Here is a 142754-nt window from a genome sequence, read left to right as displayed (position 1 = left end):
TAATCCCAGAATTTTGGGAGGCCAAGGTAAGAGGATCGCTTGGGCTCAGGAATTCAAGACTAGCCTGAGCAACATAGCAAGGCCTCATCTCTACTGAAAAAAAAAAAAATTAAAAAATTGTGTGGGTTTTTTTGTTTGGTGTTTTGTTGTTGTTGTTGTTGTTTGTTTGTTTTTTTGTTTTTTTAGATGGAGTCTTGCTGCAATGCCCAGGCTGGAGTGCAATGGCACAATCTCGGCTCACCGCAACCTCCGCTTCCCGGGTTCAAGCGATTCTCCTGCCTAAGCCTCCCAAGTAGCTGGGACTACAGGTCCATGCCCAGCTATTTTTTTGTGTGTTTTTAGTCAACCATATTGACCAGGCTGGTCTCGAACTCCTGACCTCAGGTGGCCCACCTGCCTTGGCCTCCCAAAGTGCTGGGATTACAGGCATGAGCTGAGCCACTATGCCCAGCCAAAAAAAATTTTCTACTAATTAAAGAAAAATTAAAAATCCTACCCTGTACCGAGAAGGGGGAGTATTTGAAATATTTAGAGAACAGCACTAATGACTACTATAATTTGTCCATTTTTATCACTTGTCTTCCCCCTCTAAAAGGTAAACTCCACAAAAGCAAGTATCCCCAGCACCTAGAACAGTGCCTAGCACATAGGAGGTGCTCAGTAAATATTTTTTTTTAGTAAGTGGATGGATTACATTATTATATTCACATCTGGAACTGTAAGTTAAGAGCTAATGTAATTTTTTTTTTCTTTTTGAGGCAAGGTCTCGCTCTGTCACCCAGGTTGGAGTGTAGTGGTGTGATCATGGCTCACTGCACCCTCAGCCTCTTGGGCTCAACGGATCCTCCCACCTCAGCTTCCTAAGTAGCTGGGACTACAGGCACCCACCACCACACCTGGCTAATTTTGGATGGGGGCGCGGGGCAGGGGTTGTTGTTAGAGACAGGGCCTTGCTATGTTGCCCAGGCTGATCTCAAACTGCTGGGTTCAAGCGATCCTCCTGCTTCAGCTTCCCAAAGTGCTGGGATTACAGGCGTGAGCCACTGCCTCCGGCCAAAACCCAATTAAACATATACACTGCAAACATGAAGGACAGATGTTCTTAATCTATTCCTGTGGTGTTCTTGAAGCCCATGAAATTGATTTCAAAAAAGTTTTTAAGAAGGGGTCTTGTAACTTTCACCAGACTCTCAAAGACACCTCTAAAACAGATCAGAAACAAGTGATCCACTTTGGGAGGCCAAGATGAGCGGATCACTTGAGGCCAGGAGTTCAAGACCAGCCTGGCCAACATGGTGAAACCTTGTCTCTACTAAAAATACAAAAATTAGCTGGGTGTGGTGGCTCATGCCTGTAATCTCAGCACTTTGGGGGGCTGTGGTGGGAGGCTCACTTGAGGCCAGGAGCTCAAGACCAGCCTGGCCAACATGGTGAAACCCCATCTCTATTAAAAATACAAAAATTAGCTGGGGTTGGTGGTGCACGCCTGTGATCCCAGCTACTTGGGAGACTGAGGCACCAGAATCGTTTGAACCAGGAGGCAGAGGCTGCAGCGAGCCGAGATCGTGCCCCTGCACTCCAGCAACAGAGAGAGATCCTGTCTGGAAAAAAAAAAAGTGTTTAATTAGTTGGGTATGATGATGCACACCTATGATCCCACCTACTCGAGAGGCCGAGGTGGGAGGATTGCTTGAGCCCAGGAGGATGAGGCCGTAGTGAACTGTGACTGGGCTACAGTACCCTAGCCTGGGAAACAGGGTGAGACTCTGTCTCATCTCAAAAAAAAAAAAAAAAAAAGATAACAGTTGAGTCATTTCACCTGTTCGTGCCTCAGTCTCCTCGTCTATGCAGCAGACCTGGGGCGGGGATCAGCTAACAGGTGCTGTCTATACCGGCAGGTGATTCCTAAAAGCTGGGCCCACTTAGGTAAGGCGCGACGCGCTTACCTGTGCAGCCAGCGCGCCATCTAGTGGACGCAGCGGGCAGTCAGCGCAGCTCCCCACACACCTGCCCCTCCTGGGTCCCAGGCTACCGCTAAGGCTCAGGAAGGTTTGACGGACTCCAATTCTATGAAACTGTAGCGCAAGGCAGGCCCCTTAGCCTTCCCTGCAGGGGAGGGTGGAACTTCAGGGCTGCTGCCTGTCAGGATCCTCTCCTTTCGTCCATCCACAACTTTGATATACCACACTCAGGAAGAATAAGACTGGACAGGTGTGGAGAGGGAGAAATTGACTTAGCACACTATTTATTTATTTATTTTGAGACAGTGTGGTTCTGTCACCCAAGCACTCGGGCTGAGGTGCAGTGGCGTGATCTCGGCTCACAGCAACCTCCGCCTCCCGGGTTCAAGCAATTCTCCTACCTTAGCCTCCCGAGCAGCTGGGATTAGAGGCGCCTGTCACTGTGCCCAGCTAATTTTTGTATTTTAGTAGAGACAGGGTTTCACCATGTTGGCCAGGCTGGTCTCAAACTCCTGACCTCAAGTGATCCACCTGTCTTGGCCTCCCAAAGTACTGGGATTACAGGTGTGAGCCATTGTGCCCAGCCCTCAGCACACAATTTAAAGGAACGCCAAACCACTCAGTAATCAAGAGATCTTGGCTGGGTGCAGTGGCTCACACCTGTAATCTCAGCACTTTGGGAGGCCGAGGCAGGCGGATCCCTTGAGTCCAGGAGTTCGAGACCAGCCTGGCTAACATGGTGCAACCCCGTCTCTACTAAAAATATAAAAATTAGCTGGGCGTGGTGGCACATGCTTTTAATCCCAGCTACTCAGGAGACTGAGGCAGGAGAATTGCTTGAACCCAGGAGGTGGAGGTTGCAGTGAGCCGAGATTGCACCACTACACTCCAAATTAGGTGACAGAGCAAGACTCCATCTAAAAAAAAAAAGAGAGAGAGAAAGAGAACTTAATGCAGCTTTTTGTTTTCATTAGAGATGAGGTCAGGCTCTGTCACCCAGGCTAGACAGAGTGCAGTGGCATGATCATAGCTCACTACAGCCTCCACCTCCTAGGCTCAAGCAATCCTCCCACCTTAGCCTCCCAAGTACTTGGGACCACAGTCACAGGCCAGAAGCCTAGCTAATTTTTTACATTTTTTTTGTAGAGTGGGGTCTCATGTTGCCCAGGCTGGTCTCAAACTCCTGGGCTCAAGCGATCCTCCTGTCTTGGCCTTTCAAAGCACTGAGGTTATAGGCATGAGCTACCACACCTGGCCCTTAATGCAATATTTTTAAAAATCAAAATTAATGCAAACGCCAGTGGTGGCTCAGGCCTGTAACCTCAGCACTTTGGGAGGCAGAGGTGGGAGGATCACTTGAAGCCCGGAGTTCGAGACCAGCCTGGGCAACATAGTGAGACCCCCACCTCTTTAAAAAAAATAGCTGGGTGTGATGATGTGCGCCTGTAGTCCCAGCTACTCAGGAAGCTGCGGCCAGAGGATCGCTTGAGCCCAGGAGTTTGAGGCTGCAGTGAGCTATGATCACACCACTGCACTTCAGCCTGGGCAACATCATGAGGCCCCATCTCAAAAAACATTAATGCAAAAAAATCCATGATAAAATATCATTTTTTTGAGATAGAGTTTCACTCTTGTTGCCCAGGCTGGAGTGCAATGGTGTGATATCTGCTCACTGCAACTCCACCTCCTGGGTTCAAGCGATTCTCCTGCCTCAGCCTCCCGAGCAGCTGAGATTACAGGCATGCGCCACCACGCCCAGCTAATTTTGCATTTTTAGTAGAGATGGGGTTTCTCCCTGTTGGTCAGGCTGGTCTCCAACTCCCGACCTCAGGTGATCCACCAGCTTCAGCCTCCCAAAGTGCTGGGATTACAGGCAACAGCCACCGCGCTGGGACAAAATATCAAATTTTTGGGCATCAACAGTCCCTACCTCCCGGACGTGGGAGTGCCTCCAGCCCTACTCCATGCCAGCAAGGCAACAGCAGCGACCTTGGGACAGACCGCTGGGTGGTTCCTGGGCTCAGACCACAGGCTGCCGGCACCTGAGTGGTTCTGTCGCTGCCCTCTGCAGGCCAGTGCTAGGCCTGCGCCCACACAGCCACCCAGGACAGCCCATGTGTCTAAGGCTCCCGACCTCAGACTCAGTCACTGCATACAGTGGATGAGGTCCTACCATGCTGCCCTCCAGAAAGGGAGAAAGGAACCATTGCTGGGACTATGTAGCCCTGCCTTGTTTTTCGTTTTTTGTTTTTGTTTTTGTTTTGTTTGAAATTGAGCTGAAATTCACATAACATAAAATCAAACCATTTTAAAATGTACAATTCAGCTCAGCACAGTGGCTCACTTCTGTCCTCCCAGCACTTTGGGAGGCCGAGGCAGGAGGATCACTTGAACCCAGAAGTTCGAGACCACCTGGGCAACATGGTGAAACCCCATCTCTACTGAAAATTAAAAAATAAAAAAAAATTTAGCCAGGAGTGGTGACACATGCCTGTAATCCCAGCTACTCAGGAGGGTAAGGCACACGAATCATTTGAACCCAGGAGGCAGAGGCTGCAGTGAGCTGAGATTGTACCACTACACTCTAGTCTGGGTAAGAGAGCAAGACTCTGTCTCAAAAAAAAAATAAAAAAATAAAATATAGGCCAGGCACAGTAGCTCACGCCAGTAATCCCAGCACTTTGGGAGGCCAAGATGGGCGGATTACGAGGTTAGGAGTTTGAGACCAGCCCGGCCAGCATGGTGAGACCGCCCGTCTCTACTAAAAATACAAAAATTAGCCAGGCGTCATGGCGCACACCTATAATCCCAGCTACTCAGGAGACTGAGGCAGGAGAATCGCTTTAACCTGGGAGGCAGGGGTGTCAGTGAGCCAAGATCACACCATTGCATTCCAGCCTGGGTTACAGAGCAAGACTCCATCTCAATAAATAAATAAATGAATGAATGAATAAATAAATAAAATTTTATATATATAGAGAGAGAGAGAGAGAAAGAATAAAATGTACAATTCAGCCAGGCAAGGTGGCTCACGCCTGTAATCCCAGCACATTGGGAGGCCAAGGCAGGAGGATTGCTTGAGTCAAGGCATTTGAGACCAGCCTGGGCAACACAGTGAGACCTCATGTCTACAAAGAATCAAAAAATTAGCCAGGCACAGTGGTGTGCGCCTGTGGTCCTCAGTACTAGAGAGGCCGAGGTGAGAGGATCGCTTGAACCTAGGAGTTTAAGACCAGCCTGGGCAACATAGCAAGGCCTCATATCTGCAAAATATTTAAAAAATGAGCTGGGTGCAGTGGTGCACACTTGTGGTCCCAGCTACTCTGCAGGCTGAGGCAGGAGGATCACTTGAGCCCAGGAGGTCGAGGCTGCAGTGAGCTATGATCGCATCACTGCGCTCCAACCTGGGTGACAGAGTGAGACTCTGTCTCAAAAAATAAATAAATAGATAAGTAAATCAGTAAAATAAAATGTACAATTCAGGGAGATCCAGTACGTTCACAATGTTGTACAATCCTCACCTCTGACTAGTTCAAAACCTTTTCACCACCCTAGAAGGAAATCCCGTCACCTCTCTTGTTGTATAACCGAGAGTTACATGATCTGAAGAAGATGACAAAATCCAGGCCCGATAGGGACCCCGCGTTTACACGGGGGAGACTGGTTTCAGTTTGCTATGCAGCAAGGGAGGCAGGCACAGGGCTAGGGGTTGAATGAGCTCTCCTGGGCTAAACAGCTGCCCTACCTTCCCAGGGTAGCGCATTTTTTTTTTTTTTTTTTTTTTTTTTTGAGACGGAGTTTCACTCTTGTTGCCCAGGCTGGAGTACAGTGGCGTGATCTCGGCTCACTGCAACCCCTGCCTCCTGGGTTCAAGAGATTCTCCTGCCTCAGCCTCCTGAGTAGCCGGGATTACAGGCACGCGCCACCCACACCTGGCTAATTTTTATATTTTTAGTAGAGATGGAGTTTCACCATGTTGGCCAGGCTGGTTTCAAATGCCTGACCTCAAGTGATCCACTCGCCTCGGCCTCCCAGAGTGTTGGGATTACAGGTGTGAGCCACCACGCCTGGCCAGTAGGATATGTCTTTTAGCTGAGACATATAGTAATAGGAGGCAGAGTATTTATTAGGAGATCCTCAGGTTGGATTATAAAAGTTAGAGACATGGAGGAGATAAGAACACAACCTCAAAGTAAGGGCAACCTTTCCCTGCAGTAGCCAAGGACACACCTTCCTTGGCTGCAGAACAATCCCCAGTGATTTTCTCACCCTGAGATTCTCCGGTCCCTCCACAGACATGTCATCATATGAAGTTAGTACCTATGATCCTGGTGTCCTTCACCTTTTCCATAAAGCCCAGCCTGGGTGGTGGATTTTATCTCCAAGACAAACAGAGCTGCCCCTGTGTCTACGACTGCTTGTATTTGCTGATGACGTCACATCCGTCCTGGGCTGCCTGATCCAAGTGACTCAAGGGTGAGTCTCTGGTTATAGTGAGTCATGCCTCGACCCGCCCTGGCAGACAAGGACGTGGCTCCAGGGGAGACCCGGTCCTCAGAGAGCTAAGCTGGGGTGAAACCCTACAGAGGAGGTGTGGCTGCTGACATAAAGGCTGCTAATGAAGGGACATCTCAGATCCCCAGACCCACACTCAGTACCCTGCAGGCTCCGTCTATACCATGTGGGTAAATCTCACAGTGTCTCATTCCCATTTTGCCAATGAGCAGGGGGAAAGGCTCAATGTGGAGAAGCGTCTTACCAGGACACACAGCAAGAAAGTGGCAGCAGGGTTTGCTTACCGTCTGGTAGCAGAGGCAGCAAAATCAGTCCAACAGCAATAATTTCAAAAGATCAGTGGAGGAAGGGTGTTCCATGGGACAGGTGGGCAAAGCCAGCTTGTAAAGCATCGATCAGAACTCTGAGGTTTCAGAAGTGTGGGTCCAGATTCCAGCAGCCTGACCTGGGATTCCTCTGAAGCAACTATCTCCAAATGGTAGCCTGGGAGCATGGGTGGCCCCTGGGGTTTCTTCCAAGCTTCCCTGGCCACCTGGCCTATCTGTGGCTCAGGCATTTCTCTACCATTGTGAGGCAGAGAAATAAATGGGCCAGCAGAAATAAATCCAAGCCAGGGGTGGTGGCATGCACTTGTGGTTCCAGCTACTCGGGAGGATCACTTGAGGCCAGGAGTTCAAAGCTGCTGGGAGTTATGATGGTGCCGTTGTACTCCAGCCTGGGCAACAGAGTAAGACTGCATCTATCATAAAATAAAATAAAATAAAATAAAATAAAATAAAATAAAATAAAATAAAATAATTAAATAAATTAAATAGTAAGAAAATTCATTCAAGAAACTTCACTCTGTTGGCCGGACGAGGTGGCCCATGCCTATAATCCCAGCACTTTAGGAGGCCAAGGTGAGCGGATCACCTGGGGTCAAGAGTTCGAGACCAGCCTGGCCAACATGGTGAAACCCCGTCTCTACTAAAAATACAGAAAAATTAGCTGGGTGTGGAGGCAGGCACCTGTAATCCCAGCTACTTGGGAGGCTGAGGCAGGAGAATGGCTTGAACCTGGGAGGCGGAGGTTGCAGAGAGCCAAAATCATGCCACTGCATTCCAGCCTGTGTGACAGAGGGAGACTGTCTCAAAAATAAAAAAAAAAGAAAGAAAGTTCACTCTGTTTAAAAAAAAAAAAAAAAAAAGGTAGCTAAACTTGAAATGCATTTGCATGGTAGTTGCACAACCTTTGAGGGGGTGTGGAAATTACACGTGACTTGACCAACCAGACTGAACGTGGGGGGATGGAAGACCAGGCCAGAAAACTTCAGCATGAGCTGCAATTTCTGTTGACAGCAGAGATCAAAGGCAGCCCTGAAGGGGAAGGAGGGGACAGCCGATGCAGGCAGTGACTTTCCCTCGACCTCCACTCACGCAGCCCTGGCTGCTACCCCCGACTCACCTGAAGTCACACCTGGTAGGTGGCAGCCACATCTTTGGGGAAATGTCCCCAAGGAAAACTGTGGCCTCTCACCACTCCCACAAGGTCATCGGAAGCACTGCCCCCTCCAACTCCTATTGACCAGGACAGAGGGAGCCAGGGACATGACCGTGATATGACTTACTCCAAGTCACAGGGGATGTTATCACTGAGATAGGAAGTGAATTCCCCAGACCTACTGTTTTCCCACCAGGATGAGGACACTGTCTTTGCATTTCTGTCCCATTCCAAGGAGTCCTCAGGAACCGAGGCCACAGCCTCCAGCTGCTCAGAATTGGGAAGGCGGTTTCCTGTTGTAGCCAATGTCAGGCTTATCAGGGCCTGGAAATATCTCCAGGCAAAAATACCACCTCTTTGTCCCAGCTGCTGTGCCTACGAGGAGGAAGAATCCATTGATTCTAGACTCAGGAGTCTATTCAACAAGCAAACAGCAGTCAGAGTTGAGGGGAAAACGCACACGCCCACGTATTTTGCCCGTTAGTGTCAATATCCAAATGTTTCAAAATCTAATAAGATCTAAATGACTTTCTGGCCGGGCACGGTGGCTCACGCCTGTAATCCCAGCACTTTGGGAGGCCGAGGCGGGCGGATCATGAGGTCAGGAGATCGAGACCATCCTGGCTAACATGGTGAAACCCCATCTCTACTAAAAATACAAAAAAAAAAATTAGCCGAGTGTGGTGGCGGGCGCCTGTAGTCCCAGCTACTCCGGAGGCTGAGGCAGGAGAACAGTGTGAACCCGGGAGGCAGAGCTTGCAGTGAGCCGAGATCGCACCACTGCACTCCAGCCTGGGTGAAAGAGCGAGACTCCATCTCAAAAAAAAAAAAAAAAAAAAAAAAAAGATCTAAATGACTTTCTGTCATTTTGCCATGAATAAACAGCCAAAATCTCAGCCCCTTTTGTGTTCAGAAGAAAGCCGTTGCTAGAAGAAAAAGAATCTTGGCCAAGGACAGTGGCTTATGTCTGTATTCCCAGCACTATGGGAGGCCAAGGTGGGAGGATCACTTGGGGCCAGGAGTTCAAGACCAGCCTGGCCAATATAGTGAAACCCCATCTCTACTAAAAATACAAAAATTACCCAGGCATGGTGGCATGCGCCTGTAATCCCAGCTACTCGGGAGGCTGAGGCAAGAGAATTGCTTGAACACAGGAGGTAGAGATTGTGGTGAGCTAAGATCACGTTACTGCACTCCAGCCTAGGTGACAGAGTGAGACTGTGTCTCAAAAAAAAAAGAAAAAAAATATATACACACACACATATATATATGACCAACTCTTGATGTCAGAAAAATATATTATTATTATCATTACGCATTTATTTATTTTGAGACAAAGTCTTGCTCTGTTGCCCAGGCTGGAGTGCAGTGGCGGGATCCTGGCTTACTGCAGCCTCAACCTCCTGGGCTCAGTGAATCCTCCCACCTCAGCCTCCCGAGCAGCTGGGACTACAAGCATGTGCTACCCCGTCTAGCTAATTTTTGTAGAGACAGGGTTTCACTGTGTTGCCCAGGCTGGTCTTGAACTCCTAGGCTCAAGCAATCTACCCTCCTTGGCCTCCCAAAGTGCTGGGATTACAGGCATGAGCTACCACAACCGGCTAAGAATTTTTTGAAAAAGAGAAATGATCTAAGAATTATTCACGCCGTTGCAAGCCCAAAGATAATCATCATTTTAGCTGGTAATAATGCATGAATACTATTCAAGGACTTCTGAGGATATTGTCAATGTCGTTTTGTGGGAAGTCTTGCAGTAACAATGACTCAAAAGCAAAGTGATTTCTCTTGACAAAGTTCCTATTTTCCAACCTTGAAAAATGATTCTGAAATTTATTTCTTAGAAGAGTGGGTGTAAAATGATGTTCTTTGATTACGTTGAAACGAAAGTGCTTTTGGAAAGTGGCTTAAGGACATAAACTCACAGACAATAGGTTTTTCAGAGCGTCCCGATTTTAATAACATTTCCCTCCTTTGGTCTCCACAATCATACTGGAATTTGGCAGCCCGTGATCTTTCATTTTATCTGAAAATATGGTCATCCCCAAAATGAAAAATTTAAATGTATGAAAAGTCTCAGGAGAACCTTTCTCACCATTTGGATTTTTTTCACTTGAAGATTCGTTCTGTGTGTATATGTTGAATTCAACACAATGGCAAATTTTCCCAGGTTTTAAGAACCGTATAGGTCATTTGGGAATGTTTTAGATGAAAGGAACAGAAAACTCCATGCTCACAGATGCTGTGAGAGGCTCAGGATGTGTCTCTCCACTCGGCCAGTCTCAACTTGGTGATGCTTGGTCTTGTTTGTTGCTCAGAGCAGCTTACAAGATGTTGGTTACTTCTTACATGATATCATCATATCTGCTTACTTGCCCTCCTCTCTCTCTCCCCCTCCCTCTCCTTCATTCCTTCATTCCTTCCTCTCTTTTCTTTCTTTCTTTTCCATTTTTTTTTTTTTTTTCAAGACAGAGTCTCGCTCTGTTGCCAGGCTGGAGTGCAATGGCGCGATTTCAGCTCACTGCAACCTCTGCCTCCCAGGTTCAAACGATTCTCTTGCCTCAGCCTCCAGACTAGCTGGGATTACAGGCGCACACCACCACACCTAACTAATTTTTGCATTTGAGACGGGGTTGGTCAGGATGGTCTTGATCTCTTGACCTCGTGATCCGCCCACCTTGGCCTCCCAAAGTACTGAGATTACAGGCGTGAGCCACTATGCCCAGCCTTTCTTTCTTTTTCTTTCCTTTCATTCCCTCTCCTTCCTTCCTTCCTCCTTCCTTCCTTCCTTTTTTCTCTCACCCTTCCTCCCTTCCTTCCTTCCTTCATTCCTTCCTCGCTTCTTTCTTCCTTCCTTTCTTTTTCTCTCTCTTTCTTCCTTTTTCTTTCCTTCATTCCTTTCCTTTCCTTTCCTTTCCCTTCCCTTCCCTTCTCTTTCCTTCCTTCCTTCCTTCCTGTCTCTTTCTCTCGCTCTCTTTCTCTCTTTCTTTCTTTCTGACACAGTCTCGTTCTGTTGCCCAGGATGCGGTACAGCAGCACAGTCACAGCTCACTGAAGCCTCAAACTCCTGAACTCAAGCAAGCTTCCTGCCTCACCTTTCCAAGTAGCTGGGACTACAGGCGCTCGCCACCACACCTGGCTATTTTTCTTTCTTTGTAGAGATGGGGTCTTGCTATGTTGCCCAGGCTGGTCTCAGACTCCTGGGCTCAAGCAATCCTCCTGCCTCGGACTCCCAAAGCATTGGGATTGCAGGCGTGAGCCACCACACCCGACCCACATGTGCTTTCTAGGAAGTTATGAAGAGGGCAAAAAAAAAATAAAAATAAAAGACTTCCTAAAAAAAAGAAGGGAGAAAGAGAAGGAAGGAAGGAAGGAAGGAAGGAAGGAAGGAAGGAAGGAAAAGCCTTCTGGAACCTCCACTATTTCACTTTTCAGCCTTCTCAGTAGACCTTTGTCTCCTTGTCTCCTTCGTTTCCTTTGTCTCTGGCCAGAATGTGTCTATTTTGCTGCTCCTGACTGCAAGGAGACCAGAAAATTAGGGTTCTATCTCACCGCCCCCATTGTAGAAAAAAGGGGCTGAGGCTGGGCGTGGTGGCTCACGCCTGTAATCCCAGCACTTTGGGAGGCCGAGGCAGGTGGATCACCTGAGGTCAGGAGATCGAGACCAGCCTGGCCAACATGGTGAAACCCTGTCTCTACTAAAAATACAAAAATTAGCTGGGCATGGTGGCACCTGTAGTCCCAGCTACGTGGGAGGCTGAGGCAGGAGAATCACTTGAACCCAGGAGGCGGAGGTTGCAGTGAGCCAAGATCGCACCATTGCACTCCAGCCTGGCGACAGAGCAAGACTCCAACTCAAAAAAAAAAAAAAAAAAAGTAAAAAGTGTCTGCGCCTATCTGCCTGCATATTGCCTTACCAACACTAGAGCAACTATAGATTTTAAAATCTCTAAATACAATAACTAATGCATATAATGCATCCTTTTAGTTGGTGAGGGCGTCTTAGTGATGAGTATTAAAATAGAATAGCTCTTTCCACCATGAATTTGCGACTCCTTTTTCTGGGCCCACAGTACTTCCTGACATTATGGCCAAATTCATGCTAAAACTTTTATAGTAATCAGATACCGACGGGACGTCACAATGGGCTTAATTGGTGAAGCCTGCCTTTCATACTCAGCAAAGTTTCCATTGATTCTTAAGCATTCCTGCACTTCTTGGTCAATGTCAATATGTTGGGGACATAGTTACAGAAATGCGTAAATTACCACTCAAGGTTTTGCTTAATAATTTATCATTGTGTGCATTTGTCTAATGGAAATTTTTGTTTTATGCTGAATTCCAAGATCCACAAGGATAATACGTCCCCTTTTCATGAAACGGTTGCATTCTCTCCTTGTTCACGGTACTCATAGATTTGGGAAAATTCCAAGCCAGAGATGAGGCATAATGATGAATATAGTGAAAAGTGGCAGAAGTCCTGGGCTGTTGTGGAAATAAAGTTGCTATAAACGTCAATAAAAGGCCAGTGTGGTGAGGTGATACCTGGCCATCTGAACAGAGCCACAGGTGTGTAGTCAGGTGGGATACAGACAAAAAGGACCATCAGAGGCAACTCTGTGTCACCAAACTTTGCTCTCCCTGAAAGAGAAAGTGTTAAAAGACAAGTAGAGGCCGGTGCAGTGGCTCATGCCTGTAATCCCAGCACTTTGCGAGCCCAAGGCAGGTAGATCACCTGAGGTCAGGAGTTCAAGACCAGCCTGGCCAACATGGTGGTGAAACCCTGTGTCTTTATTAAAAATACAAAAAAAAAGGCTGGGCACCGTGGATCATGCCTGTAATTCCACCAATTTGGGAGGCCAAGGTGGGTGGATCAGGAGGTCAGGAAATTGAGATCATCCTGGCTAACACGGTGAAACCCCGTCTCTACTAAAAATCCAAAAACAAAATTAGCCGGGCATGGTGGCGGGCGCCTGCAGTCCCAGCTACTCAGGAGGCTGAGGCAGGAGAATGGCGTGAACCCAGGAGGGGGAGCTTGCAGTGAGCCGAGATCATGCCACCGCACTCCAGCCTGGGAGACAGAGTGAGACTCCATCTCAAAAAATAAAATAAAATAAAAAATTAGATGGGCATGGTGGCACATGCCTGTAGTCCCAGTTACTTGGGAAGCTGAGGCAGGAGAATTGCTTGAACTCAGGAGGTGGAGGTTGTAGTGAGCCAAGATTGTGCCACTGCACTCCAGCCTGGTTGACAGAACAAGACTCCGTCTCAAAAAAAAAAAAAAAAAAAAAAGACAAGTAGGCCTCATGGAAAAGAATATCCCATTATATTCCATCCCCTTGGCATCCCCTGCTGTCCCCTTTGGGGAACTGCTTAGCAGTCCAGGTGTTTTTCTTAGCTTTTCTTTTTTTTTTTTTTGAGACGGAGTCTTACTCCGTCACCCAGGCTGGAGTCAGTGGCATGATCTCAGCTCACTGCAACCTCCGCCTCCTGGGTTCAAGCAATTCTTCTGTCTCAGCCTCCCAAGTAGCTGGGACTACAGGCACCCGCCACCACGCCCGGCTAATTTTTGTATTTTTAGTAGAGATGGGGTTTCACCATATTGGTCAGGCTGGTCTTGAACTCCTGACCTCAGGTCATCCGCCCACCTCAGCCTCCCAAAGTGCTGGGATTACAGGCGTGGGCCACCGCGCCCGGCCCCCACAATTACTTTTGCACTAAACCTTTGGTTCCATAGATTTCTGTAACAGTACTTCCAAGTCTTGCCTCTCAGAAAAAGCCCCAAGTGAAGGGAAAATTGTTCCAGAACTGACTGCATTTGTTGATCAAGGAAAAATACTGGGCATGCCTGCAAGGATTTAAGTCTTACTAAGAGGACATTTGGAACAGTTGTCAATATTTGGAGTTTGGTCAATACATAAAACAAATTTGCTTAGGAAAGGAAAGTCTGGAACTTTTCTCTGCTAATGTTTTCCCATGGGGGAAAAAAAAGAAAGAAAAAATCAAGACAAGGAAAATGAAGATAAGCCAGGCAGATCAACTTCCACAAATCCGGTTGGGCCATCTCCCCAAGAAGCCGAATCGTCAAGGAGTTTTCAGGACAACAGATCAGCGTCTCTCCCTTTCCGCCCTTGGAAGAGTGAAGAATGTTCAGGTTATCTTGGCCTTAGGCAAATCAATAGCCTCTTCTCACAGAAGCCAACCTGCACCTAGAGAAAGAGATTTCAGAATCAAGGCTGTGGATAGAAGTTTAAAAAAGAATACAGAGAGGCTGGGCGCGGTGGTTCACACCTGTAATCCCAGCACTTTGGGAGGCCGAGGTGGGTGGATCACTTGAGGTCAGGAGTTCAAGACCAGGCTGGCCAACATGGTGAAACCCCGTCTGTATTAAAATCCAAAATATTAGCTGGGCGTGGTGGCAAGTGTCTGTAATCCCAGCTACTCCGGAGGCTGAGGCAGGAGAATCACTTGAACCAGGGAGGCAAAGGTTGCAGTGAGCCAAGATCATACCACTGGACTCCAGCCTGGGTGACAGAGCGAGACTCCATCTTAAAAAAAAAAAAAGAAAAGAAAATCCTTTTTGGAGCTGGGTGAAATGACTCATGCCTATAATCCCAGCACATGGGGAGGCTGAGGTAGGAGGGTTGCTTCAGCTCAGGAGTTTGAGACCAGCCTGGGTACCATAGAGAGACTCTGTCTCTACTAAACATCAAGAAAATTATGCAGGTGTGGTGGCATGCACCTGTAGACCCAGCTACCTGGGAGGCTAAAGTGGGAGGATCGCTTGAGCCTGGGAGATGAAGGCTGCAGTGAGCTATGATTCCACCACTGCACTCCAGCCAGGGCAATGAATTGAGACCCTGTCTCAAAAAATTTAAAAAAAGAAAATATTTATTGGCATTGGTGGAGGACAAGGGAGCTTGACTTAACTGGGTAGAAAAAAACAATATCTTAAGAGAAATTATCCCACCAAGCCTGTGACACAGAGCAGGTTCAGAAGCTGAATCTCGTGGTGAACTTCTTGGAGTGCATGGTAGAGACAAATGTAAAACTTTTCTGGAGGAATATTTTACAAATTGGGCCACAAGTGATTCTTATAGAAAAAATGGTTCTCGGCCGGGCACAGTGGCTCACGCCTGTAATCCCAGCACTTTGGGAGGCCGAGACAGGTGGATCACTTGAGGTCAGAAGTTGGAGACCAGCCTGGCCAACATGGTGAAACCCCGTTTCTACTAAAAATACAAAAATCAGCCGGGCATAGTGGCAGGCACCCGTAGTCCCAGCTACTCAGGAGGCTGAGGCAGGAGAATCACTTGAACCTGGGAGGCAGAGGTTGTAGTGAGCTGAGATTGTGCCACTGCACTCCAGCCTGGGAGACAGAATGAGACTTCCTCTCAAAAAAAAAAAAAAAGATTCTTCCCCCTGCCACCCCAAAGATGACCTCATAATAAAAAATTACCAAAACAAATAAGGAAAAAATCCACTGTGATAGGGAACCAGCAGACACAACAATGGCTGAGTGAGAATAAAAAACAAAACAAACCAAATAAAGCAAACAAAAGCACACAGAACTATCCTGGTAGAGACTATAAAATAATATTGTAAGTGATTAAAGAGATGCAGGAATAGAAGATATAAGGAAATAACATTCTGAAAAAGAAATTGAAAGATCTAATCCAAGTAAAAAGACTGCAATACGAATTTTTTTTTTTCTTTTTGAGACGGAGTCTCACGCTGTTGTCTGGGCTGGATTGCAGTGGCGCGATCTCAGCTCACTGCAACCTCCACCTGCCGGGTTCACGCAGTTCTCTTGCCTCAGCCTCCCGAGTAGATGGGACTACAGACACCCAACATCACACCCAGCTAATTTTTTGTATTTTTAGTAGAGATGGGGTTTTACTATGTTGGCCAGGCTGATCTCGAACTCCTGACCTCGTGATCTGCCCTCCTCAGCTTTCCAGAGTGTTGGGATTACAGGTTTGAGCCACTGCTCCCAGCTGCATTACTAATTTTTAAACAACCCAAAAGCAAGGCTCAGGTCCACGTGGTGTCACTGGTGAATTCCAACAAACATTTAAATAAATACGAATTCTTCATAAACTCTTCCAAGACATAGAAAATGAGAAAAAACAGTTTAGCAGTTCCTAAAAATGTTAAGTATAAAATGATCATGTGATCACTTGTGAACATGTAATCATGTTAAGTATAAAATGATCAGAGACTTTTTTTGCTATATAAGGTGAACTGTATTAGTCCATTTTCACACTGCTAATAAAGACATACCCCAGACTGGGCAATTTACAAAAGAAAGAGGTTTCTTGGACTTACAGTTCTACATGGCCGGGGAGGCCTCACAATCATGGTGGAAGGCAAAGAGGAGCAAATCATATCTTTTGTGGATGGCAGCAGGCAAAGAGAGAGCTTGTGCAGAAAAACTCCCATTTTTTATTTGTTTTTTGTTTTGTTTTGTTTTGTTTTGTTTTGAGACAGTCTTGCTCTGTTGCCCAGGCTACAGTGCAGTGGCACCATCTCCGCTCACTGCAACCTCCACCTCCCAGGTTCATGTGATTCTTCTGCCTCAGCCTTCCTAGTAGCTGGGACTACAGGTACGTGCCACCATATCCAGCTAATTTTTGTAATTTTTTTTTTTTTTTTGAGACGGAGTCTCGCTCTGTCACCCAGGCTGGAGTGCAGTGGTGCCATCTTGGCTCACTGCAAGCTCCGCCTCCCAGGTTGACGCCTTTCTCCTGGCTCAGCCTCCCGAGTAGCTGGGACTACAGGCGCCCGCCACCACGCTCGGCTAATTTTTTGTATTTTTAGTAGAGACGGGGTTTCACCGTGTTAGCCAGGATGGTCTTGATCTCCTGACCTCGTGATCTGCCCGCCTTAGCCTCCCAAAGTGCTGGGATTACAGGCGTGAGCCGCCGTGCCCGGCCTAATTTTTGTATTTTTAGTAGAGACGGGGTTTCACCATATTGGCCAGCCTGGTCTCGAACTCCTGACCTCGTGATCCGCCCACCTCGGCCTCCCAAAGTGCTGGGATTACAGGTGTGAGCCACCGCGCCCAGGCAAAACTCCCATTTTTAAAATTATCAGATCTTGTGAGACTCATTTACTATCATGAGAACAGCCCAGGAAAGACCCACCCTTATAATTCAATCACCTCTCACTGGGTTCTTCTCACGACACATGGGAACTGTGGGAATTACAATTCAAGGTGAGATTTGGATGGGGACACAGACAAACCATATCATGAACATTCACAGGCTCTGAGGATTCGGACTTGGGCATCTTTGGGGATCCCTTATTCAATGTGCCATAGCTAGCGCTAAGCACTATTAGAGTTAAAATAGAATGCTGCTGGTTGCGGTGGTTCATGCCTGTAATTCCAGCACTTTGGGAGGCCAAGGCAGGAGGATAGCTTGAGGCCAAGAGTTTGAGACCAGCCTGGACAACATAGCAAGATCCTATCTCTAAAACCATTTTTTTTAGTAGAGACAAGGTTTCGCTATGTGGCCCAGGCAGATCTTTAACTCCTGGGTTCAAGTGACCCTCCCACCTTGACCTCCTAAAGTGCTGAGATTACAGGTGTGAGCCACCACACACAGCCAAAATTTTTTAAAAAATTAGCCAGGCATGGTAGAGCATGCCTGTAGTCCCAGCTACTCAGGAGGCTGAGGTGAAAGGATCATATGAGCCCAGGAGTTCGAGGTTGCAGTGAGCTATGATTGCACCACTGCACTCCAGCCTGAGCAACAAAGCAAGATTCTGTCTCAAAAAATAATAATAATAATACATTAAAATAAAAGAAAGTAGAATGCTATGATAGAGAGGGCCTCAAATACGACTTCAGGTTGAGTGGTGAGGAAAGGCCTCTATGAGGCTGCGTCTAAACTGAAATCCAAATCACAGGAAAGACCTGGGTTGGGGTAGGGGGGCAGGGAGGAGAACATTCCAGGCAGAAGGAATAGCTAGTGAAAAACTCTAGGAGACTGGGCACGGTGGCTCACGCCTGTAATCCCAGCACTTTGGGAGGCTAAGACGGGCAGATCACGAGGTCAGGAGATCAAGACCATCCTGGCTAACACGGTGAAACCCCGTCTCTACTAAAAATACAAAAAAAATTAGCTGGGTGTGGTGGCAGGCGCCTGTAGTCCCAGCTACTGGGGAGGCTGAGGCAAGAGAATGGCGTGAGCCCAGGAGGCGGAGCTTGCAGTGAGCCGAGATCGTGCCACTGCACTCCAGCCTGGGCGACAGAGCAAGATTCTGTCTCAAAAAAAAAAAAAAAAAAAGAAAAACTCTAGGGCAGAAATGAGGCTGCCATGCAGGAGAACTCAATGCTGTTGGGATTAGAAGAAAAGTACAGAAAAGTTAATGAGTTTTAAATTCACATCTGCCTTTCAGAACAAGAAAACTTAAAGCTCTGGCCGGGTGCAGCGGCTCATGCCTGTAATCCCAGCACTTTGTGGGCCGAGGTGGGCAGATCACTTGAGGTCAGGAGCTCGAGACCAGCCTGGCCAACATGGTGAAACCCTGTCTCTACTAATAATTCAAAAATCAGCCGGGCATGGTGGCACATGCCTTAATTCCAGCTACTCTGAAGGCTGCAGCAGGAGAATGACTTGAACCCGGGAGGCGAAGGTTGCAGTGAGCCGGGATCGGGCCACTGCACTTCCAGCCTGGGTGACAGAGTGATGCCATGTCTCAAAGAAAAAAAAAAAAAAAAAAAAAAGCTGGGTGTGGTGGCTGTAATCCCAGCACTTTGGGGGCCGAGATGGGCAGATCATTTGAGGTCAGGAATTTAAGACCAGCCTGACAACATGGTGAAACCTCATCTCTACTAATAACACACAAATTAGCCAGGCGTGGTGGCACATGCCTGTAATTCCAGCTACCCTGGAGGCCGAGGCACGAGAACCCAGGAGGCAGAGGTTGCAGTGAGCCAAGATCAGGCCACTGCACTCCAGCCTGGGCAACAGAGTGAGACTCTGTCTCAAAATAAAAAACCCAAACGGTCCAGGCCTGGTGGCTCACGCCTATAATCCCAGCACTTTGGGAGGCCGAGGCAGGTGGATCACGAGGTCAGGAGTTCAAGACCAGACTGGCCAACGTGGTGAAACCCCCGTCGCTATTAAAAGTACAAAAATTAGCCAGGTGTGGTGGCACGTGCCTATAATCCCAGCTACTCAGGGTGCTGAGACAGGAGAATCGATTGAACCCAGGAGGTGGAGGTTGCAGTGAGCTGAGATCGCGCCACTGCACTCCAGCCTGGGTGACAGAGTAAGACTCTGTTTCCGAAAACAAACAAAAACCAAAAACAAAACAAAGGTTAACGTTCCATCCTGCCTATTAGTATTTTTTACAGGAATGTGCCCCAAACTACTGTTATCAGCAGGGACCTCTTTTGTCACAAAATACAGTGAAATCTTCATGGGTTCCCCTTGCTCAAGCACCCACCAGGGCAAAGGAAGCCACTGGCACATCACATAGTAAGTTTGAAAGAAGAGAGAAACACCAAAAGAAGAGTTTGTTTTAACTGTGGACTTCAAAATCTTATTGACGGCCGGACGCGGTGGCTCATGCCTATAATCCGAGCACTTTGGGAGGCCGAGGCGGGCAGATCACTTGAGGTCAGCAGTTCAAGACCAGCCTACCCAACATGGCAAAACCCCGACTCTACTAAAAATTAAAAAAATTAGCCGGGCATGGTAGCGCATGCCTGTAGTCCCAGCTACTTGGGAGGCTGCAGCAGGAGAATCGCTTGAACCCAGGAGGCGGAGGTTGCAGTGAGCCAAGACCACACCACTGCACTCCAGCCTGGGTGACAGAGTGAGACTCTGTCTCAAAACAAAACAAAAAAAAACTTATTGACATTGTCACCTGCCACTGCATCTTTCAAACTTTGTTAACATAAACAGGATTTTTTACTCCAATGCCCTATAAATTACAATAGGGGTTACATCCCAATAAACCCATTGTAAGTTGAAAAGATCATTAAGTTGAAAAATGCATGTAATACACCTAACCTCCCAAACATCATACTTAGCCTGGCCTACCTTACACGTGCTCAGAACACCTACATTAGCCTACAGTCGGCAAAATCATCTGGTACCACAGTGCATGGCAGAGTATCGGCTGTTTACCCTCATGATGCCACAGCCGACCTGGGAGCTCACTCCACCTCCCTCCACATTGCTAGAAAGCATCCTAATGCCGGGCGCGGTGGCTCACACCTGTAATCCCAGCACTTTGGGAGGCCGAGGCAGGCGGATCCCGTCGTCAGAAGTTCAAGACCAGACTGGCTAATGTGGTGAAACCCCGTCTCTACTAAAAATACAAAAATTAGCCGGGCATGGTGGCATGGTCTCTACTAAAAATACAAAAATTACAGGGCATGGTGGCAACGCGCCTGTAATCCCAGCTACTCGGGAGGCAGAGACGAAGAATCGCTTGAACCTGGGAGGCAGAGGTTGCAGTGAGCCCAGAACACGCCACTGCACTCCAACTTGGGTGACAAAACGAGACTCTGTCACAAAAAAAGAAAGAAAGAAAGAAAGAAAGAAAGAAAGAAAGAAAGAAAGAAAGAAAAGCAAGCAAGCATCCTGCTGTATATTCCTAGCCCAGGGAAAGATCATAATTCAAAATTCAAAAAAGTACAATTGCCGCTGAACGCATATTACTTTTGCACCATCATAAAGTCAAAACCGTCAAAGGTGAACGATCGTAAATTGGAGATCGTCTCTATTTAAGCTGAAGTAGGAGCTGAAGGAGGAGATCTTGGTTGCCTGTCTCTGGGAAGGCATTGGACTGATTTACAGAGAGGCCAGACCAGCTCTTCCGCAGCTCTTCTATGCAGGAGGAAAGAGACTGCAGGGAGTTCTCGGCAAAACAATGGCTGCTACTCTCACCTTCTCCTGAGTCATCCCTTCCTATTGATTTGCCTTCTTTACCTCTGAGCATCATGAAGTCTCAGAATAACAAAGACTGTGGATTTTCAAGTTTAGATGAAACCAGCACATGTACTCAAAGAGTCTAAAACAAACGGCCTTTTGAGATCACATCCACCTTTCCACCTATGGCATGATTGGCTGTACCTGGATGGCTTTCACTGTAGTCCTCAAATTCTACCTTCTGCACAGGCATGGTTCAAGCCCAGTTCATTCCGCACACTGCAGTCCCTAGCAGGCTCCCTGGAGCAGAGCAGGTCATCAATACTCATTTGTATTTTGTTCAACCAAGACCTCCCAGGCATCTATGTGCCAAGCACTGAGCTGGGAACTGCACTACTCTTTTTTTGTTTGTTTGTTTGTTTGTTTGTTTGAGATGGAGTCTCGCTCTGTCGCTCGGGCTGTAGTGCAGTGGTGCGATCTCGGCTCACTGCAACCTCCGCCACCTGAGTTCAAGTAATTCTCCTGCCTCAGCTTCCCAAGTAGCTGGGACTACAGGCACACACTGCCACGCCCGGCTAATTTTTGTATTTTTAGTAGAGACGGGGGTTTCACCATGTTGACCAGGATGATCGCGATCTCCTGACCTCGTGATCTGCCCCCCTCGGCCTCCCAAAGTGCTGGGATTACAGGCGTGAGCCACCATGCCCGGCCAATTTTCAAGTTTCAATAAAAATCAACAGACATACTTGCAGAGCCGAATACATAATGGTAGGAATTATAAAGTCATGAATGCATCTCCCATATGGGAAGTGAAACCCAGTTGGCAAACCTCATGAACTAAATACTGTAAATCTGTTAAGGAAGGAGGCACCTGCTTCCATTGCCAGAAACTTGGGACCGATGCGTTATTTCCCCCTAACATCAGGAACACATAACCTTTTGGTTCTCAAGAATGATAAGTTTGTTTTGTTTGCTTGTTTGTTTTGAGACAGAGTCTCACTCTCTTGCCCAGGCTGGAGTGCAGTGGCATGAGATCTCGGCTCACTGTAATCTCCGCCTCCCGGGTTCAAGCACTTCTCCTGTCTCAGCCTCCCGAGTAGCTGGGACTACAGGTGCCTGCCACCATGCCCGGCTAATTTTTGTATTTTTAGTAGAGATGGGGTTTCACCATATTGGTGAGGCTGGTCTCTAACTCTTGACCCCAGGTGATCCACCCACCTTGGCCTCCCAAAATGCTGGGATTACAGGCATGAGCCGCCATGCCTGGCCGCATGATATGTTTTATAGCTTGCAAAACCCGATAAAACAGTCCCTAAGTCCAAGTCGTGGTTTCTGTCCTAAGTCCAGTGGTACTCATCCTCTTGGCGTTCCCATCTGTTTCCCCATCTGGGCCACACAGTGCCTTCATTGTGTACATTTCCTAGTGAACTTTATCACAAGATTAGTTTAGAAGTCTCACATCTTTCTTTTTTTCCTTTTTTTTTTTTTTTTTGAGACAAGTTTTCGCTCTTATTGCCCAGGCAGGAGTGCAATGGCGTGATCTCGGCTCACCACAACCTCAGCCTCCCAGGTTCAAGTGATTCTCCTGCCTCAGCAAGCTGAGTAGCTGGGATTATAGGCATGCACCATCAAACCCGGCCAATTTTGTATTTTTAGTATGGACGGGGTTTCTCTATGTTGGTCAGGCTGGTCTCAAACTCCTGACCTCAGGTGATCTGCCTGCCTCAGTCTCCCAAAGTGCTGGCATTACAGGCGTGAGCCGGCCAGAAGTCTCACATCTTAACAGCCCATAAAAGATGCAATTGTACTCACATAGACGTTTTGGCATTTTTGTTTCTTTTTTGAAAGAGTCTCACTCTGTGGCCCAGGCTGGAATGCGGTGTTACAGTCACAGCTCACTGCAACCTCTTGGGCTCAAGCCATCCTCCTACCTCAGCCTCCGGAATAGCTGGGACTACAGATGTGCATTACCACACTTAGCTAATGTTTTTTTTTTTTTTTGAGACAGACTCTCACTGTCTCCCAGGTTGGAGTGCAGTGGTGAGATCTTGGCTCACTGCAGGCTCCGCCCCCCGGGGTTCACGCCATTCTCCTGCCTCAGCCTCCTGAGTAGCTGGGACTACAGGCGCCCGCCTCCTCGCCCGGCTGATTTTTTGTATTTTTAGTAGAGATGGGGTTTCACCATGTTAGCCAGGATGGTCCCAATCTCCTGACCTCATGATCCGCCCGCCTCGGCCTCCCAAAGTGCTGGGATTACAGGCGTGAGCCACCGCATCCGGCCGGCTAATGTTTTTAATTATATTTTTTGTAGAGATGGGGGTGGGCTGCGTATATTGCCTAGACTGCTCTCGAACTCCTAGACTCAACCAGTCCTCCTGCCTTGGTCTCCCAAAGTGCTGGGATTATAGGCATGAGCCATCCTGCCTGGCCCTCAGATAGAAGCTTTTTGTTTGTTTGTTTCTGAGATAGAGTTTTGCTCTTGTCCCTCAGACTGGAGTGCAGTGGTGCTATCTCAGCTCACTGCACTCTCTGCCTCCCAGGTTTAAGCAATTCTCCTGCCTCAGCCTCCCGAGTAGCTGAGATTACAGGTGCACGCGCCACCATGCCTGGTTAATTTTTGTATTTTTAGTAGAGACGGGGGCGGGGGGGGGGAGGGGCGTTTCACCATACTGGCGAGGCTGGTCTCGAACTTCTGACCTCAAGTGATCCGCCTGCCTTGGCCTCCCAAAGTGCTAGGATTACAGGTGTGAGCCACCAAGCCCAGAGGTTTTAAAAAATCAGAATAAGACCTCCGCCCTTGTTGGGTGCGAGTCTCAGGAGCTAAATGCTAGATCTTACTGGGGAGAAGGCTGTCACCCAGCCCAAGGTACATACTCCTGGAAGAGAGGCCCAGAGAAGGCAGCTGCCTCACCCTTGGGCAGGGCTGAGGCTGGGGTGGAGACAAAATAGGGAGCCCAGGAGCCACACACCTCCACAGAGTCTGAGTGATGACAAGAAGATAGGCTTCCCTAACACCTCAGCTCAGGTGGTTTTCTAAACCCTACAACAATCTCGTGAGTAGCACGGTTACATTGCATTGAGTTAAAGGTCGTTGTTAATGTAAAGTTTAAAATGAACACTACCCGGCCGGGCGCGGTGGTTCACGCCTGTAATCCCAGCACTTTGGGAGGCTGAGGCGGGCGGATCACCTGAGGTTAGGAGTTCGGGACCAGCCTGGCCAACATGGTGAGACCCCGTCTCTACTAAAAATATAAAAAAATTAGCCTGGCGTGGTGGCGGACGCCTGTAATCCCAGCTACTCGTGAGGCTGAGGTAGGAGAATCGCTTGAACCCGGGAAGCGGGGGTTGCAGCGAGCTGAGATCGCACCACTGCACTCCAGCCTAGGCGACAGGGTGAGACTCCATCTCAAAAAAAAACAAAAAAGTACTAACATTTCGGTAACTAGATCCTGGCATTTATTAATTTTTTGATATATCAGGAGCTTTCAAAACTGCAAGTGGCAGCCCGCTTTCTCCACCTAGGAGGGCCCATGCCCCCCACGGATGCCTCTAACTTTTGGGGTCAGTGAGCGGCAGGGCAGGGAGAGATCAATCAGGGAAATCAATACAACTGGGGAATGTGGCCCCTTTTCCCTTGGTCCCCAAAACGCAGGGCTTGGAGGAAGCCCTCATGGAGGGCGTGGGCCTCGGGATCCCCGGGACCAGCACCACGCGAGGCAAACAAGGGCTCCAGGACCACAGTCTAAACACCCCTAGGCTGCCCTTGCCCTAGCAAAACAGCAAAGCGAGCAGCCCACTCCACATCGGTCCCCACTCCAGGGTCTCGGGCCCTACGTCGCCGGAGCTCTGGGAGAGCCGCGAGGGGGCGCACCGTGGCCTCGCTGCCCTGTCCGCCACAGGTGGGGTGACCCCGCCGACTTGGGCCCGCTTCCCCTCTGGCCACGCCCATTCCAGCTGCCAGGTCCCGCCTCCTCCCCGTCCACCCCGGCCCGGCCCCGCTCTCCAGGCCGCCTCAGGTGGGGCCGCCCCGCCCCTCCGGCCCCGCGGCCCCGCCCCCGTCCGCCCCGCCCGCCTCAGGTGGGGCCGCCCGGCCCGCCCCGCTTCCTCTGGCGGCGTTCGGCCGCTTCTCCTCTGCTCCTCGCAGAAGGCCAGGGCGGCGCCGCCGCAAGTTTTGACATTTTGGCAGCAGAGGCGCGCGCGGGCACTCTCGGGCCGACGGCTGCGGCGGCGGCCGACCTTCCAGAGCCCCTTAGTCGCGCCTCGGAGCTCCAGCTGCCCGGAGTCCGGCGGCCACGAGGCCCAGCCGCGTCCTCCCGCGCTTGCTCGCCCGGCGGCCGCAGCCATGTCCCGGGGGCCCGAGGAGGTGAACCGGCTCACGGAGAGCACCTACCGGGTAAGCCCAGGGCCCGGGGCTCAGGGAGGTCAGGGCTTTCCACCTCGGGGGTCAGAAGGGGACTTTACGCGGGAAGGTACTTTACCTCCCCCCCAGCTCCCCTTCCCCGTCCTTCCACTTCGCCCCGTCTCTCCCACTCCTCCCCTGGCCCTCCACAGCCCCTCTTCTTCCTCCCTTGGCCCTCTTCCCTCCTTCCAGTCCTCCCCATCCCCTCCCCCACACTTTTCCTCCTCCTTCCCTCCCCCTCCTCCCTGTGCTTCTTCCCTGTCTCTCGTTCTCTCCCCCTGTACGCTCCCCGTTCACTGTCCCTCCTCCCCTGCCCCTCGTCCCTGTCCCTCCCCTCCTCCTGGTTCCTCTTTCTCCCCCGTGTGTCTCCCCCTCCTCCCCGTCTCTTCTTCTCTCCTTTCTCTCCTCTTCCTCCCCAGTCCATCCCCCTCCTCCCTCTCCCGCCTCCTCCTCCTCTTGGTTCCTCCTCCTTCCCCGTGTCTCCCCCTCTCCTCTCCTGGTCCTTCTTCGCCTCTCCTGGCCCTTCCCCTCCCCGTCCCTTACCCTCTTCCCTGACCCTCAGAGCTCTGGAGACCGCCCCGCATCCCCTAACCAGCTACACATTTTACAACTAGTGCACTAAGGTTGGGGAGGGGTCTGTTGTGCGTCGGTGGGGCCCACGTCCTCCTCCCAATTTCTTGGAATCAGTGACCCGCGCTGGCCTGGCTGCCGGGCTTAAGCCCTCCGGGACCAAAGACACAAGCTCGAGTTTCCTCTAAGAAAAAGAAAGCGCCCAAGAATGTGGGGGTGAAACTCCCCTTAATTAGGATCGCCAGGTGAGCCGAGCTCTGGGCATTCTCCAGGGAAACGCCCTCCCCCTTAGACCCTTCCTCTCCCAGCTTTCAGTTGAACTTGGCTTTTATATATGGGTTATTTGGTGAGGTTCTTGAAGTCAAAGAACAACCGAGGCTTTAATGAAATTGACCTAACCTTAAGGAATGCGTTGATAGCCAGTCTCTTAACTTGCATGTATTAGGAGAGAATTTTTCCAGAGACAGACAGAGACTTAGGATTAGTGGCCAGTTTAGTTTACGTAGTTATAAATGAATTCCAGGTGAAATAAGATATCTGTTAATCATCTGCTATTAATAGAACACAAAACAACTTTTGTTTTAATTCAGCCTAGGCGCTTCGAACCCTTGAAACTTTAACGTTCTCTAAGTTCATGTATAGGCATGTTTAAGGTTATAAATAAATGGTCGGTCGGTTGGTTGGTTGGTGTGTTTTATCTTTTTTCTGTCCCTGGTGCTTGAATCAGGAAGTTTGGTCATTTTGATAGACTTTTTTTAACCCTAAAATTTTAGTTTCTGGGTTTTCAAGGTCTGAATTCCTAAAATCAGAGGAGTCTATTAACTTTTGTTGAATGAAAGTAAGAGAAGAACATGAACATTTTTGTTATGTACTGAAATCCAAGAGATCCGTTCCGTTTATCTTAACACACAAAGTGTATACTGTCACATATAAATTATGCCTTACAGGTAGGGAGAGTAGACACAGTTGACACAGCGTTTTTGATGCTCAGTCACTGTGACCAAAAACTCTTCCTATTCGTGTGTTGCCTTCATAGAGGGCGATCTTTAGAAATTTGGGAAATTTGAATGTTGAAGTCCTACGTTTGTACTGAGATTGCTACTATTTAAATGACCCGGAAGACGTTGCTGCAGGAGGTGTGGGGTGCTGACCAAGTGTGTAAATAAAACGTTCTTTCTGCCAGACTCAGACCTGGAAAGTAAGTAGTAGCTGCCCTGTTGACTGTCAGTGAAGGAAAAACTGTGTAATTGAGGAATGCAGGCCATTGCAAATTTGAGGCAGAGTCTGATATCCACTGGGGTACAAAAATACAGAACACCACTGCCTTCCGCCCTCCCTCCAAGAACAGAGCCCTGTGTATCTTCCCAGTCTGAGCTGCAATTGCAACTTGAGACCAGCAGTCAGGTGTTCTGAGTTAAACGCTGCTTTTTTTTTCTCCCGCGTCTTCCTGACGTAGACTCTTAGTAATAACTCCTTAGCGGGGACCGTACCAAGGCGAATTGCAGCGTCACAAATGCCAACCACTTGGGCATGTCTTATTACCCAAAGAACAGAAACAGCAGGGAAAAAGTGAGGATTTCATCATTTTGGTTATACGTATTTGTAGACGTAAAGCAATGTAAATGGAGATCAAAGACAAGTACCTGATAGTTTTCCATTGCCAGGTGTCTGAAAGCAAACTGGAAAGCTCACTAAATGTTTGTTGATTTTAATTACTATTTCCTTGTTAGTGTTATGAGACTTTTTTTTTAATGTCCAGGTGGTAGGATATTTACAGCATCAGACTACAAGTTTATGTAATCTATGAAATAGTGAAGGCTGCTAGCCCATGCTTTGGCCGTGAAGGCAATGCGAAGTGAAATTTTACATTCGGGAATCTGAAAAACCTTTTTCCCGCCTCTGTATTGGGTTCTTCCCCCTATCCCGCCCTGCCCCGTGATGTTCAAGCTGAAGACAATTTAAGCTTAATATGGCAAAGATCTGGCAGTGTTGATGATTCTAGTGCTTTTAAGAAGAGATGTCCTCTATGTTACCTAACCATCTACCATATTTTACTAATAGAAATGCAACCCAACCAGGTGTGTTTACAAAAGCCACCTGCAAATGATTTTTTAATGACTTGCTAGTATGGGTTTTAGTTGTTTTTTTTTTTTAAAAAAATACTCAGGTTTCTCCAGTTTTGAAATAAAGGAATAAATTCTTTAGAGAAAAGGAGGAAATATAAAGTAGCGTCATCCTCTGTAGCCAGTATCAAATATCCTTAAATATATGCTGTGTACACATTTGCTGAAATGTCTAAAATGTATACGTAGGCAAATGATTACTGGAGATCCATGCTAACTCTCAGGAGGATGTGTGTATTTTACTACTTCATAAACAAACGATGTTATAAGCCCCAAAATGTCAAGTAATGTTGCTGTTACTAATTAGAATTCGGCCAAAAATCCCTCCCCCCTCCACACTTCATAGCATGCCCATAATTTGCCCTCAAAAGCTTGCTGTGATTTTGCATGGTTTTCTGATGAGTATGTGCTCTCATGGTAGAGGAAGAAGTTCAAAAAAACCCTTAATTAAGAGTAGCCACAGCCTTCCTAGAAGAACTGTTAAAGACTTAGGAAGTAGGGCCTGGTGCACTGGCTCAACGCCTGTAATCTCAGCACTTTGGGAGGCCGAGGTGGGCAGGCAGATCATGAGGTCAGGAGATCGAGACCCTCCTGGCCAACATGGTGAAACCCTGTCTCTACTGAAAATACAAAAATTAGCTGGGCGTGGTGGCGCATGCCTGTAATCCCAGCTACTCGGGAGGCTGAGGCAGGACAATCGCTTGAACCAGGGAGTCGGAGGTTGCAGTGAGCCAAGATCACGCCACTGCGCTCCAGCCTGGGCGACAGAGCGAGACTCCATCTCAAAGAAAAAAAAAAGGCTTAAGAAGTGGAGGAAGAATGGGCGTGGCAGCATCCAGGGATGTCCTACCTACAGGAATCTTGCCAACAGAGAGTCAAAGGGGAGATGTCACAGAAGCCTTTCAATGTCACCTCAAGGAAGCATGCTCAAACTCTCTTTCAGATTGTAGACGCCTCCATCCATCTCCCAGCCCCACCTTAGACTACATTACCTTCCCCCATAACGCTACCTTAGAATAGGCTATGTGATGTATTTATTTCTTATGTTTCTTTCCCTCTCTTCCCACCCCAACTAGAATGTGAGCTCTACAAGGCAATGAGCTTTGTTTTTGTTTTTGTATTCCAAGCACTTAGAACAGTTCCTGGCACATAGTAGGCATGCGTATTTGTTGAATGAATGGACATTTATCCATTTAATGTGTGAAGCACCTGTCCTTTGCTAGGCTCCTGGCGCCCTCCGATGATACTTTTCATAGAGTGCTTAATTCTAAGTAACATCAGCCCTCCAGGTGAATGTGGATTGTGTTTGCTTAACTATTTTTATTTATTTATTTATGAGACAGGGTCTTGCTTTGTTGCTCAGGCTGGAGTGCAGTGGTGCAATCGCAGCTCTCTCCACCTCCTACTTTCAAGCAATTCTGCCACCTCAGCCTCCCGAGTAGCCGGGACTACAGCCGCCACGCCTGGCAAATTTTTGCATTTTTTGATAGAAGCAGGGTTTCACCATGTTGGCCAGGCTAGTTGTTAACTAGATTGAGAAACTGAGGCCAAGAGTCTGTTAGTGACCGGCTGCCACATCCCACTTACCATGCCTTTGTTTGTATGGTAATTTAGTTTCCAGTGACCAACAGATGCACAAACCAAATACATTTTCATAATGTGGCGATCTAAGGTGTCACTGGAATTTTCTGTCATTCTGTTAATTCATCATCATTGGCATATTTTGAACAAACTGTCTTAATAAAATGAGGCTAGGAGTGGTGGCTCATGCCCGTAATCCCAGCACTTTGGGGGATCAAGATAGGTGGATTGCTTGATCCCAGGAGTTCGAAGACCAGCCTGGGTAATGTAGTGAGACCCTACCTCTACAAAGATACAAAAATTAACCAGGTGTGGTGGTGCATGCCTGGGGTCCCAGCTCCTCAGTAGGCTGAGGTGAGAGGATCACTTGAGGTCAGGAGGCAGAGGTTGCAGTACTGAAATGGTGCCACTGTACTTCTGCCTGGGCAACAGAGTGAGACCCCATCTCAATAAAAAGTGATTATTGTTTGACTAAAAACTGTGTGGAATGTTGAAGAAAATAAAAATCCAATTTGTTTTAATTCCATGCACATTAGGTTTCCCTTGGAGGTCTGTGCAAGACAAGAATTAATACCTAAAACTGAAATAGTGTCACAAATGTACATCAAAACTACAGGCATGTAGCTGGGACCACACGCACCACCATGCCCGGCTAATTTTTTATTTTTGGTAGAGACGGTGTCTCGCTGTGTTGCCCAGGCTGGTCACATACTCCTGAGCTCAAGTAATCTGCCTGCCTCGGCTTCCCCAAAGTGCTGGGATTACAGGCCTGTATTCAAAGCTGTAATAATTCCAACTTAAGTTATAAAAGCTGCATAAAATGTAGTTTAACTTATCTGCTGACACATGCAAATATATTTTAAAATTTGTTTTTAAAACTTTGAATAGCAATATACATAAAGTTGTGCTTAAGTATACATAGCTCACTAAATTGTCACAAATCGAACACACCTGTGTAACCACCACCCAGATCAAGAAGCAAACCATGGCCACCCCTTGAAGTCCCTCCCCCTCATGCCACCTCCCAGTCGCTGCACCCCTCCAAGGGTAGCCCCTCTCCTAACTTTTTTTTTTTTTTGAGACGGAGTCTTGCTGTGTCCCCCAGGCTGGGATGCAGTGGCTCAGTCTTGGCTCACTGCAACCTCCACCTCCCAAGTTCAAGTGATTCTCCTCCCTCAGACTCCTGAGTAGTTGGGATTACAGGTGTATGCCACCATGCCCGGCTAATTTTTGTATTTTTTTAGTAGAGATTGGGTTTCACCATGTTGATCAGGCTGGTCTCAAACTCTTGACCTCGTGATCCACCCGCCCCGGGCTCCCAAAATTCTGGGCTTACAGGCATGAGCCACCACACCTGGCTGGGATTATTTTCTTTCTTTCGTTTTGTTTTTTTGAGATGGAGTCTTGCTCTGTCACCCAGGCTCAAGTGCAGTGGTGTAATCTCAGCTCATTACAACCCTTGCTTCCCAGGTTCAAGTGATTCTCCTGTCTCAGCCTCCCGAGTAGGTGGGGTTACAGGTGCCCGCCACCACGCCGGCTAATTTTTTTGTTTGTTTGTTTGTTTGTTTTGAGACAGAGTCTCGTTCTGTCGCCCGGGCTGGAGTGCAGTGGCGCAATCTTGGCTCACTGCAAGCTCCACCTCCCGGGTTCACGCCATTCTCCTGCCTCAGCCTCCCAAGTAGCTGGGACTGCAGGCGCCTGCCACCATGCCCGGCTAATTTTTTGTATTTTTAGTAGAGACGGGGTTTCACCGTGTTAGCCGGGATGGTCTCGATCTCCTGCCCAAAGTGCTGGGATTACAGGCGTGAGCCACCGCGCCCGGCAATTTTTGTGTTTTTAGTAGAGATGGGGTTTCACCATGTTGGCCAGGCTGGTCTCGAACTCCCGACCTCAGGTGATCCGCCTGCCTTGGCCTCCCAAAATGCTGGGATTGCAGGCGTGAGCCACTGTGCCCAGCTGGGATTATTTTCAGACTATTCCAAGATATTATGAGTCGTGCTTTATGAATGTTCTGGCTCATGTCTGATGGCCATAGGCCCTCATTTCTCTTGGATAGAGACACAGGAGCAGACTGGCTGAGTATTAGACATTCAAATATTTTGCTTTAGGAGAAACTGCTGATTGATTTTCCACAGTGACGTACCAGTTGCCATTCCACCAGCAAAGTATGAGAGTTCCTGTTGCTCTTCATCCTTGCCAGCTGCAGCTATTTCCCATCCTTTTAATTTTTGCCATTCCTATGGGTATGTGCAAAAAAAAAAATTTAAACACAAACAAAATCGTTTGTTCCAGGCCTGCTGGTGATCTACCGTTTCTCTGCAGGGTGTCTGTAACCTTGGCAGGGAGCCCTGTGGGAAATCCTTCATGTCAGAAGGCAAACCAAGACCTAGGAAATTCTGGTCTGAGAGAGGCCGTACAGTTGTGGTAGTGACTAGAGGAAGACATAAACTGAAGTTCATTAGACTCTAAAACTATCATAACTGAATGCATGAAAGGGTTTTTTTTGTTTTGTTTTGTGTGTGTGGGGTTTTTTTTTTTTTTTTGAGACGGAGTCTTCCTGTCGCCCAGGCTGGAGTGCAGTGGCGAGATCTTGGCTCACTGCAAGCTCCGCCTCCCGGGTTCACGCCATTCTCCTGTCTCAGCCTCCTGAGTAGCTGGGACTGCAGGCACCCACCACCATGCCCAGCTTTTTTTTTGTATTTTTAGTAGAGATGGGGTTTCACCGTGTTAGCCAGGATGGTCTCCATCTCCTGACCTCGTGATCTGCCCACCTTGGCCTCCCAAAGTGCTGGGATTACAGGCGTGAGCCACCACGCCTGGCCTAATTTTTATATTTTTAGTAGAGACGGGGTTTCACCATGTTGGTCAGGCTGGTCTCGAACTCCCGACTTCAGGTGATCCACCCGCCTCGGCCTCCCAAAGTGCCGGGATTACAGGCGTGGGCCCCTCACTGCGCCTGGCCCAAAGTAGTTACATTTTCAAGAAAAGTTACATAAACCGGGCGTGGTGGCTCACATCTGTAATCCCAGCACTTGGGGAGGCCGAGGCGGGCGGGTCATGAGGTCAGGAGATCAAGACCACAGTGAAACCCCGTCTCTACTAAAAATACAAAAAATTATCCAGGCACGGTGGTGGGAGCCTGTAGTCCCAGCTACTCAGGAGGCTGAGGCGGGAGAATGGCGTGAACCCAGGAGGCAGAACTTGCAGTGAGCTGAGATCATGCCGCTGCACTCCAGCCTGGGCGACAGAGGGAGACTCAGTCTCAAAAAAAATAAAAAGAAAAGAAAAGTTACATAAAAAGAAAAGGTATTTTCATTAATATTTAATTAACAAGAAAATGCAGTTAACCATAACTTTGCACCCCCCTCCGAGCACTCCAGTTTAAATAGGGTTCATCTGTGCTTTCAACATCCCTTATGTAATAAAACCCTTTCATGGCCGGGTGCAGTGGCACACGCCTGTAATCCCAGCACTGTGGGAGGCCGAGGAGGATGGATCACCTGAGGTCAGGAGTTTGAGACCAGCCTAGCCAACATGGCGAAACCCCATCTCTACTAAAAATACAAAAATTACATACATATATATACGTATATATACATATACATATATATGTATGTATATATACATATACATATATATGTATGTATATATACATACATATATATGTATATGTATATATGTATATGTATATATATACGTATATGTACATATACGTATATATACACATATACACAAAAATTACAAAAAATACAAAAATTATATATATCTATATATATAAATAAAAATCAGCTGGGCGTGGTGGTGGGTGCCTGTAATTCCAGCTACTCGGGATGCTGAGGCAGGAGAATTGCGTGAACCTGAGAGGCGGAGGTTGCAGTGAGCCGAGACTGCCAAGTCTGCGCCACTGTACTCCAGCCTGGGTGGCAGCAAGAATCTGTCTCAAAAAAAAAGGACAAGAAGTGTAAATAACTGTGCCCAGAATCCTGCAAACCAGAGATAACACTAACTCTTGCTGTCACTTTTTCTGATACTTTTCAATACATATTCCCATGTCAGTTTTCTGTGCTCTATCATTTTGATGACTGCACAGAACTCCATTTTTCATCATTTATTGATCAGTCCCCATGGTTGGACATAGATCATTGCCAGTACTTTGCTATTACAGCGTGGCCATGGGCATGGTTGCAGTCAAAGCTTTGCACAGATCCATAAGCAGATCCATGATGTTTTCCGCAAGCCACATTCCCAGAAGGGAGCTCTGGGTCAAAGGGCAGGTACATTTTAAAGCCTGTTTGCTCCACATTGCAAAATGCCCTCCAGAAAGCATGCACCAAATGATGCTGTCCATCTGCATGGTGTGAGAGTGCGCCTTTCCCTGAACTCTAGCCAGTTAGGTAGACTTCTTTTTTGAAACGGAGGTGCACTCTTTTTCGCCCAGGCTGGAGTGAAATGGCGTGATCTCGGCTCACTGCAACCTCCGCTTCCCAGGTTCAAGCGATTCTCCTGCCTCAGCCTCCCTAGTAGCTGGGATTACAGGCGCCCACCACTACACCCAGCTAAGGTAGACTTGCTTTTTTTTTTTTTTTTTTTTTTTTTAGCGAGGGGGTCTTGCTACATTGCCCAGGCTGGCGTAGAACTCCTGGGCTCCAGTGATCCTACCTCAGCCTCCCAAGTAACAGGGACTACAGTCGTGCACCATCATTCCCAGCTCAATTAAGTAGATCTTTTAAAACCACTTCCTTTTTAATAACACACAGAAGGGGTGTGTGTGTGTGTGTTTTCAGTATTTAAGCATGTGTACCATATAGAATATGGACATTGGCCAGAACACCCACGATTTCATGCCTGTTAATAACTAGGCATACTTTCCCCCATAAACTTAGAACTTGTAGATGTGTGCAGAGTAATTACAGCTCTGTGACCTTTCAGACATTAGACTTCTGTTCTTATTTTCCTCAGCCTTGATTTTATACTTCTGTTTGTCTTCCTAACCTTGAGTCCTTCTGGTTTATCATGATTTTAATGACTGGAGTTTTAGATTTTTTTTTTTTTTTTTTTTTTTTTTTTTTTTTTTGAGACGGAGTCTCACTCTGTCACCCAAGCTGGAGCGCAGTGGCATGATCTCGACTCACTGCAACCTCCACCTCCCAAGTTCATGCCATTCTCCTGCCTTAGCCTCCCGAGTAACTGGGACTATAGGCGCCCGCCACCATGCCTGGCTAATTTTTTTTTGTATTTTTAGTAGAGACGGGGTTTCACTGTGTTAGCCAGGATGGTCTCGATCTCCTGACCTTGTGATCCGCCCGCCTCGGCCTCCCAAAGTGCTGGGATTACAGGCGTGAGCCACTGCGCCTGGCCGAGTTTTAGATTTTAATGGTTTTAGTTCCTGGTGTAACAGCTGCCAGAAGTCTTTGTGGATAAAGGTGAGATGCATATAAATGAGATAAAATGTTGCCGGTTTCTCTTTCTTTAAAAAATAGAAGAAAAAATATTACCGGAATGTGTTCTCAAACCAGGGAGCAGAATAGATGAGCCCAACTCAGAGATCTAACCAATCTTTCACCTCCTAGAGTGCCTGTGCTTTTGAGAGAACAGCAGGTGGGTGAAGATGCCCCCAGGTTTCCTGCTTAAACTGTGTTTATGGGCCGGGTACGGTGGCTCACACCTGTAATCCCAGCACTTTGGGAGGCCAAGGCGGGCAGATCACGAGGTCAAGAGATCGAGACCATCCTGGCCAACGTGGTGAAACCCCGTCTCTACTAAAAATTCAAAAAAAAAAAAAAAAAAAAAATTAGCTGGGTGTGGTGGAGTGCGCCTGTAGTCCCAGCTACTCCGGAGGCCGAGGCAGGATCGCTTGAACCCGGGAGGCAAAGGTAGCAGTGAGCTGAGATCACGCCAGCACACTCCGGCCTGGCAACAGAGCGAGAGACTGTCTCAAAACAAAAAAACTTGTGTTTATTCATATGGTACTTTGGAGGCTAAAAAGTCCCTAAACAATAGCAATTAAGCACTAGTTAACTCTAGGGCAGGAGTTTTTTGTTTTTTGTTTTTCTTTTTGAGAAAGAGTCTTGCTCTGTCGCCCAGGCTGTAGTGCAGTGGCGCAATCTTGGCTCACTGCAAGCTCCGCCTCCCGGGTTCACACCATTCTCCTGCCTCAGCCTCCTGAGTAGCTGGGACTGCAGGCACCCGCCACCACGCCTGGCTATTTTGTTTTTGTATTTTTAGTAGAGACGGGGTTTCACCGTGTTAGCCAAGATGGTCTCGATTTCCTGACCTTGTGATCCGCCTGCCTCGGCCTCCCAAAGTGCTGGGATTACAGGCGTGAGCCACTGTGCCCAGCCGCATTTACATTTTTTAATGTAAATTGCTTACTTTTATAATATTTAATGTAAAGCAGATAAATATATATATTCCGTTTTAATGGACATAATGTTTTTAAAACTAAGCTAAAATTTGCCATCTCCTACCTCTGTTTGCAAATTGCCCATTTAAAGATAAACCTAATTTTAAATCTTATGATTTCTGTCTTGATTTTTACGTATGGGAATACATGTTTAACATTTACTAACCTGAGGCCGGGCGCAGTGGCTCACACCTGTAATCCCAGCACTTTGGGAGGCCGAGGTGGGCACATCACGAGGTCAGATCGAGACCATCCTGGCTAACATGGTGAAACCCCATTTCTACTAAAAATACAAAAAATTAGCCGGGCACGGTGGTGGGTGCCTGTAGTCCCAGCTACTCGGGAGGCTGAAGCAGGAGAATGGCGTGAACCCGGGAGGCGGAGCTTGCAGTGAGCCGAGATCCCGCCACTGCACTCCAGCCTGGGTGACAGTGTGAGACTCCCTCTCAAACAAACAAACAAAAAAAAATTTACTAACCCAAGACTACACATGCAACAGGCAACTAGCCGAACAAAATTGAAAACACTGAAATTCCAGTTCTTAAAACTGCCTTTTAGAAGTCAAGACTTTACTTTCAGGGGTCATTTCTATAGTTTGTTCAGAAGTTTCTCTGAACGTGTAGAGCAAAAAGTCATTTCTGATGTTGCAAGCAGTTAATTGCTCTCCAAGCATGGCTGTATCTTTGAAAGGCACAAAAGCAAGTGACAACAGGGGCAAGAAGAGGTACAAGCGTGGTAATAACCTGTCAAAAGTATGGGGGAAAACTCAGATGATTAAAACATAAGGCCTCCTCACGCCTGTAGTCCCAGCAGTTTCAGAGGCTGACACGGGCGGATCACCTGAGGTCAGGAGTTCGAGACCAGCTTGGCCAACATGGTGAAACCCTGTCTCTACTAAAAAGACAAAAAAATCAGCCGGGCATGGTGGTGGGTACCTGTAATTCCAGCTACTTGGGAGGCTGAGGCAGGAGAATCGCTTGAACCTGGGAGGCGGAAGTTGCAATGAGCTGAGATCCTGCCACTGCACTCCAGCCTGGGTGACAGAGTGAGACTCTGTCTCAAAAAAAATAAAAAATAAGACCTCAAACAAATGTGCAGAAAAGATTGGGGTAGAGGTTGGAATAGGTCCCAGATGACAGATCCAACCACCAGCTACCTTAATCCAGCAGCCCCATGCTGAGTTAGGAGGAGGGAAACCCCTGCCTATTGGGGGAGGGGAGAGGAGTACAGAAGACAGGGCCCCCTGTCACCTTCACATGCCTGACACAATTGCCTGAGTCTTAGTTAACAGACCAATCTGTTTCTGGCCACAAAAACCTCAAGTGACAAATCAGGAAAGTCACAATGATAATTCCTCATACTTAGGGGCCAGGAGTTTTTTGGATAAAACTTGGATTTTTTTTTTTCCTTCTAATTTTCTTAGGGTCTCTATTGCCCAGGCTGGAGTGCAGTGGTATGATCATGGCTCACTGCAGCCTCAACCTCCCAGGCTAAAGCGTTTCTCCTGCCTCAGCCTCCCAAGCAGCTGGGACTACAGGCATGTGCCACCAAGTCTGACTAATTTTTATATTTTTCATAGAGATGGGGTTTCACTATGCTGCCCAGGTTGGTCTTGAACTCCTGGGCTCAAGCCGTCTGCCTGCCCCGGTCTCCCAAAGTGCTGGGATTACAGGTGTGAGCCACTGCATCTGGCCCAATTGTGATTATTTAATGGACTAAATGGTATGTCTCATCATAGCATGGGCTTATCTTATACTTTGAGCAGCTTAAGATACAGGACATCAACTATGTCTGACAGTACAATACGTGTCTGAACAATAAATGCAGGAACAATATGCCTGTAAACAAAAAAGTTTAAACATGCAAAACATGGGTTTGTTTTGTTTTGTTTTGGAGAGGGAGTCTAGCCCTGTCACCCAGGCTGGAGTGCAGTGGTGCGATCTCGGCTCACTGCAACCTCTGCCTCCCAGGTTCAAGCGATTCTCCTGCCTTGGCCTCCCAAGTAGCTGGGATTACAGGCATCCACTTAGAGACTCAGTCTTACTCTTATGCCCTCTGAGAAGGCTTCTTCAGCTAACCAATGCATCCTTTGTGTCATCCCAGATGGTTGTATGTACTTGATAATGCCCTATTCTTTCATTTGATGTTGTGCTTTAGTCTGTAAGGATGATAATACCTCCTAGGGTTGCTGTGAAGATTAAACGCAGTCATACATGAAAGCTCTTAGAGTAGCGTCTGGCACATCGTAGATATTCAATTAGGGCTGTTAGTAGGCGTAGCGTATGTTTACTAGACTGTCACCACCCCAAGAGCATTGATTTTCATCTGTTTATTACCTGCCTCCTTATTTACAAATGACTGAGGTAGGTGGAGCTGAGTAAATACCTGATAAGAGAACAGTGTTGAAAATATTGGCACACATTTTTATCTCCCTGAAGGAGCTATATGGTCCTTGAAGGTTTTTTGGTTGTTGGTTTTGTTGTTGTTGTTTTTGGTTTGTTTTGAGACAGGGTCTTAACTCTGTCGCCCAGGCTGGAGTGAAATGGCACGATCATAGCTTATTGCAGCCTCCAACTCCTAGGCTCAAGCAAATTCTCCTGCCTCAGCCTTCTGAGTGGCTGGGACTACAGGCATGCACCATCACGCCTAGCGAATATTTTTTTTTTTTTTTTTTTTTTGTAGAGACAGGGCCTGCCTCACTTTGTTGGCCAGGCTGGTCTCGAACTCCTGGGCTCAAGCAGTCCTCCCACCTCAGCCTCCCAAAGTGCTGGGATTAAAGGCATTAGCCACTGCACCCAGCCCTTGAAGGTTTATTTAATCCCTTATCGTTCTTAGTAAGAACTCAAAAATTTTATGTTTTAAATGCTGAAGACCTGTGCTGATCACACAGGGGTGACTGAAATCATCACCAACTCCTTAGTGGCACTGAGATCGCGTCGGTAATAACAGCTGCCATGTTGCGAGCACCTGTTAGGTACGGGCTGAGCTTTTACCACCGACATGAGTTCTTCCCGCAACTGTTTTCTTGAGCACCACAGCTGTGCCAAGCACCATGGTTACCACCAGAAACCACGCTGGAGGAAAGACAAAGAAGGTCTGTGCCCGTCTAGAGTTTATAGCAATGACAGGACAGCAACCCCAAGTTCTAGTAGCCGCAGCCCCTCTCTTATGCCTGGACCTGCCCATATTGTAAATTAAACATCCTTGCTCCTTCTCTACCCTCTGTCCCAGTGGGGGCTGGCCTTTGCAACTTCAATATTTGGACTTTGTCTCAATATGGGAAGAAAGGAAAAGCTTAATAGGCATGTAGGTTAAGTTTAAGAGGAGTTTTAAGGCAATTTAAAGTCTTTAAGGAAGTCTTTGGAAGGCCAGGCACAGTGGCTCACGCCTGTAATCCCAGCACTTTAGGAGGCCGAGGCGGGCAGATCACGAAGTCAAGAGATCGAGACCATCCTGGCCAACACAGTGAAACCCCGTCTCTACTAAAAATACAAACAAATTAGTTGGATGTGGTGGCGGGCGCCTGTAGTCCCAGCTACTTGGGAGGCTGAGGCAGGAGAATCGCTCGAACCCCGGAGGCAGAGGTTGCAGTGAGCCAAGGTGGCACCACTGCACTCCAGCCTGGCGACAGAGCGAGACTCTGTCTCAAAAAAAAAAAAAAAAAAAAAAAAAAGCCTTTGGAAAGTTGAATATAGGAGAGAAGTAGATGAGAGAGAAAAAAAAAAGTTCTCAGAAAGAACATTGTAGAAATGTTGATTCCTGGCTGGGTGTGAGGCTTCTGCCTGTAATCCCAGCACTTTGGGAGGCTGAAGCAGGCAGCTCGCTTGAGGTCAGGAGTTCGAGACCAGCCTGGACAGCATAGTGAAACCCCATGTCTACGAAAAATACAAAAAAATTAACTGGGCATGGGGGCGTGCGCCTGTAATCCCAGCTACTCTGGAGGCTGAATCGCTTGAGTCCAGGAGGTCGAGGCTGCAGTGAGCAGAGATTGCGCCACTGCACTCCAGTCTGGGCAACAGAGCAAGACCCTGTCTCAAAAGAAAAAGAAATGATTTCCCCTTACTGGTATCTGAGAAATAAAAGTAAAGAATTTAAACTGTTTTTAAATCATTTGGAGTTTTTGAACAATTCCTCAGATCGCAAAGGCCGCAATTTTATTTTATTTGAGACGGAGTCTTGCTCTGTCACGCAGGCTGGAGTGCAGTTGGCACAGTCTTGGCTCACTGCAGCCTCCGCCTCCTGGGTTCAAATAATCCTCCCACCTCTGCCTCCTGAGTAGGTGGGATTACAGGTCCCTGCCACCATGCCTGGCTAATTTTTGTATTTTTAGTAGAGATGGGGTTTCACCATGTTGGCCAGGCTGGTCTTGAATTCCTGGCCTTAAGTGATCCACCCACTTCAACCTCCCAGAGTGCTGGAATTATAGGCATGAGCCACCGCACTCACCCAGCTGCAATTTTAAGACAATAGAATGAGGTTGGTTGCCGTGGCTCATGCCTGTAATCCCAGCACTTTGGGAGGCCAAGACGGTTGGATCACCTGAGTTCGGGAGTTCAGCACCAGCCTGGCCAACATGGCAAAACCCTATCTCTACTAAAAATACAAACATTACCCAGGCATGGTGGCAGGCACCTGTAATCCCAGCTACTTGGGAGGCTGAGGCAGGAGAATCACTTGAACCTGGGAGGCCGAGGTTGCAGTGAGCCAAGATCGTGCCACCTGTACTCCAGCCTGGGCAACAGAGCGGGACTCCATCTCACACACACACAAAAAAAGGTAGAATGATCTGTCTCACAGAGTCTGGTTGAAGGAAGTTAGCTAGAATGATTCCAGATGCTATTATAAAAGTGGCATTTGGAAAGAACTAGTGCGGTATGTCAGTGTACTTTGATCCAGTAAAGTTCCTGTTACCTGTTCAGTGCTCTGGGGCTTTCTAAACAAACGTAACCCAGTGCATAAGATGTCCCTTCCTGTAAATTTATTGATTGCTTTTTTATTCCAGGACACACCTTTTAAAAATAGTAACTAAGCAGGCAAGAGCACTTAGTCAAACAGCCTAGTGTACTCTGGCCTTCAAAGTATGTATCTTTTGACAGCTATTTCAGAATCAGTAACTAATCAATTAGTGGTCCTTAATACATGCCATTTATCTGTAGTTAAGTTTTATATTTCTATATGATAATAAGGTAATATTAAAGGTGTTTGCATTTCTTATTTTCACCACGTCTCTGTGAATTGCCTTGGTATTTCTTTGTACCTGTTTCCGTGAAAGATGGTGCATTTCCAAGGACTGGAGCTTTTCCTTTTTTTTTTTTTCTGAGATGGAGTTTCACTCTTGTTGCCCGGGCTGGAGTGCAATGGTGCAATCTCGGCTCACTGCAACCTCTGCCTCCCAGGTTCACGTGATTCTCCTGCCTCAGCCTCCTGAGTAGCTGGGATTACAGGCGCGTGCCACCATGCCCAGCTAATTTTTGTATTTTTAGTAGAGACAGGGTTTCACCATGTTGGCCAGGCTGGTCTCAAACTCTTGACCTCAGGTGATCTGCCCGCCTCGGCCTCCCAAAGTGCTGGGATTACAGGCGTGAGCCACCACACCCGGCCTGGAGCTCTTTCTTCATTCATCTTTGTGTTTCCTGGGTCCAGCATGGGGTGGGCTCAATGTAGGCATAATAATAAAGGTTCCAGAAATGTGTAGATTTTTATGATGTTTCAAAGCCCGAAATGTGAGACTTTACAGAGTTGGTGGAATGAAACGTAAGTACACGCATTCACATGTTACCTCTCTGTCTCTCTCACACATGCACAAACTTACACAAAGAGGAAATCCCAGAAAAGAGGCACATTTTCAGATTCTGGTTGAAATGTTACTTTTAAGACTGAAAGTTATGGCCGGGTGCAGTGGCTCATGCCTGTAATCCCAGCACTTTGGGAGGCCGAGGTGAGCGGATCACCTGAGGTCAGGAGTTCAAGACCAGCCTGACCAACATGGAGAAACCCCATCTCTACTAAAAATACAAAAAAAATTAGCCAAGCATGGTGACGCATGCTGGAATCCCAGCTACTCAGGAGGCTGAGGCAGGAGAATCGCTTGAACTGGGGAAGCAGAGGTTGTGGTGAGCCAAGATCGCACCATTGCACTCCAGCCTGGTCAACAAGAAGGAAACTCTCTAAAAAAAAAAAAAAAAAAAAGATTGAGAGTTATGTTACATGGTAGTCATCTTGGTATAGCAGCTTAGAATAGGAAGGGTTGTGTTTCCATTCTTTCTTTTCTTTTTTGTTTTTTGTTTGTTTGTTTGTTTGTTTCTTTTTTGAGACTTTGAGACAAAGTCTTGGTCTCTTGCCCAGGCTGGAGTGTGGTGGCACCATTTCAGCTCATTGCAGCCTCTGCCTCCCGGGTTCAAGTGATTCTCCTGCCTCACCCTCCCAAGTAGCTAGGACTACAGGCGCGTGCTACCATGCTCGGCTAATTTTTTGTATTTTTGTAGAGACAAGGTTTCACCATGTTGCTCAGGCTGGTCTCGAACTCCTGACCTCAGGTTTCATTCTTTCAAATAAGAACATGTACCTCTAAGAACAAAGCAAACGTGGATACTGGTATTATCCTAGTAGGAATTTCAGGAAATGATTTTTACTTCATTCTTACAGGCATTACTTACTCCCTCTGAAGTTCAGAATTTAAAACCTGCTTGAATTCTGGGGCAGGGTTCCACAATCCCTCATCTGATGGAGGCTAGTGTGGACCAGACATTGTTCCAAAGTTTGATAGCTTGCTAATTGCCAAAGCTTCAACCTGAACGCTTTCCTGGCATTGCCAAGAAATAAACATAACAATATAGAATTATAGTGTCTGTGGACCTTAAACCCAGTATAATCATCCACACTTAAACTACAAGGGAAAGTGATTTTGAACGATTCCACTCATAGGCAAATGTGAAACCTTTGTCTAGTAATTAAAATAGAATGAAATTTTCTAGTCTTTTTTTAAATTTTATTTTTTTATTTTTTGTAGAGACACAGTCTCCCTGTGTTGCTTAGGCTGGTTTCAAACTCCTGGCCTCAAGCGATCTTCCTGCCTTGGCCTCCCAAAGTGCTGGGATTACAGGTGTGAGCCACTGTACCTGGCTGAAATTTTACAATCTTGAACTAGGTTAAAGACTTATTTTTTCCTTCAGGTTACTTTCTCAGATGCACTGAGCTCAGTTTTCCTGTACATTGTTCTCCCTTCCCACTCTTTTTTCAAAATTAACAATTGAAAACCTAGATTTTGGCTGGGCGCAGTGGCTCACGCCTATAATCCCAGGACTTTGGGAGGCGGCAGGCAGATCACGAGGTCAGGAGATGGAGACCATCCTGGCTAACACGGTGAAACTCCGTCTCTACTGAAAATACAAAAAATTAGCTGGGCGTGGTGGTGGGCGCCTGTAGTCCCAGCTACTCGGGAGGCTGAGGCAGGAGAATGACGGGAACTCAGGAGGCGGAGCTTGCAGTGAGCCGAGATATCGCCACTGCACTCCAAGCTGGGCGACAGAGCGAGACTCCATCTCAAAAAAAAAAAAAAAAAACCCTTAGATTTTTACCCTAATGTGGGTGGGGGTAGCTCTGGGACTTACTTTTCTTAACGGGCTTGATAATTTTGTCCAGAAGATGTGAACAGTTGTAGGACATCCTGCTTTCTTGCCTCAGTGTATTGGGGCCATTTTTTGGTTTAATTGTGCTTTAGCTGCAGAATAATTCTTGCTGCCTGGATAGGGAGTAGGAAGCAAAGAGTTTGTCACAGAAGTCTGTCTCTTTAAGCAATGAAATGAAAGGTCGCAGCAATGTGATTGCGTCTAGTAATATATCAGAAGAGGCAGCGGTGCGTGTCTTTCAATGATCACACTGGTCCCGATTGCTTGGTTGGCCTTAGAGAGCTCAGGCTCTCATAGGTGCTCCCAGGACTCTGAGAATATTCTTCTATGACAGGCTAAGCCCAAAGACTGTACCTGCACGCGCAGTGGAGACTCAGGCCATGTTGCTAGGGATGGGGCCTCGTAAGCCTGCATGCCTCTTGGCTTCCTTTCTGCTATGACCTTTGCACCCGGAAGGACAATTTTTGTAGCAATGATTCTATATAAACCAAAACCTAGATCGTGGGTGAAGATAGGAAAGGAAGAATGAAGGCAAAACAATGATTATGTCATAATGAAATTCTCACGGAGAGTTTTCTTGGTGCGCTGAAGATTTCCTAGGAAACCCCGCCTTTTAGAAGGACACAGTAAGGACTTTTGCCTGGAAAAACATTTGCCAAACTCCCTCCCCAATCATAGCTGGAAAAACAACTGCTACGCCAGCCGGAGATCTGCCTCAAAATAGCTGGGCTATCATTTTCTACTAATGGGTCAAATTGATTTTCACCCTAGAAGGGGAAATGACTGTGGACGGCTCCATAGGCATAAATGCTTTGCAGACCAGTAATGTGTGTCCAGCTGTCTGGGACCCATGTTCCCAAAGGACGGGGGATGACCTGTGCATCTCTGTATGCCGGGCTGTGCTGTGGGCAGGCAAGTTAGAGACCACCAAAGAATGAGCAAAGGCACACATCTCTGTGGCCATCCCATAACATTAGGGATTTAGATCCCTGAATCCTTAGCAACCTGTAGTGGAAGAAGGGGTAGGGCAGGGGGGGTTGGGTGGTGGCGATGTTAGTGGCAGTGGCGGTGGTGGTACCTTTTTTTTTTTTTTTTTTTTAAAAAAAGGACTGGGTATGGTGGCTCATGCTTGTAATCCCAGCACTTTAGGAGGCTGAGGTGGGAGGATTGCTTGAGGCCGAGAGTCTGAAACCAGCCTCGGTGATGTGGTTTGGCTCTGTGTCCCCACCGGAATCTCATTTTGAATTGTATTCCTGTGATTTACATGTGTTGTGGGAGGAGCCTGGTGGGAGATAATTTGAGTCATGGGGGCAGTTTCCACCATACTGTCCTCATGGTAGTGAGGAGATCTCACAAGATCTGATGGGTTTATCAGGGGTTTCCGCTTTTGCTTCTTAATCATTTTCTCTTGCCGCCGCCATGTTAGAAGTGCCTTTCGCCTCCCACCATGATTCTGAGACCAGCCACGTGGAACCGTAAGTCCAGTGGAACCTCTTTTTCTTCCCAGTCTTGGGTATGTCTTTATCGGCAGCATGAAAACAGACTGATACACTGGGCAACATGGCAAGAGCCCGTCTCTAGAAAAGAATTTAAAAATTAGCCGGGTGTGTTGGTGCGTACCTGAAGTCCCTGCTACATGGGAGGCTGAGGCAGAAGGATCGCTTGAGCCTGGGAGTTTGAGATTACCATGAGGTCTGATCACACCACTGCACTCCAGCCTGGGTGACAGAGTGAGAGTCCCTATCTCAAAAAAAAAAAAAAAAGCATTTTTGAGGTGTAATTTATACGTTATAAAATTCACTAATTTTAAGCATACGGTTTAGTGGTTTTTAGTAAATTTGTAAAGTTGTGCAGCCGTCACCACAATTTAAATTTATAACACTTCTGTTACCTCACAAAGATCCTTCATCCCCATTTGCTATCATTACTCATTCTCGCTTCCAGCCCCAGGCAACCACTAATAGATTTTCTGTGTCTACAGATGTCTTTTTGTACTTTTTATATAAATAGAGTCATACAGTATTTGGTCTTTTGTGACTGGCTTCTTAGCGTAATGGTTTTATCCATGTTGTAGAGTGTCTTAATATTTTATTCCTTTTTTTGTGGCTGAATAATAATCTATTAAATGGATATACCACATTTTGTTCATTCACCAGTTGATGGACATGTGGGTTGTTTCTAAACAAGATTTTTTTTAAGAGGCCACTTAATGCCTTGTATTTAACAGGTAATTTAAATGACAGCTTAGAAAAACATAAGATTGGGAAGCAAAATTCACAGATAGCCCTGGTATTTGCAGATTTGTAAGCCTGTTAGGACTTAGTAGGTAGAAGGCTGAGCCTGGCAGCTTTTGTGAACCTTGGTTGGAGTTATCGCCTTGAGCTAGGGAAGTTGCAAGCAGTGGCACCCTTACCTAATGCTCAATTTTTGAGGCTAATTGGCCCACGGGGCCTTTGTGTCTGTAGTGATGTGTTCAGATGAGCTGGTGGAGCTGAAGGTACAGCCTGCAGCTGGTTCATCCGTGGGTGCAGGCGTCTCTTATGAAATACAGATGTCAGAACCTGCTGCTGCTGAGGACACTGTGAGGCATTAATCAGATGATCCACGCAGTGTTCTTGGTGCTGGAAATGCGGTGGTGGTTACATTAAGATTCCTAGCTTTGGCCAGGCTCGGTGGCTCGTGCCTGTAATCCCAGCACTTTGGGAGGCTGAAGCGGGCGGATCGCCTGAGGTCAGGAATTCGAGACCAGCCTGGCCAACCACGAGGTCAGATCACGAGGTCAGGAGTTTGAGACCATCCTGGCTAACACGGTGAAACCCAGTCTCTACTAAAAATCCAAAAAATTAGCCAGGCGTGGTGACAGACACCTGTAGTCCCAGCTACTTGGGAAGCTGAGGCAGCAGAATTGCTTGAACTGGGAGGCGGAGGTTGCAGTGAGCCGAGATCACGCCACTGCACACCAGCCTGAGCGACAGAGCGAGACTCCATCTCAAAAAAAAAAAAAAAAAGAGTGAGCCTTCTGCCTTGGCCTCCCAAAGTGCTGAGCCATGGACGTGGTGGTGTGTGCCTATAGTCCCAGCTACTGGAGAGGCTGAGGTACGAGAATTGCTTGAACCTGGGAGGCAGAGGTTGCAGTGAGCCGAGGTCACGACACTGTACTCCAGCCTGCGCGACAGAGCAAGACTCAGTCTTAAAAAAAAGATCCCTAGCTTTGATTACATGTAGTTTCTACCAAGGAGACAGAGAGTAAACAGGGAATATCTTATACAGTATGATAAGCACTTTAAAGAAAGAGAAGCCAGGAACAGAGCTAGAGAGAGGCTGGGGTTGCCACCATTTGTGGAAGAGGCCAAGGAAGGTGTCTCTGAGAGTTTGTGGGAATGGATGTGACCTGTTTGGAGAACAGCCCGGAGGCCAGTGTGCCTCAGCCCAAACCCAGGTGAAGCATGCAGCTACAGGGAATGTCCCAGCTTTCAATGCCTCTTCCCACCCTGTGTTAAAAGGACAGAATCACTGATGACATTCACTTATGATAGACGTGAGAACTGAGGCTAAAACACACCAGGAAACTACCTTTCATCATTTCTTTCCCCATGCTTAGCTATTTCCAGTGATGTGTTATTTTTTGATGCTGATGAGAAATAGTGTATGGTACTTTTTTGTTGTTCGTTTTTGGGTTTTTTTTTTTTTTTTTTTTTTGAGAGACAGAGTCTCACTCTGTCGCCCAGGCTGGAGTGCAGTGGCACAATCCCAGCTCACTGCAACCTCCGCCTCCTAGGTTCAAGCGATTCTCCTGTCTCAGCTTCCCAAGTAGCTGGAACTACAGGCATGCGCCACTACGCCCAGCTAATTTTTGTATTTTTTTTAGTAGAGATGGGGTTTCACTATGTGTTGGCCAGGTGGTCTCGAACTCCTGACCTCAGGTGATCTGCCCGTCTCGGCCTCCCAAAGTGCTGGGATTACAGATGTGAGCCACCTGGCTTTTTTTTTTTTTTTTTTTTTTTTGAGATTGAGTCTCACTCTGTCGCCCAGGCTGGAGAGTCAGTGGTGAGATCTTGGCTCACTGCAGCCTCTGCCTCCCAGGTTCAAGTGATTCTCCTGCCTCAGCCTCCTGAGTAGCTGGGACTACAGGCGCCTGCCACCACACCCAGCTAATTTTGTATATTTAGTAGAAATGGGGTTTCACCATGTTAGCTAGGCTGATCTCGAACTCCCGACCTCTGGTGATCCGCCCGCCATGGCCTCCAAAAGTGCAGGGATTACAGGCGTGAGCCACTGGGCCTGGCCTAGTGTATGGTACTTTTTAAAAGATACTATTGTTTGCCTATCAAACAGGCAAAAAGTATGACAGTACCAAGTGTTGGGGAGAACATGGCAAAACAGTACTTTGACACAGTGGTTTCTGGCATGGAAATGGCTACAGTTGTCGTCTTCAAGTTTGGGAGTATCTAACAAAATGGAGAAATCTGTCACATACCCTCTGTCTCTGCAGTTCTGTTTCTGGGTAAATTGTTACCTGTATGTACAAGGAGACATGTATCATTCCTTACCACGTCGTCGTCATTAGCAGAAGCTCCTAAGCCATGTAAATGCCTGTCAGTCAAGAAATAGATGGGTAAAATGCAGTCTCTTTACATGATGGGATATATGTATATATGTAAATCTATATATAAGTGAAAAGATTTATTTCAAGAAATTGATTTCCATGATTGTGGGGCTGACTAGTCCAAGATCTGTAGGGCAGCCTGGGAGCTGACTCTATAGCCCTTAAGCAGAATATCTTCTTCCTTAGGCAAACCTCAGTTTGTCCTTAAGGCTTTCGACTGATTAGATTACACTCACCCTGATTATTGAAGATAATCTCTTTTATTTAAAGTCAACTTTAAATAAAAGTTGTAGTGTAGATGTTGACCATATCTACAAAATACCTTCATAGCAACACTGTGTTTAGACAACACTGTGTTAGATTAGTGGGTTGGTTTGTGGTTTGAGATGGAGTTTTGTTCTTGTTGCCTAGGCTGGAGTGCAATGGCATAATCTCAGCTTACCACAACCTCCGCCTCCCGGGTTCTAGTGATTTTCCTGCCTCAGCCCCCCGAGTAGCTGAGATTACAGGCATGCGCCACCACACCCAGCTTTTTTTTTTTTTTTTTTTTTTTTTTTTGTAAAGATGGGGTTTCTCCATGTTGGTCAGGCTGGTCTCGAACTCCTGACCTCAGGTGTTCTGCCCGCCTCGGCCTCCCAAAGTGCTGGGATTACAGGCATGAGCCACCGGTCCCAGCCAGTGGGTTGGTTTTATTTTGTTTTTTGAGACAAGGTCTCCCTCTGTTGCTCAGGTTGGAGTATGGTTGTGCAATGTCTCTCGCTGTAACCTCGACCTCTCTGGCTCAAGCAATTCTCCCACCTCAGCCTCTAAGTAGCTGGGACCACAAGCACACGCCATACCACCCCACCTGGCTAATTTTTTTGTTGTTTTTGGTAGAGATGGGGTCTCACTATGTTGCCCAGACTGATCTCAACTCCTGGGCTCAAGCAGTCCTCCTGCCTCAGCCTCCCAAAGTGCTGGGATTACAGGCATGAGCTCCCATGCCCAGCCTAGATTAGTGTTTAATTGACTGAATACTGTAGCTTTGCTACGTGGATACTTAAAACAAACCATCATAAAGGGATACCGTGTAGAAGTTAAATAGGAAGAACCTTGGTCAGTACAGACCAAGGTGAGCAGATCTCAGAAGTATATCACTGAATAAAGAAGTAAGATGTAAGCGTGAAATGTATTATGTGATACCGTTTAAGGATTTATGTAAGTATTTTTTAACACACAAAGCAAAATTTTATCTTAATCTTGACTAAAGATGTGCGTGTGTATGAAAATATAAAATATCGGCTAGATATTTAACAGCAGTCCGAATTAGTGGCTCCCCCAGGGGAGAAAAGAAAGGGTATGAGACTTGGGATGGGGTGACGAAGGCATCCTGTCCTTTTATCTCTAGTGCTTTAGTGCTTTTTCAGCAAAGGGAACCAGTGTGACTGTTAACTGTTAGTAATTTTTTTTTCTTTTTTCTTTTTTTTTCTTTTGAGATGGAGTTTCACTTTTGTCGCCCAGGCTGGAGTGCAGAGGCGCAATCACCACAAACTCCACCTTCCACATTCAAGCGATTCTGCTGCCTCAGCCTCCTGAGTAGCTGGGATTACAGGTGCCCGCCACCATGCCCGGCTAATTTTGTATTTTTAGTAGAGACAGGGTTTCTCCATATTGGTCAGGCTGGTCTCGAACTCCTTACCTCAGGTGATCTGCCAGCCTCGCCTCCCAAAGTGCTGGGATTATAGGCGTGAGCCACCGTGCCTGGCCAACTGTTAGTAATTCTTGTGGGGACTACAGATGGTTGTGGATTCTACACACTCTCACAAATTTTTTTTTTTTTTTAGACGGAGTCTTGCACTGTTGCCTGGGCTAGAGTGCAGTGGGCAGATGTCGACTCACTGCAACCTCCGCCTCCCAGGTTCAAGTGATTTTCCTGCCTCAGCCTCCCAAGTAGCTGGGATTACAGGCTCTCACCACCACACCCGGCTAAGTTTTGTATTTTTAGTAGAGATGGGGTTTCACTATGTTGGCCAGGCTGGTCTCGGACTCCCGACCTCATGATCCACCCGCCTCACCCTCCCAAAGTGCTGGGATTACAAGCATGAGCCACCACGCCCGGCCACATTTTTTTTTTCTTTTTTTTTTTTTTTTTTTTTTTTTTTTTTTTTTTGAGACAAGGTCTCACTGTGTCACCCAAGCTGGAGTGCAATGGCACAGTCTCGGCTCATTGCAACCTCCGCATCCTGGGGTCAAGCACTTCTCCTGCCTCAGCCTCCCAAGTAGCTAGGACCACAGGTACAGACTGCTACACGCAGCTAATTTTTTGAATTTTTGGTAGAGGGTTTTGCTATGTTGCTCAGGCTGGTCTTGAACCCCTGACCTCAAGCGATCCTCCCACCTTGGCCTCCCAAAGTGCTAGGATTACAGGCATTAGCCACCATGCCTGGCCAGATTCCCCTTTTTCTTTCTTCCATTTTATTTATCTTTTTTTTTTATGGGAAAGAAACGGAGAGGGAGGGTCAGACATATTTGTTTGCCCAGGCAGAATTGCTCCACATTATGCTGTTAGATTAATTATATTCACCAAAAATCAGGAGTAAGATTATAAGAAAGCTTCTAAAAAGAAAAAAAAAGTACTGTAGAGACACCTACAATCACTCATACCAAAATATGTCTGTGCTCTGACCTCATAAAATGCATTTTCATCTCACTTTTTTTCACCATTCATTTGAAGGAACTATTGAGGCCTCAAGCAAAGGCAAAGGCCAGTAGGTAAACTGCCTGGAGTTGACTCCATCTCACCTCTTGCTGCTGGTAGGACCTTCAGCAGGGTTTTAAAACTCACATTTCAAAGCTTTGGTATCTTGTCTGTAAAATGGGGTTAATAACAGCCACAATGTTAGGATCAGTTGAGACAATCCATGTAAAATGTTAGATATAGAGCCGGATTCATAGTAGCCCTCTGTAAATGTTAAAATTTGCCTCAAATGGAAAAAAGTAATGACACAAATTTCTAAGGCCAGATATGGTGGCTCACACCTGTAATCCCACCACTTTGGAAGGCTGAGGTAGGAGGATTGCTTGAGTCCAGGAGTTCAAGACCAGCCTGGGCAACATAGCAAGACCCCATCTCTACAAAAATTAGCCGGATATGGTGGTATGCGTCTGTAGTCCCACCTACTCAGGAGGCTGAGGTGGGAGGAGTGCTTGATCTCAGGAGGTCAAGGCTGCAGTAAACCATGTTCTTGCCTCTATACTCCAGCCTGGGCAACAGAGCAAGACCCTATCAGAATAAATAAAATGTTCTCAACTGAACAAAGCAGAAGATCATAACACCTTCAATGTCCTTTGTCCCGTACACTTTTCTAGAGGTGCTGTGTTCATGATCTCCCTTGTCCTGATGATGACACCAGGGTGGAAGAGCTGATGCCATTTAACAGGAAGTGGAGGTTCTTGGAGATACCTGTGTAAATAGGAGTGTTCCTCTGTTTGGAGACTTGACTCATATTTTAGAGCTTTTCTCTTAGAATGTTAATTACTACAGTTGGTTCAGTGTGTACTGAGTATCAAGTGCTATCAAGTGCTTGCAGAGTACATGATAAGTACTCCGTAATGTTAAGCTACCTCACTGAATCCTCATGCCCCTCATGAGCTAGAAAGTATCATGATTCCCATTGTAGACAGGAAGAGACTCAGGCTTTCTAGAGGCTCGCAGAGATGGTGATGTGATTTGCCCAAGAATTCAAGGCCAAATTTTCTTTCCGCCAAGTTCCCCACACCTTCCAGGCCCATTGCTATTGAGATGGCATCTTATAAGTTATAGATAATGCAAACTAATACATAATGAAAGATAGCTAATAGCTAATATAGACCAATAGGTAGCCAAAGCATTACTCATATTTGACCAACAAAAAGCATTTTTGTGGGTTTATATATTTCAATGAGTATTTCTGATCTAACTCAATACCTCAAAGAGAAACATCTCAGTTGTCTAATGTTTCTGTACTTGGCTTGTGCTCCAAATTCATGATGAGTATGAGCAGCATGACTCTTGTGACCATCTGTTAGCCCACAGGCAGCTGTCTCCTTGCCAGATTTGCTTACTAATACTGTCCCTAAAGGAAGAGCAGGTGATCGAGTATTGGTGATGTTAGTCCAGGAACAGCAGCGTCCAGCAACACTCAAGGAAGAAGGAAGCAAGATTTCCTACAAATAAAATTGATCTTGACTGGGTGTGGTGGCTCACGCCTGTAGTCCCAGCACTTTGGGAGGCCAAGGCGGCCAGATCACCTGAGGTCAGGAGCTCGAGACCAGCCTGGCCAATATGGCAAAACCCCATCTCCACTAAGAATACAAAAATTAGCCGGGCATGGTGGTGGGTGCCTGTACCTTAGGCACGAAAATCGCTTGAACTCAGGAGGCAGAGGTTGCAATTAGCCGAGATCAGGCCACTGGCCACTACATTCCAGCCTGGGAGACACAGCGACACCGTGTCTCAAAAAAAAAAAAAACCCCAAATCAATCTTAACATATCCTCAGTTAACCCTTGTTACAGCTATTTTTTGCTACATGACACTAGAATGTACCTTGATTGGTTTGAACATTTGTGATATCGGTTAATTTGTATGAGATCATATAGAATAAAGTAATATATGAAATTTCAAGGATACATACATTACAAGCCACAGAACTGCATATTTACTTAGAGATTCTTAAATCACTTTTAATGCTTATTTATCGTAAATGTTACACTTTTAGCTGAGAAAAACAAAGCACTGAAATATCAAATAATTTGTCCTTGTTCATATAGAGAACTTTTTTTTCTTTTTGAGACTGAGTTTCGTTCTGTCACCCAGGCTGCAGAGCAGTGGCGCCATCTCAGCTCACTGCAACCTCCACCTCCCGGATTCAAGTAATTCTCCTGCCTCAGCCTGCTGAGTAGCTGGGACTACAGGCGCCCGCCCCCACGCCCAGCTAATTTTTGTATTTTTAATAGAGGGGGGTTTCACCACGTTGCCCAGGTTGGTCTCAAACTCCTGACCTCAGGTGATCCGGCCGCCTTGCCTCCCAAAGTGCTGGGCTTACAGACGTGAGCCACCACATCCGGCTTATACAGAACTACTAAAAGAAACTAAAAGAGGGCCGGGCGCGATGGCTCACGCCTTTAATCCCAGCACTTTGGGAGGCCGAGGCAGGTGGATCACAAGGTCAGGAGATCGAGACCATCCTGGCTAACATGGTGAAACCCTATCTCTCTAAAAATACAAAAAACTAGCCAGGTGCAGTGGTGGGCACCTGTAGTCCCAGCTACTCGGGAGGCTGAGGCAGGAGAATGGCGTGAACCCGGGAGGCAGAGCTTGCAGTGAGCCGAGATCGCGCCACTGCACTCCAGCCTGGGTGACAGAGCGGGACTGCGTCTCAAAAAAAAAAAAAAAGAAAAAGAGAAACTAATTTTTAGAAGTTTAAAGTCCGCTCAGCTTATCTGGCTAGTCATAATTGAATTAATGTATACTTTATTATAAATGTACACAGTTAATTTATGTATAGTTCCATATTGGTAATTCTTTGAAAATGAGTTATAAAAAGTCCAAATGCTAAGGAAGTTAAAACCATCAAAAGATTGCATCATTCATTTCTCATAATTATTCATAATTCATAATTATGATCTGTAACTCTACAGAGGCAGTAGAAATGCCAAGGTAAACAGGGCAGCTAGAAATCTGGTGGATAGTGTGTGCTGGTTCCAGCGGAACTGTTCTCCAACATTTTATTTAGAATAGCTAATCACTAATTTTCCAATACCGCTAAGGTTTTGCGGTAGAACCAAGCTTCTTTTTATGCGACTCAGCACAAGTAGAAGAGTGATATTACTATTGGTCTAGAATGTATCGTGCAACCATAGCTATGCATGCCCTTCCCTGGATGGAAATGAAACTCATTCTGGTTAAAACCAGTTTGGCAGAGTATCCTCCTTGCCAGGCAGTAATTGACAGAGATATAGACAAAGCTATTGCTATTTTTTTTTCTTAGTGACAGTGCTGCTTGGCCCATTTATGCTTTTTCTGTTCACTTTGTTAAGATTCACTTGGTATCCTAAGCCCTTTAATTCTTAGTGCCAAACTTAAATTAAAATGGATTTGTTCGTTACTCCTGATGGCTCTTAACATTGTAGGCTGTTTAACAATTCAGGTCTTCACAAGCCTTGCAGTAGCACTGACCTTTGCCTCAACTACAGCTCTTCCCCAAAATGTGGGACCCTTTCTATTCACAAGTGCACCCACAACTACTATAAAACTTTACAGATTTTGGAATACAAAGGCAGCATTGCTTTTTTGTCCCTGGGTTTAAAAATAACATGTACTTCAGCTAAAATAACTAGGTGAATGGCCAAGAGCCAATATAGGAATGGATTTTCCACTGTTAAAAAGATCAAAATTGGCCAGGTGCGCTGGCTCACGCCTGTAATCCCAGCACTTTGGGAGGCCGAGGCGGGCAGATCGCAAGGTCAGGAGATTGAGACCATCCTGGCTAACGTGGTGAAACCCCCTCTCTACTAAGAATACAAAAAATTAGCTGGGCATGGTGGTGGGCATCTGTAGTCTCAGCTACTCAGGAGGCTGAGGCAGGAGAATGGCGTGAACCCAGGAGGCGGAGCTTGCAGTGAGCTGAGATCGCGCCACTGCACTCCCTGGGCGACAGTTGCGAGACTCTGTCTCAAAAAAAAAAAAAAAAAGCCAAAATTTCTAGGAGGAAACATTTCTGTAGCTGAACCTAAGTACAGTAATAAAGAAGTATATATGTTGAACTTTTCAAGCTTAGAAACTCAGTCTTGACTACAAACTGTAGTCTCAAATCTTTTTTTTTTTTTTTTTTTTTTTTTTTTTTTTTTTTGAGATGGAGCCTTACTCTGTTGCCAGGCTGGAGTGCAGTGGCGCAGTCTCAGCTCACTGCAACCTCCGCCTCCTGGGTTCAAGGGATTCTCTTGTCTCAGCCTCCTGAATAGCTGGGACTACAAGCGCCCGCCACCATGCCTGGCTAATTTTTGTGTTTTTAGTAGAGATGGGATTTCGCCATGTTGGCCAGGATGGTCTCAATCTCTTGACCTCATGATCCACCCGCCTCGGCCTCCCAAAGTGCTGGGATTACAGGCGTGAGCCACTGCGCCCAGCCTAGTCTCAAGTCTTAGTTGAACTTTTTTTTTCCCCCTCTGGTAGAATCATTTGGATAGGGATTTGTGTATGGTGTTAACTGTGGAAGTTCTCATTAATTTGTTGTTCTTGGTATTTTAAGATGTTAGGGTTATATGTGAACATTTTAAGAATTATATCAGGAAATTGGCTGGGTGTGATGGCTCATGCCTGTAATCCCAGCACTTTGGGAGGCCGAGGCGGGTGAATCACCTGCGGTCAGGAGTTCAAAACCAGCCTGGGCAACACGGTGAAACACCATCTCTACTAAAAAAACAAAAATTAGCTGGGTGTGGTAACAGGCGCCTGTAATCCCAGTTACTTGGGAGGCCGAGGCACAAGAGTTGCGTGAACCCGGGAGGTGGAGGTTATAGTGAGCCGAGATGGCACCATTGCACTCCAGCCTGGGCGACAGAGCAAAACTCTGTCTCAAAAAAAAAAAAAAGAATTATATCAGGAAATCAAATGAGACTTTCCTCCTATTGTATTTGGAGAAGGAACATCCGCAGGAAAGAACAGATCTGGGCTGCTTTCTGTGGTGCTCATACATTATTGAGCAGGGTCAGCTCTCTGTCAGTTTTCTTATATTTTTACCTACACCCAGCCTCATAAGAATATCATATGAATTTTATTTTATTTTTCAAGACAGGGTCTTGCTTTATCACCCAGGCTAGAGTGCAGTGGCACGATCTCACTGCTACCTCCGTCTCTTGGGTTCAAGCAATTCTCCTACCTCAGCCTCCCGAGTTGCTGAGAATACAGGCACCCACCACCACGCCCAGCAAATTTTTGTATTTTTGGTAGAGATGGGGTTTCACCATATTGCCCAGGCTGGTCTCGAACTCCTGAGCTCAAACAACCCACCTCCCTCGGCCTCCCAGAGTGCTTGGGATTACAGGCATGAGTCACCACGCATGGCCTGTAAGAATTTTCAGTAACTTTAAAATAGTTTTATCTTTTAATTAGAAAGTAGCCATGTGCTAATGAAATTATCAGATTTTGAAAATGAGTGAAATCTCAGAGTGCTAGTGGGGAAGTAAAATGGTGCAGCTGTTCTGAAAAAAAAAAGTTTGACAGTTTCTTAAAAAGTTAAACACGTGCCTACCATGTGACGCAGCCATTGAACCCCCAGGTTCAATGGCTTCTCTAAGTTATCCTAGAGATACGAAAACGTAAGCTCACATAAAAACCTGTATGTGATCGCTCATAGCAGCTTTGCTTGGAATTGTCAAAACCTGGAAACAAGCCAGGTCTTCAACAAGTATGTGGATAAACAAACTGCAATATATCCATACCATGGAATGCTACTAGCCAAAAGAAAAAAAAAAAGTGATAAACTACATCCAACAACTTGGATACATCTTAAGGCATTGTGCTGGGTGAAAAGGGCAAATCTTAAAATGCCACATACGATGCGATTCCTTTTTTGTTATTTTTTTGAGACAGAGTCTCGCTCTGTCACCAGGCTAGAGTGCAGTGGTGCGATCTCAACTCAATGCAACCTCCATCTCCTAGGTTCAAAGGATTCTCCTGCCTCAGCCTCCCAAGTAGCTGGAATTACAAGCACGCATCACCACACCCAGCTAATTCATGTATTTTTAGTAGAGGCGGGGTTTCACCATGTTGGCCAGAATGGTGTCGATCTTCTGACCTTGTGATCCACCCGCCTAGGCCTCCCATGATTCCTTTTTTTGTTTTGGTTTGTTTCTGAGGTGGAGTCTCACTCTGTCACCCAGGCTGGAGTGCAATGGCACAGTCTCAGCTCACTGCAACCTCTGCCTCCCAGATTCAAGCAATTCTCCGGCCTCAGCCTCCTGAGCAGCTGAGATTACAGGCACACACCACCAGCCCGCTAATTTTTGTATTTTTTAGTAGAGACGGGGTTTCACCTTGTTGGCCAGACTGGTCTTGAACTCCTGACCTCAGGTGATCTGCCCAACTTGGCCTCCCAAAGTGCTGGGATTACAGGCATGAGCCACAACGCCTGGCCATGATTCCTTTTATATAGCATTCTCACAATGACAGAATCATAGACTGAGCTCAGGAATTGCCAGAGGTGAGGATTGGTGAGGAGGGCGTGATTATTAAGTGGTGGCACAAAAGAGGTGTGTGTGTGTTAGTGGAACGGTTCCATATATTTTGCTTGCGGTGATGGTCGTAGCAACCTACATGTATGATAAAATTCATAGAAATGATGAAACCTGGCCAGGCGCAGTGGCTCACGCCTGTAATCCCTGCACTTTGGGAGGCCGAGGGAGGTGGATCATCTGAGGTCGGGGGTTCAAGACCAGCCTGACCAACATGGCAAAACTCCATCTCTATTAAAAATGCAAAAATTAGGCTGGCCGCGGTGGCTCACACCTGTAATCCCAGCACTTTGAGAGGCCGAGGCAGACGGATCACAAGGTCAGGAAATCGAGACCATCCTGGCTAACAGTGAAACCCCGTCTCTACTAAAAATACAAAAAATTAGCCGGGCGTGGTGGTGGGTGCCTATAGTCCCAGCTACTCGGGAGGCTGAGGCAGGAGAATGGCGTGAACCCCAGAGGCAGAGCTTGCAGTGAGCCGAGATTGCGTCACTGCACTCCAGCCTGGGTGACAGAGCGAGACTCCATCTCAAAAAAAAAAAAAAAAAAAAAAGCCAGGTATGGTGGTGCACACCTATAATCCCAGCTACTCAGGAGGCTGAGGCAGGAGAATTGCTTGAACCCGGGAGGCAGGGGTTGCAGTGAGCTGAGATCATACCACTGCACTCCAACCTGGGCAACAGAGCAAGACTCTGTCTCAAAAAAAGAAAAAAGAAATGATGAAACCCTCCCCCAAAAATGAGTGATAAAAAGGTGGGAAAATCCAAATAAGGTCTGTAGTTGAGTTAATAGAACTGTAGCAGTGACAGTTTCCTGGGTTTGATAATATACTATGGTTATAGAAGATACAATTGCAGGAAGCATACCTGGGAACTCTGTGTATTATTTTTACAACTCTTATGAGTCTTAAACTATTTCAAAAAAGCCCCAAAACAAAAGAATTGAGAAGAGATGACAGAAATAACAGCTGTGTACAGACCAGCCTGGACAACATAGCAAGACCCTGTCTCTAAAAAAAAAAAAAAAAAATTAATTACCTGGGCATGGTGGCACACACCTCCCAGCTACTCAGGAAGCTGAGACAGGAGGATCACTTGAGCCCAAGAGTTTGAGGCTACAGTGTGTGGTGATCATGCCACTGCACTCCAGCCTGCACGACAGATCAAAACCCTGTCTTAGAAAGAGAAGGAGGAAGAAAGGAGGGAAGAAGGGAGGGAGGGAAGAAAAAAAAAAAGCAAGGAAAAGAAAAAGTGCAGCTGTGGCTACGTACTGAGGCTTTGCCATCTTGTAGAGAGGATCGTGGGGGAGTTGGCTGGCTCTGGGGCTTCTTGGCCACTGGTTGCACATAGGTGCCAAGCACCTGACTGCGTCTAGTGATACCAGGTGAGCGGGCTTCCAGGCAGGCATGGGAGAGGCACCTTGTGTATTTTATTTTCTTCCGTTTGAGAACCCATTAAAATGATGGCAAAGGAATGAAAAACAATACCCAATAAATCCATAGTGCAAAAAGACCTGGAAAACATCCATTGACAAGAGACCTAAAGAAATCTGGGGTGATAGAAAATGGACAGAGAGTGCTCAGTGACCTCAGAGAGCCTGAAGAACCTGGGGAAAGGAGTCTGGAAACTGAGCCATTCACCCTGGGGGCCCCAGAGGCTGAGGACCGGGCCGCAGAAGGTGGGGGCGGGAATCGGAGTCTGGTGCACAGGGTGGCGGAGCTCCTGGCTTCCCTTCCCTACCCCAGCCACCACCACCAGCAGCTCCCTCTGGCAGAGCAGAGATTTAACCTCAGGATAATCTGAGGTGCTCCAGACTTGGAAACAGCAGCCAAGGGTAGAGGAGGCAGAACTCTGAGCTGAAAACAGAGGAATACCCTGAAAATCAGCTCCGAACTGTCCAGTCCCGGCCCCCTTCCTGACTGCGAAAGCTGACCATCCGATGATTGTCCCCCACCCAATGACAGGAAATTAGAAACTTCTCAGCAGAAGCCCAGTGGCCCCTGATGACTGTAGAGTGGCCATTCGCTTGGAATGAAGCCAGCAAGTCAGCCACTACCCTGTGCACACACCCACAGCTTCCAGCCGGCAGTAATGGGCTACACGCCTAAATACAAACTGACCATCAGGGATCACCACACGTTTGAGGAGAGTCTCTAACATGAAAGACAGGGATATCAAACAGTGAAAAGTAATCAGGAGATCATATGGGAACTGGAATAAAACACACCAAAAAATTATAATTCAGACAGGAGAAGATACTGCATCTATAAAAACAAGAACAGGAGAGTACTTTTAAAAAGAAGCAATCAAAAGGCTGGGCGCAGTGGCTCACACCTGTAATCCCAGCACTTTGGGAGGCCAGGGCGGGCGGATTGCTTGAGCTCAGGAGTTCTAGACCAGCCTGGGCAACATGACAAAACCCCATCTCTACCAAAAATACAAAAAATTAGCCAGGCATGGTGGCACATGCCTGTGATCCCAGCTACTCGGGAGGTTGGGGCAGGAGGATCACTTGAGCCTGGGAGGCCAAGGTTGTAGTGAGCCAGGATCACACCACTGCACTCCAGCCTGGGCAGCGGAGTGAAACTCCATCTCAAAAACCAAACCAAAACAAAAAGAGCAATCAAGAAACATGAACATGCTCTTAGAAATTAAGATATATCACATTAAAAAAATAGAATTGGAACATAAAGTTGAGGATATCTGTTAGAGTTATAGAATAAAACTACCAAAAGTGGAAAATCAAAAAAGATTAGAGGATAAATCCAGGATATATAAAATCTTCATCAGAGTTCCAGAAAGAATGAAGAGACAAGAAATAAAACAGGAACGATATTGGGACCTGAAGGACATAATTTTTCACACGGCTAGGGGTCCCACTGAGTGTCTAGTAAAATAAGTGAAAAAACAAAAAAACGCTGGGACAGAGCATGGTGCAATTTCAGAACACAGGAATAAAGAGAAGGCTTCCAGAAATAAGCTTTAAAAAAAAGTCACATAGGAAGAAATGGCAGCTGACTTCAGCAGACCCAGATGCTAAAGACAGTGGAGTAATATCTCTCTCTTTTTTTTTTTTTTTTTTTTTTGAGACGTATCCTCACTCTGTCACCCAAATTGGAGTGAAGTGGTGCAATCACAACTAATTGCAGCCTCAAACTCCTGGGCTCAAGTGATCCTCCCACCTCAGCTTCCCAAGTAGCTGGGACCACAGGCACAAGCCACCATCCCTGTTGTTTTTATTTATTGTAGTGATGGGAGTCTCGATATGTTGTCCAGGTTGGTCTCGAACTCCTGGGCTCAAGCGGTGATCCTCCCACTTCAGCCTCCCAAAGTTCTGGGATCACAAGTATGAGCCATCATGCCTGACCAAGTGATGTCTTAAAAATTCTAAGGAAAATAGTTTCAATCTACTCTGCTCTACTCAGCAAAATAGCAAACAAACTTCAAGGTAAAGATAATTTCAGACACCTGGGGACTCAGGTTTACCTCTCACGCATTAGTTCTTAGATCATTTTTGGAGTAGTGTGATCTCCATTTTGGAGAAAGAGGAAGACGTGGACCTACCTGGCTGACAAGAGGTCTGCCACAGGCCACCAGGAGGGCCATGCTAGGGCAACCGTGACAGTCAAGCCACACTGAGCAAGATGGTGGAGAGTCCTTAGAGGAAGTCAAGGGAAAAACAGAACAGGAGATTAGCTGAGAGTTTTGTACATTTGAAAACTAACACTGATAGGCCTCAGCCAAGTCTAATACAGCATGGGGACAAGTTTAAGGTAGATAAACAGAAAACTAAGCAAAGGTGGCGGGACGGAAAGAAACGATTGTCCATCCCAGGAAAAGCAGCCAGGCTTTACTGAGAAAGGGAGCCATCAGCCTTAGTACAAAGTCATAATGAACACTGACTATAGTTACATCAGGAAATTGCCATCTAATTGCATAGAAAGTCCATTGGAAAGGAAGAGTGAGAGCTATAGAGACCTGAGGCCTCATCTGCAGTCGTAGGAAGCTGCAGTTACTCCCCAAAATCAAGAAATCAAGAATATTAAAAAAAGAATATTCAAAACTGTAGCAATAAATACAAGAGTGTAGTTGAAAGTGCTCTCGGGTGTAAGACCAGGGCTATGGAAAGATCAAGGCATGGGTTGTTTTTCATTGTTATCACTGTTTGATTAAAAACAAGAGTCCTCTCTCTCCTCCTGATTCATTTATTCTGAAGGGTATGTGTGTAAAGCACCTGCCTCTTTGAATGTTGGGTAGTTGTTGATTCTTTTTTGCATCTGGTCGCCTATATAAATGGAGTATGCATTTGGGGAAGGGGTTGATGAGACCTGAATGGTCTCTTTGGGGTGATTAATATCGTGAAGTTTATTGTTCCTAGACGGAACAAACACAATTGCCACGTGTTGTGAGTCGTGAAGTCTGAGTATCGTAGGAATGACTTATTGTCTGTACTTCAAAGTTAGGGTATTTTGAAATTTAGACCCATGTCATAAATAGTTGTTTGTCTTATACTTGTCCTAGCATTTGTCTTTATGACTTTCTACTGATACAGGAATAACACGTGTTAAAATGAAACCTGGACACTGGCTGCACCATGAAATCCATGAGAGGGAAACTGTGCCTTCTCATCCTTAGCTGTGTGCACAGGGTCTGGCCCACGGTAGTTACTCCACACACCTTTAGTGAATAAACCAATTAGTGGGAAAATGCCAGGGAGGCCGGGCACAGTGGCTCATGCCTGTAATCCCAGCATTTTGGGAGGCCAAGGTACGCAGATAACCTGAGGTCAGGAGTTCGAGACCAGCCTGGCCAACATGGTGAAACCCCTGCCTCTACTAAAAATATAAAAAATAGCCGGGTGGTGGGCTCCTGTAATCCCAGCTACTCGGGAGGCTGGGGCAGGAGAATTGCTTGAACCTGGGAGGCGGAGGTTGCAGTGAGCCGAGATCGTGCCACTGTATTCCAGCCTGGGTGACAGAGTGAGACTCTGTCTCAAAAAAGAAAGAAAAATGCCAGAGACACCCAGAAAGAAGAAGTTTCCAGGCAAGCCTGTGTCCTGGGGCCATCAGCAACATGCCACCAACGCCCCCTTCCATGTCCCTCCCCGCCCACACCCCTATAATTAGGCAGAGTAAAAACAAAATCTCCTGGAAATTTCTATTCGGTGGATAGAAATTCGTTGAAATCTATTCAAAACATTGCCTTTGTAATTAAGTACAGGTAGCTGATCCTGCACAGGCGTTCCTTAACACTAGAATGAGAACCATTAGCAATCCACTCAAACCCAAGAGGATGCCAGGCCGACAGTCCCTGCAGGGTATGGTAGAGACATGAATGCCTGCTGTCTGTTCTGCTTATAGCAGATTCCAGGCAGCCTCTTGGGCAACTGAGAACTACCAGGGTTACGGGCACCTTGCCACCTGTGAGCCCTGTTCCATCAGGTAAGGGAATAGGTGTGCTTCATTATTTTTACATCAACATTCATTGCTTTGTAGACTGTGCTGTTAGGCGTCCATAGCTATCCTGGGCCACACAGTGACAAAATCTGAAGATGACTCGGTTTATTGTTTACTTTATTAATTTGTGTGTTTTGTTTGTTTGGCAGAATGTTATGGAACAGTTCAATCCTGGGCTGCGAAATTTAATAAACCTGGGGAAAAATTATGAGAAAGCTGTAAATGGTAAGTCTGTTTTTCTGAATTGATTATATGTAAAGCCACTCAGTAAATATTTAATTATTTTTAAATGCTTAGTATTGAATTTTTAAATACCTTTAAGTGGTTAAAAATTGTTCACAATTTAATCTACAGAACTTTGCAATGAGAGTACACAATGATATTAGCGTATTTGAAACAAGTCAATAGAATGAAAGCGAGGCTACTCTAAGTGATGTCTTTTAACTATAAAACCGTGCTTTCTACTTTTAAAACCAAATTCTCAGTAAACTAACAAATATAAAACGTGTACATAAGACATTTATAAGTTAGGGTCCTACAGCACAGAAATTATTCTCCTTTTATGTATATAAAAGAATTTCTTGTCTTTAGATGTATCACTTTTTTCATCTTTTTTTTCCCGATGTGTCACTTTTGATATTTATAAGTTAGGGTCCTACAGCACAGAAATTATTCTCCTTTTATGTATATAAAAGAATTTCTTGTCTTTAGATGTATCACTTTTTTCATCTTTTTTTTCCCGATGTGTCACTTTTGATAGTTACATGAGAAACAGTATTTTTAACTTGAATTAGCTGAGCGTGGTGGTGCGTGCCTGTAGTCCCAGCTACTCAGGAGTGTGTGGCGGGATGATCGCTTGAGCCTGGGAGGTTGAGGCTACAGTGAGCTGTGATCATGCCACTGCACCCCAGCCTGAGCAACAGAGTAAGGGCCTGTCTCAAAAAAGAAAAATAGAAATTTTTTTTAGCCTGAATGGAGAAATATCTAAATTAAACAGTTGGACTTAGGTTCTCATTTCAAAATATATGCTTCATTTAAAATGAACTTGAGTATTGTTATTGGCCTGTCTTTGTGATTAAAATGCATCAGTGATCACCTTAAAAACTTAAAAATGCTGGTAATCACCAAATTCTAACATGGTCAAGACAGTTCTTCCCCAAAATGTAGCAAGTATCACCCCAAAACACTGAGACCCCAGTTTCACCCTCTCCCACGGTTCTACTTATGTCACCAAGTAACATAAGTAGAAATGTAGTTTCTGACAGATTTGAAGGCAGCTTCAGATCAAGTTTTACATCTTCTTCTTATCTCTTCTTTCTTTCTTTTTTTTTTTTCTTTTCAGACAGAGTCTTGCTCTGTCGCCCAGGCTGGAGTGCAGTGGAACAATCTTGGCTCACTGCAACCTCTGCCTCCTGGGCTCAAGCGATTCTTCTGCCTCAGCCTCCCAAGTAGCTGGGATTATAGGTGTGCACCATCATGCCCAGCTAATTTTTGTATTTTTAGTAGAGATGGGGTTTCACCATGTTGGCCAGGCTGGTCTCCTGACCTCAGGTAATCCACCCCCCTCAGCCTCCCAAAGTGCTAGGATTATAAACTTGAGCCACCACACCCAGCCTCTTATCTTTTTTGCCATACTGGTTGCTCCCTGTTGATATTTTGAAAATAAACCTGTGGCCTCACTCTCCCTCGGCATGAACCTGCCCCAGGAAAGGGCGTGAGCTGGCTAGACTGTGGACTCTGGGTGAGGAGGAGCACCATTGTGTGTAGTCGCTGGAAAAGTATACTGCTCATTTACTCTCTTCTGCCTTGCTGTGCTTTCGGGGATTTCAGCAGCAGGAAGTGCAGCAGGTCTGGGATTTCGCTCCCTTGCCCTCCAGCGGTCCCTGTGACTTCTGCAGGTGCCCCCATCCTCCAGAGAGCCAGAGCTGTGCACTGCTGACTCTCCCTCGAAGATTGCTTACTCACAAGGCCACAAAGTCATTGCTTTAGATGTCCTTGTGAAGGAAATCACTGTGACCTGCATTTTCTTTCTAGCATGAGCTGCCTCTTTTTCTTTCCTTCCTTCCTTCCTTCCTTCCTTCCTTCCTTCCTTCCTTCCTTCTTTCTTTCTTTCTTTCTTTCTTTCTCTTTCTTTCTCTCTCTCTCTCTCTCTCTCTCTTTCTTTCTTTCTTTCTTTCTTTCTTTCTTTCTTTCTTTCTAGCATGAGCTGCAGAGTTTTACAAGGTGAGCCAGTGAGCTGCCTACAGCTTAGCTTCCAGCTCACAAGGCTTCTCCCCAGAGGGCTCTTGCCACTTTAGCACCTCCTGGGGAGTAAATACTTCAGAAAGTATTTCCAGAATTTCTGCAGGCCATCTGGTTGTGCCTCTGCTGAAGCCATTGAGAAATGTAGGTAAATGTGTAAAGTCCTTGGTGAGAATTTGGAAACAGTTGAGGCTGCCAAGTGTGCAGTCCACAGTTATGTTAGAACACAAGGCAGGCTGGGCGTGGTGGCTCGTGCTGTAATTCCAGCACTTTGGGAGTCTGAGGCAGGAGGATAGCTTTAGCCCAGGAATTCAAGACCCCGTCACTACAAAAAAAATTTAAAAATTAGCTCAGGCCAGGTGCGGTGGCTCACACCTGTAATCTCAGCAATTTGGGAGGCCGAGGTGGACAGATCACCTGAGGTCAGAAGTTCAAAACCAGCCTGGCCAAAATGGTAAATCCCTGTCTCTACTAAAAATACAGAATTTAGCCGGGCGTGGTGGCATGTGCCTGTGATCCCAACTACGTGAGAGGCTGAGGCAGGAGAATCACTTGAACCTGGGAGGCAGAGGTTGCAATGAGCCAAGATCATGCTACTGCACTCCAGCCTGGGCAACAGAGTGAGACTCAGCCTCAAAAAAAAAAAAAAAAAAAATTAGCTGGGCATGGTGGCATGCGCCTGTGGTCCTACCTGTCAGGAGTCTGGGGTGGGAGGATTGCTTGAGTCCAGAAGTTCGAGGCTGCAATGAGCTGTGATGGTACCACTGCACTCCAGCCTAGGAGACAGAGCAAGACCCTGTCTCAAAAAAATTAAAATTAAAAAAAAAAAAAAAAACCCAGGTCTACAGGTGAATGGCTAGGAGCATTGTACAGACCAGTGTCACAAGAATTTGAGTGGTGTGGGTTGGTATGGCCTGGAACAGGGAGGAGGCCCTGCAGGAGCTGAGCTAGCTACCAGATATTAGGTTTCAGCAGGCAGACACTACTGCGAGCATAAAAGGTAGCAAGTCGGCCGGGCGCGATGGTTCATGCCTGTAATCCCAGCACACTGGGAGGCCGAAGCAGGCAGATCACGAGGTCAAGAGATTGAGACCAGCCTGGCCAACATGGTGAAACCCCGTCTCTGCTAAAGATACAAAAATTAGCCAGGCGTGATGGCGGGTGCCTGTAATCCCAGCTACTTGGGAGGCTGAGGCAGGAGAATCGCTTGAACTTGGGAGGTGGAGGTTGCAGTGAGGGGAGATTGTGCCATTGCACTCCAGCCTAGTGACAGAGCAAGACTCTGTCTCAAAAAAAAAAAAAAAAAGCAAGTAAGCCAGGACCTGGGGTCCACACTGGCATGGGTGGCACACTGTTGGGGCGTGGGCGGGATAGGGTCAGATCACTGTGCACTTGAATGCACACGACAGAGCTCGTTATGCTGTGTCACGCTGCACACCTCGCTGCCCTCAAACTTGGTGGCTTCAGACAGCAATAGTTTCTTATTTCTCCTATAAAGGCAGGGCAGTTCTCCAGACCCTCTGGGCTCACTCCTGCACCTGCAGGCTTCTGTGGCCTGTGTGGGGCTGTGGGCTGGATGCAGCCCTGCAATGGGGTCTTTCCCCTTCAAGGAGGCCAGACTCTGTCCTCACTCAGTAGCAGTGGTGTCCTAAGAGTATAAGCCCCAGTGCCCAACACCTCTCAAGCCCCTGCGGGGAGTCATGCTTGCTGATAACCCGTGGGTCAAAGCAGGTCCCATGGCCACGCCACCTGGTAGGGGACCACATAACGCTGGGAATTCTGGGAGGAGTGATTCCTGGAAGGCCGTTACTATAAAAATCTACCACGGGCTCTGGGGTGTGTGACCTTACCTCATGGGCAGTGGGAGGACACCAAAGGCTTTGAGCAGAATGTTCACCCAATGAAACCATATTTTAAGGAAAAATTATCAGGTAGAAGTACATAGATTGGTCTAGACTGATGAAGTAGTTAGCCAACCACTAAAATAGAACTACGCTAGGTATGGTGGCTCATGCCTGTAATGCCAGCACTTTGGGAGGCTGAGGTGGGAGGATTGCTTGAGCCCAGGAGTTCAGCCTGGGCAACATAGTGAGACCCTATTTCTAGAAAAAATAAAAAATTAGCTAGGTGTGGTGGCATGCACCTGTAGTCGCAGTTACTCAGGAGGCTGAGGTGGGAGGATGGCTTGAGTCCAGGAGGTGGAGGCTGCAGTGAGCTATGATCACACCACTGCACTCCAGTGTGGGCAACAGAGTGAGACCCTCTTAAGAAAAAAAAAAAAAAATGCTTCTTTCCTTAAAACAATAAGTAGTAGAAAATATCTTAATGTGCTCACAAAAGGGAGGCAAAATTATGAAAGTATTATTTATCTCTTCTGGCTAAATTTTATAATTTTCAAGTTAATTTAACTTTATCATCACAGCAAAGATATTTTACAAGACCGAGAAGGTTACATGGCTTTCAATGTAAGTCAACAATTAATGCAAAATTGTGATTTCATGTGTGGATGCAAACCAAACATTTTGCTTAAATATTGTGTAATCCTGCATGCCATTCCCGCACTAATTTGCTTTTCAGATGATCAGTACTTTACAACTTAAAATCTTCATACTAAGATGTTCCATCTTACAACTTGACAGTTTCCTGGCTACACACCTTGTTTTTAGGTGGAGTCACTTCTTTCTTAGTTCTAGCCGAGACCAAAGAATCAGCAAGCACCATAATTTAGAGCTGAGGAAGTGAAGTGCCCAGCCAGAGCTGTGTGCCTTCCCACTGACTCAACATTGACCTTGGGTATGTCCCAGAATATCTCCACTCCGCTGCCCTTAGTGCAATGGGCTGATGACATTACAGACCATGTCTCAACATTGTTGGATAGATTAAGTATATATATAAATGCTAATTGCTATTGTTCTTTTTACATTTACCCTTTAAAGTTATTCTGAGTCTTAGTACAGTAGAGTATTGTATTTCCTAAAGTTGGATACGTATATAGTAAAAACTATAACTTTTATATATATAAAAAATATAGATAGATAGATAGATAGATAGATAGATAGATAGATAGATAGATAGATAGATAGATTTTGAGACTGAGTCTCACTCTGTTGCCAGGCTGGAGTGCAGTGGCGCAATCTCAGCTCACTGTAACCTCTGCCTCCCGAGTTCAAGCGATTCTCCTGCCTCAGACTCCCAAGTAGCTGGGATAACAGGCACGCGCCACCACACCCGGCTAATTTTTGGATTTTTAGTGGAGATGGGGTTTCACCATGTTGGCCAGAATGGTCTTAATCTCTTGACCTCGTGATCCTCCCGCCTCAGCCTTGCAGAATGCTAGGAGTACAGGTGTAAGCCACTGCACCCAGCCCCTTCAATTTTTTTTTTTGTTTTAATTAGCCAGGAATGGTGGCACGTGCCTGTAGTCCCAGCTACTCGGGAGGCTGAGGCAGAAGGATCCTTTGAGCCCAGGAGGTCAAGGCTGCGGTGAGCCATGATCATGCCACTGCACTCCAGCCTGGGTGAAAGAACAAGACTCTGCCTCTAAAAAAATAAAATAAAATCCACCTTGTTAAAACAATTGCCCATTATACAATGGGGCATTGCAGCTGGTGTAGCCTCTGGGATTCCCAAGGGCTCTTTTAGCCCCAAAACTGTGTGGTCTCCAAAGCTCCAGGAGAAACTGATTTCTATGTTTAAGATAATTAGAACCCACCTCGTAGCAATAAAAGTTTTCCTGTCTTTGCCAAAAAAAGAAAAAAAAAGTAGAGCATTCAGTTATTTTGTCAGACAATTGTGTTGCTTTTTTGGAATGATAATATATTTCAAATTTCATATATTCTCTCCTGGCAAGAAATAGGTTGGTTGGTTGTGGCTGAAAATGTCTTTTTCAATAGAACAGTTAAGCACTGCCATCAAAGGACCAGGCTCCTAGGCCACCTCACACAACTCCTAACTAAGAATGCTGCAGACCTGGAGTGCTGGAGAAGAACTAGCTCAGAAAAGATTTCTGGCTGGAGAGGATGTGTTTCTTTTTTTATTTTTATTTTTGAGACAATATCTGGCTCTGTCACCTAGACTAGAATGCAGTGTCATGATCTCGGCTCACTTGCAACCTCCGCCTCCTGGGCTTAAGTGATCCTCTCACCTCAGCCTCCCAAGTAGCTGGGACTGCAGGCACACTCCACCATGCCTGGCTAATTTATGTATTTTTTTTGTAGAGGCGGGGTTTTACCATGTTGCCCAGTCTGGTCTCAAACTCCTCCCACCTCAGCCTCCCAAAGTGCTGGGATTACAGGTGTGAGCCACCGTGCCCAGCCAAAGCCCTAGTTCAACGTTAGGAACACATCCACTCTGAAACTGGCATCAGGAGCAAGCTGAGCCTTCTCTGGACTTTCAGCACCTGCTGCTGAAGGTTCTCCGGGGCTGGTCAGAGATAAGGATCTCATGGGGCTGTCCCTTGGCTGGGGGGCCTCCACCCAGGCACCGCTCTCAACACAGGTCTTACCTCCTGAGAGCCACACCTGCCACAGCCCAAACCTTCCTGCAGCCAGAAGGGACCAAGGGGTGTTTGGAAGAAAACTTGTGTCGCTTCCTCCTTTCCTTGTCTAAGTGACGATTTTGTGTGTCACCTTTCGTGTCTAGCTATGATCCTGGCAGGAAAAGCCTACTACGATGGAGTGGCCAAGATCGGTGAGATTGCCACCGGGTCCCCCGTGTCGACCGAACTGGGTGAGCGATCTGTCCCTTTATACATAAACCCCACTTGTCATCCTGTGAACCCCAAGAGAAAGGCGTGGGATGGCCCAGCCCAGAACAGAGGAGAGATCTGGGCCAGGATGCTGTGGTTCTACTTCATCGCGGTCTGTGGAAATTGATGCTTAGTCAGAGGGTGGGCTGGGGCTGGTGCCGGAGGGCGAGTGGGAGGCCTTGTTTTCTGGCCAGCCTCCCTGCTCTCCTAGGAACTTGAGCTTTTGCCCTGGGTGCCTGGGCTCTCACCCTTCCCCCTGGGAGTTTGACCTACATTCCTGATGGGCGAGCCGGGCCTCCTGGGGCCTTGGGCTGCCGCCAGAGTGTTTCCTGTGACTCACCTAGTAGAAAATCCGACTCCTTTACATTGCTCTCTTGGCCCTTGCCTCTTGCCTGGTTGCTTTCAGCTGTGATTTTTCCGGTTCTGCTGGTATGAATCGCTCTCCTGTGCAGGCAGAGAGGGCGGTTACACCCTGGGCAGTGCCCGCTGCCGAGGGGATCTGGGCTTCTGTTTACAGAACACTTCACTGTCGGGGGGTAGGGAAAGGTGGGCTTTTAAAACAGCCTCACACAGCACTCTCATTTTAAAAACTTGTTGAATATGTTTTATTGTACAAAGCGTAAAATTTCTGGCTTAACCGGAGGAAAATCATGGTAAAGTGTGTGTGTGTTTAAAGAAAAGTGCATCCATGTCCAGTTAAGAAGTAGGAAGGGGAAGCAGAGTAGTGGGGGCATCACCAAGGGAAGGTGCAGGCAAGTCACATCGTTTCTTGATGGGGTTGGCCTGAGGGTTTTTAGGATTGTTTGGGAAGCTCTTAACTGACCCATAAAAGACAGGGACAAATGAGAGGCCTGACAGTGGAGTTGGGGAGCTGGGCTGTTGGGTGCAGAGGCGATCTGGGTCCTCACAGTCTTTGTATAAAGCCATAGGCACACGGTAGACCATATGCTGAAAGTGATGCCCTGTTAGTGAATAAGTCAGTACTGCGAGAAAGTGATCTATATATTTTTTAATTTTTTTTTTTTTTATTATTATTGAGACAGAGTCTTGCTCTGTCACCCAGGCTGGAGTGCCGTGGCACGATTTTGGCTCACTGTAACCTCTGCTGCCCAGGTTCAAGCGATTCTCCTGCCTCAGCCTCCTAAGTAGCTGAGACTACAGATGCCCGCCACCACGTCTGGCTAATTTTTTTGTATTTTTAGTAGAGACGGGGTTTCACCATGTTGGCCAGGCTGGTCTTGAACTCTTGACCTCAGGTGATCCACCTGCCTCAGCCTACCAAAGTACTGAGATTACAGGTGTGAGCCACCGTGCCCAGCCTATATATATATATATAAATAGGCTACAATATTATTTATATATAAATACATTTATGTAAATATATATAAATACATTTATGTAAATATATATAAATACATTTATGTAAATATATAAATACATTTATGTAAATATATATAAATACATTTATGTAAATATATATAAATACATTTATGTAAATATATATAAATACATTTATGTAAATATATATAAATACATTTATGTAAATATATATAAATACATTTATGTAAATATATATAAATACATTTATGTAAATATATATAAATACATTTATGTAAATATATATAAATACATTTATGTAAATATATATAAATACATTTATGTAAATATATAAATACATTTATGTAAATATATATAAATACATTTATATAAATATATAAATATGAATATAAAATTATATATATATTTATATATATTTTAGGGGTCTCTCTGTGGTGGCCAGGTTGGTCTTGAACTCTTGGCCTCTAGGATTCCCCCTGCCTTGGCCTCTCAAAGTGCTAGGATGACCGACCTCACCCAGCCTAGTACTGCTATATTTAATAGACTCAGTTACATGCAGAAGTTTTCCAAAATCCTGCTTGTGCCCTGGTTGATGCCATAATCCTGCATGTGTCAGCGAGGACTGAACTGTAGTAACTCTGTTCTAAGCACGATGAATTTAATATAGAGGCTGCCGGATGTAGACAGAAGCAGACAGCAAAACCTAGGATATTTGGGGGAGTCGTTGAGATGATTATAGGGTTCCAAAAATAGCATGAATAAAAAGAAATATCCTATTGGTGTCATGCATCAGAAAGAAAACATGTATGACCCTTACATTAAAACATATGGTGCTCTGACTCACCACACCCAGTTTGCCTTTTTAATGTTTTATGGGTCCGGCCACTGTTTAAATAAGACTTCTGCTCCACACCTTACTTGAGTCAGCCGTGAGTTCCTAATGTTGAAACAGCTATTTCCACAGCAACGATGTTGGTATAAACAACACAGGCTTAGAACTTTCATTTCAGTGAGGAAAATATTTTGTGATGGTGAAATTTCTTTCATGTGCATGCATATATAGGGTATTTTTTGTTTGTTTTTGTTTGTTTTTCTGAGACGGAGCCTCACTCCGTCACCCAGGCTGGAGTGCAGTGGCGTGATCTTGGCTCCCTGCAGCCTCTGCCTCCAGGGTTCAAGCAATTCTCGTGCCTCAGTCTTCTGAGCAACTGGGATTACAGGTGCCCACCACCATACCTGGCTAATTTTCATATTTTTAGTAGACACATGGTTTCACCATCTTGGCCAGGCTGGTCTCGAACTCCTGACCTCAGGTGACCCACCCACCTCCGCCTCTCAAAATGCTAGGATTACAGGTGTGTGCCACCGTGCCCGGCCACTTGCGCATATGTATTTTATTCAGAGTGAACAGAAATAACTTTCTGGTTTATTTAGTTTCAAGCTTCAAGCTGTCCTTTTGCTTAATACTTGCTATCTCATGTAGTTACTGGTTTTTCTTCTCGTTTCTAACAATTTCATGGTACAATGCTATCTCAGGAGGAGCTACTTCCTTGACTGGCTCCATTTTTCTTTTATTGATACAGTTCAGACTAAAAAGGCACCCCATATCTGTTTAAATTCCCTGTATGGAAGAGTCGTGGACAATTCATAGAAAAAAAAAAAAGACCAAAGATAGATTGTATTTTTCTCATCTTCCAAGAAGATTTTATTGTCTAGTTACTCCTTTTTGGTATTTGGTATTCACAACTTCATCATGAAACTTTATAACTCTCACATGAGAAAACTCAAAGGGGTGTTATCACATACGTGAAAATCATGACTCATTTCAAAATGTTCATTCTGTGTGCCTCGATGGTCGGCCTCTGTGACAGCGGTACCATTTCTGATGTCTCGCAGTGGATACTTACACTTAGTTCCCTCCTGGCATCGGCTCACTCATTGTTGTGTGAATAATGTAGGATGCTTTTGCCCAAAAGTATAAAATAAAATAAAATACCCAATGAACAGTGAGTTAAGCGATCAGCATCTTTATTATTCCACATGAGGAGCAGCAGGTTGTCAGTTAATCATCACTAGGGACCCAGGTTCCTTCTCTCTGTCTTCTCATCCTCATACTCATTTCCTCATGGTGCCAGGATGGCTGCCACTGCCTCTCCAACCATCACATCCTCTTTCTCCCCATTGTCTCCAAAGGCAGGAAGGGGAATTTCTTCTCAGGTGTGCTGACAACCTTTGCCCCAGAGCTCCAGCACACAGCCCCTTATACCCCATGGCCCAATATAGATCACACTCCCAGGACCCAGCTGGTAGCAAGGCTCCCCAGGCATGAGCCAAGGAACACCAGGGCAGAGAGGGTGTGGCTGTTAGGAGATGGCCTGGTGACAGCCCCCACGTTGGCATCTCTGATATTAGAGGTCTGTTTTCAACAACTTTCAGTGAAAGGGCAGGACTGATAGAAATGTTAGCGGTGCTCTGGGTGTACATGGTGCTTCTGCGTTTTGTGTGTGTCTGAGTGGAGCAATGTTTTTCTCCCTCGTGGGCTGGTGTGTGGTTTTACCAGCATGCGTATACTTCAGACTTCATAATTGCGGCCAGGCACAGTGGCTCAGGCCTGTAATCCCAGCACTTTGGAAGGCCAAGGCGGGCGGATCACCCGAGGTCAGGAGTTCGAGCCTAGCCTGGCCAACATGATGAAACCCTGTCTGTACTAAAAATACCAAAAAATTAGCCAGGCATGGTAGCGCATGCCTGTAATTCCAGCTACTTGAGAGGCTGATACAGGAGAATCACTTGAACCCGGGAGGCAGAGGTTGCAGTGAGCCAAGATTGCACCACTACAGTCCAGCCTGGGCAACAGAGTGAGACTCCATCTCAAAAAACCAACAAACAAACAAACAAAAACTTCATAATTGCTGTTTTTCCAGGGCCCTCCCACTTTTTTCCCCAGAAGACCACAGCCATCCTTTCCAGTCTGTTTCTATTTGGGAAGGGGGGGATCTAAGCACAGAGGAAGAAATAGGGGCCTTGGGGTAGGGGGCCTTAGGGTAGCTGTAGGTTTTTTCTGCTGGTTTTGTGGTTTGTTTTTTTGTTTTTGTTGTTGTTTTTGTTTGTTTGTTTTTTGAGATGAAGTCTCACTGTGTCGCCCAGGCTGGAGTGCAGTGGCACAATCTTGACTCACTGCAACCTCTGCCTCCCAGGTTCAAGCAATTCTCCTGCCTCAGCCTCCTGAGTAGCTGGGACTACAGGTGCGTACCACCACGCCCAGCTAATTTTTGTATTTTTAGTAGAGATGGGATTGTTTCACCATGTTTGTCAGGCTGCTCTCAATCTCTTGACCTCGTGATCTGCCCACCTCAGCCTCCCAAAGTGCTGGGATTACAGGTGCAAGCCACTGCGCCCAGCCTTCCGCTGTATTTTTTTTTTTTTTTTTTAAGCCTTTGGGTATCTTGTAACCATGGACTCTGGTGCATTTCCCCTGCCTCTGCCTCTCTCCTTTCTTTTTCCTCTTCTCATCTTTCTCACTGCCAAGGTACCTGAATGGTCTGGTCAGCAGCCACTGACTCATGGTTGAAAACAGGGGGAATAGAGAAAATTAAAAACCATCACCCATGATGTGACCACTCGAAGGCAGACACTTTATCATCCTTGTCTTTCTTTCTAGCCTTTTTTCCAGTGAGTATGTTCTATTTTTTTTTTTTTTTTTTTTTTTTTTTTTTCCTTTTTGAGGCAGGGTCTTACTTTGAAACCTGGGCTGTGCCATCAGGGCTCACTGCAGCCTTGATCTTCTGGGCTCAAGCCATCTTCCTGCCTCAGCCTCCCGAGTAGCTGGGATTATAGGCACATGCCACCACGCCTGGCTAATTTTTGTATTTTTAGTAGAGACGGGGTTTCTCCCTGTTGGTCAGGCAGGTATGGAACTCTCAACCTCAGGTGATCTGCCCACATCAGCCTCCCAAAGTGCTGGGATTACAGGCGTGAGCCACCGCCCCGGCCATATTTTTTTTTTTTTTTTTTTTTTTTTTTGTAGTAGAGATGGGGTTTCACCATGTTGGCCAGGCTAGTCTTGAACTCCTGACTTAAGGTAATCCACCTGCCTTGGCCTCCCAAAGTGCTGGGATTACAGGTGTGAACCACTGCACCCAGGCTGACGGGACTTTTCAAGAAGGGGATGAGAGGTTGTCGTTAGTGTCTGAACGGCTGGCAGGTGTCATGATTAGTGGTCATAGTCCCCTTGGAAATGGTGGTTTCACTGGGGTTCCAACCATAAACGCCAGGAGTTACGGGGTAAGGATGGTGGAAATCACAGAGGAGTAGCGTGGGCGTGGCTCTTCTTAGAAGTATTGCTCCGCTCTTGTGCCATCTTAGAAGAATTGCCCTGCTCTTGCGCCATGTGCTTCCGTACAGAAACACGCGTCTCCGGACGTGTCCACCGCCTGCCGGGCACTTCTGTTGTCTCATTTCATCCTCAGTAGCCTCCTGGGTGACTTCTTCCTCACGGGTTGCCGAGTGCAGTGTTTCCTCAGGGTGGCTGATAGGCCCTAAGGGTAAACATAGCCGTCACCGTTTTCTGCATGGGCCTAAGAGATAACAAGAGATAACCTCCATGGGCAACCACATTGGGTCACATGTCCCCAGCAAGGGGTTTTGCAGCCAGGCTAGGCAAAGCATGGACTGTGGGGGTGGTTACCCCTCCAGGGATGGTAGGGACATGGGTGCTGCCTGGGTTGCGGAGCTCACCCCGCCCAGGCGAGTCCGGGAAGACCCAGGACAATAAGGCCAGGCCACGTCTCACTTTCCCCTGAGACTGCCGGATAGCATGCCACCTGGCACCTACGAGATGCTCGGGAGTGGTGACGTTGCCACATTCCTGCTGTTAACTTTATGACCCCGGGCAACACTTCACCTTCGGCAGTGGGTTATTTACTCATCATGGAGGTGACAGCCACACCTTCCAGGTCATTAGGTGAAATGAGATGATGTGTCTTGTGGCTTCTGTATCAAAGACTAGAAAGATGCCTCTCTGTTCACTGCCTCTACTTCACACATTCACAAATATTTCAGAATTTAAAAACAGTGGCAATTTTCTTCATTGACATTCTTCTCCTTATAAAGTAGGTAATAAAAGTTTGTAAGAATATATAACATTTTTCTTTTTTTTTTCTGGAGGCAGAGTCTCACTCGGTCGCCCAGGCTGAAGTGCAATGGTGCGATCTCGGCTCACTGCCACCTCTGCCTCCCGGGTTCAAGCAATTCTCGTGACTCATCCTCCTGAGTAGCTGGGATTATAGGTGCCCACCACCATGCCTGGCTAATTTTTGTATTTTTAGTACAGATGGGGTTTTGTCATGTTGCCCAGGCTGGTCTTGAACTCCTGACCTCAAGTGATCCGGCCACCTCGGCCTCCCAAAGTGCTGGGATTATAGACATGAGCCACTGCACCTGGCCAGAATACATATTTTTCTTGATTATTCATGAACCAGTTGTTCAAGTCTCTCCATTCTATCTTTGTTTTCTGTTTCATTGGTCTCTCCTTTACTCTCTTGCATGTATCTTTGAGATGACTCTTTCATTCTTTTTCTCATTTCTTTTTTTTATTATACTTTAAGTTCTGGGATACATGTGAAGAACGTGCAGGTTTGTTACATAGATATACACGTGCCATGGTGGGTTGCTGCACCCATTAACCCATCATCTACATTAGGTATTTCTCCTAATGCTATCCCTCCCCTAGCCCCCCACCCCACAACAGGCCCCGGTGTGTGATGTTCCCCTCCCTGTGTCCATGTGTTCTCATTGTTCATCTCCTACTTAGGAGTGAGAACATGTGGTGTTTGGTTTTCTGTTCCTGTGTTAGTTTCCTGAGAATGATGGTTTCCAGTTTCATCCATGTCCCTGCAAAGGACATGAACTCATCCTTTTTTATGGCGGCTCTTTTTCTAATTTCTTAAGTGGTACATTTAACTCATTAATTTTTTTTTTTTTTTTTTTTGAGGTGGAGTCTCGCTCTTTCGCCCAGGCTGGAGTGCAGTGGTGCTATCTCGGCTCACTGCAAGCTCAGCCTCTCGGGTTCACGCCATTCTCCTGCCTCAGCCTCCCAAGTAGCTGGGACTACAGGTGCCCACCACCACCACGTCTGACTAATTTTTTTGCATTTTTAGTAGAGACAGGGTTTCACCATGTTAGCCAGGATGGTCTTGATCTCCTGACCTCATGATCTGCCCGCCTCGGCCTCCCAAAGTGCTGGGATTACAGGTGTGAGCCACCGCGCCTGGCCTAACTCATTAATTTTAAAAACAGGCAGCCCTGTTTTGCATGGTAATGGCATCATAAAAATGTGCAAGCTGAAACCACACAAAGTCATCTTGATACTGCAAAATTAAATTGTTCTATGACCTTTAAAAATGTTTGTTAAAAACTCTCTCATTGTCAGTTATAAATGTATAGGGAAATTAAAAATTGTAAAACTAATATTAGTACACTTTAAAGCATTAGAAACATTGGGAATTAGAGTTTTTATTTGTAAAACTCCTATCAGGAGTGGTGTAAATAGTGCTTGCCACCTTCTTCTCATGGCTTACAATAGGGCGAGCATCTTTTCTATGCGTTAGCAAATTGCCATACTCCTTGCCAAATTTGGATCAGCTTCCAACATTTCATCCTTGCGATTACAATGTTGTGAAATATCTTCAAGAGTTCCTTTAAGGTGAGGTTTTGTTTTGTTTTGTTGTGTCGTTTTTTTTTTGTTTTGTTTTTGTTTTGTTTTTTTTTTTGCTGGCATCGCTTTCCCTGAAACATCTTCATCCTTTTCATCACAGCCACTTGACTCAATTATGTTGAGAAGTTTTGGCCTCACTCAGTTCCTCTGGCCGTTCATCCAGTGCCTCAAAGGCCAACAGTGTCAGCATTTCCAGTCAGATATTTCTTCTCTAACTCCATCTACGTTTGACTCAGTGTTGCTACTTTTCATTTCATTTCTGCGTCTTCAGTTTTGTTGGCCAGTTTTCTCTTGCACTTACTCATTTTTGTAACATCACCTGGGTTATCACTGGGAGACAAGGAGGCAACACAGCTACACACTTGGCTGTCTGTGGGGATGCTCTACTATCCTTGCACCAATAGCAGACTGACTTAATTACTGCAACTTTCTAATCTTGGTATGTAGTTGCATAAGTCCTCTAGCTTTGTGTTTATTTCAGAGTACTTTGGCTATTCTCGGACCTCTGCATTCGTTTATATCTTAGAATCAGCTTGTCAATTTCCCCTTTAAAAAATTCGCTTGGAATACATTGAATTTACAGGTGGATTTAGGTGGAGTTGACATCTTAGCAATATTGGATTTTCTAATCCATGAAAATGGTAGATGCTTTCATTTATTTGAGATTTCTTTCATTTCTGTAGCACTACTTTGTATTTTTTATTGTGGAAGTCTCCTCTTCTTCTATAGACTCGTTCTTTATGTGTTTTTTCCTATTGTAAAGGGTATTTTTAAATTTTTATTTCCTAATTGCTGGTTCTATTGAATTTTTTATTTCAGTGCCTGTCTTTCATTACTGGAAGTCCTATTTAGTTCTTTTCTGAAAGAAATCTGCAAATTAATTTTTTGTTGTATTTATTTTTATAGCAGCTTGAGATACAGTTCACCCATTTAAAGTATACGGTTCTCTGGTTTTTATTATATTCACAAAGTTGTGTGATTATCACCAGCATTAACTTTAGGATATTTTCATCACCTCAAAAAGAAACCCTTTCCCATTAGCAGTTGCTTCCCATTTAACTCCAACCATATCCAACCATTCATTTGCTGTACATCTTTAACACTTGCTATTCTCTCTTTTTTTTTTTTTTTCAGTATAGCCATCCTATAAATGATTTTACACATCCTATAGTGTGAAGAGGGCTCTCATTTTGGCTTTCGTTCACATCTCCCTAGTGACTAACGACATTGAGCATCTTTTCATGTTCTTACTGGCCATTTGCATATCTTCTTTGGAGAAATGTATATTCAGATCATTTGACCATTTTAAATTAATTTTTTTTAATTATTGAGTTTGCAAATTGACTTTTAGGCTGGAGTGCAGTGGCGCGATCTCAGCTCAGTGCAATCTCTGCCTCCCACGTTGAAGCGATTCTCATGCCTCAGCCTCCCGAGAAGCTGGGACTACAGTACCCTGCCACCACACCCAGCTAATTTTTGTATTTTTAGTAGAGACAGGGTTTCACGATATTGGTCAGGCTGGTCTCGAACTCCTTACCTCAGGTGATCCACCCGCCTCGGCCTCCCAAAGTGCTGGGATTATAGGCGTGAGCCACTGTGTCTGGCCATCTTTTCATGTTCTTACTGGCCATTTGCATATCTTCTTTGGAGAAATGTCTGTTCAGATCCTTTGCCCATTTTAAATTATGTTTTTTTTATTATTGAGTTTGCAAATTGACTTTTGTCATTGATAAAGCAGTTCCCTTGCTTGAAGTTCTTGAGAGTCAAATTCTGCTAGGTGTTTTTATTGTATCTCTTGATGGCCGTTCATGAAGGATTCTTTCTGTAAGGGTTTTGTCAAGTCCTCTTATTGTTCTCTTCCATGTCGGGCTGGTTGTTCTCTTTACTGCGGGTGTAAACTTGTTTTTTAAGACAGGGTCTCACTGTGTTGCCCAGGCTGGTCTTGAACTCCTGGGCTCAAGCAGTCCTCCTGCCTCAGCCTCATGGAAGATGTAAAAGTTTTGCCATTGGAAATCACCAGGAAATGAAAAGGAGAAATGCCAAGCAATGGGAGAGCCTCTCTGATTCTCTGAAAAATAATATAGTTCACTTATTTTTCTTTTTTTGAGACAGAGTTACGCTCTTGTTGCCCAGGCTGGAGTACAATGGCATGATCTCAGCTCACTGCAACCTCCGCCTCCTGAGTTCAAGCAATTCTCCTGCCTCAGCCTCCCAAGTAGCTAGGATTACAGGCATGTGCCACCACGCCTGGCTAATTTTTTGCATTTTTAGTAGAGACAGGGTTTCACCATGTTGATCAGGCTGGTCTCAAACTCCTGACCTCAGGTGATCCGCCCACCTTGGCCTCCCAAAGTGCTGGATTACAGGCGTGAGCCACCACGCCCAGCCTACTTCAGGAAGAAGATACACTTTAATATACATGTGCAAAATTTGCAAGTTAGTTTTAGTATCTAAAACTTAATGACGGATTTAAATGATCTGCAAATCTGTCAGACCTACATTTTACCCCCACCAGAGAACTCATTTCTTGATTTTCCTCCTTAAAATAAAAGATCCTTTATGAATAGAATCTATTCTGTTAAAGAGATGATTCAGAAAATGTGTCCTTGCTCTTTTTTCAAGTATATTTGAAAGTGATAGAAAAATATTGATGATTTAAAGAGAAATACCAAATTCTAGTTGTTTTCATGCTGAATGTTCTCAATGACTTGAAGATAAGAGTTAGCATATAATTTGAAACCTTTCAATTTCATTTTGCTAAAATACCACCTTTACCAGATGTACCTTAACTGCAGGGGTGAGCAAACTACAGCCAGGGATGACCAGGGCCTGCTTGTAAAGAAAGTTGTTTGTTTGTTTTTTGGGACGGAGGCTCGCTGTGTCGTCAGGCTGGAGTGCAGTGGCACGATCTCAGCTCACTGCAACCTCCACCTACCGGGTTCAAGTGATTCTCTTGCCTCAGCCTCCCTAGTAGCTGAGACTACAGGCACCCGCCACCACACCCAGCTGATTTTTTTTGTATTTTTAGTAGAGATGGGGTTTCACCATATTGGCCAGGATGGTCTCGATTTCTTGACCTCGTAATCCGCCCGCCTCAGCCTCCCAAAGTGCTGGGATTACAGGCATAAGCCTTCCCGCCGGCCAGGAAAGTTTTATTGGAACGCAGCTGTGCCCATTTGTTGCTGTCTGGGGTTACATTCAGGGCTGAGTGGCTGCAGCAGAGATGTTTGGCCCACAAGGCCTAAAATTTTTGCAATTTGGCCGTTACCCAGACAGTAGAAGATCTCTTGTGTCATACAGTTGCTTGCTTCAATTGGGGTAATCTTGTGAGGGATTTGGTATGCTTTTCTCCAAAGAAAAAGCACTTCCTTACTACCAGTTAGCTAAGTGTCTGGGTTTAAGGTGCATTAACGACGTAATCCTAACAACCACAGTAGCATGGGATACTTAAGTCCTAACCTCTTCGTCTTGTTGGGCAGAGCAAACCGTCAACCCAAATCCAGAGATCCGTAGTCAGGGTTTGGCCAGTAACATATTTTAATCCAACTGTTTATTTTATTTATATTTATTTATTTATTTATTTATTTATTTATTGAGACAGTCTTGCTCTGTTGCCCAGGCTGGAGTGCAGTGGCACAATCTTGGCTCACTGCAAGCTCCACCTCCTGGGCTCAAGCAATTCTCCCACCTCAGCCTCCCCAGTAGCTGGGACTACTGGCGCCTGCCACCACACCCAGCTAGTGTGTGTGTGTGTGTGTGTGTGCGCGCGCGCACGCGCGTGTGTGTGTATTTTTTTTTTTCCCAATAGAGACAGGGTTTCACTATGTTGGCCGTGTATTTTTTTTTTTTTTCGCAATAGAGACAGGGTTTCACCATGTTGGCCAGGCTGGTCTCGAATGCCTGACCTCAAGTGTTCCACCCGCCTCAGCCTCCCAAAATGCTAGGATTACAGGCGTGAGCCACTGCTCCTGGCTGCTCCCACTGTTTAATTGTTAAATAATAGGTCATAGGGTCAAATTCATGCCACTCAACAGGTTGTCAGTGTGTGTACCTAAAGTCACTCATGTGACTTTATCACGTGTCATAAAGTTAAATCCTTCATCACCTGTACACAGTTCAGTTCAAGGCAGCACACCTACCCAGCAGTGCCCATTTAAAAGAGGAATCTGACATTTTCATAAACTTCCAGTTTTGTTCCTAAATCAAGCAAGGTTTATTTTTATAACTCAGAAAATATTGAAAAGGTGAAAGGGAAAACAGAAATGGTAAGGGGAAAATGTTTTTCCAAAATCTTTAGAAGAACCTTTGAGTCGGTTTTTTCATCCTTAAAGCAGAGAAAAATAAAGGATGTTCTCATTGACTTCTCAGGAAATAAGACTTTCTTTGGGGAGTTTATAAATTTGCTTTGAGCTTTTTAGAGCTCACCATTATGTAAATTTAGGCTACGTTATTTTGTTGTAGTTTAGTCAGCCATTGCATTTTGAATCATTTATTGTTTGGGCCAGTTTCTGAAATTGGGCACAAAACAGAAGATTTTATCTCCTCACTATCAGGGAACCTAGAAAATCATAGATTTCCGTTAATCATTGATAGAATGCTTATGGATCATGCAATTTTAAAAAACTGTATTATATATTTGTCTTGCTGAACTCAGAATCAAATCTGACAGTCTTTGGTCTAAAAATTAGAGCAGAAGTCAGGCACGGTGGCTCAGGCCAGATGCAGTGGCTCACGCCTGTAATCCTAGCACTTTGGGAGGCCGAGGTGGGTGGACCTGAGGCCAGGAGTTCAAGACCAGCCAGGCCAACATGGCAAAACCCCATCTCTACTAAAAATACAAAAGTTAGCCGGGCATGGTGGCGTGCACCAGCTACTTGGGAGGCTGAGGCATGAGAATCATTTGAACCTGGGAGGCAGAGGTTGCAGTGAGCCACGATCACACCACTGCACTCCAGCCTGGATGACAGAGCAAGACACTGTCTTTTAAAAAAAAAAAAAAATCAGAAAAATTTCTGAAACATTTTTGAAATGTTACTAATTCACAACAATATTACAAACGTATTCCTAAGATCTGGATAAAAGAATTCATACCACAGTAGGGAAAGAGCTGAGCTGAGCCACAGCAGTTATAATTGACCAAAATCACTTATCTTTTAGTTACAAGTTAGGCTCACTTTAAAGAGATTAAAATTCTTCCACAAAAATAGCAAAGAAATAAGAGGAGATTTTATTTACTGAACACTGTACCTGCTATATGCCAGGCATAGTTCTAAGCACATTATAAATGTAATATTAACTCTTGTAATCATCATGACAGTACTGTGAGGCCCGTGCTGCTTCTTTCCGTTTTATAGATGAGGAGACTGAGGTACAAAGGCAATAACTTGCTGAGGTCGCGTATCTGGTCAGTGGCTGGTTCATCTGACCTCAGGCTACCTACCAGGTATATGACCTAGCCTGCCGACTTAATTTTCTATATGTCCAAAAGATGTGCTTTTTTAAAAAATAAAAAAATTTTTTTAGAGATGGGGTCTTTCTGTGTTGCCCAGGCTGGTCTCAAACTCCTGGGCTGAAGCAGTCCTCCCACCTCAGCCTCCCAGAGTGCTAAGATTACAGGCATGAGCCACTGCACCTGGACTGTGCTTTTCTAACGTGCTTTATTTTATGGCTGTCAGATTTTCCTGCCGAATAGAGTTCAGCAAAATAAAGGATTGTGTTAAATCACAAACCATCATATGGTCCACGCTGACTCAACATGTGAGCATGAGTCTGTATTTTGTTGGATTTTTCTCAGCTGTAATCACAATTTTGCCGGTTTTACTTAGAAGCATTTATAATGCGATCATTGATTCCAGCTTTTTTTCTTGAGTAATTTCAGTTTGGGGTTTGGAAAATAATTTTTTCCTGGAAGCAAGCACATGATAAATGCCTTTAGACCTTGCAGGTGGCTTTTCTCATCTCAATTTTTGGGTGGATGTTCTTCTTTCTTCTCCCTTTTGGAGCAGGAAAGGTCTCAGCTAGAATAATTAGAGAGAAAGGTAGACTTATAATTTATAAAACCTGTAAGAGCCAAAACATATTAGCTGGGCATGGTGGCGGGCACCTGTAATCCCAGCTACTCGGGAGGCTGAGGCAGGAGAATTGCTTGAACCCAGGGAGGCAGAGGTTGCAGTGAGCTGGGGTCACACCATTGCTCTCCAGCCTGGGTGACAGAGTGAAACTCTGTCTCCCCCTCGCCCCAAAAAAACCTGTAAGAGCATGTACTGTGTAAGCCCATGTGTCGTGTAGGCACACTGGTATTAAGTATGTACACATTCCCAAAGTTTAGGAAGATGTTCTGTATTGTAAATTGTACTTGTTTACAAAAGTTGTTACAAGAAGAACATTCCTTCTCTCAGCTTTGAAGTGAGTATATATACACTCTATGTACTATAATTAGTAAATATCACTTACATAGCCAGGCACGGTGGCTCACGCCTGTAATCCCAGCACTTTGGGAGGCTGAGGTGAGTAGATCACAAGGCCAAGAGATCGAGACCATCCTGGCAAACACGGTGAAACCCCGTCTCTACTAAAAACAAAAAATTAGCCAGTTGTGGTGGCAGACGCCTGTAGTTCCAGCTACTCAGGAGGCTGAGGCAGGAGAATGACGTGAACCCGGGAGGCGGAGCTTGCAGTGAGCCGAGATAGTGCCACTTTACTCCAGCCTGGGTGACAAGGCAAGACTCTGTCTCAAAAAAATAAATAAATAAATATTACTTACATAAAAGCTGAATCATCAAATCGATATTAGCCAATTTAACACTTCATGCTTCCAGATTGCTTGCTGGGCACATCCTAAGTGTCAATCTGAAACGTCATTGCCTGTTTTTCATTGTAACTTTATTATGTTTACCCGTTCTCTTAAATCTTTGGATTTTTAAGTGTTTGAACAGAAAATTGTTTAAACCCAATTTTCACAGTTACTCAAATTGGTCTTTTTCTCGTTGAAGTATATTGTGTGTCCTAGTAACTCAAGATGGAGAGGGCATAAGCGTCCCTGTCCTCACGCTGTCAGCCACAGCCAAAGGACAGCTGGCCAAGGGGCTGCAACAACTGGGCCGGATAACTGGCCTGTCGTGGTGGGGGGGGAGTGTGCAAAGGACCTGGGGCTGTGCCTCTGCCATCATCACCATCCTTGTTCACAAGAGCTACTTACATCCTCTTACAAATAGGTGTGGATTTCTTACTTTTTCACAGCACCAGGCTGGGCCTGCAGTGAAGGGTCAGGAACAAAAACACTAGGTTATGACCCCCAAATTGGGGAGTGGGAGTTTAGAGCATGCCAAGAAAGAGCTGCTGCGCTCACACGCACAGGGCGTAGCTCCCGTGACAGATTGAAGAAAGGGATACTCAAAGATGGATGCGGCTAGAATCATGAAGCAAGTGAGGCCTGGCCACGCCAGACGCATTCCGAGGCACACCATGGTGCCACAGTGGAGGGTAGACAGTTCTGGTGGGGGGTTAGAGTCTTTGTTAGTGCAGGTGGGGTCCTGAAGTTTTTTTGGTCTTTAGCAATTTGGGAGTAAATGCACTTCCTTATGTACTCTTTCCTCTTCTGAGTGACTTAACAAAACTGTTTAAGAGTGCCAACAAGCACATGAAAAGATGCGCAACATCATTAGCCATTAGGGAAACACAAATCCAAACCACAAGATAGCTACAGCACACCCAATAGAGTGGCCACAATTAAAAAGTCAGACAATAACAAGTGTTGGCAAAGATGTAGAGAAATTGGAACCCTTGACCGTTGCTGGTGGGCATGTAAAATGGAGCAGCCACATTGGAGCCATCTGCCAGTTCCTTAAAACTCAAGCATAGAATTACCGTGTGACCAAGGATTCCATTCTAGACACTGATCCAAGGGAAATGAAACATATGCCCACACACAGTCTTTTTTTTTTTTTTTTAGACAGAGTCGCTCTGTTGGCCAGGCTGGAGTGCAGTGGCACAGTCTCACCTCAACTCAACCTCTGCCTCCCGGGTTCAAGCAATTCTCCTGCCTCAGCCTCCCAGGTAGCTGGGATTACGGGCATGCGCTACCACGCCCAGCTAATTTTGAATTTTTAGTAGAGACAGTGTTTCTCCATGTTGGTCAGGCTGGTCTCAAACTCCTGACCTCAGGTGATCTGCCCACTTCAGCCTCCCAAAGTGCTGGGATTAAAGGTGTGAGCCACCACGCCCGACCCACACATAATCTTGACCACAAATGTTCAGAGCAGCACAACTCACAATAGCCAAAAGGTGGAGGCAGCCCGGATGTCCGCCTGCTGATAAGTAGAAAAACAAAATGGAATATTGTTTAGCCATGAAAAAGAATGAAGTACCGCTATATGCTGCAATACAGGTGAACCTTGGACATGTGCCACGTCAAAGAAGCCAGATAAAAAGGCCGTTTATTGTATGATTTTGTTTATATGAAATGCCCAGCATCAGCAAATCCACACAGAAAGCAGATTTTGATGCTTCAAGGGAGAAAGCAGATTTTGAGGCTTCACGTGGGAAAGGGGAATGGGAAATGGCTGCTTAACGGCATCTCTTAAGGTGATGAAGATGATTTTGAACTGGGTAGTGGTGATGGTTGCACAATATTGTGAATGTACTAATGTTACCCTTGGTAAACTTATATATATTATACCACTAAAAAGAAAGAGTTAAGTATGCCAATATGGGGTATCCTAATGAATTCATACTAACATCAGTAAAATAGGCATTGTAATAACTCAAGAGGCTAGCTGTACATATTTGTTTGTTTGTTTGTTTGTTTGGAGACGGAGTCTTGCTCTGTCACCCAGGCTGGAGTGCAGTGACATGATCTCGGCTCACTGCAACCTCCACCTCCTGGGTTCAAGCAATTCTGCCACCTTAGCCTCCTGAGTAGCTGGGATTACAGGTGCACATCACCATGCCCAGCTAATTTTTGTATCTTTTTAGTAGAGATGGGGTTTCACCATGTTGGCCAGGCTGGTCTCAAACTCCTGACCTTGTGATCCACCCTCCTCGGCCTCCCAAAGTGCTGGGATTACAGGCGTGAGCCACCACGCCCGGCCACATACCCAACTATGAAATCTGTAGGAGTAGCAGTTATTTGACCAGTGTTTTCTGGCACTCTGGAATATTCAGGCAGTCTGGCAGCAATGCCATTAGCATTTGATTGCTGCCTTATTCTCCTCAACTGTTCACACAAGAAGGTTTCTGAGGCCGAGGTGGGCGGATCACTTGAGGTCAGGAGTTCAAGACCATCCTGGCCAAATGGCAAAGCCCCGTCTCTACTAAAAATACAAAAATTAGCTGGGCGTGATGGCACACGCCTGTAATCTCAGCTACTTGGGGGACTGAGGCAGGAGAATTGCTTGAACAGGAGGCAGAGGTTTCAGTGAGCCAAGATTGCACCATTACACTCCAGCCTGGGCGACAGAGTGAGACTGTTTCAAAAAAAAAAAAAAAAAAGTATCTGAAAACGAGAATTGGGTCCTGGTTGGTCAGAGATCTTGCAGACAGCGTGCCACACACTTTCCAGCACTTCCCACGTGCGCTGCCTCATAACCTCGCCGTGACTCAGTGCGCTTTGCACAGTAAATGAATTTTATTAGCATTAATGGAAATACGAAATTCAGGAGTCTCATTTAGTTTTCACAGCAGTCCTCTCAGATAGATATTATTCCCATTTTATGGACAAGAAAATGGAAGCTTAGGCGACTTGTCTAATTTCATCCAACTAAGGAGTACACACAACAGGTAAGGAGCAAAGTTGGGGTTTAAATTCAAAGTCCTTGAGTCCATGGATAGTGAAATATTCATCACAAAACTCATGGCGCTCAACCTTAGGCCTTTCCAGTCTCTCCACCCCTCTAAAACCTTGTAGGGCACCTCATTTTCAATTTGTAGTTTTGTATTCTGTTTCTTCAGGGTGACCCTTAAATGTTGGATGCCTATGCAGGGAGCAAATCATGAAAGCAGTCTTCAAAAACTGGAAGACTGGGCATGTAAGAGAATGATATATTTAGGCATTTATTTTATTTTATTTTTTTGAGACAGAGTCTCGCTGTGTCGCCCAGGCTGGAGTGCAGTGGTGCAATCTCCACTCCCTGCAACCTCTGCCTTCCAGGTTCAGGCGATTCTCTTGCCTCAGCCTCCCAAGTAGCTGGGACTACAGGCGTCCACCACCACACCCGGCTAATTTTTGTATTTTTAGTAGAGACAGCGTTTCACCATGTTGGCCAGGCTGGTCTCGAACTCCTGACCTCAAGTGATTGGCCTGCCTCGGCCTCCCAAAGTGCTGGGATTACAGGCGTGAGCCGCCATGCCTGGCCTATTTATGCATTTATTTATTTTACTTTCAGCTTGTATTTTGACTCCGAAGGTGCGTGTGTGGGTTTGTTACCTGGGTATATCATGTGATGCCGAGGTTTGGAGTATGACTGATCCTGTCATCCAGGTAGTGAGCATAGCACACAATAGTTACTTTTTCAACCCTTATTCCCTTCTCTCCCGCCCCCCTTCATAGTCCCCAGTGTCTGTTGTTCCCATCTTTATGTCCACGAATACCCATTGTGGAGCTCCCACTTACAAGTGAGATATGCGGTATTTGGATTTCTGTTCCTGCGTTAATTCACTTAGGATACTGGCCTCCAGCTGCATCCATGCTGCTGCAAAGGACATGATTTCCCTTTTTATGGCTGCAGAGAGGAGGATTTAGACCTCCTGTGTATTGTTCCTTCAGTCCAGTTGAAGGAGGATCCAAGAAGCCAGAATTTGGTTCAGTATAAAAAATGGCCTTGGGACAAGCCCTTCTGTAAAACCTGGACAGGAACTGTGAACAGCTGTGCCACTGCAGTGTCTCAAGAATGGGACTGAAACTGAGGGAAGGTGTCCCGGTGGTCCTTCAGGGGTATCTGCTGGAGGGGAGTCCCAGCGGGGGAGCTGGCAGCAGTTACCACCCCTGTGCCACCGCTGCCCGCCTCAGTGATAAACTTCTGGTGAGGCAAGGATGTGAGAATTGGATATAGTTAAGGATGAGCTTAGAAATGTTTGTTGATTGACTAAATGGGTGTATCAGATAAGAGTATTGGGCTCTAATCCAATGAATCAGATTTATCTGGGCTTTCTTGAAATCAAGGTCCTCATTTATAGCATTAATAAGACTTGGTCCCCACCTTCAAGATACCTGCAATGCAGTAAAGGAGATGATGAAATCTATACACACATACACACACACGTGTACATTTATACACCTAGTTTTAATATAGGATGGAATGCAAGAGTAAAATGGTACAAAGGCTACAGGATTTCATGGGAAGAGATGATCCCACCTATGTTGGGGTGGAGGGAAGCTGAGTGTCAGGGGATATTACATATGGTCAGCATTGGAAGTGGAAAGGGTGATCTTTTCTGGAGAAGGGAACAGAGAGAAGGGATGGGATATTTCCATTGACCTGGGATTGAGGGCTCATGGAGAGGATCATGGGAGATAAATTTTTTTTTTTTTTTTTTTGAGATGGAGTCTCGCTGTGTCACCCAGGCTGGAGTGCAGTGGTGCCATCTCAGCTCACTGGCAGCTCCGCCTCCCGGGTTCACACCATTCTTCTGCCTCAGACTCCCGAGTGGCTGGGACTACAGGCGTCTGCCACCACACCCGGCTAATTTTTTGTATTTTTTAGTAGAGACGAGGTTTCACCGTGTTAGCCAGGATGGTCTTGATCTCCTGACCTCGTGATCCGCCCGCCTCAGCCTCCCAAAGTCCTGGGATTACAGGCGTGAGCCACCGTGCCCGGCTGGAGATAAATTTTTAAGAACTTGACCAGGCACGGTGGCTCACACCTGTAATCCCAGCACTTTGGGAGGCTGAGGCAGGCGGATCACCTGAGGTCAGGAGTTCGTGACCAGCCTGACCAATATGGTGAAACCCCATCTCTACTAAAAATACAAAAAGTAATCGGGCGTGATGGGGGGCACCTATAGTCAGTCCCAGCTACTCGGGAGGCTGAGACAGAATTGCTTGAACCTAGGAAGCAGAGGTTGCAGTGAGCCGAGATCATGCCACTGCACTCCAGCCTGCGTGACAGAGCAAGACTCTGTCTCAAAAAAACAAAAACCCCTTAATGAGCCTCGTTATTTTGTGTGCCAGATTCTGGGTTTATATGTTCTTGTTTCAAATTGAAATAAGAATTAGTATTATTAGGACTAAAAGGTTTTGAGTTATTAAAAAAAACTGACTAATATTTTAGAAGCATGGGTTCAAAGGTAAAATGAAAATTACTAGGTGACTGAAGAGGCATATTAAATGGTGAGCTCTTTACAATGAAGCTGGACTTTTAGACTCCAGAGTAAGTCTGTTCCTATAACTCTTGGGTGCACTGATGCTCATCCGTGTGACTCAGGCATTTAAACTCGAAGGTAGGGCTGTTAGTAGCTTCCATTTTTATAACTATAGAGATTTGTGACCTACTAAGATCTCTCTTTTTCTCCTTATTTGATTAAACATTTTAATCTTATGCCATGTTTATTCTTCTGCCTAATTTCTCATTTCGTATTAACATTTTAAAATAGCTTATGAGTCCCCCGGGAAGTTTAGAAACATACTTTCATTTTAAAATGGGAATTAAAATATACTTTATGTATTTTTTAAATGTATACCTTTACTGAGAAATGAACCTAATAAACATCAAACTCAATTTCTAACTTTATTATTTTTAAATGCCTGGCCCAAATGCTGGTTTTTACATAATTAAAACCTGTGCCTATAGACTTTGTGCACTGCTTTTTAAAATGTAACATTCCACACATGAGCCTTGGCACCATCGTGGAGCCGTGAGCCAGGGAGGAAGATGAAGACTGGAGTACTGGGATTGGGTACAGGGTTTGTTTCTTCTTGGTTCGTGGGGAAAATTGTCCCTTAGTTTGGGGGGGTGGGGGTGGGCGGGCAGGGTAGTTATCCCTTGGTATTCTGAAAATGACATAAAACCAAGTATCTAGTAATCAAGAAATTGCAGTAGTTTTTCTTTCATATTTAAATACCAGTGTGCTCATTTATATTTACTTATTTATTTATTTATTTTGAGACAGAGTCTTCCTCTGTTGCCCAGGCAAAGTTCTGACCTATGTGATTTTTGTCTCTGAAGAACTTCTTTTAACATCTTTTCCCAAGTCAGACCTACTGGTAACCAATCCCCTCAGTTTTTGTTTGTCTGAGAATGTCTTTATCTCTTCTTCACTTTTGAAGAATGATTTTACTAAAGAATTCTATGTTGGTGAATTTTTTCTTCCAACACTTAAGTATTTTACTCCACTCTCTTCTTGCTTGCATGGTTTGTAAATAGAAGTCTGATGTCATTCTTATCATTGTTCCTCTAGAAGCACGGTGTTCTTTTCCTCTGGCTTCTTTTAAGATTTTTCTTAGCCAGGCACAGTGACTCACGCCTGTAATCCCAGCACTTTGGGAAGCTGAGGCAGGTGGATCACCTGAGGTCAGGATTTCGAAACACAGTCTGGCCAACATGGTGAAACCCCATCTCTACAAAATACAAAATTAGCTGGGTGTGATGGTGCATGCCTGTAATCCCAGCTACTCGGGAGGCTGAGGCAGGAGAATCGCTTGAACCCGGGAGGCAGAGGTCACGGTGAGCCGAGATCACGCCATTGCACTCCAGCCTGGATGACAAGAGTGAAACTCTGTCTCCAAAAAAAAAAAAAAAAGTTTTTCTTTTTGCTAGTCTACAGTTTAAATATGCTATACCAAGGTGTAGATTTTCTAGTATTTATCCTGTCCTGTGTTCTCTGAGCTTTTTGGGTCTGTGGTTTGGTGTCTGTCATTAACTTTGGAAGATTCTCAGATATTATTACATCAGTTTTTATTGTTTTTGTTCCCTTCTCTCTTTTTCTCCTGGTATTTCCATTGTGGGTATTTATACCTTTTGTAATTTTCCCACAGTTCTTGGATATTCTGTTTCATTTTTTGTTCTTTATTCTCCTTGCATTTCAGTTTCGGAAGTTTATGTTGACATATCTTCAGGCTCATTCATTCTTCCCTTGGTTGTGTCCAGTCTACTGGTGAACTTATCAAAGGCATTCTTTGTTTCTTCATTTCAGTGTTTTTGATTTCTAGTATTTCTTTTTGAATCTTTGAGTTTCTATTTGATATAGTTTGGATATTTGTCCCCTCCAAATTTTATGTTGAAATGCGACCCCCACTATTGGAGGTGGGGCCTAGTGGGAGGTATTTGTGTCATGGGGGCAGATCCCTCGTGAAAGGCTTGGTGCCCTCCTTGCAGTAATAAGTGAGTTCTCACTCCGTTAGTCCAGATAAGATCTGGTTGCTTAACAGAGAGGGCACCCCTTCCACTCTCTTGCTCCCTCTCTCACCATGTGACATGCCTGCGCCCACTTTGCCTTCCGCCATGAGTAGAAGTTTCCTGAGGGCTCGCCAGAAGCCAAGCAGATGCTGGTACCATGCAGAGCCATGAGCCAAATAAACCTCCTTTATTTTTTCTTTTTATTATTATTTTTTTGAAACAGAGTTTTGTTCTGTCACCCCGGCTGGAGTGCAATGGCGTGATCTCGGCTCACTGCAGCCTCCGCCTCCTGGGTTCAAGCGATTCTTCTGCCTCAGCCTCCCGAGTAGCTGGGATTACAGGCGTGTGCCACCACACCTGGCTAATTTTGTGTTTTTAGTAGAGACAGGGTTTCATCATGTTGGTCCAGCTGGTCTCGAACTCCTGACCTCAGATGATCCGCCCGCCTCGGTCTCCCAAAGTGCTGGCATTACAGGCGTGAGCCACCACGTCCAGCCTAAACCTCCTTTATTAATGAATTACCCAGTCTCGGGTATTCTTTATAAGCAACACAAAACGGACTAACACACCATCTCTCTGCTTCCGTTACCCATCTCTTCTTGTATGACGCCCACTTTTTCCAGGAGAACCCTCCGTGTATTAGTCATGGTGGTGGTTAGTTCTCTGTCTGATAATTCCAGATTCTCTACCACATCTGAATCTGGTTTTTTTTCTTAGCATGCCTGTAATGTTTGTTGCTTTTAGAAGCTGAACGTGACATGTCGGGTCATAGGAACTGAGGTAGATGAGCCTTTAGTGTGAGGATTTATGTTTATCTGACTAGGAGTTAGCATGGATTTAACGACAGAGGAAGCTGTATCTGTAACGGAGTCAGAGGCTTCGGTTTTCCTCTGATGTCCTTGTTTTTTGTCTCTGCTGTTGTCTTTGGTTTTCCCAAGAAAAATTCTTCTAAATGAAGCCTGTGTCTTATGTACGGCTCTGTGCTGTAATCCACAGATACTATCCCGGAGCCCTGTTGATGGCTAACTTGGTGGTCAAGTACTGGGGAGGGCAAGAATCTTCCTCTTATGTTCAAATCCCTGTGTTTGGATGGGTGTGGGGTGATAGGCCAGAGTTCCTGGGATGCCTTTCGGAAGAGTTTCTGAGTCTTTTTTTTTTTAATCCCTTTACTTGAGACAGGAAGACTGGACGGGGCTGGAGTTAGCAAGTCGCCCTTTCCCTGGTTGGATAAGGCTTTATTACAGCAGATTCCCTTGAGGCCTGGCCTTCCGTACAGAGAACATAACTAAGCTCTGGGCATATCTCAGAATGTTTACCTCCCACCCCCTCTACCAGAAGCCCCAGGGGAATCTTCTCCAACCTCCCCAGTGAGAATGTGGTGGGACTCCTAGACATAAAACTCATGAAAGTGTGGGGACCACCCACAAAGACTGACCCCCTGAAGTTTTCAACTCTCAGACTCCTCCATGCCAAGCCCCTGGCAATTCTTCCATTGCAGTGTAAGAGTTTCTGCCAGGAATGGCCCTAGCATTGGTCTCTACTCCCTGTGAACTATGAGTGTCTGCATCAGCCTGTCTGTCCAGTTTTCAGGGCACATCTTTACCCTGTGAGCTTAGTTCTGTCATGAATCTCAGAATTGCTGTTTCTTATTTTAGCTTGTTTCCATTTGTTTAGCTTTTTCTTATTATAAGGGAGTGATGACCTCTAAGCTCTTAGACGTGCTGGAGTGGAAACCGGAAGTGCTTTTGCGATTGTTTTTGCATCAACGGTGACCAGATGTGTGTGTTCTCTGATGGATCAATCCTGATGGATGCAACATAAACTATAGGAGAAATGTCAGCACTTCAGACTGAGGTTCTCAGTATTCTGTTTAAGGTTTTGAAAAATAGAGGAAAATAGAGTATACTCTACGGGTATGTTCCCTTAGATAATAGGAGATTGACAGTTTTTCCTTTGAGGACTCTGGGACTGGGGAAAGAAAGGCTATGACAGAAGTGTTGAGCTGAATATATAGATGGATATGTGTAAAGTGCACCAAAAAATGGAGACTGCAGGCTGAACAACTGCATGTGTGGATTTTATTTCCAGAAAATAAGTACTCACCCAGAAAATGGCCTGTTGAGGAGTGTGTGGGCCCATTTTTGTTGGTGTGTATCCTGAATTTTTTTTTTTTTTTTTTGAGATGGGATCTTGCTATGTTGCCAGGCTGGTCTCGAACTCCTGGGTTCAAGCAGTCTTCCCACCTCAGCCTCCCAAGTAGCTGGGACTGCAGGTACAAGCCAGTGCATTATTGAACCCATGTGCTCCACGTGTCTGGACTCGGGCACCTCAGCAGCCAGTGTTTCTGTCCAGAACACTGGAAAGCGCAGTACCCACCGAAGCCTGTGGAGCAGGCACGCTACACAGATGAGAATACCACAGCTCCAAGTGATACTGCAGAAAGAGGTTAGGGAACTTCCCGGGGATGCACAGGTACTAAGAGGCCTGTCTGACGTCATTGCATCTTCCTGCGGATTCTGTGACCTTTGCCCCGTCTTCGTGTCCTTGAGTTCTCTATAGAGGCTGATCCAGAACCTTCTGCCTTCTGAAGCTGCGTCCAATCTTTTCCCTTTCATGGTGCCTGGCCCTTCTCCAGCCTCCTCAGCCAGCCTTCCCATCTTCCTCATGAGCTCTTCTTCCTAAAGATCTTGTATTCTATTACTCAGAGGTCAGCAGTCGCTTCTGACTTTTTAGCATGAAAAAAATCAATGTCCTTTGAGCAATCCATTCTAGACTTATATATAAAATGAAGGTGTATTTGTGCTGTGTCTAAAAGGGAACCCATTCTCCAAAAAAAAAAAAAAAAAAAAAAAACAATGTTCAGGTTTCTGCTTGCAACTCTTTTTGGCTTTTCACCTCCAAGTCTTCAGCCATGTCTCATTTTCTAAAATTGAGATTGCCAGAGATTTTACTGTTAAGTAAAGCATTAATAATATTTATCCTGTTAACACACTTCTCCATTTCCCCCTCACCTCCCTCAACCACACTGGATTAACTGCCGGAGGTGGATAAAATCATTTTATTCCTCTCTAAAAAGAAATAAATAAATCTATTTAGTAGTGCAATAAAGAATTGGCACAGGCATGAACCCACATCAGAAATGCTAAACAAGGATGAATAGTCAGGAATACAAAATCTTCACTTTTCTTTTTTTTGTTTCTTGAGACAGAGTTTTGCTCTTTTCACCCAGGCTGCAGTACAGTGGTACAATCTCAGCTCACTGCAACCTCTGCCTCCTGGGTTCAAGTGATTCTCCTGCCTCAGCCTCCCGAGTAGCTGGGATTACAGACATGCACCACCATGCCTGGCTAATTTTGTATTTTTAGTAGAGACAGAGTTTCACCATGTTGGCCAGGCTGGTCTCAAACTCCTTACTTCAGGTGATCCGCCCGCCTTGGCCTCCAAAAGTGCTGGGATTACAGGTGTGAGCCACCACGCCTGGCTTTTTTATTTTTTTATTTTTATTTTATTTTATTACAGGGTCTTGCTCTGTTGCCTAGGCTGGAGTGCAGTGGCATGATCTCAGCTTACTGCAACCTCTACCTCCCTGATTCAAGCAATTCTCATGCTTCAGCTTCCCAAGTAGCTGGAATTACAGATGTGCACTACCACACCCGACTAATTTTTATATTTTTAATAGAGACAGGGTTTCATCATATTGTCCGGGCTGGTCTCAAACTCCTGACCTCAGGTGATCCACCTGCCTTGGCCTCCCAGAGTGCTGGGATTCCAGGCATGAGCCACTGCGCCTGGCCGGGATCCTCACTTTCAAATACCACATTTCCCTGATTAGATTCAGATTGTGTGTCCTCAGCTGGAATACTGTCCAAGTCATTTTGTGTCCGCTGAATATAAAATTTGAACACACAGTGTTCATTTTCCTCTCATTTGTTATGTTAGTTTTGATTGTCCATTGAAGATGTTGTCTGATCTCTATGCTGTATAGTTAATATTTTTATCACGACTAGTAAGGAATTTGTGGGGAAAACACTTTCAGACCATACAAACCTCTCTTTCCTTGTCAACACTTGTGCCCCAGTTGAGCATCTGTTGATGATTTCTGCCCAGACAAGTCTTCCCTGCCCTGTGGTGATGATTTTCCATCTCTGTACTCCCTCTTCATTTACTGATTGGCACTGTGCAACTCTACTTCTAGCAAGAGCTGTCCCTGGTCCCCCATTTCTTTTTTCTCATCTGTTTACTGTGGACTCGCAGATTCCTAGACTTTTCCATGACTTGTAATTTATGACTGCCTTTATTTTGGTGCTCAAGTTGTCCCTGGATGAGCTTCTTCACGGCCAGTACTAGCTCCTTCAAGCCGGCTCTTGTGGCATACCCTCTAGTTAGTTAGTTAGTTAGTTAGTTTTGAGCACAGTGTACAGTAACTACAGTCTCCTTGTAAGACATTGATTAGGATGTAGTGCCGTTGTTATTTAAGTCAGCAGCTAGACACAGAGGACTGATCCATGCAATGCTCACCCTATCACGTATTTGGGGTCACCCCTACACGCACATTGGTTGTTCGTACGTGTTTTTGTTTTGGTTTTTTGAGACCATGCTTTGCTCTGTTGCCCAGGCCAGAGTACAGTGGCACAGTTGTGGCTCACCATAGCCTCAATTTCCTGGGCTCAAGTGATCCTCCCTCCCCAGCCTCCCAAGTAGCTGGGACCACAGGCACCCACCACCACAACTAGCTTATCTTTGTATCTTTTGTAGAGATGGGGTTTCACTATGTTGCCCATATCCTGGGCTCAAGCGATCCTCCTGCTTTGGCCTCCCAAAACTGGGAGCTGTGATTACAGGTGTGAGCCACCGCACCCAGCTGCTTGTGCAGTGTTGGTGCTGACCGGAGGAGGGCACCTCACCTCCAGCTGCGTCCAGGGACTGACTGCAGGTTCTCAGATGCTGACAGGGCCTTTCGAATTTGGTCACATGTTTGTGGTTACCAATCTGCCTCCGCACTGATTCAGTGTGGGTGACTCTAATCTTTAGGGCCCATACTCGTTTTTTAATGCATCCTGTGTGTGTGTTGGGGAGCAGTTTGCTTTTACTTCCACTGTTTTCTCCTCATCCATTTGAAACTTGGAAAATTGTCAGAAAAATTAAGTCCTTTTTCCAATGACATTTTTATTTATTTTTTTTATATGTATATATCTTCTGAGACGAAGTCTTGCTCTGTTGCCCGGGCTGGAGTGCGGTAGCACGACCTTGGCTCACTGCAACCTCTGCCTCCTGGGTTCAAGCAATTCTCCTGCCTCAGCCTCCTGAGTAGCTAGGACTACAGGTACCCGCCACCAAGCCCAGCTAATTTTTGTATTTTTAGTAGAGACGGAGTTTTCCCATGTTGGCCAGGCTGGTCTCGAACTACTGACCTCAAGTGATCCACCCACCCCAGCCTCCCAAAGTGCTGGGATTGCAGGCATGAGCATGAGCCACCACACCTGGCCCCAATTATTATTATTATATTTTTATTTTTATTTTTATTTTTTTTTTTTAGAGTCTTGCTCTGTTGCCCAGGCTGGAGTGCAGTGGCCTGATGTCGGCTCACTGCCACCTCTGCCTCCCGGGTTCAAGTGATTCTCCTGCCTCAGCCTCCCTAGTAGGTGGGACTACAGGCACCCGCCACCATGCCCAGCTAATTTTTGTATTTTGAGTAGAGACAGGGTTTCACCATACTGGCCAGGCTGGTCTCGAACTCCTGACCTTGTGATCTGCCTGCCTCAGCCTCCCAAAGTGCTAGGATTACAGGCATGAGCCACTGCACCTGGCCTCCAATGATATTTTTAATCAATTTTACTTTAATCTATGCAGCATAGCTTTAGAACAGTACTAGATTGGCTGCTTCCACTTTTTACTGTCTGATTCCACTTGTAGTGATGTGTGGGAAGTAGTGCATGACTCAGGCATTGCTCTGCGTTCTCTGGAAATGAAGCAGGTTCTGATTATCCATGATCAGATATAAATGGAAAGAATCTTTATGCCTACATGTCCTATGCAGTTCAGGTGCATTAATAATCTCCATCTGGTTCCTCTAAATTTGTACTGTGAACTGAGGAAGAAAATATATTAATAGTCCAATGACTGTATTCTTCTTCTTTTTGGAGACAAGGTCTTGCTCTGTCTCCCAGGCTGTAGCATAGTGGTGCCATCATAGCTCACTGCAGCCTCGAACTCCTGGGCTCAAGTGATCCACTTGCCTCAGCCTCCTGAGTAGCTGGGACTACAGGCATGTTCCGTGAAGCCCAGCTAATTTTTAAATTTTTTTTGTAGAGATGGGGGTCTCACTATGTTTCCCAGGCTGGTCTTGAGCTCCTGGCCTCAAGTGATTGCCCCGCCTGAACCCGAAAAAGTGCTGGGACTTGAGCCCCCACACCTGGCCCTGTGTTTCCAATGAAAATGTTCTAGGCGTTCATACCAATAATCTTCCTGAAGTTTTGTTCTTTTTTTGTTTTAACTCCATACCACCTATTGGCTAAATGCATCTCTTTATACAGTAGTGTCCAAAATGTTGGGCATATTTGTTCACAGTTTCTAAAATCACAGTGATACCACCATTAACCATGCTTTTGTTGTTGGGGATTTCCACAACCTGCTAGACAAGCTCTCGCAGAGCTGTAACACTCTGTGTGAATTATTTCTGTGAATATTGAGGAAAAATTGATGGTAGAAAATGTCTTTTGAGTTATGTTGAGTTCCTGCTTTTGAAATACGTGTATATTGCCACTTATTCAGACTGAATCACAGTACTGTAATGACGGCACTGAGTTTCTTCCCAAAAGGGTGACTCCAAACATAACTGGGGGAGAAAGGAAGCAGGCGCCCCAGTGTGCACAGCACAGTGGTGTGGTTCTTATTGGGGCGCATGCTTAGCTTTGCTTCATCTGAGTCCAGGCTGTGCCTGCTTCTCCCCACCCTTAGGGGTTTTTTTTCTCCCTTCTGAAATGTAATTTCTGAAAAAGTAGGTTACCGAACTAAGAGCAAACAAACCCATGTGGCATCGCATTTTAAACATAAAGTAACACTTGCCCTATTTAAGATGAAACTTCTGCAGATCGAACATAAAGGGTGTTTTCATCTTCCGCTTCAAGATACTCTTTCGGCTACTTGCAGAATCGCAGCCAAGATGTGTGTTAATTCTTTCTGTGACCGCGGACTCCGCGGCGGCCAGCTGCTGTGAGGCCGGCATCTGAATTCCAGGAGCAGTGAGGGACAGGAATAACAAGGCCAGGTGTTGCCGGCCTGCCCGCAGAGTGAAAGAGCTGCTTCACTGCGCCTCTCCCCCGCGCTGCGGGAAGCCACGGGCAGGAGCATGGAGCGTGCCCAGAGACCCGACCAGGCCGGAGCACCAGGTTCAACGGTGTTGGCGTCCACCCCAGCACACACCTTGGTTTTGGCAGCACGCTTCCCAGAGATCCACATTATATAAGGTTGTGGAAATAAAGTTCATGAAAGAGAACAGTATGAGAAAAAAATGTGAATGCATTTCCTCTAGCTCAAATCACCGAATGCTTTGAGCCACGTTATTTTTAGATGTTTATTTATTTATTTATTTTAAGTAGATCTCCCTTGCCAAGAATAGAGTGTCTGATTTTCTAAATAACTGGAGTGGGTTTTGTTGTTGTTTATATTTCATCCCCAGTGAGGAATTGTTTGTGGGTTTAAAATAGATGTGAAAGTAACTGAGATTGTGTCTGAAATGACTGAGGGGCTATAAAATGGCACAGTAATGGAATTATGTTCTTGGCTGTGTGAAGGCGGCTTTTGTGAAGAATTCTGGTCTGTCGGTTTTCTCATGCCACGTTCTGGAAGATGAAGCCGGCGTTGCTAAGGATGTGGAGTGGGAAGCTCGCTCACTCGGAGGGTGGAGCCCTGAGCACTGGGATGGTTCTGTCTTTACTCCCCGTGTTTAGCCATAGAGTTACTCCGTCAGAGCGCCCCGTAAAATCCCACAGGGCTTAAGGACTAGGTTATATACCTGTCACAAACCCTGCAAGTTCTGCTTATCTGAGAGCTTCTGACCCCGCCTTGTCTAGGTAGCACCGTTTGCAGAGGGCTCTGAAGTACAGCTCGGGAGCTGGTTTCCCTGGAACACCATGGGGGGAGCAGGGGAGCAACATGTTACGCCTGCATTTTGGAAAGATCCCTGGCATCTGTGAGGAAGGTGATCCGGGAAAGAACAAGCTGGGAGTCCAGAGAGAGGATGAGGGATGGAAGCAGGCATTGGGGTTGGGCAGGCATGAGAGAGGACCTCCTCAAAAGCCCACGTGGTGGGACATGAGTGCTGGGGTTGGATGGGAAAATCCTCCGCCATCTCTGGTGGAACAGATCACCTGGTGAACATGTCTTGGTGACTTCACACGCCATTCCCCATGCCTTCTGTCCTGGGCAGGGAAGAGATCACAGAGCTTAGGAAGGGACATGGCTGCACCCTACAGGTGGCTCCGATGATGGCCTCGTATCCCCAAGGGATCGTCAGGTATTACACGTGGGTGAGAGGTTGATCCTTGGCTGGCTGGCAGCTGAGAGCTGGAATTAGAGAATGCAGGGCAGCCAGAGAGGTCACTTTGAGACACGTCAAGGATGAGGTGTGCCCGATGGGATGTCTGCATGGTCATGTTCAGCAAGGGTTGAATCCTGAGCTGGGACAAGGGAAGCCTGGGTGGCCAGTGTCAGACTCACATGTCTTCAAATGTACCTAGAACAGGACATGATAGGGTCATTTGTATGGTGATCATAGCCGAGGCCATTGTCCAGTCTGTGCTTTCTCTCCCTATATTCTACCACAGCCCTCATTCTGATTCCTCCCCTGCAGCCTTTCAGTTCCCCACTAGAATTCCTTTTTTGCGGGGCAGGGAGACAGGGTCTCACTCTGTCACCCAGGCTGGAGTGCAGTGGCGCGATCTTGGCTCACTGCATCCTCCACCTCCCAGGTTCAAGCAATTCTCCCACCTCAGCCTCCTGAGTAGTTGGGATTACAGGCACGCACCATCATGCCCAGCTAATTTTTGTATTCTTAATAGAGACTAGGTTTCACCGTATTGGCCAGGATGGTCTTGATCTCCTTACCTCGTGATCCTCCCACCTCAGCCTCCCAAAAGTGCTGGAATGACAGGCATGAGCCACCGCAACTGGCCTGGAATTCCTTTTTATCTGGCCACTGAGCTGTAGGATGGTCCGCCGGCACATTTTGCTGTTGGTCGGCATTGTTTGATGGTGGTGGTTCCACATTATTCTATGTGTTTCTCCCATTTCTTAGGTGTCAGACCCTAGGAAACCCATTTGGTTACTGCAGATAAGTCGGCAGAGACAGGCCCTTGTTCACCTTTATCAGATGTCACCTGTAGAAAGGTGGCAGAGAGCTGGCGCACTGCCACTCACTGCAAAGATGTGATTGCAAACCCTGGGGCCTGATTGCTGCCCTCGGCAGTGAGGCTCCTCTGTCCTGGAGCATCCTGCCCGTCACGTGACTGCGCTTGGTTTCAGGGGCTGGTGTATTCCCAGGAGAGGCAAGGCTGCGCACTCTTCCTGCTGCGGGTTCCCCTGGCGTTAGTATTTTCCAAAACATTGTAAGAACTAACGTGAGAAAAAAGAAATAGGCTTTATCTCTCGTGCCTGACAGATAATCAGATTACTCTGGGGATTCGATAAAAATAAATCATTTTTTATTCCTAGAGTTAGCTACTGTGATGACCGAAGTAATCATTTGTGAGACAATTTCAAAATTTAAATCAGATATATAGAACTTGGCTTAGGGAAAAAGTACATATAGAAAGGGCCACGTGGGCCAGGTACGGTGGCTCACACCTGTCATCCCAGCACTTTGGGAGGCCGAGGTGGGCGGATCACTTGAGGTCAGGAGTTCAAGACCAACCTGGGCAACATGGTGAAAAACCCTCCCAGAAAATGTCCCAAAAAAATAGCTGAGTGGTGGTACACGCCTGTAGTCCCAGCTACTCGGGAGGCTGAGGTGGAAGGATAACTTGAACCCAGGAGGTGGAGGCTGCAGTGAGCCAAGGTCACGCCACTGCACTCCAGCCTGCGTGACAGAGCCAGACCCTGTCTCAAAAAACAAAAGACAAAGCAGAAAGACTCATGTGAATTTGAAGAGAGTTTGCATTTGTCTGATTAATTATGTTGTAGAAGCTGTTTGCTCTCAGCTGTGTCCCCCTGGAAGCCACTGTGGGGACCCTGTCGTGCTCCTGATATGTCTCAGGGATGATGCTTAGAGACTCTGAGGACAGTGTATTTCTGTGTTTCCCTGCCCTGTTTCACTTTTCCTAATACTTTACAAAACTGTTCAATGGGCCTGGCGCGGCGGCTCACACCTGTAATCCCAGAACTTTGAGAGGCCAAGGCAGTTGATCACCTGAGGTTAGGAGTTCAAGACCAGCCTGGCCAACATGGTGAAACCCTGTCTCTACTAAAAATGCAAAAAATTAGCCGGGCATGGTGGTGCACACCTGTAATCCAGCTACTTGGGAGGCTAAGGCAGGAGAATAGTTTGAACCCGGGAGGCAGAGGTTGCAGCGAGCCAGAGTGTGCCTTTGCACTCCAGCCTGGGCAACAGAGCAAAAACTCTGCCTCAAAACAAAAAAATATACAGTGGCTTCCCGCTAACATATCTGCTTTTGTTCCCAGGACATGTCCTCATAGAGATTTCAAGTACCCACAAGAAACTCAACGAGAGTCTTGATGAAAATGTACGTGATCTGTGTTTCTGTTTACAAAATACACTCGTTTCAGGTTTTAGAACTTATATTGCTTAAAGTCTCAAATCTGGTATGAATTTATTTCCTTTTGTTAACAGTTTAAAAAATTCCACAAAGAGATTATCCATGAGCTGGAGAAGAAGATAGAACTTGACGTGAAATACATGAACGTAAGTGCATGGTTTTCCTCCAGCCCCAGCCTTGGGCTGTCTGACCTCCCAGCCTGGGGAGAACTTGTTCCCACTGTTGACACATCAGCAGCAGACAGGAGTGAAGCTCCATGTTGATGATGCCCAGATGCATGAAACCGACAACCTCCCTTTGAGCTGCATGGGCTGGTTTTCGCTAACACTTGGGATCTTATTAGAAAGCATAGGGGCCAGGTGCGGTGGCTCATGCCTGTAATCCCAGCACTTTGGGAGGCCGAGGCAGGTGGATCACTTCAGTTCAGTAGTTCAAGACCAGCCTGGCCAACATAGTGAAACCCTGTCTCTACTCAAAATACAAAAAAAATTAGCCGAGCATGGTGGCGCGTGCCTGTCATCCCAGCTACTCGGGAGGATGAGGCAGGAGAATGGCTTGAACCCGGGAGGCAGAGGTTGCAGTGAGCCGAGATCGTGCCACTGCACTCCAGCCCAGGCGACAGAGCAAGACTCCATCTCAAAAAAAAAAAAAAGCATAGGAAAAAGTATTACAGGAAATCACACTGCTTCCAGAAAGCATTGTCTTCACAGAACACATTCACGCTCTAGGACATTTGTGCTTGTGTCGCTGCAGCTGATGCAGACGTAACACTTCCTAAGCCAGCAGCACTTCAGGCTGTGGGTGGTGTGCGGGAGAGCGCCGTCTGGGGCTCCCGGCGTGCCCTGGCCCATCTGCAGAGACTGCTCCTGCATGGCGCCCCTTCTCTGTCCACTTTTGTCCATTCCAGCAGGTTTCTGCAGGTCCCCTTCAGGGTGGCCCTATAGCCCCGGTATTGAGGGCTCTTGCCATCTTCCCTTGCTGCTATAGAGTACTTAACTTTCTCCTGCCACCAAAGTCCCCTTTCTGCTCACCCAGACCCCCGTGTGGCAGTGAGTGTGCGAGTTGCCCTGGAATCATCCCTCCCCTGTCGTCGTCGTGAGGACTGCGGCCTGGCTGCACCCTCCCGGCAGGAGGCCACAGGACCCAGACAGCTGCTAAGGTGCATTTCATGCCAAGTGATTTACATATGGTATCTAATTGTTATCCCTTCAGAAACTCCGAAACATAGACACCATTCTTTTTTTTCTTTTTTTTTTTTTTTTTTTTTTTTTTGAGGTGGAGTCCTGCTCTGTTGCCCAGGCTGGAGTGCAGTGGCGTGATCTCGGGGCTCACTGCAACCTCCGCCTCCTGGGTTCCAGCGATTCTCCTACCTCAGCCTCCCAGTTAGCTGGGATTACAGGCACCCACCATTGCACCCGTCTAATTTTTGTGTTTTTTAGTAGAGACGGGGTTTCACCATCTCAGCCAGGCTGGTCTCAAACTTCTGACCTCGTGATCCACCTGCCTTGGCCTCCTAAAGTGCTGGGATTAGAGGTGTGAGCCACCGTGCCGGCCAGACACCCTTCTTATCTGCACTTCACAGATTATAGGCAAAACAGGGATTTGAATTCTGACGCGGGTCCCTTTAAGACCCTGTGTTCGCTGGGCGTGGTGGCTCACGCCTGTAATCCCAGCACTTTGGGAGGCCAAGGTGGGTGGATCCAAGGTCAGGATTTCGAGACCAGCCTGGCTGACATAGTGACACCTCGTCTCTACTAAAAATACAGCCGAGCGTGGTGGTATGCGCCTGTAATCCCAGCTACTGGAGAGGCTGAGGCACAAGAATTGCTTGAACCCAGGAGGCGGAGAATGCAGTGGTGTGATCTCAGCTTGCTGCAACCACCTTGGTGGCTAAGTGCTTTGGATAGGACTTTGAGACTTTGGGTGGCAGAAGAAAGTTAACCACCCAGCATCAAAAAGCCTTTGAGGAAAGAAGGAATAAAAGAAAGAGAAGATGTCCTCAGAGACTTGCCTTCTGGTCGGGGGCTCCTCATTTAAACAGTAACCTTTAGAACAAAGCCAAGATGTTTAAGTTGAATGAAGGAGGCCATGTGAACTGAGGGGTGAGAGTTCTAACCAGTGTGTGGATGGTGTGAACTGCAGGGTGAGGGTCCCAACCAGCATGCAGATGGTGTGAATTGCAGAGTGAGGGTCCCAGCCATTGTGCAGATGGTGTGAACTGCAGGGGTGAGGGTCCCAGCCAGCATAAGGATGGTGTGAAATGAGTGAGGGCCCCGGCCAGTGTGAGGATGGTGTGAACTGTGGGGTGAGGGTCCCAGCCAGCATGCAGATGGTGTGAACTGCAGAGTGAGGGTCCCAGCCATCGTGCAGATGGTGTGAACTGTGGGGTGACAATCCCAGCCAGCATAAGGATGATGTGAAATGAGGAGCGAGGGCCCCGGCCAGTGTGAGGATGATGTGAACTGTGGGGTGAGGGTCCCTAGCCAACATGCAGATGGTGTGAACTGTGGGGTGATGGTCCCAGCCAATGTAAGGATGGTGTGAAATGAGTGAGGGTCCCAGCCAGTGTGTGGATGGTGTGAACTGCAGGGTGAGGGTCCCAGCCATTGTGCAGATGATGTGAAATCAGTGAGGGCCCTGGCCAGTGTGAGGATGATGTGAACTGCGGGGTGAGGGTCCTAGCCAACATGGAGATGGTGTGAACTGCGGGGTGACAGTCCCAGCCAGCGTAAGGATGGTGTGAAATGAGGAGTGAGGGCCCTGGGCAGTGTGAGGATGATGTAAACTGTGTGGTGAGGGTCCCAGCCAACGTGCAGATGGTGTGAACTGAGGGGTGAGGGCCCTGGTCAGCATGAGGATGGTGCGAAATGTGGGCATGGGGACCCCGGCCAGCAGGAGGATGGTGTGAACTGGTGTGGGTGTGGGGGCCCCAGCCAATGTGAGGATGGCATGAAGTGAGGGTTTCAGGGCCCCGGTGAGCCACACACAGTAGAAGTGTGAGTAAAAGCAACTGTGTGACAACTTGTGTGGTGCCACAGTAAAATAAGCACAGCCATTTAACCTACAGGCAACTCTAAAAAGATACCAAACAGAACACAAGAATAAATTAGAGTCTTTGGAGAAATCCCAAGCTGAGTTGAAGAAGATCAGAAGGAAAAGCCAAGGAAGCCGAAACGCACTCAAATATGAACACAAAGAAATTGAGGTGAGCTTTTCAGCAATATCTTGTTTTCTTTTGTTGTTGACAATTTGTACAGTTTAAGAGAGGTTGGCTGGGCATGGTGGCTCACACCTGTAATCCCAGCACTTTGGGAGGCTGAGGCAGTAGGATCATATGAGGTCAGGAGTTCGAGACCAGCCTGGCCAATGTGGTGAAACCCCACCTCTACAAAAATTAGCTGGGGTGATGGCAGGTACCTGTAGTCCCAGCTACTCAGGAGGCTGAGGCAGGAGAATTGCTTGAATTTGGGAGGCAGAGGTTGCAGAAAAAAAAAAAAAGAAAAATTTTGAAGTTGATGTCATGGAAGTGGGGAGTAGAATGACGGTTACCTGTCATTCTCTAGATAGCTGAGGATGGTCAGTGTGTCAACTGGGGGGTGGATGAAGGAGAGGTTGGTTAATGGGTCCAAACATAGAAATAAGAAATAAGTTCTAGTGTCCAATAGCCGAGTAGGGTGACTATAGTTAACAGCAATGCATTATTTCAAAATAGTTAGAAGAGAGGTCTTGGAATGTTCCCAACACATAGAAATAATAAGAACTTGAGGTGATGGGCACCCAAGGACCCTGCTTTGATCATTATCACATGTGCCCTATAAATATATAATTATCAGTTTTTAAAAATAAGCATTTTGACTGAGAGCTGAAGGCTGTAGAGTTTTCCTGAGTTAAGTATAATTAATCAGTGACCTCCTGCCAAAACATGGGCTTCTTATCCTGGCTCTGAAAGAAGGAGGGACTCTCCATAATCAGTGTTAGTATTCCCATTGTACAGATGGAGAAAATGAGGCTTAGGTTAAATCATATTAGTCCATTTTCATGCTGCTGATAAAGACATACCCCAAGACTGGGCAAGTTACGAGAGAAAGAGATTTAATGGACTCACAGTTCCACATGGCCGGGGAGGCCTCACAATCATGGCGGAAGGGAAGGAGGAGCAAGTCACATCTTACATGGATGGCAGCAGGCAAAGAGAGAGCTTGTGCAGGGAAACTCCCCCTTATGAAGCCATCAGATCTTGTGAGACTTATTCACTATCACAAGAATAGCACGGGAAAGACCTGCCCCCATGATTCAATTACCTCCCACCAGGTCCCTCCTGAAACACATAGGAATTATGGGAGCTACAATTCAAGATGAGATTTGGGTGGGGACACAGCCAAAGCATATCACGTATTGTTGGCATTTGGAACTGGGTTTAAACCCGGAACTTTCTGGTTCCAAAGCCCATGGTGCTTTCCAGTAGGACATGATCATATCTCTGGAGTACAAAGTAATATTTGTGCAAATCGCCCCGTGGGAATGTCAAGCCCTTGGGCAACTTCTCTCTGCACATGAGTCAGAGACCTCAAGGAGAACGATGGTATCTGCTTAGGTCAGGTTACAGCATTCTTTCCTCTCATGTATTTACTCTATTATTTAAATAAAGCAGGCGTAAAGATGGCAGAAGATAAACATCAGGCTGCACTCTATCTGATGCTCATGTCATACTTATGTAATTATTATTATTATTATTATTATATTTTAGTACGTGGAGACCGTTACTTCTCGTCAGAGTGAAATCCAGAAATTCATTGCAGATGGTTGCAAAGAGGCTCTGCTTGAAGAGAAGAGGCGCTTCTGCTTTCTGGTTGATAAGCACTGTGGCTTTGCAAACCACATACATTATTATCACTTACAGGTGGGTGTGCTGCCAAATTGCCTTGAGTGTATTAATAACTTTATTTCATATTTAAATGCCCCAGAAGGCTGGGCCATGGCCCATGCCTGTAATCCCAGCACTTTGGGAGGCTGAGGTGGGCCTGGGCAACATGGCAAAACTCTGTGTCTATAAAAAATAGAAAAAAGAAAACTAGCCAGGCATGGTAGCATGTGCCTGTAGTCCCAGCTACTCAGGAGGCTGAGGTGGGAGGATCCCTTGAGCCTGGGGAGCTGAGGCTGCCGTGAGCTATGATTGTGCCACTGCACTCCAACCTGAGCAACAGAGCAGGACCCTGTCTCAATCAGTCCATACATACAGAGACATACATACATGCACACCACTCACCTTCCACACATGCCCAATATAAAGCAGTGGGCCATTTTGCCAATGAAAAGATCCCAGAGAAACTGTGTTTGGCCAACTTGAACATATAAACTTATAGAAATACAGCTGAAATGGTCAAATGTCCATGTATAATGTTTAATTAATTAATAATACATCCATATTTAAAGTCCTTCATAAAATAATGCTTCATCATTAAAAAATAGCACGTGTTTGCTCTTCTCACCTGCGAGTCAGCTTTCCCCAGGCCCTTTCTGATGTGTCCTCAGCATCAGTGTCTTCACCATGGCTGCTGGTGAGTCCCAGCGGGCTCAGGTCTACCCCACCTGGGCGATTTGAGATGCTCCCTTCATGGGTCCATGTCCGGGGGTCACAGGCAGCTCTGCCCCAGCCCACGGGCCCCCATTCACGCACATCAGGACAGCTGGGCTCAGTGATGCATTCATTCCTCTTGGTGGTATTGGTTCCTGGTTTATTCAACTGAATGACCTCATCACCCTCCTTCCAACACACACAGCTGTGAGGTGCGAACCCCCAGGAATCATTATGCAACACATGTCACATTTCCTTCCCTTTGTTTTAAATTATGAACTCTGTCGGGCCTTTGTAAACATCCAAAACTAGAACTGGTTGAGATCAGAAATTCATTGTTGTTCATAGTAAAGTTAGAGAATGTTCCAATATAGGAGAAGCTTTGCAAGAGCTTGAATATAAGTCAGCTTTGTCTTTGTTTTAAAGGAAAAATACTTTGGCCTTGTATGTATGCAAATGTTGTATTTTCTGTAAACTTTTTACAACTTTAAGGAATATTCAGGATTGGGCATGGTGGCTCACTCCTGTAATCCCAGCACTTTGGGAGACCAAAGTGGGTAAATCACTTGAGGTCAGGAGTTTGAGACCAGCCTGGCCAACATGGTGAAACCCTGTATCTACTAAAAATACAAAAAGTAATCACGTGTGGTGGGCACCAGCAATTCCAGCTACTCAGGAGGCTGAGGAAGGAGAATTGCTTGAACCCAGGAGGCTGAGGTTGCAGTGAGCCCAGATCACACCACTACACGCCAGCCTGGACAACAAAGCAAGACTCTGTCTCAAAAAAAAAAAGGAAGAAAAAGGAATATTCAGCTCCCTAAACTAAATAAGATTTCAAATGAGTACAGCAGGCCAGGCACAGTGGCTCATGCCTATAATCCCAGCTCTTTGGAAACCAAGGCAGGAGGATCACTTGAGCCCAGGAGTTCCAGACCAGCCTGGGCAACATAGCGAGACCCTATCTCTACCAAAAAAAGAAAGTTTTAATTAGCCGGGTGTGGTGGTGTGCACCTGTGGCCCCAGCTACTCAGGAGGCTGAGATGGAAGGATTGTTTGAGCCCAGGAGTTCAAGGTTGCAGTGAGCTGTGATTGTGCCAGTGCACTCCAGCCTGGGTGACAGAGCCAAAATCCTCTCTCAAAAAAGAAGAAGAAAATGGTTACAGCAAAGGAAATAATTGCTGTATTAGGTGATCACTTTTGTCAACAGCACGTCTGTACTAGTTTCGGGAATGTAGAGTTCACTTTAGAATCTTCTCTTCCCAGAGTGAGGGCATCCTGTGGCACTGGGGTCGCAGGCTGGAGAGGACAGAGGTGACCTCGAGGTTCTCTTCCTGCATGACGTCCCCACCATGTCATGAGGCAGCCTAGCACCTTTTCAGGGAGCTCCAGTTATCAGCAGAGTCTTTCTTAGACTTAACCATCGGTCCCAGTAATGCTTTATAGAATGACGCAGACCAAATCTGCTCCTTTCTATACTGGAAGTTTCTTCAAGTATCTGAAAACTGGTTTTGTGACTTCCCTTAATTCAGCTAAAGCACCCCAGTCCTTTCTGTGGAGTTGGGATGAAGCAGGCCCAGCAGCTGGTCCACGGTGCTGCAGAGTGTCAGGGTGACAGTTGGGGGTGGGGTGGCATTTGGGGACAGGGTGGTGTGAGAGGGGCTTTGCCCTTCCCCAGTACTGACATCAGCCCCCCACCACTCTTGATAAACTCAGAGGCTGAGTAAAAGCAGTGTGAGTGCCATGCACACAGCCGCAGGACAGGCTCCTGCCTCCCCTTTCCCAACCAGAGTGCTGTTCAGAAAAGGTGTTCACTAGAAGCGCTTGGGGGGGCCTCTGAGAGTCCAGTTGTCAGGAGCAGAGCCAGGCTTGTGGGTGCTGGAGGGGCGCTCTGCCTCCAGGGTTGCGAGTTCTCGCCCCTGCTGGTCAGGTCTGCTCTGCAAAGCCTTGTTTGGCCTGTGGTGGGGGCGTCCCTCAGCACTGCCCACCACTCACCCACAGTCCCTCTTCCCCATAGACAGACTCTCAGGACAGTGTCTGATTAACTTCTCTAATGTCTGAATCAGTCAGAGTCAACTCCCGGGCTGGTGGCCTGCGTTGGAGGCACTGCTTTTAGTAGGAGTGGGAGGGAGAAAGTGATGGTTGGCGTTTCTGGGGCCACCTGGAAAACGGGATTCATACAGATTGCTCACTCCCTCCCTTTGAGTTTCTGTTCTTGTTCTTAACCATTTACCATCCCCGTATTAGTCCCATGCTCTATATTCACACTGAGGGATCAGGAAATTTCCTTTTGAGTCAGAGCCTTTGCCCCTCTCAGCTGGTGAGACACAGCTGATCCTCTAGGTGCTTAAAGTGCTCACCGAGTTTAACCCAGAGCCCCCACACTCCTGGTGCTAAGCCAGTAATCTGTTATCAGCGATATGACGTGCTGTCATTTTTCTCAGCTCTTCAGACAATCTTCTTTGTCTTTAGTCTTCTTCTTTTGGCTTTGCAGTCTGCAGAACTACTGAATTCCAAGCTGCCTCTGTGGCAGGAGACCTGTATTGATGCCATCAAAGTGCCAGAGAAAATCATGAATATGATCGAAGAAATAAAGACCCCAGCCTCTACCCCCGTGTCCGGAACGCCTCAGCCTTCACCCATGATTGAGAGAAGCAATGTGGTAGGAACCAGTTTTCTCTTCCAGATTTCAATCATGTGTTTCCTAACTTGATCTGGGCCAAATTTGCCTGTGTTGGTGGGAATCACAGGTCCTCCTTTATTACTTCCAGGACCACCTTTTCGCACCTCTATCCCTTTACCTTTAGGGGTGAAGGTAACTGGGCACATGTTTGTTTTTTGTTGTTGTTGTTGTTGAGGTGGAGTCTTTCTTGCTCTGTCGCCCCAGCTGGAGTACAGTGGAGTGATCTCGGCTCACTGCAACCTCCACCTCCCAGGTTCAAGTGATCTCCTGCCTCAGCCTCCTCAGTAGCTGGGATTACTGGGGCGCACCACCATGCCAGGCTAATTTTTGTATTATTAGTAGAGACAGGGTTTTGCCATGTTGGTCAGGCTGGTCCCAAACTCCTGACCTCATGATCTGTCTGCCTCGGCTTCCCAAAGTGCTGGGATTACAGGCATGAACCACCATAAGCTGGGCACATGTTTTATACTATGTTTGGCGCTATTATCTTTGTTTTGGAAATTTTATCCTTACTGTTTTGTTTTTTTGTGTTTTTTTGTTTTTGAGACGGAGTCTTGCTCTGTCGCCCAGGCTGGAGTGCAGTGAGTGGCGCAATCTCGGCTCACTGCAGGCTCCACCTCCTGGGCTCACGCCATTCTTCTGCCTCAGCCTCCCGAGTAGCTGGGACTACAGGCACCCCCCACCATGCCTGGCTAATTTTTTCGTATTTTTAGTGGAAACGGTGTTTCACCATGTTAGCCAGGATGGTCACGATCTCCTGACCTCGTGATCCACCCACCTCGGCCTCCCAAAGTGCTGGGGTTACAGGCGTGAGCCACCGCACCCAGCCATACTTACTGTTTTTAATTGTAATCATTCCAACTAAGTTTACTCCCAAGGAAGGAAGTATAGGTGTCTCAGAATAAATTAGACACTCTGATGGCATTCATCACAACGTAAGGCACTTCAGGAACAGAAATAGGCGTCAAAGTATTCACAGTAATGAATTCACACATTCGTAGTTTGCTGATCTTTGAACTTGGGCTCTTTGTGGAGACTGGGATGCAGCAGGTACTTTGAACACATGGATCCACTCTTTCTGCCCATCTCAAATCCCCTGAAATGTGGCCAGGCATGGTGGCTCACACCTGTAATCCCAGCACTTTGGGAGGCCTAGGCAGGTGGATCACTTGAGGTCAGAAGTCTGAGACCGGCCTGGCCAACATGGTGAAACCTCGTCTCTACTAAAAATACAAAAAATAGCCGGACGTGGTAGTACGTGCCTGTTATCCAGCTACTCGAGAGGCTGAGGCACGAGAATCACTTGAACCCGGGAGGCGAAGGTTGCAGTGAGCCAAGATCGCGCCACTGTACTCTAGCCTGGGCAACACAGCAATACTCTGTCTCAAAATAAATAAATAAATAAATAGCCTGTTATTTAAAAAAAAAAACAGCCTTGGGAATCTGTGTAATTCCAGTTCTGCATTATACTAATATTGGACTAATAAAGAATTTTTCACAGGTTAGGAAAGATTCCAACACCCTTTCTAAATGCTCACCAAAGATGCCCCCCGCTCCTTCAGGCAGAGCATATACCAGTCCCTTGATTGATATGTTTAATAACCCAGCCACGGCTGCCTCAAATTCACAACGGGTAAATAATTCAACAGGTAAGAGATTCAGTCTGATTTATTTGAAGATACCTTTTACATTTGTTTTAAGATAAGCTGTGAAATAAATATTTTGGATAAATGTATTGCAAGGTCTGGGGGTAAACAAGCAGGTATGGTGGATACATTCAGCCCTGGCTTTGCAGAGCGTGAGTTCAGAAGAAATACAGGAGTAGACTGTGAGACGCTCTGATAAGTGATACATTTCTCTGACATTTACCAGTTCTACGCACTGACTGATGTTTATCCAGAGTAAACATACTGTTGAGAATTATCTATTTACAGATAAATGGAGGCCAGGCATGGTGGCTCACACCTGTAATCCCAGCCCTTTGGGAGGCTAAGGCAGGTGGATCACCTGAAGTCAGGAGTTTGAGACCAGCCTGGCCAACATGATGAAACCCCATCGCTACTAAAAATACAAAAAATAGCCAGGCGTGGTGGTGCCTGCCTATAATCCCAGCTACTTGGGAGGCTGAGGCAGGAGAATCGCTTGTACCCAGAAGGCAGAGGTTGCAGTGAGCTGAGATCACACCACTGCACTCCAGCCTGGGTGACAAGTGGGAAACTGTCTCAGCCAATCCATCGGTCAATCAATCAATAAATAAGAAACATGCATAGCCTCGCTGTGTGTTCCATATTTGGTGGCAATTGTAATAAAACTTTTTTTGCAATAAAATTAGCTATAAAAGTTCACATTGAAATGGGAAAGGTTCCTTTGTCCCCCTTGCAGGGCCTGCGATGGAGATGTGGCTCGCCTCTTCAGTGCCCCCGTGCTCAGACCTCTAGGGGAGTAGACAGACGGCAGGCTGTGGGGTTCCCACCTCACAGCAGTGTCTAGGGATGAATGTTTACAGCTGAAGCCCCAGTGGGCGCATGTTACCGTGAGCTCTTTTAGTTTTAGTTTTAGTCTATAGGTGGCTTGTGTTAACCAGCTCAATTACACCCTCTACCTTGTCACAGGGAAAGAGGGTTTTCTGTATCCCGGGTTCTTGCCTTGGTGTACCAGAAGAATCGGATCACACGTGGGCTTGGAGAATGAGTGCAAGGTTTTATTGAGTGGAGGTAGCTCTCAGCAGATGGGGGAAGTCAGGAGGGGATAGAGTGGGAAGGTTTTCCCCTGGAGTCGGGCCACTCAGTGACCTTGGCCACCTGTCGCAGCCAAACTCCATGTCATTCTGTTCAGTGGCCTGCCAGCGTGCTGGAGCCTGTCGGTGCCTCCCTCTTGACACCTAGCCACTGTGTTTGTTCCTCCAGCAACGTGCTCCTTTCAACGTTCGGCAGCTTGTGTGTCTGCCTGCTTAGGGTCTTGAGGGTTTTTATAAGCACAGGATGGGGGCATGGCAGGCCAGAGTGGTCTTGGGAAATGCAACATTTGGGCAGGAAATGCCTGTCCTCACCTAGGTCCGTGGGAGTGGAACCCTAGCCAGAGACCACACCCTCCTCTACCCAGCACTTTCCTTCCAGTTCCGTATCACTTAAAGGGACCACGCTCTTCCTTTCCCAGCACTTTATAATTATCAACATGACAAAATTATGATCATTAAGCTTACTAATAAGCTTGGTTTGAAATTTCTTTTTTTTTTTGAGATCAAGTCTCACTCTGTTGCCCAGGCTGGAGCACAGTGGCGCGATCTCAGCTCACCACAACCTCCACCTCCCAGGTTCAAGTGATTCTCCTGCCTCAGCTTCCCAAGTAGCTGAGACTACAGGCATGCACCACCAAGCTTGGCTAATTTTTGTATTTTTAGTAGAGACGGGGCCTCACCATGTTGGCCAGGCTGGTCTCGAACTCCTGACCTCAGGTGATCCACCCGCCTGGGCCTCCCAAAGTGCTGGGATTACAGGTGTGAGCCACCATGCCCAACTGGTTTGAATTCTAATCAGTGTTTTTCATCATCTCTAACAGAGCACTGCATGCTCTGTGAAGAACTTAAGTTCCAACTTGGATTTCTTAATTCTGTTGACTATATTTCAACAAGTTGGGGCCGGACACAGTGGCTCACGCCTGTAATCCCAGCACTTTGGGAGGCCGAAGCGGGCGGATCACGACGTCAGGAGATCGAGACCAGCCCGGCCAGCGTGGTGAAACCCCGTCTGTACTAAAAATACAAAAACTAGCGGGGCGTGGTAGCTCACGCCTGTAATCCCAGCTACTCAGGAGGCTGAGGCATGAGAATCACTTGAACCCAGAAGGTGGAGGTTGCAATGAGCCGAGGTCGTACCACTGCACTCCAGCCTGGGTGACAGTGCGACAAAAACAAAAGTTGGAGCCAGTTACTGTCTGCAGATGTTGCCGGCTGCTTCACTGGTCAGACCCCATCCTTCTGCACAGTCTTTAGCACCCAGGACTCTCAAGACCTGTGCCGTGGCCCCAACCCATCCACGTGGGGTGTCTCACAGGCCCCCATGGTGTGAAGGTTGCAGCAGTCAAGCTGTTTGTGAGAGAGAGCCCTGTACCGGAACATGTGAAGCTATTGGGCAAAAGAACAGAGTTTTCCAGAATGATGACTAGGATGGCCCAGCAGAGGAAGATGATGGTGTGTAGGCATTTGCCTTTGAAGGAAGTCCTGTCAGTTAACTAAAATACACAGTTAAAGTATGTAATACTGTATGCATCCCAGTGATTCAGATGACTCTGGTTCTTACTGGTAAAAGCAGAATGAAAATTGCTGGTGAAGGGTTGGGCGCAGTGGCTCATGCCTGTAATCCCAGCACTTTGGGAGGCCGAGGCAGGTGGATCTCGAGGTCAGAAGTTCAAGACCAGCCTGGCCAATATGGTGAAACCCTGTCTCTACTAAAAATACAAAAATTAGCCAAGCATGGTGGCACGCACCTGTAATCCCAGCTGCTCAGGAGGCTGAGGCAGGAGAATCACTTGAACCCAGGAGGTGGAGGTTGCAGTGAGCCCAGATCACACCACTGCACTCCAGCCTGGGAGACACAGTGAGACTCTGTCTCGAAAAAGAAAATTGCTGGTGGGTTCAACCCCAGCGAGGTCGAGAGTAGCAGGTTAAGGGGGCGCAAGGTTTATGTTGTAATCATGAAGAATCTGCAAGAATAAAGCAGAAAGAGATCTTGCATTGTTTTAAATGAAAGATGCTTGCTATATTACTAGCCTGGGAAAATTTGAACGGAAAAAAAAAGGGCCAGAACAGTGACTCACACCTGTAATCCCAGCACTTTGGGAGGCCAAGGTGGGAGGATCACTTGAGGCCAGGGGGTCAAGACCAGGCTGGGCAACATAGCGAGACACCGTCTCTACAAAAAAAATTAAAAATGAGCCTGGAATGGTGGTGTGTGCCTTTAGTCCCAGCTACTTAGGAGGCTGAGGAGGGAGGATCCTTTAAGCCTGGGAAGTCCAGGCTGCAGTGAGCTGTGATCCTGCCACTGCACTCCAGCCTGGGCAACAGAGTGAGACTCTGTCTCAAATGTATATACATACGTATATATATATATTTTTTTTCTACCTTTTTTCCCCTGGAGTGGAAATATCAGCCTGTGTTTGAATGGAGACATGAACAGCACAGCCTCGTGCTCATGAGTAGAGAGTATGGGACAAACCTGCCCTAGCTGGTTCCAGGCCCAGCCACTTGCCAGCTGTGGGGTCTGTCCTGTGGATAATAGCAGCGCCTTCCTCCTGGGAGCCTGGCGGGATGGCAGCTGTGAGACATTGAGATCGGTGACTGGCACCTGGTGAGGACTCTGTAAATGGAACTCATCCTCACCTCGTCCTTCTTAGGCCTGGGGGTGAGAAGCTGAGCGGCCAGCATGGCAAGACCGACTGCATTTCCAGCTTCCTTCTTTTCTTTGTGGACATTGGCAATTGGGTTTGTGGCCCTAGCCTGCCTTCGCAATTGGAATTGTGAGGGCAGTTTGGTGTCGGAGTGGTTTGCCTCTCTAAGAAGAGCCATCCTGGCTAAAGCATAGTGCAGCAGATCAACCCGGCACACGCTGCCTTGTCCTTGGGCCTGGAAAAGAGCCCGCAGCCGCAGGGATCCTCTTCTGCACGGTGCATGCCTTCAGGCTGCACACTGCCTCTGTTTCTCAACAGTCCCTGTCCCTTCTGGGCAATGATCAAAGCGAGAAAATAGGACAGGGTCAGTTTCCGTGGAAGGAGCATTGTTGGCAAGATGAGAATAGGTGGATTCCTGGGGTTTGCTCATTGGAACGTGCCTATTGATTCTCATGCTTCGAAAAGCCATTACTGCTACACTCCCTCCAACAGGTACTTCCGAAGATCCCAGTTTACAGCGATCAGTTTCGGTTGCAACGGGACTGAACATGATGAAGAAGCAGAAAGTGAAGACCATCTTCCCGCACACTGCGGGCACCAACAAGACCTTACTCAGCTTTGCACAGGGAGACGTCATCACGCTGCTCATCCCCGAGGAGAAGGATGGCTGGCTCTATGGAGAACACGACGTGTCCAAGGCGTAAGTCTGGGCGTGGTGGTCCCCGCAGGGCTCCAGACGGCCCCTCCCTTCCAGAGCAGCCAAGCTGCAAATTGTCTTTGTGGACATGCTCACGTTTTAGCCAAAGTTAAGTTTATGGTTTAGTTCTAGTTTAGTTAACTCAAGTTATTCGATCCCAGGCTATTTTCTATCTGTCTGTGCATGTAGAGATACATTTGATGCATGCATAGTTATTACAGCATATGAAGGCACCTCTCTGAAAGTAGTTTAAACATTCTTTTGTTGTTTTTTTTTTTTTAAATTAGCATTTGGCCGGTGCAGTGCTCATGTTTGCAATCCCGGCACTTTGGGAGGCTGAGGTGGGCAGATCACCTGAGGTTAGGAGTTCCAGACCAGCCTGGCCAACATAGTGAAACCCCATCTCTACTAAAAATACAAAAAGTAGCCGGGTGTGGTGGCAGGCGCCTGTAATCCCAGCTACTCGGGAGGCTGAGGCAGGACAATCTGGGATTGAACCTGGGAGGCAGAGGTTGCAGTGAGCGCCACTGCACTCCAGCCTTGGGTGACAGAGCAAGACTCCATCTCAAAAAAATAAATAAAATAAAATAAAATTAGCATTTGATTTATTGAGGATAATCTGCATATCAGATATACTTTGTTAAGGTTTAGCACGTAGGTAGTTTGAATGCAATCCTCTTAATTTCAGCCATAATTATGTGCATAAGCCTTCCTGTAACTAGCTTGTCAGTTTTCTAGACAGATTGTTCAGATGTATTAAAACCAATACAGAAAAAAAAGAGGAGTAATCCAAATCAAATTAATGTTATACATACAACATATATTGCTTTTTAGCTAGGCATGGTGGTGCACACTTCTAGTCACAGCTACTCGGATGCTGAGGCGGGGGGATTGCTTGAGGCCGCTGTGAGCTGTGATCGCACCACTGCACTCCAGCCTGGGCAACAGAGCGAGACCCTGTCTCTATTAAAAAAAAAAAAAAAAAAAAAGAAAAATTAACAATACACATTGTTCAGTGTACGTGAAAGTCCATATTTACCTATTAAAAGCCTTAATTTCATTTCCTGCACACGTGGGCGTTTCTGGAGCAGTGGACCAGTCTGCCCTGAGCTCTCACCAGGCTGTTGAGGGGGTTGCTGTCCACTTGTCTACTGCTGATAGGGTCTTTTCTCCCTCTTTGCCGGTAGGAGGGGTTGGTTCCCATCGTCATACACGAAGTTGCTGGAAGAAAATGAGACAGAAGCAGTGACTGAGCCCACTCCAAGGTAGCCCTGAACGTGGCTGAGGTCTCCCAGCAACAGAAACCCCTGCCCTGTCATTTCCATAACACACCACTGTCCAGCTCTATCGCAGGCCCTGCCCTAAGCCTCAGCTCTCGTGGACTAGTCAGAGATGAGACCGCAGCTCACAGTGCTGTCTGCCGTGATTTCTGTTGTCCCCGAGCTTTGCTGCCGTGAGGAGACCCAGCCCAGGCCACCTACTCCCCACAGTCCTGCGGCCCTCTGAAACTCCCTCCCTATCCCCTGCACCTCCTGGTCGCTAAACCCAAGGCATGTGTTTTCCATCCTTATCTTACACTTATCTTACCATCCTTATCTTACAGCCCTTAACGCTGTTGTATGCTTTTTCTGGAATGTTCTCTGGCCCCGGCTGCTTGACCTGTGCTCTGTTTGTCTTCTGCCTCACCAGCTCTTTGCACCCCGCTTCTGCCCATGAATTAAACATCAGTGTTCTTGGGGGTCACCCTGGGTCCGTCCTTTCTGCCTGTGCTGGGCCATCTCGTCCACTCCCATGGCTTGAAATACACTGATGGGCTTTGCTGAGCACCTCCATGACGAAAACCCCCAAATCCGTGTTCCAGATCAGATAATAACAGTAGTTATCGCCTAGAGACTGTCCAAAGGGCTTTGCATTGATTTGCTCACTTAATTCTCATAGCAGCCCCATGAGGTGGGCCCCCACTTTAAAAAATGAGGAAACTGGCCGGGCACGGTGGCTCGTGCCTGTAATCCCAGCACTTTGGGAGATGGAGGCAGGAGGATTACTTGAGGCCACAAGTTCAAGACCAGCCTGCACAACATAGCAAGACCCCCATCTCTACAAAAAAATAAACAATTAGCCAGGGCATAGTGGCATATGCCCATTGTCCCATCTACTCTGGAGGCTTAGGCGGGAGGATCGAAGTTCACGAAACCCCCATAACCCATCCAGCTAGCCAGGTAGAAGGCCTCCAGGTCCGATGCTGCATTCCCCAGGGTCTGTTGCTATCTGCAATCTTCATCCCTAGCAGAAGAGCTAAAATGCCATTGTGCTGGGGAACAAAAACTGAGTAACACTTTTAGGATGTTAAAATTTCAAGTGTTTACACTTTTTTTTTTTTTTTTTTTAACTCTTAGCTCATTGCTCACTCTAGCTTTTGCTAGTCTCCAATTTCTTTCCTTAGATTAAATCAATCAAGAGCCAGCCCCTAATTTAAAAGGTTTCCTCTCTTTTGTCATGTCTTTTAAATAATTTTTTGGCCAGGCGCAGGGGCTCATGCCTGTAATCCCAGCACTTTGGGAGACTGAGGCAGGCAGATCACCTGAGATCAAGAGTTCGAGACCAGCCTGGCCAGCATAATGAAACCCTGTCTCTACTTAAAACAAAAACAAACAAACAAACAAACAAAAAAACAAAAAAATTAGCCGGGTGTGGTGGCAGGCGCCTGTAATCGTGGCTACTTGGGAGGCTGAGGCAGGAGAATCACTTGAACCAGGGAGGCGGATGTTGCAGTGAGCCAAGATCGCACCACTGCACTCCACCCTGGGCAATAACAGTGAAACCCCATCTCAAAAAAAAAAAAAAAAAAAAATTTCTTGTGAGGATATGTTTAGAAACCGCTAAAAACATTACAGTGTTTTAGGCCGGGTGTGGTGGCTCACGCTGTAATCCCAGCTGAGGTCAGGAGTTCGAGACCAGCCTGGCCAACATGGTGAAACCCCATCTCAACTAAAAATACAAAAAATTAGCTGGGCACACTGGCATGCACCTGTAATTCCAGCTACTCAGGAGGCTGAAGCAGAAGAATCACTTAAACCTGGAAGGCAGAGGTTGCAGTGAGCTGAGATCATGTGATTGCACTCCAGCCTGGGTGACAGAGTGAGACTCTGTCACAAAAAATTTTAAAAAATACAGTGTTTTGTATTGATGTATGTACTGTGTGTGCCTGTGTGTGTGAGATCAAGATCAGGTTTTGATTGGTGATGTACCGTTACTGTTGTCCTTGGTCAGGGTCATGGAGGATGTTTGGGGTTTGGTGGTGAGACATTATCCAACATGTGCTGTGTCCTTTTTGGGTTTGAGCCCCGTGCCGGTGAGAAGCATCAGCACCGTGAACTTGTCTGAGAATAGCAGTGTTGTCATCCCCCCACCTGACTACTTGGAATGCTTGTCCATGGGGGCAGCTGCCGACAGGAGAGCAGATGCGGCCAGAACGACATCCACCTTTAAGGCCCCGGCGTCCAAGCCCGAGACCGAGACCGCGGCTCCTGTGAGTAAAGCCACAGCGGGGCGTCCTGTGTCCTGGACTCGCCATCCCCGACTGGGAGGCACAGGTCGCTGTTCCTGTGGTGACCGCCTTGCTCTGCTCTGTCCCCAGGGGGAGGGTGGTGTCCCTGGGGAGGAGGGAGGTGGGGCCTTGCCGCCTTTGATCCTCTAGATTCCCTTCTTTGTCATGCAGCCTTTCACCTCCTTGACTTCAGCCCCTCTTTCATGTGGACTCTATCTTGTGGGTGAGAGTTTACACACAGTCGCCCCTAGTTTGCTAGAGTTTATTAGGTTTCTTATCTCTCCTGCCTGGCTGCAGTCTTTTAGCCATTGAATCACCATTTTCTTTCATTTTCTTCTTTTCTGAAGAGAGGCTTACTTAAAAGTGGTAACTTCATCTTTCTTCAGAAAGTCTTTACTCCCAGGCACTGTGGATGTTATCTTTAACCCTAAACCCTCTAGGCACGGGGTTTAGGGTTAAAGATAACCCTGAAAGATAACCCTAACGTGCCTCTGGGGGCCCAGCATGGAGGGCCTGGGCTCCTGGAACCAATTCATCCATTCCCGCCATGGCACATGTCTGCTGGGCACCAGGCCCTGGTGCGGGCTCTCCAGATAGAGGAGAACAAGGCCAAACTCTGCCTGCCTCTTCAGAACTTCTGTTCTAGTGATAGGAAGCAGACAATAAAAAACAAACAAAAACCTCGACGCTAGAAGCCATGCAGAGAGTAACACAAGGTGAGGTGATGGTGGGGTGGGGAGCAGCGCGGCTGGACATCACTCCCGGGCTGGGTTGGCCGAGGTTAGTGCGCCCTGGCGTGAGACCTGTGGGTGAAGGGGAGGAGGCTGGGGGGTGGTGTCTGCACCCCTCGATCCAGGAGCTGTCTTGCTTTGGGGCGAAGGAGCCAGGCCCCTATACCTTGTGTCCGGGGCCTTTGTTCAGCTGTGAGTGGTGCCCAGGCATGGAGTCTCTCGATGATATGAAATGGATGCGCTTCTAAAATGTGCCTGCCCCGGACCTACACGTGAGCCTTGAGGAGTCTGGGAACGTAGACCTGCCTCATTGTAGACTACAATGGCATGGTTTGGTTTAGGAATGCTAGCTTTTGAAACTTCATTCAAAATGTCTTTGAGGCCTGGTGCAATGGCTCATGTCTGTGTAATTCCAACACTTTGGGAGGCCAAGGCGGGAGGATCACTTGAGCCCAGGAGTTTTAGACCAACCTGGACAACATAGCAAAACCCTATATAGATAAAAAATATAAAAATGAGCTAGGTACACGGTGGCACATGTCTGTAGTCCCAGCTGTTCAGGAGGCTGTGGTGGGAGGATCGCCTGAACCCAGGAGTTAGAGGCTGCTGTGAACTGTGATCATACCACTACATGCCAGCCTGGATGACAGAGACCCTGTCTCATAAAAAAAGAAAAGAAAAATGGTTTACAGTGTAGTTGTTTGAATCTGGATCCAAATCAGCTCCATACATTGTAATTGGTGGTTAGGTCTCGTGAGGCCTTTTCCAGCTGCAGGTCCCCCCTCTGCCTCTTGTCCTTAGCAGTGTCTTTGTAGAAGAACCAGTCATTTGTCCTGGAGGGTGTCCCCCATCTGGGTTTTGCTGATGGCATCCTTTCTGCGTTCCCCCATGTCTCCTGTATTTCTGTAAATTGGTAGTTAGACCTCAGGCCCTGCTCAGAGTCTGTTGCTGTTTTGCGTGTTTGCCTGTTGTGTTTTGCTGGAGAATTTCACCAGTGAGGAGGCACATGTGGACGTCTGTCTCTTTTTGTGATGTTAGTAGCTGTTGATGTTCGCCTAGCCTGCTGCTTTATTGAGGTTGGATAATGCCTTTTCAGGTAAAAGAATCTTGCCCCCAGAAATCACAGCTCTGGCATTGTAAGTGAGAGCACTGACACTTTGGCCAACCCTGGATAGTCTTCAGTGTTAGAAAATGAAAAGGTGTCATTGTCAGTGTATTTATCGTGTGGATAACGCTTGGTGAAGAAAGTACTGTCGCCACCATTCTTACTGCAAGGAATTGGATAAATGGAAAAAGCCTGGTTGTAAGTATCAGTGTACTCAGTAATGACAGATTCTTCCTTACTTAGCACTGGGGAGTGGAAAGGTGACCTGGCTTCATTCTTAAACCTCTTCGTTGGCTGGATCATGACATTCTGTCAGTGTCGGGAGGCTGCCAGCGCATGGTGCGCCCCTCTTACCGGCTTCCCGCCTCCTGCTTCCTCGGGCAGCAGAGCTTTAAGCACATCACTGTCCCCGAGGGCCCTGACCTGGAGGGCTGGGCTGGGCTGGGGCTGCCTGCAGGGGGCGACCTGGTGCCCTGTGACCTCCACCAGTGCAGCTGGCCCATGTGGACATCACTGCCACCCTTCCCGCCTGAGCTGGTATTCTCAGCTCACACCCGCGAGCTTCAGGCTGTCCCCTCCATGGGAGACATTCCCAATCATCCTGTCCCCAGCTGCCTCCACGGGCTGCACCTGCCAAAGCTCACTTCCCCACAGACCACCCTCCCTCTAACCCCCACCACATACATGCGCGCACGCACACACACACACACCCCATCATCTTCAGGTTCCCTCTTTCTGTCTCGAAAGCTAGAAGGCTTGGCTGGGCACGGTGGCTCACACCTGTAATCCCAGCACTTTGGGAGTCCGAAGTGGGCGGATCACGAGGTCAGAAGATCAAAACCATCCTGGCTAACACGGTGAAACCCCGTCTCCACTAAAAAAAAAAAAAAAAAAAAAAAAAGTACAAAAAAAAAAAAGCTAGGCGGCTTTCAGGCTTTCATTTTAGCAGCCTTTCATTTCTGGTTTCATCCAAGAACATTCAAAAGCCCCAGATACCTCATGAGAATACGCTCCTTATGCAGATTCTAATCATTTCAGTTATCATTGATTCTGCACATGTTTGAGTACTGACTGCTGATTAACTTCATGATCACTGAAATCGATGAGAAGGCCCGTCCAGCACAGGGGTGGAGGTGACGCCCACAGGGAGGTCATGTTTATCACTGATAGCAGCTGAGATTTCTTGGGCCACAGACCTCTGAGGCCAGCAGACTTCTATCAACACAGTCACATGGTAGTGAGGGTATGGCTGTCGGGGAGGGGTTTTGTGGACAGAGATGAGACCGTCCCATCAGCATTCATCCAGCCAGCCTCTACTGGGTGGCCTAGAGCCAAGCCCTCAGGACACAAAGAGGAATGAGACCCACGCAGGGGTGGAGTCCAGGGAGCGCTCGATGCATGGGGCAAGGACAAGGGGAGACGCTGGGGTTCCTGGGACGCATCAGGGGAGGCTTCTAGGAGGAAAGCGTTGGAGCCAGGCTCTGAGGCACGAACTTTGGCAAAAACACAAGGCCTGGGTGTTGCGGTGACTTGGGCTCAAGAGCTGGGGTCGGGCAGCAGCCGGAGAGGCAGGATGAGCCCCCACACTGCTGCCTGGCTTCTGGCTGGGCTGCGAGGGGAGTGGTGCCACCGGCCCGTGGCGCCCTCCTGTCTTTCGTACCTTCACACTCTTTGCACCTCACAGTGGTGCTTCCTGAGCGGTGCCTGTGCTGGGACCTCCCGGGGAGGTAGAGGGATCTCGGGGCCTCGTGAAATGGAGAAAGGGAGGCACAGAAGAATGGCAGCCGCTGTCCAAGGCCCACTGCAGGTTAGAAACCCAGTTCCCAATCTCAGCCAGCAGCTTCTTGGCCTCCACATCAGTACGCTTTCCCTATAAGACATGCCGCGGTCATCTGCAGGCTGTTATTCTAACATCCTATGCAGACTGCAAAAGCATTGCAGGGAGGGACCGCAACTGTTAACCGCATCCAGCCTCTGTAGACAGCGCTCCTGTTAGACAAGTGACCATGTTTCATCTGGACCGATCCTAGTCAGGAGTTCCGGGAGCGCAGCTGTGGGAAACAGCCTACAGACACATCGGTGCTGCTCCAGGGGCAGGAGCGGGGAGCAGGGGAATGGCCGTGTGTTCTGGGCCTCCTGGCCTCGCAGCCTCCTGCACCAGCAGGGAGCACAAATCAAGCATCTGTGTGTCAGGGACGAGCAGCACAGATGGAAATGTTCCCTGCCCAGTCCAGCAGCCACAGGGCACACAGGGCAGCGGAGCGCTTGAAAAACAGATGGTGCAACAAAGGAACTAGAGGTTTACATTTATTTATTTATTCATTTATTTATGAGATAGAGTCTTGCTCTGTCACCCAGGCTGGAGTGCAGTGGCTTGATCTTGGTTCACAGCAACCTCCACTTCCCGGGCTCAAGCAATTCTCCTGCCTCAGCCTCCCAAGTAGCTGGGACTACAGGTGCCTGCCACCACACCCAGCTAATTTTTGTATTTTTAGTAGAGACGGGGTTTCACCATGTTGGCCAGGCTGGTCTCGAACTCCTGATCTCAGGTGATCCTCCTGCCTCTGCCTCCCAAAGTGCTGGGATTATAGGCATGAGCCACCGTGCCTGGCCCCTAATGTTTTTTTGTTTTTTTTGTTTTTTGTTTTTTTTGAGACGGAGTCTCGCTCTTTCACCCAGGCTGGAGTGCTTAGGTGTACAGGGAGCCATCCTACATCGAGCAGCCCACTCACCTGGGAAGCCCCACAGCTGTCCTGTGATGGCGCGTCTTAGACGATCTGAGAGCAGGGGCTTCTCCCCAGGGGGCAGGAGAGACTTGTCAGGACTCAAGCTGGGGGGCTGGCCACAGGTCATGTGATCTCTCTTAAGTTTTTATTAATAATGATAAGATCCTGTTATGTTGCCCAGGCTGGTCTTGAACTCCTGACCTCAGGCAGTCCTCCTGCCTCGGCCTCCCAAGGTGCTGGGATTACAGGCGTGAGCCACTGTGCCCGGCCTGAATTTTTTTAATTTATATATTTTCTACTGCAGTTCCAAGTGAGGAAGTATTGGCTCCCTCCCAACATTTTAAATAAGCACACAGCTCTCCTTTTTAAAAGCAAGCCTGCATTTCACAGTGCACGTTCACATGGCATGAGCCCCTCCTGAGAGCAGCCAGTGCCCGGTGTGCAGGCCTGCACGAATCTTTGTTTGCGTCACAACATGGCCACCTCGGCTTCCAAAAAGATGCCAGTGACTCAGAGCAGTTGGCTTTTCCGTTTGGGCCTCAGCGTCCCCATTTTGAGAATAAAGGGGTTGAACTAGATCAGAAGTGAACTGGAAGACAAGTCCGGGCCACAGACGAGGACTGGAATGGGTTTTCACACTGAAGACAGGTGTCAGCGAGGGCCACTTTTTTTGCAAGTAACTGGCCTCCAGCTGGCTTGGAAATGTTCCTTAGGGATGTTCCGTTCTGCTCAGGAGCAAGGCCACCTGCACTGGCCCTGTTCACTCTGTCCTGCCCTCTGCAGTGAGGGCCACCAGCATTCTCTGCTGCAGCCCGATGAAAAAGTGGTGCTGGGTGCTCCCAGCTGCCCGGGACCCCTCTGAAAGCCAGATCAACTAGTCCCCCAACCTGGGCGCATGGTTATGCGGTGGGCACCCTGGAAGCTCCAGACAGTGGGGAAGGGGGTGTGGACCAGGCATCGAGTGATGGGCGGTCAGCCAGTGTCCACACGCATTTTGGATTCTTGGGTTCTTGGGGGAGATGGGGGATCACAAGATGTGTCCACCCTGGCCGCAGTCAGCCACTTGGCCTCGCTCTGTAGTCCCCAGTTGCAGCCCAACCCATTCTCATAGTGGCTGTTGGTTTCGTAGCCTTAGTGGTCTCCTGTCTTGTTGGGGACACAGGACATGCAGCAGCCAGTGCCCGCGAGGCCCTGGGTGCCGGTGGCAGTGCTGCCTCTGGCTTGGAGGTGTCCCCCACTGCAAGGAAAGGGAACAGAGAGAAGGGCAGGTCTAGGTTCAGTGATCACCACAGTGGGCTGAGTGTGAGGTGTGCGGTTGAGACAGGGATGCAGGGAGGATGCTGTGAGACCCTTGGAGGCCACCAGATAAGAGGCACTGTATGTGCCAAGCCCCTGCCCTCATAGGTCTGCTTTGCAGTGGAGAGGGAGGCAGAGAGGCTCCTGCCAGCTTTGTATCCAGAGGGAGTGCTGAGGTTTCAGGTCCCTGAGAAACATGCAGATGTTAAACGGGAAATCTGCCTGAACACGTCCAATATGTTTTTGTTTTTGTTTGTTTTGTTGCGTTTTTTGTTTGTTTTTTAAGATGGAGTCTCTGTTGCCCAGGCTGGAGCGCAGTGGTGCAATCTCAGCTCACCACAACCTCTGCCTCCCAGTTCAAGTGATTCTCCTGCCTCAGCCTCCTGAGTAGCTGGGATTATAGGCGTCCGCCACCACACCCAGCTGATTTTGTGTTTTTAGTAGAGACGGGGTTTCTCCATGTTGGTCAGGCTGGTCTCAAACTCCCGACCTCAGGTGATCTGCCCACCTCAGCTTCCCAAAGTGCTGGGATTACAGGCATGAGCCACCATCCCTGGCCCAATACATATTTTAAAGTAAACACTGTATTACAGAATACCACAGAGAGAAAAGCACACAAGGAATTTTCATGTGACTCCATATACCCAGCAGGACGTTCCCGGCCCCCAGGATCACCCTGCGTGGCCCACCTCCATGACCATCCATTCTCCAACACCAGACTCCCCAAGCCCTGGCACAGAGATGGCCGTCTGGGGTGGCCCCGTAGGGACAGTCGCTCAGCGCTGTGAGGTGACCCGCTGTCTGCACAGAAGCTGGTTCTGGCTCTCCCATGGATGGGCGTCTGGTGTTTCCGGTCTGGGCTGTTTCTCCAGGGCTGCCTGAGTGTCTCAGTGCCCATGGGTGTGTGTCCTGCTTGTTCCTACAGGGAACAGGATTGTTGGGCCCCAGGCGTGCGTGCACGGGGTTGGCCCGACACTGAGTGGCTACAAGCTGTCATCTTAGGCATTCTTTTTCCTTTTCAGTCCTCCTGGCAGGAGTCGGTGCTTCTTGCTGCATTCTTTGTAAGGATTCACTGGGACCATTTTAAAGTCCCGTGGGGGCCCAGGAGGCTCTGAACAAGCTCCAGGGTGTGCTTGGGGTGGGCGGAGGGTGTTTCTGGTTTCTAGTGTGGGAAGCGCCTTCCCCTCGTGTAAGCTGCACATGGGAGGGAAACGGTGTTAGCCCCAAGGAGTCAGATGACTCCAGTGGGAGAGGAGGGGAGGGCAGAGTGGAGTCAGGCTTGGCATGAATCGTGCCTCAGGCCCAGCCACGGCCCTCCCGCCTGCCCTCTGGGCCACAGGAGGCCTTTCTGCAACAGGGTACACAAATGCCAGCACCGTGAGCACATGCGACACGCACTCTGGTGCATTTAAATCATAAATTAGCCCATAATAATCACAGACCATGAACCTCACACCAGCAAGGACTTCCTCTGAGGCCTGCTAGGGAAGCACTGCGTGCCCCGCAGCGAGAAGCCACTTTTGCAGCCATTTAAAGCCCTGTAGGATGTGCGAGGCAGGGCAGTGGCTTTGTGCGCCAGTGATGAAAAGCAGACACTGAATTGGCCCCAGCTGCCCTGCCCAGGTAATCTGGGGAGGGTGGGACAGGTCTCAGGCCACAACCCTGGGGCTCCCAACCTGCCTTCTGTCTCCACAGTCTGTACACCCAACATGCAGTGGAGGCCATCCCAGAGGAGGCCTGGCCTAGGCCTCCACGTCCAGGAACGGCCTGCGCTCTAACGCTGGCATCAGGCACGAGAGGACCTCCCCTAAGTCAATCTTGAGAGGTCTGCGTGCTCCCTGAGACCCCCCGGGGGTGCTGGGACGCTTCCTGGGGCTGTCAGGATGGTGTGGCCGGGCCACGGGCTGGTTACACAGTGTTACACTGCCCTCTCCTGGGCGGCTGCCTGACTCCGCTCCCTGTGTGCGGGCAGGAAAGATTGTTAAACCCTGCAGGCTTTTTGGAGTGAGGGAAAGAAGGCGCGCACACACCTGGCCCTGGCCCGTCCTGGGTGGCAGGTGCTGGAAGTAGGTGCTCCCCACCCGAGCCCTGCAGGCACCTTTGCACTTTGGTTCCACCTTCTCTCTTCCTCAGTTTGAACTTCCTACAAGATCCCTGGCTCTAGCAGCCCCAAAGCCGGCGGGGTTTTATTTTTACTTCCTGTTTCTTCGTGTCATGCTTCAGGAGTCAGCTTCCAGAAAGCACACCCCAGTCACTAGATTCTGCGCTCAAACGACCGTGGCCGAGGACCCGCAGGATCTCTGTTTCCGCCGGGTCTGAGAGGTTCTGTCTGGCATAAATGTTTTCTTCTGTGATGTCGCTCTGTTGCTCAAGCTTCATTTTGTGAAACTGTTTCCAAGTTTAGCAGGCGGCTCGTTCACACGTGAGCTCCCGACATCACGGGTGACCCGCGCAGGCAGTGCCATGCTCTGTTCACGCTCTGACACCTGGGAGGGCTGCTACCACCTTTCAGAGCGTTTTCTGTTCTTGCCTTATTCTTCCAAGTGAATTTAGACAGTCTCACAGATTGGGACAGGGCACTTTTAAGCATCCCTTATGTTTTAGATGTCTTTACCTTCGGGTCTTATTAAAAATCTCCAGTACAGGCCAGTCGCAGTGGCTCACACCTGTAGTCCCAGCACATTAGGAGGCCAAGCTGGAAGGATCATGTGAGCTCAGGAGTTCGAGACCAGCCTGAGCAACATAGCAAATCCCCATCCCTACCTAAAATAATTTTTAAAAGACCAATTCCAAGCCCTCCATAAACTTCTTTATCTTTCTCACAGAACGATGCCAACGGGACTGCAAAGCCGCCTTTTCTCAGGTAGGGGTGGCTTCCTACGTGAACCTCAGCCTGTGACATTGCTCTTCCCTGCAGTGTCCCCCGGAAGGGCCTTCGGTGCCCAGCCCAGGGGGTCCAGCCTGAGAAAGGCCTCGGCCTGTGGAGCTCTGGGGGACTGCGGCCCCCTGCTCTCTTTACCACCTGCTTTAGACCACCCTGGGAGCAGGGCCTGCCCACCCCAGAGTGGCCCCCATATCACGCACAATGCAGGACTAAAGAGGTGTGGGTGCCCATGTCCAGAATGCTTAAAACCTGGGATCGTTCTGCAGTGGGTGGTATGGTGTAGCAATCATCACTGAACAAAACTTTCACAATCAGAAAACGCTGCTGGGACCTGTACAAGCTGAGGAGGTGGTCAGCCGCCCAGTCTCACAGGGCAAGAACGGGTTATTAGCACTGTTAAAATCATTTCCCTCATAGAGTGGAAGTTCTGAAAGATTTTTCTTATCCCCTGCAGTGGAGAAAACCCCTTTGCCACTGTGAAACTCCGCCCGACTGTGACGAATGATCGCTCGGCACCCATCATTCGATGAGAGGACAGCCAAGGACTCTCCCGGGCCTCTCCGGTTCTCCCTTGCGGAATGATGGGTTCGTCCTGTCTGCCACGTGCTGACGGTCGGGAAGCTTCAGCGGAGAGGCCTAACTCTAATGTCGCCTGCCTAAGCAAATCATGCTTCTGTTTCACGTAGTTGGGTTGACACATTTCTGCCTTTAAGATAAATGAGTAATAGTCTAATGACCAGCTCAGTCATTTAAAATATTTTCTTCCTATACTGTTCAAGAAACAGTAAACTTGGTTTCAATCTTTACTGTATTTTTTAAATGAATTTTTTTCCTTAATGACAGCCAGAATAAGGGATAGTCAATGCTTTCAGGACTGGCTTTCTGCACCTGATGTGAATGAGACCAGTTTTATTTTATAAAGCATGTGCTCTTAATAGCATTATGTCTAAAGAAGATATCACGTAAGTTTGCATCTTAGCATGCAAATCATAATTTTAAGCAATATAAATTATGAAAGTACTATATAAATGTAATTTTTTAACTTAAAATGTTTAATCAAGTGTAGAGCTTCCAGAGATGGGGAAACCCCCGCCCTCCCTCCAAGCACGCAGAGCTGTAGAGCGCAAAGACGCTTTGCCTCCCTTATCACAGCCACACACAGCACTCGAAATCCCCTCCGAGGGCTCCTTTTCTTGGTAGTTAGGAGTCACCGACGGATGCGCTGCACACAGCCCATCCAGGACACAGGCCTGGGCGTCGGAGTCCCGGCTCCTTGTGTTCTCACTCAGCTAGTTGGCCAAAGCTGCATCTATTACCAGTACACTCAAACTGCTCGGGGTCCCGGTTTCTCCATGTTTGAATCAGGTACGGACTCTCAAAGGATACGTGTAAAGCCAGGATGACCTCTGGTGCCTGGAGAGGGTGGGTTTTTTAGCCTAGCAGCCATGACGCCCTCAGAACCGGGCCCTATGATACAGATGTGAGGACTACGCACTGGCTGCCCTGAGCCCAGGGCTGGAAATCACCTCTGGCTGCCAAGGATCTGTACCTATTTTGGAGTGGAGAGTCATGGTTAAAATTCCCAGCCTGGCCCAGGTATGGGAATCCCAGCATTTTGTGAGGCCGAGGGCAGGCGGATCACCTGAGGTCAGGAGTCTCTACTAAAAATAGAAAAATTAGACAGGTGTGGTGGTGGGCGCCCGTGATCCCAGCCACTCAGGAGGCTGAGGCAGGAGAATCACTTGAACCCGGGAGGCAGAAGTTGCGGTGAGCCAGATCACGCCGCTGCACTCCAGCCTGGGCGACAGATTCCCAGCCCAGCTGCTCACCGTGTGTGTTGCGGGGTGCTGGGGCTGTGACTTATCCCCTCTCCTTTGGCCTTGCCATAAGTGTAGTATCCTATGAGACTGAGATTGGGAAAGGTTACATGCAGGTAAGCCAGTGGACATGGGCAATGCTTCAGGCTCCTTCCAGCCAGGTCCAGCAGTGTCACCATCTGCTTCTCCTGGAAGGCCAAACCAGGCACCCCACCATGAAGGGCTGCAGGCACCATGAACTGTTAACCCCAGTCTGTCCTACAGAAAGGGCTGCAGCCACATGAGAATTCAGTCCACACAAGCCCCGTGGCCGTGTTCCCCACTTCAGACACAGGGAGCTCCATCTGGCGCTGTGGGGAACTGCCGGGGTGTGGGTGACACCTGGCCTTTGGCGTTCCGCCTTGGGGATGTTTCTGATTTTGTTACAGGGTAGAAGAATAGGACCTGGGGGTCTCGGATGCAACCCGCAGGCCCCGTGGCTCACCCAACCCCAGGTTCCGCCTCCCAGACCAGAACCAGGGGATGGCCTGGTCCTTGGCACCGAGGTACCTGCTCTGTAAATATCAAGGGATTACAATTTTAATAAAGGAGAACTTGAAAACATTTTCTTGAGCTGTAAGTGTCTGCTGAATACAATTGTGGTCAGGACCGGCCGGGGGAGCGCTGAGGCAGCGATGGGGGCGTCATTCCAGTCTTTCCTGGGTGTCTGAAAGCACCAAGTAAGCAGCACCAGGTCAACAATGGTATGAACCTCATTTATTGAAAACATTATTTCTCACCTTTCTCAAATTGAAGACTGCAAAAAATAAAAGCAGTGCTTTATTGAGTTGTCATGAGCCTTGGGCGGGAGCAGCAGCGCTGCCTCTCCACGCTCTGGGAAACTGCAGCTGGCGTGTGCCACATCGGTCCCACCTCGCTTTACAAAACAGTCCTGAAGCTTAATCAAATAAAACTATTGTACACAACATTTACATTAGAAAAAGAGCTGGGTGTAGGAAAGCTGGGCCTGGTGTTCCCTTTAAGCGAAGGTGGCACCACAGTTGGGGCATCTTCGCTTCCTCAAGGCAAAACAGCAGATGAACCCAAAGGGGAACAGGATGATGGCCAGGAAGATGCCCAGGAAGGTGAAGCAGTCCTCCAGCACCCCAACCCTGCAGCAGAGATGGGCAGAGAGGGTGGCACCATAAGGACCCGGGCAGCCAGAATCCTCACCCCTCCCACCCTTGCATTCAAGAACCAACCAGTGGCTATGACTGACATGGGGACCTCTGGTGAGTGACTTGACAATCTGTCTGAGAAAACAGCCCCCCACCGCCCAGCTACAGCCCACTGGCCTGGAGAGGCCCAAGAACCATCTGCATGTACCCGTTCGTGGAATGGCCATAGCTATTTAATCACTACATGTAACATTCAAAGAAAAGGGGAAGAATAAAACAGTTGAAAGGACTCATCAGTTAACCTTGAAAGGCAAGGCAAGGCAAGGCAGGGTGCGTGGTGGCTCACACCTGTAATCCCAGCACTCTGGGAGGCAGAGGTGAGTGGATCACCTGAGTTCAGGAGTTCAAGACCAGCCTGGCCAACATGGTGAAGCCCTGTCTCTACTAACAATATAAAAATCTGCCAGGCATGGTGGCACATGCCTGTAGTCCCGGCTACTTGGGAGGCTGAGGCAGGAGAATCGCTTGAATCCAGGAGGCAGAGGTTACAGTGAGCCAAGATTAAGCCACTGCACTCCAGACTGGGCAACAGAGTGAGACTCCGTCTCAAAAAGTAAAACCTTGAGAGGCAAGATCATTTTGGTGCCACAAGCCACACACATCTGCTCTTAGAAAAGGAACAACTAGCAGCTTAGTGATCCAGTCAGGTTTGGGCTTTTATTCGATTTCCGTTCCTTTGGTAGCAGGGGTGGGTTAATGGGAGACTACAGTTAGCCATGTTCACACAACGTCTGAAGGCCACTTATTTTGAGAAATGTGATCTCAAAGCCGCCTCTTCAACAAAGCTCAATGTCTGTAACAGACTAAACTAAGACACCTGCAGGCCATCCCCCAAATCCTGCACCAGTGAGCCTAGGTTCAGTGACCTGAAATCATCATCTAACCCAACTGTCAGTTTCAGAGGCCCTAAAAGTAGGAAGCCAGGAGCCGAGTGCTCAGCTCAGCTCCTTAGGCTATTTCTGGAAAGTTCTGGACACAGCTGAAATTAACCACACTAGCCAGCTCAGCCCAAATGAGAAAAGCTTTGCTCCCACCAGACAGGCAGACCCCAACGGGCTCCTTCTGAGCCTCCCCTGGGGGCCCAAACCCGCCATCCAGCCAGTACTGGAGTGAGTGGAGAGAAAACACAACAGGGTGGGGCTGTCTGGCAGGTGATGGCACCTGGTGCTTAGTGGGGAAGGGGAGTCTACAGGCAAGGCAGTGCGGTCGCCTGCCTGCAACAGGGAAGCGTGACTACCTGTGCCTTGCTAAGGGGAGAAAACTGGGCCACCTGGGGGACCCTGCTCCCATCCCAGTCCCCTGCATGTTGCCAAGCTGCTTCCTGGGGGACTGGACTCATGAGGGCCACTGCCCCCACCCTTGCTGGGCAAGGCAGGCTGGGGAGCCCAACCCCCACCCACAGAACCTGTTCCCTGCTTCTCCAGGGATTATGGAAAACTAAACCAGAATATTCTGAAGTCGGGCTTTCCACTGCTGAAAGAAAAAGTTGCAAAGTGCGGTGGCTCATGCTTGTCATCCCAGCACTTTGGGAGGCCGAGGCGGGTGGATGACCTGAGGTCAGGAGTTCGAGACCAGCCTGGTCAACATGGTGAAACCACGTTTCTACTAAAAATACAGAAATTAGCCGGGCGCAGTGGTGGGCACCTGTAATCCCAGCTACTCGGGAGGCTGAGACAGAATTGCTTGAACCCGGGAGGCAGAGGTTGCAGTGAGCTGAGATTGTGCCACTGCAATCCAGCCTGGGCAACAAGAGCAAAACTCCGTCTCAAAAAAAAGAAAAAGAAAAAACTTCATGCCCACCTGCCTCCCTCCAGCCTACTCAGGGAGGTCCCTTCAGCACCCTCCAGTGGAGTTGGACACCGTGGCTCACGCCTGCAACTGCAGCACTTTGGGAGGCTGAGGTGGATCGCTTAAAGCCAGCAGTTCAAAACCAGCCTGAGCAACAAAGACCGCCCCCTTTCTCTACAAAAATTTAAAATTAGCCAGACACAGTGGTACGCATTTGGAAAAGGGGGATTGTTCAGCCGATTTTGGGAAACTTTTCTCCTAGAGTCCCTATGTCCATTTGTTCTCAAAAGGCTCTGAGAAGTCCTGCAGCACTCTTGTACCCAGTGTTTCCCAAACTCACACAATGCCACCTGTCTGTGTGGAGGGGCTGAGCTGGGCTGCAGGGCACACCATGAAGCTCCAAGGCAAAGCCAAGCAGAAGACCGGAGTCTGTCAGGAAAGTTTCTACTTCTTGTGTTGGCTTTTACAAAAGTGTCCCCTATCTAAGCACCACAAGGTCGTAAGGCCACCACACTTGTTCAGCCTTGCCCAGGGCTGCCCCTGCCAGTCCAGACTGGGCAGGACACCTCTACCCAGCCCTGCCGAGTGCAGCACGCCCTGCCCGGCTCCAGGACCTTCTCCCCCAGGTGCCACAGCTCCCAAGACCACACTGTCGAGGTGGGGGAGCCTCGGGAAGGCCGAGCAGCAGCTGTGTCCCCACAGATGCCCATGACAGGCTCCGGGGGAGCTGGAGGGAGCCAGTGGCCTTGGGGCTCTCAAGAGAGCTTCCTTTTCCCTTTTCTTCCCGGCATCTACGGCCAAATCCCAGGAAACACACTGGCTGTATATTCTGGTTAGAAAATGTCCCATGAAAAAGCAGACAGGGAGGGTGAACCAGCTGAGAAATCGTTCCAGGGGAGAAGCCCGCCCCCCCACCGGAGTGGTCCCCAGTGTCACCGGGCACCCATCAGCCAGCCCAATCAGTGACCATCTGAGCACCTCGACTCAGGACCAAAGCTGCTGAGAGGCAGGGCTGCAGGCAGAGTTGACTGCCTGTTCAAAAGCCCAGAGATGCCTGGGAGGAGGCTGGGCAAAGGGGTGTGGGTGGGGAGCCCGGCTGGAGCCCGCCCATGGGGCACAGCAGAGACCAGGTGTGATGGTGCAATGGGCGGGGGGTGGGGCTTCACGGTGCTGCCTGGGGGCCCCGCCCACACCAGCCTCCCACCTGCAGCTGCTGCTAGCGCCTGGGACCCAAGTCCAAGGGCAGCAGCGCCCTCCTGCTTCCTAATTCTCCATCCAGACCCAAAACCCACCTACTCTGTGAGAACTGAGAAGTGCAGGAAGGCTGCTCACTCTTGCTGCACTCCCACTGCCACCGACCAGGGCGCCGGCCCACCTGAGCGCTAGGATTTCCAGCAGCGCCAGCCCAGCCCACCCAGGCCCCGGCACCTCACTTCCCAGCACCTTGATTCCCAGCCCCAGGGCTGCAAGCAGGACAATGGGCCAAACCTAATGGCATGACCCCACGGCCTCCCAGGCACAGGGAAACACCCTCCTTCTTCCAACCCACGGAATTTCCATCCAGACCCATCCCATCCTCAGCCAGAGCACAGGGCTGGGCCGTTTGTGCCACCCTGGCCTGAGCCCCTCAGTCCGGGGAGCCACTCTGGCACCTCCTAAGGCAGCCTCCCCATCCCTGGTCCATTCAACCCCCGCCCTCCTGCCCACCTCCACACAGCTTAAAGAGAGGGTAGGAGGGTCAAGGCCCCCGGGTCTCTGGGGGATAGCGAGCCTGTTTTCCCTGCAGTGCCACCCGGGAGCTGGACAGATCCAGCCGTCCCAGGAGGCTCAGGCCTCCGCCAGCAGCAGAAGGCTGTGGTCCAGACCCGAGAACCCCGGCCCGGGAGAACGAGCACTTGGGCCTGAGAGCTCTGAATGGGCTTCGAAGGCCCGAGCGCCGGCTGGGAGAGTTCGGCCCTCACCTCTGGCTCTGGGGTCAGCCTGAGGGTGGGCAGCATACCCTACCCCCCAGGATTCCACAGCTGCACCCACAACTTCAAACATCAAGAGGCGCTGAAGGCAGAACTCGCTGTCACTTGACAGCAAACTCACCTGGCAGCAACATGTGACCTGAACTGGTGTGTGGCTATTTATAGTCGTAATTTATCCTACTTTATCTGAATATTCATGTCTTGCTGCAGAAATATTAATGTTTTAACTGCAGTACTGCCCTAGACCTCAAAAGGAGTGTTGGCATCATTTACTTTTTAAAACCCCAAATCTTCTGAACTGAGAAACACAATCCAGCTTCTAGGTCAAGACTCCCCAAGCTGCAGGGCAGGCCCGTCCCCAGCACTGGAGGACAGAAGGGGAACCCCTGCCCCGGAACACCTGCGGTCCCCACAGCCTCGAGTTATCCCTTCCAAACCCGGGAGAGGCCACCTGAGTTGGTGGGGTGGGTTTCAACCTTCTCAACCGCTCCGGCCCTGACCGGCTCCCTCTAGCCGCCCCTCCCCCACTCTTGCGCAATAGGCCACGCGGCCAGGGAGGGATCACGGCCACTGGCGAAATTAGGGAACTGACTAATTCCAAGAGCACTCCCTTAAGGCGACTCCAGCCCTGCAGTGAAAGTGGCCAGTCATGCCGCTGTCATCCACCGGAGCTGGGCCCTGGGACAGTGGAGGCCACAGGGCTCCCGCCTCACCAAGGACAGAGGGGGCTGGCAGCAGGGCTCTGAGCTGCCCAGGGAAAAGGCCATCCTCGCCCTTCCTGTGTCCCCACAGGCACTTTACAGGAGGCTGAAGCTCAGGGTGTGTCCAGGGCCTCCCAGCAGGGAAGGGCGTGGCTGGGATCTGAACCCGGATGGGCTCTCCAGTCACAAGCACCCATCCTGCAAGCCCCAGTTCTCCCTCCCAGGCAGCCCCCAAAGGCAGTCAGTGTCACAGGGGGCTGGCCCCAGGGCACCCAGCTGCCCTCTGCGCACACAGTGGCCTCAAGGCACCATCCACGCCCAGGAACAACCCCAGACCACCACCCCGCTGGAAAGCCGGGCCTCGCCAGGAAAAGGGGAGACACAGGGCTTCCTCAAGAGGGCTGCGGGCCTGAAGTCATGCTCAGCGCAGGGCGAGGTGGCCCCAAAGCAGCTCCAGCCAGCTTCTGGCTGTCCCAGGGTGTCCACTCCCCACAGGACAGTTCACCAGGACCTCCCAGGGCCATTCCCAGCAAACTCAATGGCCAGGGCCAGCCTCCCCTGTAGAAGAAAGGCCTGAGCAGTGCCCGGAGACTCTGCCTGCCACCACACCCACCCCGGCAGTGCCACTTGGCCCACAGCTGGCGGCTGAGCCCAAGGTCAGAGACTCAGGAGGCCACTGAGGCAGCACCTGGGCCCCGAGGTCTACAGCCCTGCCCAGCAAGCAGCCCAGGCCCAAGCTCCGGCCCATCCGCTGCCCCCACACCTCAGGCCAAGACTGTCAGGACGGGGACAGCCCACAGGCCATGCATATGGGCAGAGCCATCCCAGCTAACTCAGCCACTTCCTCAACCAGGGGAGCTCTGGCTTCCAGGCTACAGGTGGTAGGAGGGAGCAGCCCCTCCACCTCCATCATCTGGAAACCCAAGGCTGTCACAGGCTCCTTCCCCTCCAGCCCCTCCCAGGCTCCACAGTCACCACCCCGTGCCCTCCACAGCCCACCTCTGCCCAAGGGCCGTGGCAGCCTCCACACTGGCCACTGAGCCGCACCCTGGACCTCTGAGCGACATCCGCCCTCCACAGCTGTTCCTTCCACCTTCCCTAGGAAAGGTGAAATCCTTTCCAGGATTTCCTATCTCTCTGGTCACCCCCAAAACTAAATACCCAATGACAGCCCAGCCAGTACTCATGGGGGCCTGGTGCAGGCGAGGGGCCTTCCCCACTCCTGCCTTCCCGGCTTGCAGGCCGCAGGCTCTGCTCCAGCCCAGGAGAGCCTCCCAGCGCAGCCACCTCATCCTGCACCTAGGTACAACCACACCCCCAGCAGAGAAAGACTGGCCTCCCTGGGCAAGGGAGAACCCGGCTTCAGAGAGGCCCAGGCCTTGGGCAGGGCAGGGCAAGGCAGGGCAGGGGTGAAGCAGGAGGGCGGGAGGAGCAGGGACATATCCGCCACCGGGCTGCGGAAATGCTTCCTCATAAACGGCTAAAAAGGGCAGACGGAGTCAGGCAGCTTCAGCAAAGGCCTGGCCAGAGCAGCATAGCCACAAGGGACACGGGCTTCTCTGGCCAAGCCTCACTCAGAAGGACTAACAGACGTGTGACTTGGGCAAATTCCTGCCATGCCACCAGGCAGGGAGGGGGACAGAGCCCGGCGGGCTGGACCTGGGGCAGGAGGAAGTGTGGTCATGTGAGCGGTATCCTGTCTCCGGGGCCCCAGATGCCAGGCGGCGGCCAGATGTGCGTGTTGTGTGTTCACGGAACCGTCTCCTCTCTCCTCGCAGAGAGGAGTGGCCCAGGGACCACACACCCCACCCACGCCAGCAGCAGAGCACCCAGCCCCCTGCTCGCCCTCCGGCTGCTGCAGGGCACAGGGGCCCATCCCATGCCCAATGCTGCTGCAGAGGCAAAGCCTCGGGGAGCCAGAGCGACTCTCCAGCATCCAGGGCACCACGGGCAGAGCGCAGGGATGTGTGTGCTGGGAGGGCCTGGCTGCAACCCGAGGGGTCGCCGGAGGATCCAAGAGTGCTCTGGTACCAACTTAAAGGACTAAGGACCCCCCAACCTTGTTCAGAGAGGACTCAGCCTCCACCCTACCTGGTGCAGCTGCCCAGGGGCAGAGAGCACAGTGATCAAGTAACCAAGGACCCCATCCCCTGCAGCCTCTGAGGGCCGAGCCCAAGATCCTCACCAGCAGAGCACAGCCTGACCCTGCTCCAGGTTCTGCACAACTAGGGAGCACCTCCGGGTTAGCAGAAGCCGTGGGCCTCCGCAGGGACATAGCTCCCACCTAGGGAAGGGGAAGTGGCAGGGCCAGCACCCCGATACCGACAGCAACTGTGCCACCACCTGGGCGCCCCCCAGCCCTGGGATATCTGGGCCATCCCTCGCTGCCACTGGTCTCTCACCTCTCCAAGTTCAGGGGCTTGGACAGAGAAGAGCTAAGAGCTTCAGAGACACCTCACCAGACACCCCCATGTCCCAGGTGGGGAAACAGGCCCCACTGTTCCTGGCAGGACCAAGACCGGAACCCGGCTCCTCCGGCAGGCTGGACACTGTGATGGCAGGGCACGGACAATGACACGCAAGCAGACCCTCTGCTCCTCCATGTTCTGAGTCCCCTCCATGTGCCTTCACACCCACACAGCTCTGCCAGCGCCCCCAAGCCGGTGCAGCTCCCGGAGAGAACTATGCCCCGGAGGCAGCCAGCGTCCCACCCTGCCCTCCCTCCACCTTCACTCCAAAGGCTAATGTTTCTGCTGGGTGGTGACCAACTGTGTCAAACTGACGTCCCAGTTAGGGTTTGTCACAGGGTCCCTGTGCAGGCAAGAAGCCACAACCTGCCCCCGAGGTCCCAGCCTCTTGTCCCCACCTCTAGGATGCCCTTCCGCTTCCCAGGAAGTTGCCTGCTAAGGCTCTGAAATCACTCACTTCCCCATGACTCCACTCTAGGCCTTACACACACACTTTTGAAATCAAGTCTAAGTCCAAACCAGGGTTTCTTAATTCCATCTCAGCGGCTTCCACTTCCTCCTCCCGGACACAGCTGAAAACCCTGTTCCCACCAACTCTGCCCCTACTTTCTAAGCAATCTGAACACCCCCAGCTGCCAAGCGTTTATATTTAATTAATCCTTATTTAAATGTGAATCCTCAAAACCTCCACAAAACAAGCCTCTAGCTGCACCTCCGGGCCTTATAAAAAAACAGAAAGTGTGTGCAGGTCCAATGCGAGGATATGAAAAAAATCACTCCTGCCTCAAAGAACCACGGGGCTTCCATCCTGGTCCAGCTCGTGGAAGAGCGTTTCAAGTCAGCTTTGGATAAAGCAGCTCTTACAGCCGTCGCTTCTCCCATTGAGGTTTCTCCTGCTGGTGCACTTACTTCCAAATGCCCCTTCCGGGAAAACGAAACCTTCCACCACCTTCGACGATCAACTGCAGAGTAAACTTGCGGAAATTGAAGGAAAAAGCAGACACCTGATTCCTTGCAAGTCCCAGAACAAAGACGAAAGGACCACGAGTCCCGTTGTTACCATTTCTATATCCCAATCACTTGGGGTGCAATGCCCCAAAATCTAGGAAAAGGAATCCACCCTTTTGCCCCCACAAAATGTGTTCAGAGCCAAGCGTGAGAGGACCAACGCTCTCTCACACAGCATACGGGCAGCCTGTCTGTCCCTTCCATAAAGGGCTCTGGTCAAGATCCAAGTCAAGCCAGACCCACTCCCACAAGCAGAGCTGACTGTGAGGTCCTGGGGGTTAGGGCGGGGGTCCTCAGCGCTTCCAGGGCCAGTTCCCAGGCTGCAGACCTACTCACCTGCAGACGGGACAGCCTCCCACGACCACGATAGAGTTGGCAGGATAGCGGGTGACGGTCCGGCTGCGGAAGTCGTAGACCCTGGGATGGTGGGTGGGTATCCCTGAGGGCGGGAAGGCAGGTCATTAGGGTGCAGGGAGGAGAAATCGGACCGCGACGGGGACTACTCATCCCGTCCCCCCAACCTCCACCCAGCTAAAAAAGCCCCCGGTCTTTTCCACCCTCGGGACGGCCATCACGGGCCTGATTCGGCGCTAATCTGCCAACAGCGAGCGCCTCGTGACACAAAGTTCATCTGGGGCAGGGATCCGGCCCCGCCGGGTTACGACCGGCCCGAGGACGTGAGCCCAGCGGGGGAGGCTGGCCCTCGGCGGCGCGGGGTCCCGAAGCCGGCCCGGGGACCTCCAGCTCCAGGAAGGACCCCCGGGCGGGCCCCACCGGCCTCCGGACCCGAGTCCCCCGCCCGGGCTTGCCACCTCGGAAGCCGCCGGCGGGGAAAGTTGGTTCTGGGCCCACCTGTGACGAGGTAGGGGTAGGGCGGCGGCGGGGGCGCGGCGGGGATGGCGCCGTAGCCGTGCGGGCCGCACGCGTAGTCGCCCTGGCCGGCCTCCAGGTTGTAGGCGGGCGGCCGCTCCTGCAGCAGCGGCTTGTGGTCCATGGCGGCCCGGCCGCGCCCGCCGCTCCGGCCCGGCTCGGCTCGGTCGGCCCCGGCGGGGGACGCGGCGGCGGCGGCGGGGACGCGGCGGACCGGGTGGCTCGGGCCCCTCTGAGGCAGACGTGGGGCGGGGCGGGGCGGGGCGGGCGCGAGCCGCGGGCTTCCCCGCCCTCCCCGGCCCAGTCACAAGACCAGGGTCACGTGGGCGACGGGAGGCGGGGCGCGGGGGCGGGGCCGGCGGGGCGTCTTAAAGGGGCCGCGCCCTCCCGAAGCCGCCCCGCCGGCTGCGCCTCTGCACTCCGCCCCGCCCCGCCGCCGCTGCTCTCTAGGCCTCCCGTGGCGGGGAGACCCCCCCCACTCCCCCACCACGACCCAGAGAAGCCCCATAGGGTCGTGACCTTTAGGACTCGCGGATGCACCCCCACCTCCCCCTACGCCCCGATCTCCCAGGCCGGCCGAGGTCCCCCTACCAGTGGAGGAGGGGGAGGGCGGGGCCTGGGAGGGGGCGGGGCCGGGTGGGTCCCAGGCCGCCCCAACCCCAGCCCTCTGCCCCCGCGATCGCCAGCGCTCCCAGCAATACAAAGGGCACACCCGGGTGTGCACCCCAGCTGCGGCCTGTGCGGTGCTCAGCTGCGGCGCACTCCCTCCGTTTGCCTTTTTTTGGACAATTAGGTGATTTACAGGGGTGGTAGCCAGTGCTTACAAATAACTCCCCCGTTTGGGGACAAAACCATAAATACTGGGCACCTACCGCGTCTCCTCAGTTTCCCTAATCTTCAGGCAGCCCTGCCAGGTGTTTTGCTTACCCCTGGAGGACAACACAGGACCGGGCTCAGAAGGGGGAGGGGTTTGGCTGTGGCAGGTGCGGGTCAGAGCCCGTATCTAAACCTGGGTGTTTTCTGGCCTCGGGGACTGCGTCAGGCGCCCTCGTTGAAACATTTCCTCATACAGGGCTTCACGGGTTTGCCAGGACAACTTTAAAACGAAGGATTGGAACGTTTAGGATTCCTTGCGTCCTTAGCGCCTCTGCACCTTTTCAGGGGCACCTGTAGCCGTTATTGTATTCTGTCTCCAGTTTTCTCACCTGCATTTTGATCTCACCTGCACTGTAGCTCTGGGACGACTACAGCTCTTCTGGAACCGCGCCTTTTTAATTTTTTTAAAA

At 48.0% G+C, this 142754-nt stretch overlaps 2 protein-coding genes and 1 pseudogene across 2 annotated transcripts; 2 read left to right on the top strand and 1 right to left on the bottom strand.

Annotated features, from left to right (window-relative positions):
• Positions 1-24952: 24952 nt before the first annotated feature.
• Positions 24953-132049, top strand: BAIAP2L1 (BAR/IMD domain containing adaptor protein 2 like 1). The gene is made up of 14 exons (XM_003278053.3): positions 24953-25235; positions 63010-63085; positions 69743-69829; positions 102909-102970; positions 103078-103149; positions 106071-106208; positions 107751-107903; positions 111070-111237; positions 112760-112907; positions 117136-117343; positions 118528-118605; positions 120683-120869; positions 129571-129608; positions 130084-132049. The coding sequence occupies exons 1-14, from the start codon at positions 25185-25187 to the stop codon at positions 130157-130159; spliced, it is 1542 nt and encodes a 513-aa protein (XP_003278101.1). The 5' UTR covers positions 24953-25184; the 3' UTR covers positions 130160-132049.
• Positions 36482-36636, top strand: LOC115831097 (annotated as a pseudogene).
• Positions 132050-132182: 133 nt separating the features above from the next.
• Positions 132183-141762, bottom strand: BRI3 (brain protein I3). Its single transcript, XM_030795667.1, has 3 exons — positions 141451-141762; positions 140935-141037; positions 132183-132597 (listed from the first exon to the last, which is right to left on the bottom strand). The coding sequence occupies exons 1-3, from the start codon at positions 141590-141592 to the stop codon at positions 132465-132467; spliced, it is 378 nt and encodes a 125-aa protein (XP_030651527.1). The 5' UTR covers positions 141593-141762; the 3' UTR covers positions 132183-132464.
• Between the last annotated feature and the right edge of the window lie 992 nt (positions 141763-142754).

The sequence above is a fragment of the Nomascus leucogenys genome, chromosome 17 (genome assembly GCF_006542625.1).
Source record: "Nomascus leucogenys isolate Asia chromosome 17, Asia_NLE_v1, whole genome shotgun sequence".
Taxonomy (NCBI): domain Eukaryota; kingdom Metazoa; phylum Chordata; class Mammalia; order Primates; family Hylobatidae; genus Nomascus; species Nomascus leucogenys.
This window is presented reverse-complemented; position numbering and strand designations above follow the sequence as displayed.

Bases quoted from the DNA above. Each gene is read 5' to 3' on its own strand.
- BAIAP2L1 (XM_003278053.3), top strand. From the start codon at position 25,185: ATGTCCCGGGGGCCCGAGGAGGTGAACCGGCTCACGGAGAGCACCTAC. The intron at 102,971-103,077 runs GTACGTGATCTG...TTTTGTTAACAG, and splicing joins ACGAGAGTCTTGATGAAAAT to TTTAAAAAATTCCACAAAGA. The intron at 129,609-130,083 runs GTAGGGGTGGCT...TATCCCCTGCAG, and splicing joins GCAAAGCCGCCTTTTCTCAG to TGGAGAAAACCCCTTTGCCA.
- BRI3 (XM_030795667.1), bottom strand. From the start codon at position 141,592: ATGGACCACAAGCCGCTGCTGCAGGAGCGGCCGCCCGCCTACAACCTG. The intron at 141,038-141,450 runs GTGGGCCCAGAA...TCCCGCCCTCAG, and splicing joins CTACCCCTACCTCGTCACAG to GGATACCCACCCACCATCCC. The intron at 132,598-140,934 runs GTGAGTAGGTCT...TCTCTGCTGCAG, and splicing joins GGAGGCTGTCCCGTCTGCAG to GGTTGGGGTGCTGGAGGACT.